The sequence below is a fragment of the Sciurus carolinensis genome, chromosome 11, assembly GCF_902686445.1.
Source record: "Sciurus carolinensis chromosome 11, mSciCar1.2, whole genome shotgun sequence".
NCBI lineage: Eukaryota > Metazoa > Chordata > Mammalia > Rodentia > Sciuridae > Sciurus > Sciurus carolinensis.
The window spans coordinates 107,697,245-107,820,709 of record NC_062223.1 but is presented as its reverse complement, the minus strand read 5'-3'; the positions used below and the strand labels follow the sequence as shown (position 1 = coordinate 107,820,709).

At 37.7% G+C, this 123,465-nt stretch overlaps 1 protein-coding gene and 1 pseudogene across 4 annotated transcripts; one reads left to right on the top strand and one right to left on the bottom strand.

The window, feature by feature from the left end:
- Nucleotides 1-41,404: 41,404 nt before the first annotated feature.
- Nucleotides 41,405-104,244, bottom strand: Elmod1 (ELMO domain containing 1). Of its 4 annotated transcripts, none has more exons than XM_047519068.1 (12): nt 103,948-104,244; nt 84,110-84,211; nt 76,585-76,720; nt 71,067-71,250; nt 70,915-70,943; nt 69,994-70,091; nt 66,029-66,158; nt 59,669-59,802; nt 55,217-55,285; nt 51,411-51,461; nt 50,181-50,314; nt 41,405-42,774 (listed from the first exon to the last, which is right to left on the bottom strand). In XM_047519068.1, exons 4-12 carry the CDS (start codon nt 71,209-71,211, stop codon nt 42,602-42,604), a joined length of 963 nt encoding a protein of 320 aa, XP_047375024.1. In that variant the 5' UTR covers nt 71,212-71,250; nt 76,585-76,720; nt 84,110-84,211; nt 103,948-104,244; the 3' UTR covers nt 41,405-42,601. The 4 variants fall into 4 exon arrangements, with proteins under 4 accessions (XP_047375024.1, XP_047375026.1, XP_047375025.1 ...); XM_047519070.1 differs by having other exon boundaries at nt 71,067-71,212; XM_047519069.1 differs by lacking the exon at nt 76,585-76,720.
- Nucleotides 91,452-95,139, top strand: LOC124959652 (rRNA N6-adenosine-methyltransferase METTL5-like; annotated as a pseudogene).
- Nucleotides 104,245-123,465: the final 19,221 nt, after the last annotated feature.

The window sequence follows — 123,465 nt, the reverse complement described above, 5'->3', positions numbered from 1 at the left end:
CAAAAGCTACTCCTATTATTTGCTGCATCCCTATTGGGCTCTCCATTCATCCAGAATGACAAGGCCTTCATAGTGCTTTACAAACAATTTTGCGATTTCTCTTGAACAGAAGAGTTACACTTGGAATCAGGTGACATTGCAAAATCCTTTTGAAAGTCATTACTCCCATCCCATCCCACCCTGTCAGAATGACAGGAATCACATTCAGAATACAGACCAACAGAGTAAGTGGGAAGTTGAACTTGAATATTTGATTTGGTCACATGATAATTCCAACAAATCTTGACTTTGGGAATGAGAGACAGTCATATGCAATATGATAGACTGCCAATCTCAGATACATTATGTATTATACCATATGTCACTGACTTTAAGGATGATTTTTGAACCAGTTCATTTTGAATGCCTCTTATGAAAGATCACATCTTTGACATTTGATATGACTGATGATTAGTCTCTGAACTATAAAGCATTCTATTCCAGGGAAAGATATGTATAGTGAAGTAAATGTTTCCCCTGAAGACCTCTACTTGGTTATAATTTTCTTTTTCCATCTTTTCATGATATTTTTGGTGTCCCAGATATGCTTATTTTGTCAGTGTCATGATTGACATAGACTTTCACCTGAGGCTCTATCTAATCTGCAAATTCATTCTCCAGAATCAAAGGGCATATTTCTAACTACAGTGAAAATGAAAGCAAACATAATTTTCCAGACCTGTCTGTACAAACCACATAGCCACTCCCTTCTATGAATAAGAATGCAGGGATATCTCTGCTGGGAGAAAATGATGTATTAGTACCTGGCAGCAGGAGATACACATATATATATTTTTTAAAAATATTTTTTAAGTTATAGATGGACACAATACCTTTATTTTATTTTTTTAATTTTTATGTGGTGCTGAGGATCCAACCCAGTGCCTCACACATGCTAGGTGAGCACTCAACCAGTGAGCCACAGTCCCAGCCCAGGACATATATTTTGATGGCCCCATTTTATTTGCAATTCAAAACTGGCAATGTTCTTCTTTTTTAAGTTTTTAAGTGTCTTTTTAAAATTCTATATTTCCAGGGAATTATCTTAGATTGTACACAGAGCATTACCTGAACGATTTGAGAAAGGAAAATATAGAGGAGCTAATAAAGGCATTTCAAAGTAAATAAAATCCTTTCTGGTATAAAATGTTCCATTGACTTTATTACATTTCCTTTGCTTTACAGTTTATATATATATTTATATAGATATAACTGCATTTTGTGACAGACAATTAAGCCCATTTGTGTACAATGAATCAAAATGCAGTCTGTAAAAATAAAAATAATAAAAAAATAAAATAAAATCACACTCAATCCTCAGCAAAGCCAAGAAAAGCAATTAGAGAGTGTTTTATATCTCTGTCTTTTTGTATTAATACATAAACTTCAAGGAGGAAGGGCAATGTTATTTTGAATATTAGTTTTGATGACTTGAAAAAAAGATATCAGAATTTTTAAAAAAGTACCAGAAATTGTTTTCCCCCAGTCTTGGTGCCAATCAGAAAAGAACTTGGTCCTGAAATATAAGTTGTTCTAAGTTACACTGCTGCTTTAAATACAAAAGATTATAAGCCATCATTTTAATAGTTTATATTTTCTGGAAAGAGACCAATTGATTAAATCTTATTTGGCATAGTCATTTCTGTGTGATTAAGCTTCATGAAGAAATAGGAAAAGAGAAGTGTGGTCTGTCATTGCCTATTTTAATGTGGTGGATCCTTGAATTTATGGTAAGTGTAGAATCATTTCAAATGAGTGCTTTACATTGAACAGCACCCAGTGACAGTATACCAGACCACCTGGTGTAGGCATCGATCTCAACAAAGAGGTAGAAGAAATAATGCTGCAATAATTTGGGGTTAATTTCAAACACAGGAAGTAATATTTCCCCATCACAAGAACTCCAGTAAGGTTTCTGGGATATTTTAGTTAGAGGAATTTCAAAGCTACTTAGCTCAACAGTGAAATTTTATTGAGGGGAGACAGGTTAAGAGAAGTTGCACGACTACTTATGATTTATTGATGACAATGCTGAGGCAAGAAGTCAGATTCCTTGGGTTAGGTTAACATTTTCCTAACTGGCATCTTTCAATAATTGAATTCCTCTACTGAAATCTGTCTTCACAGCTCTTAGGTGGGGAGAAAGGGCAAAATCTGGTTCCCTTAGGATGTGGACCAAAGAGTGTATCCCATTTCACACATACAGTCAGAGGCGTGTGATTATGTTGTTACCCAGAACCATGTTTCTCTTGCAGGCTGGGAGATGGGTTGACACTTGACCTGGCTAGATGGATGTCCAGGCACCTCTACTGAAGATTCAACCTTCTAATAGTTTAAAAGGTGTGCTCAGGGTGCTGGAATCAGAAGTCTTCTGAATTTCTCAGAATCCTTTCTTATGACTATTTAATAAGGAACATTTTAGCTGTCATTAGGCTGAAAAGTGGAGAGGTTGTCAAGGTTGAAAATAGCTGTGGGAAGAAATAAACAGCTCTCATGGCCTCTGAGATTCCCTACAACAGAGTTGGATGATTTTCTTGAGAACTTTAGTTACAACTCAGATGTTAAAACCAGCTGCTTACAAATATCTTTTATTTCTTTCTCTACTCTCAAGGAACATGATCTAAATATGAATCATCACAGGCACCGAGATCTTGGCTAGAAAAATCTTCCTAGTGACACAGTATCCTATTCCTTGAGAAGTGCCAGAGGAATTGTTTCCATAGCTTCTTCCTCAGAAGAGAGGCAATAGGGTGTAGTGGAAAAAGCATGGGTTTTGGTGACAATTAGACTTGCATTTTAATTCTGACTCAGCTGCTTAGTGATTGACCTGAGAAGTAAATTAAACTCTCTGAGTCACAGTTTTCTCATCTAAAAATGGAGATAATGTTGCCAACTTCAGAAAGCAGTGGCAAAAATAGAAGCAGTGGTTATAGAAATACATGTGGGGCTGAGGTTGTGGCTCAGTGGTAGAGCACTCACCTAGCATGTGTGAGGCACTGGGTTCAATCCTCAGCACCACGTTAAAAAAATAAATAAAATAAAGCTATTATGTCTATCTACAACTAAAAATATGTAAAAAAAAAAATGTGAGGTAGCCAAACATAGTAGATTTTAGATAAAGTATAAGTGGCAACTATGATTTTTAGGTTAGGTGTGGCTACTAGAACAGAGCACTGACTTCCTGTATCACGTAAGCTTCTGAGAGTTTATTGCCCTATGAATTCCTAACACTTGCCAGTGCTGGTGTGTGTTGGGGGTGAAGGACTGGATGACAGCAGACAAAGCAAGACACTGGTTCTCATCTTTTTACTAAAATTTTAGTGTTCTTTTATTTTCTACCTTTCGCTTTCTCATTCCTTTGTTTCCCATTTGCCTTTTAATAGTATTTACGTTTGAAATAAAAATAAAACATTAATACATTCTTGTTAAAAAATGTTAACAGAAGCATCCCTGTCATTCCTTTTTTCTGACTAGGGGTGAGTCAAAATAGCTGCTGCTATAGAGATGAAATGCCAGCAAGTAAACAGTCAAGGTTGGCTCTTCCTGTGAGAAGTCGAAATTGTCTTAAGTATTCTTGCATGTTCATTTTTCCATATGAAGTTTAGAATCAGTTTTTCAAGTTTTGTCAAAAGTCCTTTGGGATTTTGATTTGAGTTACATCAAATTATAAGTTGATTTTAAGAGAATTAGCATGATTAAAAGGTGAAATATTTTCAATTATAAACATAGAGTTTTTCTCCAAATTTTCTAGTTGGTTTTTATTAAAAAAGCTCTTCAGTAAATTTTTTGATTTAATTTAAATATTAAAATTAAAAAATGTGACTGTACATAATCAAATACATAAGACAATAAGATTGATCCCTATATACTTTTTAGTTTTTTGCTATTAGAAATGAAATCATTATGTCTTAATTTAGGAATAAGATATTTTAAAAATAGTCATATCAGAAAATTTCCTAAACCTGAAGAATGAAATGGAAAATCAAATACAAGAGGTTTACAGGACCCCAAATGTACAAAATTACAGCAGACCCACACCAAGACTCCTAACTAAAATACAGAATAAAGATAAAAATCTTAAAGGCCATGAGAGAAAAAAAACAAATGACTTTTGGGGGAAACCAATTTGAATCTCAACTGATTTCTCAATGCAGACCCTCAAAGCTAGGAGGTCCTGGAATAATATATTTCAAACTCTGAAAGAAAATGGATGCCAACCAAGAATTTTATACCCAGCAAAATTAAGTTTCAGATTTGAAGATGAAATAAAAACCTTCTATGATAAACAAAAGTTAAAAGAATTTGCAACTAGAAAGCCTATGCTACGGAACATTCTCAACAAAATATTCCATGAGGATGAAATGGGTGAAAAAAAAGTGAAAACCAGCAAGGGAGGAATTACAGTAAAGGAATAGTCAATCAAAGATGAAACTAAATCAAATTAAAAACCAGAAATAAGGGCAAACACAAACCACAAGGCCCTGGGTTCAATCCCCAGCACCACAAAAACAAACAAACAAACAAAAAAACCAAAACAGAAATAAACCAAAGTGGGGAATAAAAATCATATCTCAATAATAACCTCAAATGTCAATGGCCTAAACTCATCAATCAAAAGACACAGACTGGCAGATTGGATTAGAAAACAAGACCCAACAATATGCTGCCTGCAAGAGACTCATCTCATAGGCAAAGACACACACAGACCAAAGGAGAAAGGATGGGAAAAAAACATATCACTCATATGGATTGTGTAAACAAGCAGGGGTTTCTGTCCTCATATCAGATAAAGTGGACCTCAAGACAAAGTTAATCAGAAGGGACAAAGAAGGCCATTTAATCCTACTAAAGGGAATCATACATCAGCAAGACATAACAATTGTAAATATTTATGCCCCAAACAATGAAGCATCTATGTACATCAAGCTAACCCTTCTCAATTTCAAGAATCAAATAGACAACAACACAATAATACTGGGTGATTTTAACATACCTCTCTCACTACTGGACAGATCTTCTGAACAAAAACTAAATAAAGAAACTATAAAACTAAATAATACAATCAATAACTTAGACTTAACAGATATATAGAATATAAGATCCATCAATGATCTGGGCAGCACATGAATCCTTCTCTAAAATAGACCATATCTTATGCCACAAAGCAACTCTTAGTAAATACAAAAAAACAGAGATAATACCCTGTATTCTATCAGATCATAATGGAATGAAATTAGAAATCAACAATAGAATAAAAAGTACAATCTAATCTAACACATAGAGACTAAATAATACACTATTGAATGATGAATGGATAGTAGAAGAAATCAAGGATGAAATGAAAAAATACTTAGAGATAAATGAGAATACTGATACAACATATCAAAATCTCTGGAACATTATGAAGGCAGTACTAAGAGGAAAGTTTATTGCATTGAGCTCATTTATTAAAAGAATAAAAAGTCGGATCCAAGATGGCGGCCTAAAGGGAGACTGCACCCCCTGCCGCTCCAGAACCCAGGAGTTAAGAAGGGGAGGCATTGAGAGACTTGGACTGAAATAGAGCCACGGGTGAGTCTGCCCACTGGGTAAAGCTCGGCCCGGGGGGCAGGCCCAGATAGAGGTGGCTTATTGGAGCCGGGCAGGGCAGCTAGAGTCTTCCAAGGTAGCCTTCCACACTCCGGCAGTGGGCTCCTCCCACACGGCCAGCTGCACGGTGCAGGCCCACAGTGAGAGCATTTCAGCACAGAGCCAGTTCCAAATCGTGGAACCAGTAGGGGGCTAGGGGCAGTTTTCTTCGGATACGCTGCTTTATCAGATTCCTCCAAGACATCAGGCTACTGAAGGCTGGGAGGTGATACACTGGATATCTACCGGGACACTATAAGCCAATAGCGGAAAACTGCAATATCTCAGGGTCCCACTGACAACTGACCAATATGAGAAAACAAGGGAAGAAAATGTCCCAAACAAACCTAGATACTACATCAATAAAACCCAATGACAGCACAGCAGAAGAAATGTCAGAAAGGGAGTTCAGAATGTACGTAATTAAAACGATCAGGGAAGCTAATGAGGAGATGAAAGAGCAAATGCAGGCATTGAAGGAGGAGATGAAAGAGCAAATGCAGGCATTAAATGATTGCACCAATCAACAGTTAAAAGACCAAATACGGGAAGCAAGAGATCATTTCAATAAAGAGTTAGAGATACTGAAAAAAAACCAAACTGAAATCCTTGAAATGAAGGAAACAATAAACCAAGTTAAAAACTCCACAGAAAGCATAACCAATAGGATAGAACACCTGGAAGACAGAACCTCAGACATTGAAGACAAATTATTTAATCTTGAAAGCAAAGTTGGCCAAACAGAAAAGATGGTAAGAAATCATGAACAGAATCTACAAGAATTATGGGATATCATGAAAAGGCCAAATTTAAGAATTATTGGGATTGAGGAAGGCTTAGAGAAACAAACCAAAGGAATGAACAATCTATTCAATGAAATAATATCAGAAAATTTCCCAAATCTGAAGAATGAAATGGAAAACCAAATACAAGAGGCTTATAGAACTCCAAACATACAAAATTACAATAGACCCATACCAAGGCACATTATTATGAAAATACCTAACATACAAAATAAAGACAGAATTTTAAAGGCCGCGAGAGAAAAGAATCAAATTACATTCAGAGGGAAACCAATAAGAATATCAGCAGATTTTTCAATCCAGACCCTAAAAGCCAGAAGGGCCTGGAACAACATTAACCAAGCCCTGAAAGAAAACGGATGCCAACCAAGAATCTTATACCCAGCAAAACTTACCTTCAAATTTGACGATGAAATAAGATCCTTCCATGATAAACAAAAGCTAAAGGAATTTACAAAAAGAAAGCCAGCATTACAGAACATTCTCAGCAAAATATTCCATGAGGAAGAGATGAAAAACAACGATGCAAATCAGCAACAGGAGGCGCTAGCCTAAAGGAATAGCCAAATAAAGGAGAAACCAAATCATGTCAAAAACAAATATGAGTCAATTGACTGGGAATACAAATCATATCACAATAATAACCCTGAATGTTAATGGCCTGAATTCATCAATCAAAAGACACAGACTGGCAGATTGGATTAAAAAGAAAAATCCAACAATATGCTGCCTGCAAGAGACTCATCTCATAGAAAGAGACACCCACAGACTAAAGGTGAAAGGATGGGGAAAAACATACCATGCACACGGACACAGCAAAAAAGCTGGAGTATCCATCCTCATCTCAGAGAATGTGGACTTCAAACCAAAACTAGTCAGAAGGGATAAAGAAGGACATTACATGCTGCTTAAGGGAAGCATAAATCAGCAAGACATAACAATCATAAATATCTATGCCCCGAACATTGGCTCATCCACGTACGTCAAACAAATCCTTCTCAATTCCAGAAATCAAATAGACCACAACACAATCATACTAGGCGATTTTAACACACCTCTCTCACCACTGGATAGATCGTCCAAACAAAAATTGAATAAAGAAACTATAGATCTCAACAACACAATCAGCAATTTAGACTTAACGGACATATATAGAATATACCATCCAACAAAGAACGAATACACTTTCTTCTCAGCAGCACATGGATCCTTCTCTAAAATAGACCATATTTTATGCCACAAAGCTACTGTTAGCAAATACAAGAAGATAGAGATACTACCTTGTACTCTATCAGATAATAATGGATTGAAATTAGAAATAAATGACAGAATAAAAAACAGAAACTTCTCCAATACCTGGAGACTAAATAATACACTATTATATGATGAATGGATAACAGAAGACATCAGGAGGGAAATAAAAAAATTCTTAGAAGTAAACGAGAACAAAGACACATCATATCAAAATCTCTGGGACACTATGAAAGCAGTACTTAGAGGAAGATTTATTTCATGGGGTGCATTCAAAAAAAGAAGTAGAAATCAACAAATAAACGACTTAACACTACAGCTCAAAGCACTAGAAAAGAAGAGCAGACCAATACCAAAAGTAGTAGAAGACAGGAAATAGTTAAAATCAGAGCCGAAATCAACGAAATTGAAACAAAAGAAACAATCGGAAAATTAACAAAATAAATAGTTGGTTCTTTGAAAAAATAAATAAAATTGATAAACCCTTAGCTACACTAACAAAGAGAAAGAGGGAGAAAACTCAAATTACTAAAATTCGGAATGAACAAGGAAACATCACAACAGACACGAGTGAAATACAAAACATAATTAGAAGCTATTTTGAAAATCTATACTCCAACAAAACAGAAAACCTCGAAGACATCAACAAATTTCTAGAGACATATGAACTACCTAAACTGAACGAGGGGGACATACACAACTTAAATAAACCAATTTCAAGCAATGAAATAGAAGAGGTCATCAAAAGCCTACCAACAAAGAAAAGTCCAGGACCAGATGGGTTCTCAGCCGAGTTCTACAAAACCTTTAAAGAAGAGCTCATTCCAATACTCCTCAAACTATTCCATGAAATAGAAGAGGAGGGAACCCTACCAAACTCGTTCTATGAAGCCAATATCACCCTGATACCTAAACCAGACAGAGGACACATCTAGGAAAGAAAATTTCAGACCAATATCCTTAATGAACATCGATGCAAAAATTCTCAACAAAATTTTAGCAAATCGCATACAAGTATATATTAAAAAGATAGTGCACCACGATCAAGTGGGTTTTATCCCAGGGATGCAAGGTTGGTTCAACATTCGGAAATCAATAAATGTCATTCACCATATCAACAGACTTAAAGTTAAGAATCACATGATTATATCAATAGATGCAGAAAAAGCATTTGATAAAATACAACATCCCTTCATGCTCAAAACACTAGAAAAAATTGGGGTAGTGGGAACATTCCTAAACATTATAAAGGCAATCTACGCTAAGCCCATGGCTAATATCATTCTAAATGGTGAAAAACTGAAAGCATTCCCCCTAAAAACTGGAACAAGGCAGGGATGCCCTCTTTCACCGCTTCTATTCAACATCGTCCTTGAGACTCTAGCCAGAGCAATCAGACAAACCAAAGAAATTAAAGGGATACGAATAGGAAAAGAAGAACTCAAACTATCCCTGTTCGCTGATGACATGATTATATATTTAGAGGAACCTGGAAATTCCACCAGAAAACTTTTAGAACTCATAAGTGAATTCAGTAAAGTAGCAGGTTACAAGATCAATGCTCATAAATCCAATGCATTTTTATACATAAGTGATGAATCTTCAGAAAGAGAAATTAGGAAAACTACCCCATTCACAATAGCATTGAAAAAAATAAAATACTTGGGAATCAAGCTCACAAAAGAGGTGAAAGACCTCTACAATGAGAACTACAGAACACTAAAGAAAGAAATTCAAGAAAACCTTAGAAGATGGAAAGATCTCCCATGTTCCTGGATAGGCAGAATTAATATCGTCAAAATGGCTATACTACCTAAAGTGCTATACAGATTCAATGCAATTCCAATTAAATCCCAATGATGTACCTTGCAGAAATAGAGCAAGCAATTATGAAATTCATCTGGAAGAATAAAAAACCTAGAATAGCTAAAGCAATCCTCAGTAGCAAGAGTGAAGCAGGGGGTATTGCAATACCAGATCTTCAACTCTACTACAAAGCAATAGTAACAAAACGGCATGGTATTGGTACCAAAATAGACAGGTAGATCAATGGTACAGAATAGAGGACATGGACACAAACCCAAATAAATACAATTTTCTCATACTAGACAAAGGTTCCAACAATATGCAATGGAGAAAAGATAGCCTCTTCAACAAATGGTGCTGGGAAAACTGGAAAACCATATGCAATAGAATGAAATTAAACCCCTATCTCTCACCCTACACAAACTCAACTCAAAATGGATCAAGGACCTTGGAATCAGACCAGAGACCCTGCATCTTATAGAAGAAAAAGTAGGTCCAAATCTTCAACTTGTTGGCTTAGGATCAGACTTCCTTAACAGGACTCCCATAGCACAAGAAATAAAAGCAAGAATCAACAACTGGGATAGATTCAAACTAAACAGCTTTCTCTCAGCAAAGGAAACTATCAGCAATGCGAAGAGAGAGCCTACAGAGTGGGAGAGTATTTTTGCCAATCATACCTCAGATAGAGCGCTAATTTCCAGAATCTATAAAGAACTCAAAAAACTCTACACGAAGAATACAAATAATCCAATCAACAAATGGGCTAAGGAAATGAACAGACACTTCACAGAAGAAGATGTACAAGTAATCAACAGATATATGAAAAAATGTTCAACATCCCTAGTAATAAGGGAAATGCAAATCAAAACTACCCTAAGATTTCATCTCACCCCAATTAGAGTGGCAATTATCAAGAATACAAGCAACAATAGGTGTTGGCGAGGATGTGGTGAAAAAGGAACACTCATACATTGCTGGTGGGGTTGCAAATGAGTGCAGCCACTCTGGAAAGCAGTGTGGAGATTCCTCAGAAAGCTTGGAATGGAACCACCATTTGACCCAGCTATCCCACTCCTTGGTCTATACCCAAAGGACTTAAAATCAGCATACTACAGAGATACAGCCACATCAATGTTCATTGCTGCTCAATTCACCATAGCCAGATTGTGGAACCAACCTAGATGCCCTTCACTTGATGAATGGATAAAGAAACTGTGGTATATTTATACAATGGAATATTACTCCGCAATGAAGAATGATAAAATTATGGCATTTGTAGGCAAATGGTCGAAATTGGAGAATATCATGCTAAGTGAGATAAGCCAATCTCAAAAAACTAAAGGACGAATGATCTCGCTGATAAGCGGATGAGGACATATAATGGGGGTGGGAGGGGTTAGCATTAGGTTTAGGGTTAGGTTTAGAGTTAGGCTAAGGAGAGCGGTAAGAATGAAGGAAAGAAGGACTGTATAAAGGGAAAAGGGTGGGAGGGGTGGGGGGGAAGGGAAAAAAAATAAACATCATTACCCTATGTAAACGTAAAAAAATAAAAAAAATAAAAAAAAAGAATAAAAAGTCAACAAATAAATGACCTAACATTTCATCTCAAAGCCCTAGGAAAAGAACAAATCAACACCAAAAGTAGTAGAAGATAGGAAATAATTAAAATCAGAGCTGAAATCAATGAAATTGAAACAAAAGAAACAATTGAAAAAAATTGACAAAACGAAAAGTTGATTCTTTGAAGAAATAATAAAATTGATAAACCCCTAGCCATGCTAACAAAGAGAAAAAGAGAGAAAACCCAAATTATTAAAATATGTGACAAAAAGGAAATATCACAATGGACTTGACTGAAATACAAAAGATAATTAGAAACTATTTTGAAAATTTATACTCCAATAAAATAGAAAGTCTTAAAGACATCCACAACCTTCTAGAGACATATGACCTACCCAAACTGAATCAGGAGGTCATACATGACTTAAACAGAACAATTTCAAGTAATGGAATAGGAAATGCCATCAAAAGTCTATCAATCAAGAAAAGCCCAGGACCAGATGGATTCTCAGTTGAGTTTTACAGTCCTTTTAACACCTATACTCCTCAAATTACTCCATGAAATAGAAAAGGAGAGAATCCTTCAAAACCCATTCTATGAGCCTAATATCACCCTGATGACAAAACCAGGTAAAGACACATCAAGGAAGGAAAACTTAACACAGATGCCTCAATAAAATTCTGGCAAATTGCATACACAAACATATTTAAAAAGGTAGTGCACCACAATCAAGTGGAGTTCACCCCAGGGATACAGGGTTGGTTCAACATATGGAAATCAATAAACCTAATACATCATATCAACAGACTTAAAAACAAGAAACACATGATCATTTCAATAGATGTAGAAAAAGCATTTGACAAAATACAGCACCCCTTCATGTTCAAAACATAGAAAAACTAGGGATAATAGGAACATACCTCAACATCGCAAAAGCCATATATGCTAAACCCAAGGCAAACATAATTCTAAACCAAGAAAAATTGAAAGCATTCCCTCTAAAAACCAGAACAAGGCAAAGATGCCCTCTTTCACCACTTTTATTTAGTATTATCTTCAAAACTCTAGCCAGAGCAATTAGAAGAAAGAAATTAAAGGAATACAAATAGGTACCACTATTTGCTGATGACATGATTCTTTATTTAGAAGACCCCCCCAAAAAAATCCACCAAAAACTTCTAGAACTAATAAATGAATTGAGCAAAGTAGTAAGATATAAAACCAACACCCATAAGTCAAACGCATTCCTATACATCAATGATGAATCCACTGAAAGAGAAATTAGGAAAACTACCCCATTCACAAGAGCCTCAAAAAAAAAAAAAAAAAAAAAAAAACCCACAAAAACTTGGGAACCAATCTAACAAAAGAGGTGAAAGACCTCTACAATGAAAACTACAGAACACTAAAGAAAGAAATTGAAGAAAACCTTAGAAAATGAAAAGCTCTCCTATACTCCTGGATAGGCAGAATTAATATTGTCAAAATGATCATACCACCAAAAGTGTTATACAGATTCAATGTGATTCCTATTAAATCCCAATAACATTCTTTCTAGAATTAGATGAAGCAATCATGAAATTCATTTGGAAAAATAAGAGACCTAGAATAGCCAAGGCAATCCTTAGCAAGAAGAGTGAAGCAGGAGGTATCACAATACCAGACCTTAAACTATACTTCAGAACAATATTAACAAAAATGGCATGGTTTTGGCACCAAAATAGACATGTAGACCAATGGTACAAAAAGAAGATACAGATACAAGCCCACATAAATACAGTTACCTCATACTAGACCAACCTGCCAAAAACATACATTGGAGAAAAGATAGCTGTGGGCCCTGTTCCCTGGAAGAAGGCCTATATGGCATTCTGTCAAAAGACGGAGGAGACAAACAGGATCCTCAGGATCTAGGGCCCTGTACTCTTTTCCTGTGCTTTGTGAACAGAATGTTCTTCTGTGAACTGTAAGACAACTCTTCTGTGGTCTGAGAAGCTGTCACCTTCTGTGTTCACACAGCTGTTTTTTACTTTCTGTTATCAACCTATACTCTGCCAAATAGACCAGACTGGCTAATAACTGCTTATGCAAATCTTGACCTTTAAGACGTATGACTAGCTCAACTGCAAGCATATAAAAGACAGTGTTATATGCAATAAAGACAGAAGCAGCTTCCTTTGTGACAAGTGCTCCATCTCCCCTGAATAAAACTCTTCTTGGATTTCAGTGTGTGGTCTGAGTTTTACATCCCTGAAAGGTTGCTGTAGGTTAAGGCCTCTGGTGTTGCAGCCCCATTCAACAAATGGTTCTGGGAAAACTGCAAATTCATATGTAACAAAATAAAATTAAACCTCTATCTCTCACCCTGCTCAAAAATCAACTCAAAGTAGATCAGAGACAGGCACTATAACAGAGACCCTGTGTCTAATAGAAAAAAAAGTAGGCCCAAATCTTCATCATGCTAGTTTAGGACCTGACTTCCTTAACAAGGCTCCTAAAGCTCAAGAAATAATCAAGAATCAATAAATGATGGTGCTGGGAGAATTGGAAATCCATATGCAACAGAATGAAACTAAACCCATATCTCTCACCATGCACGAAACTAAACTCAAAATGGATTAAGGATCTCGGAATCAGACCAGAGACCTTGCATCTTATAGAAGAAAGAGTAGGTCCAGAGCTTCAACATGTCGGCTTAGGACCAGACTTCCTCAACAGGACTCCCATAGCACAAGAAATAAAAGCAAGAATTAATAACTGGGATAGATTCAAACTAAAAGGCTTTCTCTCAGCAAAGGAAACTATCAGCAATGCGAAGAAAGAGCCTGCAGAGTGGGAGAAAATCTTTGCCAATCATACTTCAGATAGAGCACTAATCTCCAGAATCTATAAAGAACTCAAAAAACTCTACACCAAGAATGCAAGTAATCCAATCGACAAATGGGCTAAGGAAATGAGTAGACACTTCACAGAAGAAGATCTACAAGCAATCAACAAACATATGGAAAAATGTTCAACATCTCTAGTAATAAGAGAAACGCAAATCAAAACCACCCTAAGATTCCATCTCACCCCAATTAGAATGGCGATTATCAAGAATACAAGTAACAACAGGTGTTGGCGAGGATGTGGGGAGAAAGGTACACTCATACATTGCTGGTGGGGCTGCAAATTAGTGCAGCCACTCTGGAAAGCAGTATGGAGACTCCTTAGAAAACTTGGAATGGAACCACCATTTGACCCAGCTATCCCACTCCTTGGCCTATACCCAAAGGATTTAAAATCAGCATATTACAGAGAAACAGCCACATCAATGTTCATAGCTGCTCAGTTCACAATAGCCAGATTGTGGAACCAACCTATATGTCCTTCAATTGATGAATGGATAAAGAAACTGTGGTATATATATACAATGGAATATTACTCTGCCATAAAGAATGATAAAATTATGGCATTTGCAGGCAAATGGATGAAACTGGAGAATATCATGCTAAGTGAGATAAGCCAAACTCAAAAAACCAAAGGAAGAATGATATCGCTAGTAAGTGGATGATGACACATAATGGGGGGTGGGAAGAGTTAGTGTTAGGGTTAGAGTTAGGTTTAGGGAGGGGGGCAAGAATGGAGGAAGGAAGGACTGTATAGAGGGAAAAGAGGGGTGGGAGGGGTGGGGGAAAGGGAAAAAAATAACAGAATGAATCAAACATTACCCTATGTAAATTTATGATTACACAAATGGTATGCCTTTACGCCATGTACAAATAGAGAAACGACATGTATCCCATTTGTGTATAATAATAAAAAAAAGGAAAAAAAAAGAATCAATAAATGGGGTGGATTCAAACTAAAAAGCTTCTTCTCAGCAAAGGAAACAATCAATACTTTGAAGAGAGAGCCTACAGAATGGGAAAAAGTCTTTACCACATGCACCTCAGATACAGCACTAATCTCCAAGATATATAAAGAACTCAAAAAACTTAACACCAAAAAACCCAAATAACTCAATCAATAAATGGACTAAGGAACTGAACAGACACTTCACAGATGAAGAAATACAATTGATCACAAACATATGAAAAAAATGTTCATCATCTTGTAATTAGAAAAACGCAAATCAAAACTGCTCTAAGATTTCATCTCATTCCAGTCAGAATGGCAATTACAAAAGTACAAGCAATATTAAGTGTTAGCGAGGATGTGGGGAAAAAGGTACACTCATACATTGTTGGTGGGACTGCTGATTGCTGCAACCACTTTGGAAAGCAGTATGGAGATTCCTAAGAAAACTTGGAATGGAACCACCATTTGACCCAGCTATCCCACTTCTGCATATTACAGTGATGTAGACACATCAATATTTATAGCAACTCAACTCACAATAAACTATGGAGCCAATCTAGGTGTTCTTCAACAGAAGAATGGATAAAGAAGATGTCAGCTTACTAAAATTTTTCACTTATAATATCTGGTACTGAATAAAATATAATCAGGCATAGTGCCAGTATGCACAGAGTACTGTCAGTTGTCTGAATTTCATTCTTTGGATTTGGTAGACAAGACTGGACAGGACTTGGCGGGGAGCTGCTGGGGTCTGCTGCAACACTGGAGGGCACAGCCTGCCCTTAAGAGCTGCAACACACCCCTTGATAGTAGTGGAGAAGAATCTGACTTTGCTGGCTGTGATCCTCCAAGCTGATGCTGGCAGGCATCCTCCGCTTGATTAACTGCTAACACTAAAACCAGTTTCCTCAGCTGCAGAGGTCTGAAGCTTACGTAGCCCCCATCTGCCAGCAGAAGTAGAAAAAGTCTGATTTCAGTATCTGCTAACAGAGAAACTACATACCTTTTCAGGCAAATATATTAATTTAAATAATTTGGTAAAAGGTTAATTATAATATTGTCTGTCTGCTGTTTAAGTATTTTCTTTATAGTAATATGATTAATGATGTCATATAATCTGATTTATAAAAAATGTAACTACTGTAATCTGAATTTGCTTAGTCCCTAAATACAGATACATCTATATTCAGATTCCCATAGATAAAACCTCAAGTGATGGACATGTGCCATGTAGTGGCTTCCTCCTCAAAAGGACCTATGATACATCTACCTTACCATCTCTATTTTGTTATTCCTTCATTACTTATTAAGGGCTTATTTATGATCTAAATAAGACAAAAGTCCAAGAAAAAAATATTTTATTCATTCAAAAAACAACACAGGTAGTTGCAGCTATAAAATAAACCTGCTACATTTATAGCACTAGACAAGGATACAGTACACTTCTTTGCCTGGAATGAACCCTTCTGGGAACTTTTATTTTGGCTCCCTCAGGAGTTGCTCTTCATACCCAAATGTGTGATCAGACACACACACAGCAGAGGGCGCCCCAGCATAACACAAGAGCCCCCGGGGCCACCAAACAGCTTTGGGATTATTGGGCCTTTGCTCAATTCTTAAACTCCACCAGCATCTGGAGAATGTTTATTATGTACCAGGCACGCAGACACTTTAGGCACTTGAGATGCAAAGATGACTTTGGCTCAGTTCCTGCTTGGAAGAAGCTTATCTGCAGTCAAATAGAGAAGATGAATGTGTATGTTAACTAAAGTAACAACAGTGTACTTTCCACTTACTGTGTTTCAGGCACGATGCTTAGGGCTTGGCCTTCATTATCTCATCTCTTCAACCTAAGAGTGCTTCTGGTTACCTATGATTAGCATGTCAGGCATTATGTCTAGAAGTGCTATAGTAGAGGAATGAGAGTCCTTGGGAAGAAATAAGAATCTACTTAAGGGACTTAACAGAAAGGAAGAGGTGGCATTAACTATTTACTTGTTTGCCTTTTCCTCATCTGTGAGCTGGTGGAGCTCACAAAGTGTCTTGTTCAGTTTCAAACCTCAGTGCCCAGCCTCAATAAATACCTGATGGGTAGATAAACAATGTTTGAACTGGATCTTCAATGGTGAGTAGATTTTCATAAGATAGAAAACAAAACAAAACAAACAAACACCCCTCCCCAAAAAAACAAAAAACAAAAAACAAAAAACCACCCAGGCCTCCTAAGCAGAGGATGAAGTATAACAAGGCATGGAGATAGGATGTGTCAGAGAATATCAAGTAGTTTGCATTGAATGCACCAGGGGAAGAAGCTAGTTGGTTTCTCGGCAATCATAAAACAAATATTTTAAATGGAGTGGCTTAAACAATAAGCACTTAATACACTTATGAGTATACAGGCTAGCTGAGGGTGGGCATCCTACTGATCTGGGCCAGACATGGATGATTTCAGCTGGACTTGGTCAGAAGTATGCAGTGATCTGGTGGGTAGGCTGGTTTGCCTAGGATGTGTGGTGGTTGACTGGATGTTGGCTGGGTGGATAGAAGCCACTGGGTCGTGTGTCTTTCATCATTGAATAGACAGCACCGGCTTGTTCATGAGGCAGTGCGAGGGTTCCACAGAGGTGGGTAGGTAAGGGCAAAGCCTCTTGAGATCTAGGCTTGGACGTGGTACTCTCTCTTTCTGCCACATTCTACTGGCCAAGGCACAACCGGACCTAAAATCAAGGGGGTGGGGAATAAATTATACCCCTTGATATGAGGAGCTACAAAGTCAAATTGTAAACACGGGGTACTAGGAGGGGAGAAGACTTGGAGACATGTTTGGTTTCAAGCTATTTTTGTTGAGGTTGCTGTTATGGTTTGGATCTGAAATGTCCCCCAAAGTCTCATGTGTTGAAGGCTTGGTCCTCAAAGCAACGATGTTCAGCCGTGGGGCTTTTAGGAAATGATCATATCATGACCTTGATAATGATTAATCAATTCAATGGGTTAATAATTTGAATGGATTGATGGGAGGTAATGTATAGGTCAGAGGGTCGGGAATGTAGATGTAGCTCAGTGGTAGAGTGCTTGCCTAGCATGTTTAAGGTCCTGGGTTCAATCCTTAGTAAAAAAAAAAAAAAAAAAAAAAAAAAAATTGGGAGGGAGCATGCCCTTGGGGACTACATCTTATCCTCGGCCTCTTCCTCTCCTCTCTTTCCTGGCTGCCATGAGTTAAGAAACTTTCCTTCACTAGATCCTTCCTCCATGATGTTTCTGCTTCAGAGCCAGCTGACCATTGACTGACCCTCTGAAGCATAAGCCAAGATAAACCTTTCCTCCTCTAAGTTATTTTTGTCAGTTATTTTGGTCACAGCAACAGAAAGTTGACTAACACGGATACCATAGTGTTATCACCATCTGAATGCCAAGGATGCACTTTATTTTGTAAGAATTGGAAGCTCTTAAAGGCTTGACACAGGTTTGCATTTTCAAAAGATCTCTCTGGCAGTGGCATGATAAAAAGTTCAGAGGGAGAAAGCCTGAAGGCAAAGTTCCTTTGAGGAGCCTAATGCAACTGTACAAGATAATATGGGTTTGAACAGAACTTATGACATTAATTTATTACATCTAGTCTGCTGAGTTAGATCAAGATCATCTCCTCTATTCTCTGTCTCCACTGATTCATTTCACATAGAGATTTAAAGGAGTTTAAACAAGTGGTTCTAGAAAGTAATTTAAATGATCCCTAAATTTCTTCCCTATGTTATGTTTTCATCATTCTGGCAATCAGAGACTTGTCTGTGTTGTTTCAAATGCTTTCAGGATGAAAACTCTCTTAAAGTCATTATTTTTTATAAAATAATAGTTTGTGGAAAATCAAGAAAGGTTCTTGAGCTAGAGAAAAATGTGATCAGAGCTACCTTTGGTAAGTTAAATCTCACATTGGAATAGGATAGATTAATTGGGGAAGTTGTATTGGGGGACCTATTTGGAGTCTGCTCTGGTATGGATCTGGAATGTCTTCCAGGGGTTCATGTATTAAAGGTTTGCCTGATCTGTGGTGGTGTTGGGAGGTGGTAGAGTTTTTGGGGAGGTTGGGCCTAGCAGAAGGAAGTTGGGTCATTGGGGGCATGCCTTTGAAGAAGATTTGGGGACTCTAGTCCCTACCCCTCCAGGCCCTTTGCTCCCTGGCCATCATGAGGCATGAAGTCTTCCCTGCCACATAATCATACCATGACATGTGCTGCTACAGACCCAAAGCAACATGGTCAAGCGACTATGGCCTGAAACATCTGAAAAAAACCCTTCTTCCTTTTAAATTGGTTATCTCAGATATATTATCATAGTGATGGAAAGATGATGAATATAGAGATCAAAAGAATAGTTCATATATGAATTCATAAGAACCTGAATTAGACAGGGAGTGGTCAGTGGAGGATAAGCCATGGGAATGGGAAAGGAGGAATGGTCAGCATAGTGGTTCTTGTAAGACTGGATATTAGGGTAACTGTGGTTGACAACAATTATTTGCATGTTTCAAAACAGCTAGTAAAGATGATTTTCAACATTCACCAAACAAATAATAAATGTTTGAGGTGATGGATATGTCAGATACCCTGATCTGATTATTATACATTGTATCCATGTGTTAAAATATACCACACTCCATAAATATGTACAATTATTACATGTTCTATTCAGATTATATGCCAAGCACTGATTCTCAGAAGGTGAATTACATGGTTAAAAGTTCAAACATTCTTTTGGGCTTAGTGGCCATTCTTGTGTGGCTGCCCACCTAGATTAAGTGACTAATTGTGAATCTCCACTGTGTGATCTGAACCAAGGAGACTCAGGCCGGGCTCTAGGCCCAACTGAGGTGGATAACATTCATCCCTTTCTCTTTTTTCATTTCTTGATTAATCTGCAGAGGACTTGCTGTGTAGCAGGCACTGTGCTGGGTATTGCCGAAGCAAAGAAAGCCCAGTTCCTGGCTTGAAGGAACTTTAAATTTGGGGAACAATTACAATTTGGTGACACCGTTTGGAAAGGACAGGAACTGAGTTGAGCTGAGGGAGTAACAGAGAGCTTCCTCAACCAAGACTTGGGGGTTCAAGGATTTTGGGAGGAGCTAAAATTTGAGTTGAGGACTGCAGAAGAATTAAACACTGACATGAAATTAGCTCCATCATAGCTACTTACTAGCTGTAAGATGTAAAGCAAGTTTTAAATTTCTCTGAACTGCAGTTCCCTCATATATAAAATGGGGATGATTATGCCTACTCCACAAATTATTGTGAAGGGCATAGACTGTTGCTTGTCAAGTACTTGGTACATAGTAATAATAGTAAACAATTACATAGTATTTACCTGTTCCAAGCATTATTCTCATTCAACATGTTATTTGAATTTCTCAGGCCATATACGATGTCAAATCCTCATAACAACCTTATGATGTGGATGCTTTTATTTTTCTCGTTTTACAAATGAAGAAACTGAAGCCACAAGTGTTAAGCAACTAGCTTGTTCATCATTTACCAGTGAATAGACTGGGATTTTTAACCTGTGCTTTTAACTGCTACTCTAGAGAGTCTCCATATAAAGTGCAAAAAAAAAAACAAAACAGTGGGTTATTAGTAAAAGAAGAAAAAACACACAAAGCAGAGGAAATGATATGTTATAGGACAGGAAGTAAAAGATAACATAACACTGTGACTTATGCATATGACTGGTTCTGGTGGGATATTACTATATTCAGTTAGGAGTTTCACTAGCCAGATATGGAAAACAACTCAAAACAGCTGAAGATAAAAGGGAATTTGTTAATAATGTCAGGGGCTCACATGATAGATAAGAGGTTGAAGAACCAGGCTTTAGAAACATGTAGGATCCACAGAAACCTATGGATACCAATGGGCATTGTGGGAAGGGGACAGTTTAATGAACAGCACCTAGAAAGAATGACACCCAACCCTAGTCCAGCTGGTTCAAGTTCAAAGCCCTTGTAAAATGCTCTCGGGGCCAAACTTCATAATGTGTTCTAAGGACAGGGGAAGGAAGAACTGAGCTCTTCGTCTTCAACCAGGGGAAATGGTTTCCAAGAATTATCCTCTTTCCAAAACACACAGTAGAGAGTTACCTCCCACCATAAAACTGGATGTTATTGGTATGAGTTATTAGGTTGGGATGGATGTCGAATGCTCAGTAATGACCTGGAGCAATACGTGTATTCAGAGTAATGACAGTTGATAGAGGTGTCATTCCCGATGTCATTGAATAAGTATTTATTTGAACTCTGAGGCTTTGTGTTCCCAGAAGAGACATTTGATCATTTTTCTCATAGTCAAAAAATAGACATGGCCTCATTACTCTTGGGGGATTTGAAGTGTTTCTGGAAAAAAGATAATACCCAAAAGATTATTCTTTTTCATCATATTTGAAGCCTAATGTGTATAGCTCCTTCATCCTTAGCTTTGAAATGACAGTTTGCTGACTTTTTCTCTCTTCTTACAGTTCCCTGGTGGAGAGCTGATTCTTTAACCAAAATTAAGGCAGATGAAATATCCCAGAAATTGTGTCTTCTGTTTTATAGCTGGGTTTTTCTTTGATACAGAGTGGGAGAATTTTATTTATTTTATTTATTTTTTTCTTTTTTTTTTACGTTTACATAGGGTAATGATGTTTATTTTATTTTTCCCCTCGCCCCCACCCCTCCCACCCCTCTTTTCCCTCTACACAGTCCTTCTTTCCTTCATTCTTACCGCTCTCCTTAGCCTAACTCTAAACCTAACCCTAAACCTAATGCTAGCCCCTCCCACCCCCCATTATATGTCGTCATCCGCTTATCAGCGAGATCATTCGTCCTTTAGTTTTTTGAGATTGGCTTATCTCACTTAGCATGATATTCTCCAATTTCGACGATTTGCCTACAAATGCCATAATTTTATCATTCTTAATTGCGGAGTAATATTCCATTGTATAAATATGCCACAGTTTCTTTATCCATTCATCAACTGAAGGGCATCTAGGTTAGTTCCACAATCTGGCTATGGTGAATTGAGCAGCAATGAACATTGATGTGGCTGTATCTCTGTAGTATGCTGATTTTAAGTCCTTTGGGTATAGGCCAAGGAGTGGGATAGCTGGGTCAAATGGTGGTTCCATTCCAAGCTTTCTGAGGAATCTCCACACTGCTTTCCAGAGTGGCTGCACTAATTTGCAACTCCACCAGCAATGTATGAGTGTTCCTTTTTCACCACATCCTCGCCAACACCTATTGTTGCTTGTATTCTTGATAATCGCCATTCTAATTGGGGTGAGATGAAATCTTAGGGTAGTTTTAATTTGCATTTCCCTTATTACTAGGGATGTTGAACATTTTTTCATATATCTGTTGATTACTTGTACATCTTCTTCTGTGAAGTGTCTGTTCATTTCCTTAGCCCATTTGTTGATTGGATTATTTGTATTCTTCGTGTAGAGTTTTTTGAGTTCTTTATAGATTCTGGAAATTAGCGCTCTATCTGAGATATGGTTGGCAAAGATATTCTCCCACTCTGTAGGCTCTCTCTTCACATTTCTGATAGTTTCCTTTGCTGAGAGAAAGCTTTTTAGTTTGAATCTATCCCAGTTGTTGATTCTTGCTTTTATTTCTTGTGCTATGGGAGTCCTGTTAAGGAAGTCTGATCCTAAGCCAACAAGTTGAAGATTTGGACCTACTTTTTCTTCTATAAGATGCAGGGTCTCTGGTCTGATTCCAAGGTCCTTGATCCATTTTGAGTTGAGTTTTGTGTAGGGTGAGAGATAGGGGTTTAATTTCATTCTATTGCATATGGTTTTCCAGTTTTCCCAGCACCATTTGTTGAAGAGGCTATCTTTTCTCCATTGCATATTGTTGGAACCTTTGTCTAGTATGAGAAAATTGTATTTATTTGGGTTTGTGTCCATGTCCTCTATTCTGTACCATTGATCTACCTGTCTATTTTGCTACCAATACCATGCCGTTTTTGTTACTATTGCTTTGTAGTAGAGTTGAAGATCTGGTATTGCAATACCCCCTGCTTCGCTCTTGCTACTGAGGATTGCTTTAGCTATTCTAGGTTTTTTATTCTTCCAGATGAATTTCATAATTGCTTGCTCTATTTCTGCAAGGTACATCATTGGGATTTTAATTGGAATTGCATTGAATCTGTATAGCACTTTAGGTAGTATAGCCATTTTGACGATATTAATTCTGCCTATCCAGGAACATGGGAGATCTTTCCATCTTCTAAGGTTTTCTTGAATTTCTTTCTTTAGTGTTCTGTAGTTCTCATTGTAGAGGTCTTTCACCTCTTTTGTGAGCTTGATTCCCAAGTATTTTATTTTTTTCAATGCTATTGTGAATGGGGTAGTTTTCCTAATTTCTCTTTCTGAAGATTCATCACTTATGTATAAAAATGCATTGGATTTATGAGCATTGATCTTGTAACCTGCTACTTTACTGAATTCACTTATGAGTTCTAAAAGTTTTCTGGTGGAATTTCCAGGTTCCTCTAAATATATAATCATGTCATCAGCGAACAGGGATAGTTTGAGTTCTTCTTTTCCTATTCGTATCCCTTTAATTTCTTTGGTTTGTCTGATTGCTCTGGCTAGAGTCTCAAGGACGATGTTGAATAGAAGCGGTGAAAGAGGGCATCCCTGCCTTGTTCCAGTTTTTAGGGGGAATGCTTTCAGTTTTTCACCATTTAGAATGATATTAGCCATGGGCTTAGCGTAGATTGCCTTTATAATGTTTAGGAATGTTCCCACTACCCCAATTTTTTCTAGTGTTTTGAGCATGAAGGGATGCTGTATTTTATCGAATGCTTTTTCTGCATCTATTGAAATAATCATGTGATTCTTAACTTTAAGTCTGTTGATATGGTGAATGACATTTATTGATTTCCGAATGCTGAAACAACCTTGCATCCCTGGGATAAAACCCACTTGATCGTGGTGCACTATCTTTTTAATATATATTTGTATGCGATTTGCTAAAATTTTGTTGAGAATTTTTGCATCGATGTTCATTAAGGATATTGGTCTGAAATTTTCTTTCCTAGATGTGTCTCTGTCTGGTTTAGGTATCAGGGTGATATTGGCTTCATAGAACGAGTTTGGTAGGGTTCCCTCCTCTTCTATTTCATGGAATAGTTTGAGGAGTATTGGAATGAGCTCTTCTTTAAAGGTTTTGTAGAACTCGGCTGAGAACCCATCTGGTCCTGGACTTTTCTTTGTTGGTAGGCTTTTGATGACCTCTTCTATTTCATTGCTTGAAATTGGTTTATTTAAGTTGTGTATGTCCCCCTCGTTCAGTTTAGGTAGTTCATATGTCTCTAGAAATTTGTTGATGTCTTCGAGGTTTTCTGTTTTGTTGGAGTATAGATTTTCAAAATAGCTTCTAATTATGTTTTGTATTTCACTCGTGTCTGTTGTGATGTTTCCTTGTTCATTCCGAATTTTAGTAATTTGAGTTTTCTCCCTCTTTCTCTTTGTTAGTGTAGCTAAGGGTTTATCAATTTTATTTATTTTTTCAAAGAACCAACTATTTATTTTGTTAATTTTTCCGATTGTTTCTTTTGTTTCAATTTCGTTGATTTCGGCTCTGATTTTAACTATTTCCTGTCTTCTACTACTTTTGGTATTGGTCTGCTCTTCTTTTTCTAGTGCTTTGAGCTGTAGTGTTAAGTCGTTTATTTGTTGATTTCTACTTCTTTTTTTGAATGCACCCCATGAAATAAATCTTCCTCTAAGTACTGCTTTCATAGTGTCCCAGAGATTTTGATATGATGTGTCTTTGTTCTCGTTTACTTCTAAGAATTTTTTTATTTCCCTCCTGATGTCTTCTGTTATCCATTCATCATATAATAGTGTATTATTTAGTCTCCAGGTATTGGAGAAGTTTCTGTTTTTTATTCTGTCATTTATTTCTAATTTCAATCCATTATTATCTGATAGAGTACAAGGTAGTATCTCTATCTTCTTGTATTTGCTAACAGTAGCTTTGTGGCATAAAATATGGTCTATTTTAGAGAAGGATCCATGTGCTGCTGAGAAGAAAGTGTATTCGTTCTTTGTTGGATGGTATATTCTATATATGTCCGTTAAGTCTAAATTGCTGATTGTGTTGTTGAGATCTATAGTTTCTTTATTCAATTTTTGTTTGGACGATCTATCCAGTGGTGAGAGAGGTGTGTTAAAATCGCCTAGTATGATTGTGTTGTGGTCTATTTGATTTCTGGAATTGAGAAGGATTTGTTTGACGTACGTGGATGAGCCAATGTTCGGGGCATAGATATTTATGATTGTTATGTCTTGCTGATTTATGCTTCCCTTAAGCAGCATGTAATGTCCTTCTTTATCCCTTCTGACTAGTTTTGGTTTGAAGTCCACATTCTCTGAGATGAGGATGGATACTCCAGCTTTTTTGCTGTGTCCGTGTGCATGGTATGTTTTTCCCCATCCTTTCACCTTTAGTCTGTGGGTGTCTCTTTCTATGAGATGAGTCTCTTGCAGGCAGCATATTGTTGGATTTTTCTTTTTAATCCAATCTGCCAGTCTGTGTCTTTTGATTGATGAATTCAGGCCATTAACATTCAGGGTTATTATTGTGATATGATTTGTATTCCCAGTCAATTGACTCATATTTGTTTTTGACATGATTTGGTTTCTCCTTTATTTGGCTATTCCTTTAGGCTAGCGCCTCCTGTTGCTGATTTGCATCGTTGTTTTTCATCTCTTCCTCATGGAATATTTTGCTGAGAATGTTCTGTAATGCTGGCTTTCTTTTTGTAAATTCCTTTAGCTTTTGTTTATCATGGAAGGATCTTATTTCATCGTCAAATTTGAAGGTAAGTTTTGCTGGGTATAAGATTCTTGGTTGGCATCCGTTTTCTTTCAGGGCTTGGTTAATGTTGTTCCAGGCCCTTCTGGCTTTTAGGGTCTGGATTGAAAAATCTGCTGATATTCTTATTGGTTTCCCTCTGAATGTAATTTGATTCTTTTCTCTCGCGGCCTTTAAAATTCTGTCTTTATTTTGTATGTTAGGTATTTTCATAATAATGTGCCTTGGTGTGGGTCTATTGTAATTTTGTATGTTTGGAGTTCTATAAGCCTCTTGTATTTGGTTTTCCATTTCATTCTTCAGATTTGGGAAATTTTCTGATATTATTTCATTGAATAGATTGTTCATTCCTTTGGTTTGTTTCTCTAAGCCTTCCTCAATCCCAATAATTCTTAAATTTGGCCTTTTCATGATATCCCATAATTCTTGTAGATTCTGTTCATGATTTCTTACCATCTTTTCTGTTTGGCCAACTTTGCTTTCAAGATTAAATAATTTGTCTTCAATGTCTGAGGTTCTGTCTTCCAGGTGTTCTATCCTATTGGTTATGCTTTCTATGGAGTTTTTAACTTGGTTTATTGTTTCCTTCATTTCAAGGATTTCAGTTTGGTTTTTTTTCAGTATCTCTAACTCTTTATTGAAATGATCTCTTGCTTCCCGTATTTGGTCTTTTAACTGTTGATTGGTGCAATCATTTAATGCCTGCATTTGCTCTTTCATCTCCTCCTTCAATGCCTGCATTTGCTCTTTCATCTCCTCATTAGCTTCCCTGATCGTTTTAATTACGTACATTCTGAACTCCCTTTCTGACATTTCTTCTGCTGTGCTGTCATTGGGTTTTATTAATGTAGTATCTAGGTTTGTTTGGGACATTTTCTTCCCTTGTTTTCTCATATTGGTCAGTTGTCAGTGGGACCCTGAGATATTGCAGTTTTCCGCTATTGGCTTATAGTGTCCCGGTAGATATCCAGTGTATCACCTCCCAGCCTTCAGTAGCCTGATGTCTTGGAGGAATCTGATAAAGCAGCGCATCCGAAGAAAACTGCCCCTAGCCCCCTACTGGTTCCATGGTTTGGAACTGGCTCTGTGCTGAAATGCTCTCACTGTGGGCCTGCACCGTGCAGCTGGCTGTGTGGGAGGAGCCCACTGCCGGAGTGTGGAAGGCTACCTTGGGAAGACTCTAGCTGCCCTGCCCGGCTCCAATAAGCCACCTCTATCTGGGCCTGCCACCTGGGCTGAGCTTTACCCAGTGGGCAGACTCACCCGTGGCTCTGTTTCAGTCCGAGTCTCTCAATGCCTCCCCTTCTTAACTCCTGGGTTCTGGAGCGACTGGGGGTGCAGTCTCCCTCTAGGCCGCCATCTTGGATCGCCAACTCGAGAATTTTAGAAGTGGAGGAAATGTTAGATATTACCTAATGTCTTCATTTTCCTCTTTTTTCTTTTTTTTTGCGGTGCTGGGGATTGGAACCCAGGGCCTTGTGCTTGCAAGGCAAGCACTCTACCAACTGAGCTATATCCCCAGCCCATGTCTTCCTTTTCTAGATGAGAAAACTAAGCCCCAAAGTCAAGAAGAAACAAAACTCAGGTTATTGATTTCAACTCTCTGCTTTTTCCATTCTATGATTCAGATCCTTTAGGAAACTGAGCTTCCGAATTTCCAGGGATTATATTCTCTCTGGGATTATAAAACTTCTTCTCTCCTTCATTTTTCTTGCATCCCAGTATTGTGTCTTTTTAGTTTCTAACCCATTTAGCTCTTGCATCTGGCCAGTAAGCATTTGATCATATCAGAAGGATGATTATGTTCTCTACATTCTGAGTATTAGTTTCCTCTCCTCTGCTCCTTTACCTTTGCCCAGATACACTGTGCCACCTAACAGTATTTCAATACATGAGTGAATGGAAAATTGTAGGTTGATTGGATTGACTTCTCAACTGCTTCCCCCACCACCCCAGCTTTCTGTACTTCAAGCCTTAGGCTACCTACCAGAATACCCGCTATGGCAACCTACTTAGGCTATAGCCATGTGTTCATCTCTTTCCTACTGTTGCTAACCAACAAAACTAACCCATTACTATCTTAGGCTTAGTTACCTTTGTTAACTTTGATAACCATATTATTAGGCATACATGGAGAATGTCTGTTTCAGATACCTACAGCTGCATTATAAACCTCCATGGAACTTACTTGTTGATAAACCCAACCATTTATTATTTCTCATGAGTCTATGGTTGGATGCTTCTGCTGCTGTAGCAGGGCTTGGTTAACCTTGGCTTGTTCAAGCATCTGCAGTTGACAGACCAAATGGGGACTGGTGGATCTAGGATCACTTTGATAAAACCAGCTTGGCTCTTGCCACCTGGTCTTTGACCTTCTGGAAGTCTAACTTAAACTTGTTTTCATGGTAGTGGCCAAGGTCAAATAGAGAAGCAGTGGAAAATTCAAAGGTTCTTTTTCAAGCCTCTGCCAGTGTCAGGTTGATACTCCTGGTGAAAGAAATGCGCAAGACAAGCCCAGAATCAGTAGGAAAAATAGAGAGTTTAATTCAGGAAGGTGTGAAAATTGGGATGGCTAGTCCCATCAATCTAGTACAACATCCAAATTAACTTAAAAATCAAGTTTGTGGTTTTTTTTAGTGTGTGTGTGATGGTTTAGTGCAAGGTAATAGTAGTAATTAGTAGAGTGTACTTTAGTTGTTGCTTTTGTCCTCTGACCCCATGTTCATTTCTACTACTTGGAAAAGTTTCTTCAGTGGGAAATGATTCCTCCTCTGCTCGTGTTGTATATAGTTTGAGAACGCGGCACATGACCACGTTTAGTCAATCAGAACTCTACCGGGGGCAGAACGCTACCAGGGGCAGCAGCTGGGGAGACTGAGGAAGGAGGACTGTGAATTCAAAGCCAGCCTCAGCAAAAGCAAGGTGCTAAGCAACTCAATGAGATCCTGTCTCTAAATAAAATGCAAACTAGGGCTGGGGATGTGACTCAGTGGTCAAGTGCCCCTGAGTTCAATCCCCAGTACCCACCCCCACCCTCCCCCCAAAAAATCAGAACACCACCTCCCCCTAGTCACATTGTTGTTCAGGGATGGGAGTATTTCTCAAGTTGGGCTTGTAAGGGTCTATATTCAAGGTCTTTATTTGAAGCAACCTTTCCCAACAAAGTCCTTGCCAGGGCACAAATCTAAAAGTAAAAAGCTCAGAAGTTGCTTTGGTTACTAACATTGGTTACTCCACTCCATGAAGCCAAGAGATGGAGACAACCTCAGTCCAGTGATGTTTTTTGAACTGCTAGATATATCTGTATCTGAAGCTGGATGTATGACTTATTTTTCAGTCAAGTGTGTGATTGAAAAACCTCCATCCTAACCCTCATTTTTCAGTCATGTGAGTTGATAAATCTTGCCTTTTTATCTAGATGAGTTCAAAGGTTAACATATAAGTAATTAGATCAATTTGTTGCAATAATAAGTACTCCATCTTTGCTATTACTTGTTTATACCAATTTGAGTTGGGTTTTCTGTCATTTGCAACCCAAAGAATACTAACTGATGCAACTAATGACAAAATAAGATGTCAAAAGAGTCCATTTACAAAAGCAACAGGAAAAAACTTTAAAAAACATATCTACAGGGATTAACCTACTGAAAAATAAGAGAGACCTAGGTGAAGAAAATGACAAAACTTTATTTAGGGACCAGAAAAAGACCTAAATATTTAGGCTGGGAATGTGGTTCAGTGGTAGAGTGCTTGTCTGGTATGTATAAGGCTCTGGATTTGATTCCCAGCACCTAAATAAACAAATAAATAAATAAATCTGAATATTTGAAAAGAATGGGAAATTCCCCATTTTAAATAGATCAAATTTCCATAAAATAATTTACAAAATTTTATTTTTATTGGCCCCTTCTTCTTCCTTTTATATGCTGATCCACCTACCAAAACCCTTTAAACAGTACTCTCCTCCTTCTGTAATCATATACTAATTCCTTCTGATTTACTCTTCCAAACATTTTCGGATCTGTTTCTTCTTCTGCATGCCTGCCCCCAAACTTCCAGTTTGGGCCCCTATAAAAACTGCAATATCAACTTCCCAACAATCTTGCAGACTTATTTTTTTTTTCTAAAAATTTTATTGGTTCTTTTTAGTTGTACATAACATTAGGATTCAGTTTGAGATAATTATAAAAGCATGGAATATAATTTGCTCTAATTCAGTCCCCAGTACTTCCCCTTTTCCTTTCCCTTCCCTTGTCCCTCCCCCATTCCCTTCCCTCTACTCTATTGATCTTTCTTGCAGACTTATTTTTGATGCTTCAAATTCACCCTCTATTTCCAACTCTTTAATAAAGCATTAAAGACCCTCATGATCTTGTCACCATTCTCACTGCATACTCCCTGCTACCTGACAACGCTGAGAGGCTTGCAACCCTCTACCTAGACTCGACTCTTTCTGCCTTCATCCCTCTGTTCGTGTTGTCCCTGAGAGTGGCTTCTCCTACAGCACCCCATGTGAAGCAATAACTGTTCCAGTTGCCTCACTGAAGGGCAATGAACTGTTTATATGTCTAGCTCCTAGCTTTAGCTTGCAAGTAAAGAGTGTCTATCATTCATTTTGGTATCCTGGCACCTAGTGCAGTGCCTGGTGTGCAGCATGCCTTCCATGAAGATTTGCTGATGAGATGAAAGAAAGCAGAACAGGAGAAGTGAATATTTCTTCAAGGGATTTTCCACCTATATAATAGGACCATAAGAAAGTCTGCTTCAGGCTGTGAGTGGGAAGAAACAAAGAATATTCAGGGTTGAGCAGTGCATTGGAAAATGAATGTGGTCACTTGTGCTGAAACTGTCATTCTGTGCAGCAGCAATAATAACAAAACATAAATATTCATGGTCATTATACAGAGAGTTATGAAGTGTTGGCAGAGGATGTGCTGTCTGGATTTTTTTTGTGTGGGTGTGCCTGAAATTATTACTGATGAACAACAACAACAACAACAACAACAACAACAACAACAAAAAACCCAAACCCAAACCCAGTGGTCTCTGAGAGTCAGAGAGGTGATGAGAAACTCTTCCAGTAATGACTGAGCAAAAGGAGGTTCCTGGTGAGCACCAGCCCAGTGGGCTCCTGTCTTCCAAGACTTTCATTAGGAATATCGTTAAGCTTAGCCCCAACTCTTGGTGGCAACGTGAACCTGATTATTTAAGACAGTTACTTCTTGTCTACCAAAAACATGCATATATGTTGGCTCCTGAGGCTATTCTTTCTTTCTCAGAGAGTACTCATGAAAGAAAATGTGGAAAAAATAAGATGTATAAAGCAAAAGTGACCACTAATCCTTCTACTCAAAGATTACCATTTTATTTATTTATTTATTTTTTTTTGTTTACCTCTTTTTTTTATTATTTCAAAGATTACCATTTTAACATGTATTCTTTCAGTTGTTTTTCTAAAAAAAATATAGAATTTAACTGCTGAACAAGTGGGATCTGTTTGTGTAATGAAGACCTAGAGGGAGTCAAAGAAGCTTGGTTTGCAACATATTCTTGCCAGTTTCTAGTTGGAAAACTGTGAGCAAAGCACTTAGTTTTTCTTTGCCCCAGTTTTCCTATATATAAAGTAGGATTAAAAACAATGTGCTCCAGGGTTAGTTTTAAAGTTAAATGAAACAATGCATATAAAGCACTTGACTCAAGGAATAGCATAGAATTGGTGTTCAGTGATTGGTGGCTGTTCTTATTATTGTTATTATTAATAATTTAAGTCATCTAATGCCAGAAGTCATCCCACACTCCTCCCTATATGCACCTCTACAACCAACAGTTAGCAAATTCTATTGTTCTCATATAGTTTGTAGTACTCAAATTTCCTCCTCTCAGGGCACAATCTTATCGCCTCAGCCTCTTTGGTTCAGGCTCCAGAATTTCTTGCTGGACCACTGCAGTTCTATTTGCGTCTGTTGCCTCCCAAACTCTTCTTCAGGTAGGAAGCAGAGGGAATTTCTTAAATGCAAATCTGATATCAGACTCTTCAATGGCCACTGGGTTGCATGTGTATTTGTGCACATGTACATGTGTGAAGTGGGTTATGTGATCTGCTTGTGGAAGTAGAGTGTGGTGTGTGTATCTTGAGTGTGAGAGAAGTAGTTTTGGGTTTTTGTCCCAGGAGAAATGTGGGGAGGGTGTAATGGTGTTTGGAATTCCATCTGGTCTTGAGTTCTCCCTGAGAGAAGATGGGAGTTTGGACCAGTCTCAAGGCACTGACTCCTTTTTTTCTTTCTTTCTTTCTTTTTTGAGAGAAAGAAAAATGTTTTATTGCTTTTCTAGCAAAGGAGAAACACAGGGGACTCCTGTCCCAGAGCCTGTGATTCTTCCCATCATGGGGAACTGGGGGGCGGGGGGGTGGGGGTTTAAAGAGTTGATTCAGAGAAAATGAGATTAGAGAGGAGAGATCAGGAAGGAGAAGATCAGGGAGGAGAAGGTTAGGGAGGAGAAGTTTAGGGAAAAGAAGATTAGGGAGAAGACCAGGGAGGAGAATGTTAGGGAAAAGAAGGATGGGGAAAAAGATTAAAAAAAATTTAAGTTTCAAAGCGACAAGGGATATAGTCCAAGCATCAAGTGAACCCCTGCTACATTTCCCCACTGTCAAGGTACTGACTCCTTAAGCATCTTTAGTGAGGCTATAGCTACCAGCAGTGCTGTTGGAGCTTCCTAGTGACCAAGTGGGTTCTGATGATCTGTCACAACTTCCACATGACCTATGGTCTGATGTCACCTGCTGGAGCAGCAATGATACCGGGAGGGCTGAACTACCCGGCAGAGCTGCAGGAGGTATTCATGTTCCAGCATAGTGCCAAGGCCAAGCTTGCTTTCGAATAGTTTGTCAGAGAATACACCCGGACATGTGGGTATCCTACAACCTTCCTCTGGGGAAGATTTTGAATAAGAGATCTGTGTTCCTGAGCATTAAGAGAACTGTGGTATACCACATCCTCATTGACCCAGCCTCTGCCTCTGCCTTTGTCTCTGACTCCTGCCTCCTTTCTCCAGCAAGCACCTGTGTTCCAGCCATTCTGAGCTAATATGTCCTCTGGATGTGTCATATGTTTCTCCATGTGTCTTCAGAATTAGGCTTAGCTGTAAATGAAAGAGGCCTAAATAAATAATGGGTAGCTTAAATAAGAGAGTTAATTTCACTCTCACATCTAAGTCTAGAAGAAGACAGTCCAGGACTTGGAGATTTGCTGAGGTCCTCAGGGAATTAGGCTATTTCCAGTTCACCACTATCCCTAGCATGGGGCTCTTATATTTGTGATCCAAGACAGCAAATACCACATCAGGCTTATAGCAGCTGGGAGAGTATATCTTTAACGGGATATCCTTAGAAGCATTCAACAACATTCCCACTTACATACTGTTAGCCAAAGTTAGTTAATCGTACCTAGTTGCAAGTCAAGTCAGAAAATATGAGTCTTTATTCTGGCCAGTGATGGGCTTCAGCTCAGAATTAGGGGTTTCTATTACTATGAGAAAAGTTTGGGTTAGATATTAGGGAATGCCTATCAATTTCTGCTGTACCTGGAGTTTTCTGCTGTTCTTTTAAGGCTTGGGTTAAGCTTCCTGGGAAGCTACTTAACTATTTTCTCAGCCACAATTGGTGCTTCAAAGCCCTCTGTGCACAACTATCTCAATTATAATCCTTGTTCCATCATGATGTATTGGTGTAGATTGATAACAAGTGTGAGAAGCCCATAGTCTGCCTGACAGCAGAACATCAGTAATTGTTTTATGAATGAGCTATCATTCTCCAGATAAGAAACTAAAGAATAGAAAGGTAAAGTGATTTTTAAAAATACTCAAAGAACTCACATAAGTACATGCATGTGATTTTTGGTAAAGGTACAAAAGAAATTCAGTGGAGGAAGAAATGGTACAAGAGCAATTCTGCATACATTCATAAAAACCTTGATCTAATACTTAATTGACCTAATACTTGACCTTATACTTAATGCAAAAATTAGCTCAGAATGAATCACAGATTTAGAAGTATAGTATAAAACTATAAAACTTTTAGAAAACAAATAGAAAATCTTCAGGGCTTAAGGCTGAATAAAGAATTAGTTTTAGTCAGGCAGAGAGTGCACATCTATAATCCAGCTACTCAGGAGGCTGAGGCAGGAGGATTGAAATTTTGAGGGTAGGCTAGGAAATTTAGCAAAAAAGCCAGGTATATAGCTCAGTGGCAGGGTTCTTGCCTAAGTAGCTTGTGCTATGGCCCTGTGTTTGATCCTTAACACCACATACTCACAAAATAATCTTACATGTGTCACCAAAAACATGATTCATAAGAGGTACATTTATATGTTGGGCCTCACCAAATTTAAAACCTTTTGTTTTGAGAAAGAGTCCATTAAGAGGATGAAAAGAAACTACAGACTGGGAAAACATATTTGCAAACTGAATACCTGACAAAGGATTAGTATTTCATATATACATAAAGAACTCTTAAAAATCAACCAAACAATTCACCTAGAAAATGGGCAAAATCATGAACAGACATTTCACTAAAGAGAATATAAAATGGCAAATAAACACATGAAAAATGATTTAAAATCCTTTGTCATTGGGTAAGTGCAAATCGAAGCCACAATGGCACATTCCTTGTACCCCTTTCAGGGGATTGGGGATTGAACCCAAGGGTGTTCTACCACTGAACTGCATCCCCATCCTCCCTTAAAAAAATCTTTTTTTTTTTTTTTATAATGATACAGGATCTTTCTAAGTTGTCCAGGTTGTCCTCAAACTTGTGATCCTCTTGTTTCAGCCTCCTGTTTCAATTTTCTGTGTCACTGGGATTACAAGAATGTGCCACCTACCCAACTTCCTTTTTATAACATTCTTGAATTGGTCAAACAATACAATGGAGAACACGTTAGTGGTTGCCAGGGCTTAGAAACAGGGATTGAAAAAGGAAGATAGGGCAGTGCAAAGCATTCAAATGGTACTAGAACCATTCTAAATATTGACTGATGGTGACTGCAGGAATCTACCAACATGACAAACACACAGACACAAACACACACACTTCCAAATAGTACATGTAAAACTGGTGAAATCTGAACAAGACAAATGGATTGTATCAATGTCAGTTTTCTGGTTGTCATATTGTTTTACAACAATGCAAGACATCGTTGGGGCAAACTGAGCAAAGGGTAGGTGGGATCGCTTTGTTATTACTTACAACTACATATTGTAAGAAATAAATTCTTAAGAAGTTTAATAAAACATGCTTTCCAAAGTTGGAAAAACCCCTAATTAATGTAATTAAAAGTGTTAATCCATAAAAACAAATAAACCTACAGAAAATTAGTGGTGTTTTAGATGGATACTGTTTAGATGGTCCATGTATACTTACTTATGTGTAAATGGAGGTAATTTTTACAGAGAGAACCCTTCACATTTGTATAGTTTATTCATTCATGTTAATTCAGTTTATATTTATATAGGGTCAGGATTTAAATGGGTAAGAATGAGCAGGGAGGGGCTGGGGATATAGCTCAGTTGGTAGAGTGCTTATCTCATAAGCACAAGGCCCTGGGTTCAATCCCCAGCACCGAAAAAAAAAAAAAAAAAGAATGAGCAGGGAAAAGACACCAAGCTAAGAATAAGGGTACATATAACCTCAAATCTACAGCTTCATAAAGACGTTCGGTAGCTTTCCTTTAATGATCTAGTGTTTTAGATTGATTTGTTTATCGTCTTTATTCTAGATGATGAAAAAAGTTTCAGATTGTTGCTAGTCTGTGTGAGATTCTTTGGTTTATTTAAGAATGAACTCTGTATCTTATTCTGCAAATGTTTTGTTCCTTTCTTAAAATATGGTCAGAACAGTTGAACCCTCAGAATAGCATTATTTGGGTTGTATCGGTGCCTTTAAATTCCTGGGTTCATTCTAGGAAGCACAAGGCTTTGAAATGACTTCCATGAATAGTCACTTTTATTGACTGAATGATGCCCCAGTATCCAGTAAGATGTATTAGAAATAGGTATTTGGAGGAAATTAAGGTCAAATGAAGTCGTAAAAGTGCGGCCCTAATCCAATAGGATTGTTGGTCTCATAAGAAAAATCTCTTCCTCTCTCCTCCTCTGTCTCCATAGTCATGCAGCAAGGAAAGGCCATGTGAGCACGTGGTAGGAGGTTGGCCATCTGCAAACCAGGAGGAAGGCCTTCACCAGAACCTGACCATGCTGGCACCCTAATCTCAGACTTCCAGCCTCCAGAACTGTAAGAATGTTGTTTAAACCTCCCAGTCTATGGTATTTTGTTATGGTATCCTGAGCAGACTAATACAGTTGTCACGGTAAAACTAGGTGGATCTATTCACTGATAGGAAAACTTGGGCTAACAAGTGAAGAGTTTGTTTGTTTTCTCCAGTATCTAGAAGCTGGCCATCCTGATAGACGCCTTGAGAGAAGGAAACGCTTTAAGAAAGGTTATCAGTGGGAGTCTGTACCTGGGGCAGTCGCAGGTTTGGCTATTACAGGGAGTTTCTTAAGAAACATTCAAGGTGGGGAGGCAACCCATCCCTCAAGGCCGGTGTCCAGGGTGATGGCCATTCTCCTCTATGTTAACCTGTTGGCACCTCCAGCAATGAAAATAGAATACACAATCCTTCTTTGTTAGAGGTAGGCACAGGGTCAAATTACACTAACAGTAAAGTAAGGGAAAACAAAAGGCATGTTTCATTCATTTCTAAATCATTAACAGCTAAGGCCAAACCTTGTCAGGTTTCAGTGGAGAACAACTAGATCAATACCCTCTAAAGAAGTACTTCTCAATTTCATGTGCACATAAATCACCTGATGAGGATGTTAAAATGAAGCTTTTCATTCAGTAGGTTGAGGAGGGGCATGAGGTTATTAATTTCTAACAACGCTCATACTGAGGGTCCAAAGACCTGATTTTGAGAAGACCTTAGACTATGAGGTCCCTGAGAACAAGGCCAATATCTTGTTTCCAATTTGATCCCCAGACTTGGCACGATGCCTGGCACTACAATAAGTTTTTGATAAATATTTGCTGAATTGAATTATTTGGGACACTGGCTATAAGGACAAATTTTATAGATTAATTTTCTGTTAGAATAAACTCCTAGCCAAAAATCAAATGGATAAAAGCCAAACCATAATTACTCATGTGTTTATTACTTTGGAGTTTCTCAAGCACTCTAATTAATAATACCTTATTTTATTTTTACTGTTACCATAATCCTCTGAGGATCAGCTGTCATTATTATTTAGTTATGGATAGTGAAGCAAAGTCAGAGAGTTAAGATATTGACCTAAGGAAGGCCAGCAGCACATACACTGGTACATGGGTCTTCTGACTATTAGTTTTTTGCTGTTTTACTTTGCAGAAAAAAATAAAACTTGATGAATAATGAAAAAAAAAAGATATTCTTGGTATCCTATGGTTTGAGACTGTCGATGTCTGTATTTTTCTATAATTATTATACACTTGGTGCAGAAGAGCTAATATGTAAAAACGGTAAGTATGGTGTGAGAAGATTTGTCAAAAATAACCAATGTGCTCTCTGGGATACTTGGACAAACCAGCTGCCACTGAAGGCTCCTTTCTCCCAGCAGAATTTGCACCCAGGCTTAGCTTCCCCTAGAACCAAAGAATTTCTTTTCAAGGGCAACATCTCACAGACCCTGAGAACTGCAGTCAGCTGGCAGGTAAGTTCAGCCTACCTGGCTCATCACCCCTCTGACACAACTGCTTTCCTGCTTACCCTAAAAGAAAGAAAAACAAGTGTGGTATGTCTCTTTACAACTGAACTCTATCTACTGTTAGAGTTTGGGTATGAGGTGTCCTCAAAAGCTTCTGTGTTAATGCAGGAGGTGAGATGATTAGGTTATGAGAGTTGTAACCTGATCAGCACATCTTGGTTTGAATGAACTAATTGTAAGCAGGTGGGGTGTGTTTGGAGGATTCGATCACTGGAGATGTATCCTGGAAGGATTTATCTTCCCTGTGGCCCCTTCTCCTCTAGCCCTGCTTCCTGGCCACCAAGAGGTGATCAGTCTTCCTCGGTCACCACCCTTCTGCCATGAAGTTCTACCTCATCTTGGGACCAAAGTGATGAAGTCAGTTGACCTTGAACTGAGATCTCTGAAACCACGATCCCCAAATAAACTTTTCCTCCTCTAAATTGGTCTTGTCTTGTATATTGGTCACAGTGACTTAAAGCAAATACGCAGTGTGTCTAGTACAACAGCCAGGCCCTGGCAAGCCTTGGGACAATGGAAATCACTCATCCCTTCCTCTCTTGCTGATTCTGGCTTCATAAATTTCCCTAAAAAAGCCCGTTCCAAACCATGTGCCCCGAGATGCTGCAGAATTCATGTGAACCCAAGTGTGCTAGGTTGCAGCCCTTACCTTGCACTGCACAGGGCTTTTAATTGTGGTTTTACAAATTTAATTTAGTTTTCCTTCTCTTTGCCCCACTTTCCTAATTGCCATAAACCTGTCTTCTATGGTCTGTCCCAAAGCATAGGTACATAATAGATTTAAAAAGTCAACATTTTGATCTTGTAACATTGCCCTGACCCTTACCTTTACCACCTCTGCTGAGTTTCCATGAAATATCCCAGGGAGTTTAGGGCAACACCATTTCTGTTAGTTTCTATGATTAGCAGCACTCTGGAGGTTACCTCAGGTCCATGGGTCACTGGGGAGGTTTTCTTTCTGAGGAGTGCACCTGCCCAAAGCCCCTAGTGTTTCTCTTCCCACAGAAATGCCCTGCAGCATCTGGCCTGAGGATACCACAGGCCAGGCTCCACAAACCCAGCTTGCTGAGGTTTCCCTCCAGGGAGCAGGAATGAGATGTGCAGCACCACAGGCAAGGGTCAGGAGAAAGAGCTTAAAATGCTGTCAGAACTGTTGTGTATCATATGGAGAAAATTCTGATTTAAAAAAAAAATGTGGAAGTCCTGAGGAGCAGCAAGGCAGCATTTGTTTATGCAGGTATGAATTCACCCTGCAGACGTTCAAGCAAGAAATATTTATTAACACACATATTGCTCAGGGGAAGGGTGTAGGGGGGCAGGCATGTGTGTGTGCGTGTGTGTGTGTGTATACATGAAACAGTGCATCTGTGCATCTGTAGGTACTTATAATGCACCAGTTCCCTGGAATAGTAGAGAAGAATTCTAGTTAGATAAATAGCATAATGATTAGACGTGTGGGCATAAGGCCGGTTGTCTTAAGGTCTAGCTTTGCCCTTCACTTTTCTCTCTTGAGATCTTTAAGCCTGTTAATCAAGAAAAGCAATTAAGGGTGCACACCTGTAATCCCAACGACTCAAAAGCTGAGGCAGGAGAATCTCAAGTTTGAGATCAGCCTGGGCAATTTGATCAGTCCCTGGCTCGAAAAAAAAAAAAAAATTGATAAGGTCTAAGGATGTGGCTCAGTAGTAGAGTGAGTGCCAATTCCCAGTAAAAGTAAGGGAGGATGGTGGGGAGGGAAGGAAGGAAGGAAAATGGAAAAGAAAAGAAAAAAGCCGATGAGCTATGTTTGATTTCACAGGTTGTCAGGCGATGACACTGTGCTGGGACATGGCATAAGAGCTCATTAAATGTTAGCTCTTGAAATGGAGTCGGAGCCAGTGTCTTTTCCTTCTTCTAGGACTTAATGTTATCTCTGTTTTGCTTTTGTCTCTAGATTAGGGCAGTTACTTCTATTACTCCCTGGAGAGTTAGAGGCTTGACTTTGAGAGAGTGCTTGTCACTGAGGATCAGTTTCTAACATGTAGATATGGGTTCACTGTGCTGAGAATTTCAACTTTCCTATTTGTTTTCCCTTTCTCTTCTCTCCATTGTCTCCCATCCCCTGTCCTCACACCGTACCAACTCTGGTTCCTCACTCCCAATTTGAGTCTGGTCCCATATGTTTATGGGTCAATCTAATTTGTAGCCTTGAAGTTGAAGTGCCAGGTTTTATTTTCCCATCACTAATTTAGGCACAGTTTTTGAAATTGAAATTCCCAGCACAGTCCAAGTCCATACCTTTGAAAGGTCTCTATGATTTGGGGTAGAACCCTAGGATATACTTCTCTTGCTAGAGATGAGAGAGTGAAAAAAAATGGATTGTATTTGCTTAATTGTGTTGTGAGTAAATAATTCTTACTTACATTCCCCTCTTGGACTACTGTAGTCACCTAATATCACAGTTTCTTAGACTATCCCACTTACCTTGATGTTCTAAAGAAATTAGGAACATCCTCTTTATCTCCCAAAAGTGCCCTGGCTTGGAAGATATACCATAATGTTCACTGTATCTTTTGGTGTTGGTGTATATTTAAGCTTCTTTTCAAATATAGAAGAGCTGAAGATTTTTTTCCCCCACTACATTAAAATAACAAGAATTGTGAGAAGGAAGGTCAGATTAAAGTCTCAAGTTCCAGAAATGGTGCTTCAAAAAAAAAAAATTGTTTTTCTTTTCCTGTAGTCCAAGCTGGAATATATTTTTATCATAGCAAGTGGTGTTTTGAAAAAACGTGAAAGAGGCTTGCTACATAATTTACATTTTATATGGTCAATCCTTGTTCAATGGAATAAATATAAGCAAGCTAAAAATACTTTGGGGAAACACATGCACACACACACACACACACACATTTCTGGAGCTTTTGGACACTTCTTTTTCTCACCTTACCTTGTATTACTGGGTAGCATGCATCTTCCAGAAAGAGGTGTGAATGAGAAATCTAATAATACTCAGAACTAGAAAGGAGCTGGCAGAGCCTGTTCAAAATTGTGCAGCCATGTTAAGATATGACAGAGAGAAAGTATTAAAGGAGCTGAGAGGGGAAACGCTTAGCTTTGTTAATGTCATCTATCTCTACCTGAACAGAGGAGACGTGAGCTGGTGTAAGTGCCACACACTATCAAGCCGTGGCAGTGACACAGGACCACAGCGAATAGAAAGAGACAGAGCCCACATGTGGCTGACAGAGGCTGAGCTGTATATGCAACAGCGCCTTCACCTTCAGCAGCTGCAGCTGCACTGGCAGTTGAGCATTCTCGAGACAGACCGCTTATGAGGCTTGCCTTTTCTCATTTCCCTGGACAGAAATGCACATTCTTGTCATTATTCATGATACGCATCACATGTTAACCAACTCTTTCCCCTCTGCATTCTAAGAAAGGACATAGGATTGTAACAGAGGCAATGGAAGATGCCGCCACCAGGTACAGGATGGAAAGGGACAGGATGACACAATCCTGGAGGAGCTAGATTAGGCGAGGAAACAATGGCAGTATGTGTCTTCCTCAGCTGTCTAGCAGTGGCCAAGCCAGATATTGTAGGAAATAAGGAAGAAAAAGTTGGAACTCATTCTTTCATTAAAGTACCATCAGGCTTTGAGAGAAAAGAAGTCTTTCAGACATAAGTCTTTCGGACATGCTAACTCACACCCAGTTAATCTGAACGATGGCATGATTTACAATCAGCTCCAGGTCATCTGTCTTTGACATTCTACCCAATCACATATTTGCATATTCAGAAGCTGTATGAGCACAAAAATTATTAAAACGAAATCCACTCTGTTACAGTAGAATGACATGTAATTTATTCATATATCTGACAGTTAGGCAGTACTCAAAATTCATTTAAATAAGCAAGTGATTACACAAACATCTAATAATACTAAAATTGATAGTCCGAAAGTATAAAATACCATGGGTATGAAATGCCATGGTAAATACTATTCAACAGACTACAATCATAATTCCAAACTAAATCACATTTTTTGAAATGATTTTTAGCAGTTTTGGAATGATTTCACTTTTCTTTTTTCCAAGCTATTTACTTCCACTGATAAGGTCATTATTTTCAAGAAATATTACAGAACGACATAGCTTGGGTTTCTCTCTTGCAACACATTTTCTTGCAAATTGTTTTTTAATATTGCCCACTGACATAGAAAACAAACCAGTCAGCACTCAGTTCCCCAAGCAAAGAGGTTTGGATCAGAACAGTGCTGGGACAAGTGAAAAATCTTTTGCAGCTTTCGAAATAAGCTTACTTCTCTTCTGAGGCTCCAAGCATCATAAACATATTTAGACATCCAAGCCAGTGAAATTATGAGAATAAAAAATCATTTTATAGCCAGATGACCATGACACAATTGCAACTGGGGTTAAGTTACAGAATAATTCTGCAGTACTTCACACAAAAACAGCTCCTACCTAATGTTACTTCTTGTAAGCCTCATTACATTTTTGTGAAGCGCAGCTATGTTTGCAGGAAGAGTTTGGCTTATCATGTGTCTGTCTGTGTTATGTTAAAATCTTATATTTTATCAGAATGAGGTCCAAGCATGAACCTGGCTTGAAAAGCTAGCAGCAGTAATCCTGAAACATATCAATAAATTAAAAGTCTTTCACAGAACAAGATTCAGTTAAACCTCTTACATACAAAATACAGCTAATGAAATACAAGTCTTCAATGTTGAGTTATGAGGGGGAAGAAAAAATTTAAAAAAATAGAAAACTCTTTCCATACCTGGGTGTCAAGGCAAGATGTAACACTGCATAATGCCATAATATGAGCAGTCACTGGAGGACAGATAGTCCAGAAATAGTGATATTTGGGGATCTTGGAATTATGACCAAGAGATGAAAATACTGTACCAAAAGGCATGCATATAATCACTGTGTGCATTCAGTGTGTGAGCTGCGACCTAAGCAGAGACCTAACACGACAATGAGGCAGTGTTCCAGGGTATCCATTAAAACCAGCGCGGGTGACTACATGTTGATTAAACCTTCAGAGGCAGCAAAATGTGGGCACAGCGCCATGTCTGGATTTTGCAGCTGTTTTATGATCCTCTTGCGGAATTTCTCCCTCACACGATTAAATTCCATTATGTCCATGGGATCCTCTTCAATCCAAAACTTGTGAAATTCATGCATCAAATAGCCTGTTAGAGATAAAACAGTGATAAGAACACAGGAGATAAAGTTCTTAATCATATTAAAAAATCATCCTGAATGAGTTAGACCAAAATCACAGTACCATGGAGCTCAAAGAAACCCAAAATTTGGCAAATAAGACTGTTTAAGATTATTTGGGGGCTAGTGGTATAGTTCGATGTTAGAGCACTTGCTTAGTATGTTTGAGGCCCAGAACATCAAAAAGAAAAAAAATATTATTCTATATTCTTTAAGACCAGTGAAGCAGAAGCTACCAATCGATAAGATTTTTACAGCTGATCTTAGAATCTTCTCAGTTTCAGGACGCAGGAAGACAAACCAGTTCTGCCATCTCTTGAATATGGATCACCAGGGGAACATATTCTGAAAGGCCAACAATGACTACTTCATCCTTCCCCTCCTAATTAAATTAATATAACTGTTCAATTTTTCAAAATTACTCTGCTCCCCCTTTTTGGTCTTGACTTTTGATTTAACTGCATTTTAAATTACCCTGACAAATCAAACAAATGCATTTTGACAATCTATTATGAGACAATAAGAATTGTAAATCAACTCTGAACAACACAGACTGGTCATTAAACTACATGAAACTGATAATAAGACTTCCTTGCTCTGAAGCATAATTTCATATTCAAATGCTTTTGTTTCTCAAAAATGTTATCTATGAATGATCTGGAGTGGGAAAATTTTTGAAAAAAATGTGAAGTCCTTGATACAAGAATCTATTTATTGTGTCTGTTTCCCATAGTGCCCCCTCCCTCTACCACATTTAAAATTGGAGTGTGAGTTGTTTTTTAAAAGATTTGTATGTAGTAAACCCACTGTAAACTCAGTTATCTCTCTATCTTAGAAAAGAGTATTTAAGGAAATAATTCTATCAAAGCAAACATGATACAAACTTATTTGTTTGTTAACTTTAGAAGGTAGTCAAAAATAGGAGCCAAGAAACCAAGAGTAAGAAACCTGGCTTAAATCTCAGCTCTTCTACCTCTTTCTGTGAACAGAAATGGAGAAGAGTGAGTCATAGAAATGATGAGGCATGGGAACAGAATTTAGAAAGAATATACTCAGTTTGAATATTAAAAAATTAATAACTTTTGTTTTTCTGGTAACTAGCATTGTATGGGAATCCTTTTGACATAGATCCATAAGCAGATTTAAAAAAAATCTTATTCATATATATAATACAAATCAGAAAAGCCTTCCCCTAACACATATGGCCAGGTGTTGATCCACCTGTACACTTGTACCCCCCTCTATTACTCTTCTTATTATTTTGTTAAGTATGCTCATAGATCTATAAGTACATGATTTATTCACTAATATAGGACAGGGAGGGGGCTATTTATTTTATGCGTCTTTTGGGTTCACTGTTCCATTTCTTTTAGGACTAGTCTGTCTTTGGGCTCTTCACATGCAGTAACTGACAGGCCTGCTTTTAACATTTCCGCTGGGGGCACACCCCACCCTCAACCAGCTGGCCTCTGGCTACACACACTGGGGCTGACGATCAGAAAATACTTGGATCAGCAGAATCAGTCTCCCAGGAGCCATCTTCTCAGTCTGCTCATCTGATGCTTGGACTCCCCAAGGCAGTCCAAGGCCGCATCTAGGCTTGATGTTTCCATGGATGAGAAGCTTGTCTCTTAAAAAGTTTCTCACATGGAGCCTAAAGCTGTTGCTCTGTATTTCATGGAGCACATTCAACCCTCCAATCCAAGTATCTGAAGTATGCTTTATGTCCAGTGCTTATCTTGTCTCCAGGTCAGGCATACCTGTTTCTCCTCGACATTTCTCACATGCCCTGTTGGAGTCTGTTTATCAATCCTGATTGTTTTAGTGCACACCAAACAGAAACTTGTTTCCTCCAACCTCAGTCTTATTCAGCTAAAAGAATTCAATCATCTGCCCATTTCAGTGACTGAACAAATTGTTAAAATATCCCAGGAATGATTTGGAGCATCTGTTAAAACATGTAGGTTCTCCCAGATTCGAACTTGCAATTCAGTAAGAAGAATCTGTGTCACTAAAGTTTGAAACCCACAGTCTAGAAGATGCCATCTTTTTAAGTTCCCTTGGCTTCCTTCTGAATATTATGATTTATATGGTTCTAAAAGAAATATATGATAATTTATAATTTCTTTTTTTTTTAGTATATAAAACAAGCATAATTTTCCTGACTGGTCTTTGAGCTCAAATAAATATACCTGAGCTATTTTGTATGGAAAGTCAAGTTTCTAATACAATGAACTAAAAATGTCCTTGATGGGATTTGGGATTGTGGTTCAGTGGAAGAGCACTTGCCTGGCATGTGTGAAGCACTGGGTTTGATTCTCAGCACCACATATAAATAATAAAGTAAAGGTTCATCAACATTAAAAAAAAAGTCCCTGAGTATCTCATTAGTATCTCATGAGTAACAGCAGCAATATTTCTATTGACAATGAGAAATAGGTACTGTGAAAAATCATCTTTTAAAAAAATTTATTTTTAATTACACATATTTATAGGGTATAATAATTTGATATATGTATACAATGTAGAATGAATCAGTTAGTGTGTAGCATTTTCATCTTCTTAAATATTTATCATCATCTTTTAATAATTCATTTTTCTGGAACATACAAAATATGTTCATTTTCCTATAATGTGTAGCTATATTGGCAACTCACTCTAAAGACAATGTAGTATGGCATAGAGTTCTAAAGTAATGCATCTCCATTTAGTTTTTTAAATAATGTTTTCATTTGTAGTATCATATAAATATGTGTGTGTATATATATATATATATATATATATATATATTAGTTGTTAATGGACCATTTATTTTATTTATATGTGGTGCTGAGAAATGAACCAAGTACCTCACACATGCTAGGCAAGCACTCTACTACTGAGCTACAATCCCGAACCAGTCCCATTTAATTTCCCCAGTTTTTTACCTTACACACAATTACAGACCAACATCTTGGAAGTTTTAAAAAAATTGGCTAGGTGACAGTGGTTCATATCTGATACCATTCTCATGATACCTTCTCTTTTATTGGGGGGGCGGGTCCTGGGGATTGAACTCAGGGGCATTCGACCACTGAGCCACATCCTCAGCCTATTTTGTATTTTATTTAGAGACAGGGTCTTGCTGAGTTGTTTAGTGCCTCACTTCTGCTGAGGCTGGCTTTGAACTCTCTATCCTCAGGCCTCAGCCTTCCCGCTAAGATTATAGGCCCGCACTACTTTGCCCAGTGTCTATGATACCACCTCTTAAGGCTACAAATTCAAAATGTAGAGCTTGTAGACAGTTTCCCTAGGATTCTCTCTATCCCATCAGAAAAGCAATTAGAGATCTTATAATATGATTGTAATAAAAATACAGAAATGGTGGACCAGCTTCCCAGATACATATTACAGCCATAAAATTCTACTCATTTATATAACATGTAAAGAATAAAATAAAGGTTCATCAACATTAAAAAAAAGTCCCTGGTGTATCTCATTAGTACCTCATGAGTAACAGCAGCAATATTTCTATTGACAATGAGAAATAGGCACCGTGAAAAATCATCTTTTAAAAAAATTATTTTTAATTACACATATTTATAGTGTGTAATAATTTGATATATGTATACAATGTAGAAATTCATTTGGCCAATTCATTTGTTCAAAAATTCATTTGGCCAGTTGGTCAGTTAACCCATCCTGCAATTAATAAACATGTTAACAGATATAGCCTCAGGTACCAAGGATGAAGAGAAAGGTAGAGTTTTGTGTTACCTAATTTCTCAGTATCCTGGAGAGAGGGAGATAGGTACACAATTTCAGCCGATGATCTGTTAGTTAAGGAAGCTAACAAAGCGGTGTGGAAAGTTAGAGAAAACAGGGGCTGAGCTATGGCTTACAGTCTCTCGATTCTTACAACAGCTTCGTGGGGTAGGCAATGGAGATTTTATCTCTATTTTACTGGGCTTAGATAAGATTCTTGAATGGTGTATAGTTACACAATTACAGTAGGAAATCAGGACTTGAAACCAGCTGATTTTCCACAGCTGCAACAGCCTGCCTTTCCTGTGCACTCTGTTCCTCTGGTTCTTACTCTTACTGAATAGTTCTTCTTTTGAAGTTCAAAGAAAAGACAATTCTGTTTCCTCTTCCGGCCATTGTGTGTTCCTCCGCTCACTAGCCTAACCTCACTCTGTTTTAGTGGGGCTGTGTGTTCAGTACAGCTTCAGATGGAATGCAGTTTTTGTAACATACTCCCTTGACAGTGTAGTGTTCACTGAATAATGCTGTGCAGTCATAATGATAGAACCATTATGTTCTTATATTCTTCCACCTAGATGAAATACTTATTTTGAATACTAATTTGGCTTTCCATCTCAAGACTGCAGCAAATTTATTGCTGCTTGAAAGTGTCTTGGTTTTGCTTCACTGCATCTAGTTAGTAGAGAGCAGAGACATGTGCACGGACACAGGTAATTGCAAAAATATTACAGAGGAGACGTGCAGAACTGATCATGGCTGGTGGAGGAATAATGAAACTAGGGCACAGTTTGCTTCCTCTAAAGACTCCTGAGTCCCTCTGCCTATAAGCCAATTCTCAGGGAACTACTGCTGTTTCCAAAACCTGAAGAGTGCCTTGGGAAATAAGTAATCAATCCTATTGCATGCTTACTCATCTGGGCTGGGACTCTCAGAAACATTTCAATCCAGGACAAGGCTAAAATTTTCCAGATCATTTAGTGTCTCCTTCCCCCTGTAAAGAACACCAGCCAATATTGTAGCTTCCTTTCTATTCACCCATCCATTCATCCATGCATCCAATAAATAGTTACCCAGTGCTTCCTCTGTACTAAGTTCTGTGCTTGAGGGTATGGCAGTGGACAAAACAGAAATGCCACTTCCCTATACTTTTAACTTTGATTATTTCCTGGGAGTTGCCCTTCACTGTGTGGCACTGATTTTCTCCTTAATACTGATGAATTTCAAATCTATAGCTTGTGCCACTCAAGTTCTTCAGAGCTCCAGAACCTTATATTAGAATGTCCATTCTGTGGCTCTACATGGATTTCACTCAGTTTGCCTAAAATTAAACTCATTCTATTTTTCCTCAACAATGCTTCCCTTATTCCTTAAAGAGTATGGAAAACACAGAAGAGGCTAAGTGCAAGGGACTAAGGAAAATGTAGCACAAGGTTTAATTTAGCTACATGTTCAAGCTTTTATTTTTGGCGGGGAAGGGGGGTGGTACCAGGGATTGAACTCAGAGGTACTGAACCACTGAGTCACACCCCAGTACGATTTTGTATTTTATTTAGAGACAGAGTCTCACTGAGTTGTTAGCTCCTCACTAAATTGCTGAGGCTGGCTTTGAACTCAAGATCCTCTTTCCTTAGCCTCCTGGGCCACTGGGATTATAGGCGTGGGCCACGGCGCCCAGCTTTCATTGCTTGATTTTTTAAACATCCTTTTACAGGAGATGAAGACTTAGCTCCCTTTCACTCACCCAGGCATATTTTCTCATCTCTTCTTTAGATTTTTTTAAATTGCCTTCTTTGTTATTTGCTTAGTTTTCCACTTTGACCTTAAGCCATCCCTGAAGTGTGACAATGTCCTCTTAATGTGCTTCAACATGATAGATATTATATTTTTTATGGTACCGGGAATGGAATCCAGTGGTGCTTTACCACTAAGCCTCATCCCCAGTCCTTTTTTTATTTTTTATTTTGAGATGGAGTCTCACTAAATTGCTGAGGCTGGCCTCAAACTTGAGATCCTCCTTCCTCAGCCTGCCAAATTCCTGGGATTACAGGTGTAGGTCACCATGGCCAGTCAAACATGGTAGATATTTTATCCGTTTCATATTCTTCAAAGAGTCTACCAGAGCCTTTTGTACCTGCTAAAATGCATATTTCTACTTTAAGCTAATTGCATAGACTATATCTTGGGCTTTCAGTTTACCCTTACCCTAAGAATCCCCTTCACTTCTCTCTTGGGATAGATCCTGTCTTCAGGATCCATTTATTCCTTTTAAGATTATGCACTTATTGTGTGGAAACACATCTATTAGGAACTTCCTGATAAAGATACCAGGAAGTAATCTGTTCAAGATCTTGCATTTAAAAAATGCTTATTCTATTTTAGTACTTAACTGGTAAGTTAGACTGAATTATAAACTGGAAATAACATTCCTTTTATATTTTCTGAAATATCTGCAGATATTATTCCATTGTCTTCTAGAATACAAGATTGCTATTGAGAAGTCCAATGTTATTTTGAGTCCAAATTCTTCATATGACAACTCTGGATTTCAAGATCCTATCTTTCCTGTGTCAGGACATTTCACAGTGGTATCTTGGTATGGGTCTATTTTCATCTATTATGTTGGTGCTTACTAGTTAAAATATGAAAGCCCATTCTTCAGTTAAGAAAAAAATTTTTGATGTATTTCTATGATTCCCTTTCCTTAGTTTTCACTTTTCCTACCACTCCTGTTCTTCAGATATAGAACTTCCTGGAATGGTCTTTCCTTTTTCCATCTTTATTTTTCTATTTTTCATCAAAATGCCTGTTTTTTTTTTTCCTTTCTGGGCAAGATTTTCAACCTTATATTGTAATCTTGGAGATTTCATTTCTGCTAAAACACAGATCTGGCAGTCAACTCAGGCTGTGTCCAGAGCTCTCCTCTTGAGTGCTACGCCATGTGATATCAGAGGGAGAGAGGCACCCACAACATATTTAAGTTCAACTAGAAGCGACACACTGCATATCATGCAAGAACTGGGAAAGAGTAAGATTCATGATGCCTGAAAACATGAGTGTAGTTCTTACTTTTGAGTGAGAAAACAATCTGTTTGAGTCAGTTTTTTTGTCACTGTGATCAAAAGACCTGACAAGAACAACATAGAGGAGGAAAAGTTTATTTTGGCTCAGTCCATGTTTGGCCTACTTCATAGCTCATCATAGCAGGAGGTTGTGGCAGAGGAAAGTAGCTCAGGATATGCAACCAGGGAGCACAAAGAGACAACTCTGTTCATGAGGGACAAAATAAACCCTAAGGTCATGCCTCAAATGACCTACATCTTCCAGTCACAACCTATCTGCAGACAGTTATCACACAGTTAATCCACATACATCAGAGGATTAATCCACTTGATGAGGTTACAGCTCTCATGATGTAATCATTCATCTATGAATATTTCTGCCTTGTCCCACACATGAGCTTTTGGGGATACCCCCTATCTAAACCATGACACAACCAAACAAAAAATTTAAAACTAAAGGAAGAAGTTCAGTGGCCCGGAAGCAGCCAAGTCGCAAAGATTTCTCAACTTTGATTCTTTTCTGGAGTGCTCCACAGACACTTGTATTGATAATTAAATGACAGAACACTTACAGAATGTTTGCTGGAAGTGAGACAGTGTTGGAGCTTCTGGAGCGATGTTGTAGAAATGGGTTTTTAGAGCTCCACTGACCAGTAGATTATATGCCAGATCAGTTATATTGATGCCCACAATTGCAAATGAGTACCTGTGAGGTGAAAACCACAAAACCAATAGTGTTGCACATATGGGAAATAAGAACTTCAAAAAGTGATAACCTGGTTTTTCAATTCCTATTACATTATCAGAGTGACAAACTGCTCTTTCTTCTTCACCCTAACAAAACCTTGACTTTTAAAATTGACCATAAAGTTTCAATAAGGTATATCAAAAGAGTTGAGAGTTCATATGGTTTGACTTGGTAATTTCACTTCCAAAATATCCAAAGTAGGCAAATCTTTATACACAAAGATATTTGTTACACAATTAATTATAAGAGCAAGACATGGAAACTACTCAAATATCCTAAAAAAGATGACTAGAGAAATAGATTATGGTAATCTCATGTACCATATTCCAGTTGACTAAAACTATATTTTTAAAGACTATTTAAGCAGGATATAAAACTTTATGGATTTAACAAGCCAAGATTATATATATATATTTTTTTTTAAACTCACATATATATATATGTGCATGGAAAAAAGGCTAGAATGAAATACCACAAAATATTAATATGCGCCCACAAGAATAATATTAGGTTGATATTTAGTTTACATTCTATATTTTCAGAATAAAAATCATGTATCGTTTTTAAGTGAGAAAAGTTTAAATAAGTATATTAGCACAAAATGTATTTTCTAGTCCCTTTTCTACATTAAAAATGAAAGGGGAAATAAGTTTTAAATACTCTGTTATTATAAACCTGGCACAGAAGTTTTTTGGACGAAATGGGCATTTTAAAAATGCTTCTAAAATAAAATTTTATCTAACAGCCCAATACCTGGTAAAAATCTTTAAAAGAAAGCTACCAAATCAAATTCTAAGAGGTGATTTCTGGAAATCACTTTCATACAGTTATAACTTTCTAAACCTCATCAGTTGGTTCCAAAATGGTATAATGCAATCATACAAATAAATCCAAGAACATATAAATGGGTCCTTTTTAAAATTCAACTGGCTTACATATTTCCATCAGGACAAGTGGAATTTCATCCTTGTCATCTTTCACAGCACTCTTAGGGCACTTTTGCTCTGTTTCTGGTTCAGTCTGATATTCTTTGTGTATGAAATTCCACACTCACCCAATTGCTTTATCCATCCTTTTCTTCTCCCATTCTGTTTTGCTGAATTTGCTGAATGAATGAATGAAAAAATAACATTTAGTCTTTTATTGGTACTTACTCTCTTTTACTGCTTATGTTAAAATTGTTAACTGTATGCAGAGAAGTCTGTAACTTGAATCAGTTTGAGTATTATCAACTTCTAAAGCAACAGTGAAAGACAGCCCTAAAGGCCAAACATTAAGTCCTCCTTTACGCTGTCATTACTTATCAAGTACTACCTCCTCTGAAAGCTTGTCTGGCATCTCTTCTTTCCGCTAACCAGAGGTTGCCTCACGCATTCATGGTTCTTCACTGGATATTGTTGGGTTTTAATCTCATGGTGTTCATCCTACCCAGACCTATATGTGATGCCTGGTCCATAGTTGGTGCCAAATAAATATTTATTAATAAGAAAGTAGATGTTTGAGTTAGTAAAAGAAAGGAAGGAAGGAAAGAAGGAAGGAGGGAGAAAGGGAGGAAGGAAAGTAAAGAAGGGAAAGAGGGAGGAAAGAAAAGCAGATAGGTTTTAAAAAATCTGTTCTAACAAGTGCTATGGTTGTTCTAACAAGTTCTTCTGGTTGAGCTACAACAGCTAGGCCATAACAGCTCCATTTAAATCTATTTTATAATTTGAGGTCCTGAATATGACTGAAGAACCTTCTGAAAATCCTGCCTTACATTCTATTACTTGCATACTGTGTATCTGCCCCTTCCCAACAATATCTTGCAAGCAGAACAATGTTCCACTGTTCTTCATGAGTGATGTAACCTTCATTCAGTGTTGTATGCTAAAAACTGTCCTTAGCACTGAAAGAAAATAAAGTGTAAAAACTAAAGACATGAATATTCAGCTTCTGTCTAAGCAGAAGAAAGGAGAGTTCTCTTGAATACGTGGCAAGCTACACGTTACAAAACATGCACATAATACACACAGCACACAACCACAAAAATATTAGGCAAAACAGATATTTTAACTCTGTGTGCTTTCTGACTCTATAAATGACTGGCTATAATTAAAAGTGACTGCTTTTAATTCATTTAAATATGCCATCTGTTTTTTAAGTATAACTTCTAACCAATAAACCCGTCAGCTAGAGAGGCATCAGAAGATTTTTGCTTATGATACACATATTCAGTTGGGCAAGGTGGCACACGTCTGTAATCCCAATGACTTGGAAGGTTGAGGTAGGAGGATTGTTAAGTTTGAGGCCAGTCTCAGCAACTTAACAAGATCCTGTCTCAAAATAAAATAAATAAGGGCTGGGGATGTAGCTGCATGGTAAAAACACCCCTGCATTCAATACCCAGTACCAAAACAAACAAACAGAAAAAACCTCATTCAAATTAAAATGAATTTTGTGTAAAATTTTAAAAAAGGTATGAGTATTTATAAGCATTCATTTTCTCTTTAACAAAGTCTTTTAAGCACATAGTATTTCTGTTTGTTAAATCAAACTCGTTATTTGCATTGGAAATTATGAAAAGGCCAATGTTTTCCAATTATTTGATTATAGAATACAATCCTATAACCTAAACATATGAGATCCTTTTCTTTGGAAAAAATAGACAAACATAAAAGCTCACAGTTGGGCTGGGGAGATAGCTCAGCTGGTAGAGTGCTTGCCTTGCAAGCACAAAGCCCTGAGTTTGATTCCCAGTACCGCAAAAAAAAAAAAAGCTCACAGTCAAAATTCTCCTCTTAAAACTGATCTACTTTTATCCCTCAAGTTCTTTCTAGACTGTACAGGTAGATATTTATGACAGTAGAAATGCATCATTCTTGCTGAAGGACAAGGAAAGAACTTTCCCTAGTGTACATGTTGACTTCTTGCTGTTGAACACCTGAAATATTCAGGGTCTGACAGAACCTACGTTGATACCATAATTGGTTAATATAGACTTCTTTCAGATATTAGTGAAGAAGGAGTATTTCCACACATTTTGATTTGTATCCAATGACATTTACCATCAATTTGAAACAATACATAAGCTTCATCTATTCAACTGTATTGTAACTTGAGGGATAAAACATGGTAATTTTACAAATAAAAAAATTTTTAAAATAATGGTAATTTTATCTACATGCTTAGCAAGCACACTGACACACACACACTAGTCTCTTCTTAAGGGAGAGTAGTCACATAAACTTCAAATAACTCCTCTCTGATAGAGGATACAGGAGTTACAACTATAAAGTGTTTTTTTTGTTTTTTGAGAATGGTTCACAGACAAAATCTCCTTCCAATGGTTAATCAAAAAATATTTTAAGTTTATGGTTACTTTCCAAGGACCATGGAGGATTCATGTCTTCTGGCTCATGTTTCTCTGGCACCAGTGAGCACACACAGACTCTCAGCCAATTTCAGTTACAGAAATATCAATTCAGATGAAGTTAAAATGTTACAACAGCTTTATTTTAACCAGGTAACAAATCAAGATAGAACTAAGCAATATTAGTGTTTTCTTAAAATAAATAAAAGTAGGTCTCTCGTTCTTGAGCTAACCCACATTCCACCTGGAGTGTGCACACCTTCGCCTTTCACTTTCTAATAAAGCTCTTCCTTTTTTTGTTAAATAAATAAAGCAAATAAAGGTTCAGTCTTATAAAAGGTTATAAATGTAAATCTAGGAAAGTGTAATGTAACTTAATGAACCTCAGTCAAATGGAGTTAGAATGAAGGTATAATTGTAAGGGCGGAGGGAGTCTAAGTCAACCTATCCTGAATTTTGAGGGAGTTCTGATAAAATTTTAGATTGGTTTAGCCAACATGCACACTAATGACTAACCTGCCATCATGCTGAGGGGGAAAAAATAATACAAAAACTTGATTGCAAAATAATGTAACTCCTTATAAGAAGAGCAACTAATAGCACACACAGACACACACATTATCTGCTATTTATGATAATCAAATCAGATTAAGTATTAACAGAAGGGTAAATTTGCTCTATGCAACAAAATTCCCAAATGAAATCTCCTTCTTGGGGTCATGTGCAGTGAGGGACTTGCCCTGGAGGTGACGGGTTCAAAACTTCCTCCAATTGGGTACAGTCGTCGCTATCAAAAGGCACCTCGTCATTTTCTATCATATTTGTCTAATCTGATTTTCAGCTCATTAAAACACAGCCCCCCCCAAATTAATTATGTCAGATAAAAAGCTGAAAAATGTTTGCTTTTTGAACATTTTTCATAAATTTATATTTTCTTTAAAGAGTCTTACCCTACTCATTCTAAAATAAAATAAAAGCAATAAAACACAAAGCAAAGGGAAAAATACCTTATTTCCTCCTTAGTGATATCCCTTCATGTAATGAGTTAAAGAAAAACATTTAAAAAGGTAAATGAAAAAGCAAATAATTTAGAACCCTAAAATTTACAAAAAAAAAAAAAAAAGCCTCAGTAATTCCAGACTTCCTCAGTTGGTCCCTTCCTTCATGATTTCCATTCCCTCTTTCCCCACCACACTCGCTCGTCTCTCTGAAGTCTTTCTGCCAGACCCTGACTTTCTTCCATGTCTACCTCTCAATTTGCCTGGACCCAGTGATCTTATTAGTCTCTTTAACAACATATCTTACTTGAATGGTGCCACTTTCCATCCTAAATCCTGGAACAAGTATCTGAAGTTTTGCCCTTCCTAATCAGCATTTGTCAAAAGAGATTGAGACAAATTTAAGTCTCACTCCTGGTGGGCTGACTCTCCTGATAATCTTATCTATAGATCCATGTAGGAGGTCATCTTTACCTAATCCATAAAGCCTAACCCATTTTCATTTTCCAGAGTTACCTGCATTTTGGATGAAGAGAGTCAGAGAGGACCTGCTGAGCTGCTGTGGCGTCCCTTTCTGCAAAATACCTGCAGTTGAAGGAAAAAAAAGCCATAATTCTGTACCTGCAGAATAAATTCACTTCTATCCAGTTTGAGGCTATTTTGGATTCAGAGATAGGTATGGGCATAAAATTATTGCTAGTTTCAGCTCCTTTGGAGAACAATTTTTTTGTAATAAATTTTCTTTATTTTCCCAAATCTGACTTGGCAGGGTGGTTGTGAAAGCCACATAGATTTAGGAATGCATCTAGTAGATTTGAAAATTTAATTGTGAATATAGCTATTCCCAGAAAACTAAATATATTTTTACTGAGAGTTATAGATCAGGAGGTCAGATAGCTCAGCTTGAAGACCCTCTCTTGGGCTTCTTCTGGGAGAAATAACATAGTGAGAGGCTGTGACCACTAAAGGGGAGAGAGAGAGAAGAAATGAATAGAAATTTTTTTTTTTTTTTTTTTTTTTTTTTTTTTTTTTTGTGGTGCTGGGGATTGAACTCAGGGCCTTGTGCTTGCAAGGCAAGCACTCTGCCATCTGAGCTATATTCCCAGCCTATAAATAGAAAATATTTTATGGAGCTTGGAGATGTTAAAAAAACAAAATACTCTTCTGGGGGAAAAGGCACAATGAAATTTCCTAATAAATATTAAAGCTCATATACCCTCAAAAGTAAAAATTACTTTTTTTTTTTTTTTTGCAACTGAAGCCATGTTTATTAACAGTGTAGTTTAATGTGAAAAATGGCATTCATCTGCTGCATGTGGTGGCTCAGGAGACTGAGGAAGGAGGATTGTGAGTTCAAAGCCAGCCTCGGCAAAAGCAAGGCACTAAACAATTCAGTGAGACTCTGTCTCTAAATAAAACTTGTAAAAAGTACTTTTTAAAATTATTTTTAAAAAATTTGTCCTAATTAGTTTTACATGATAGTGGAATGCATTTATACATTTTGGTAGATCTTAAAGACAATAAAACTATACCATACGTTATTTAACTTAATGTGGATATAATTTCCTGTGTAAATCTAAAGAACAAAATTTCCTTCAGAAAATTTCAAACCAATCAGCAATTTTAATACACACATCCATGATTACTAATGCAATCGAGTTTCATTTCATACTTTTGCCGATCATTTAGGTTTCTTCTTTTTGTCTTACTGTGTTATTAACAGAGTCACTACTTCAGAATTGTCCTTGGTAGGTACTATTCCCTTGGCCCTTCTGCAAGGTTGTTAACCCCCCTTTTTACTCCCCTTCCTTTTGTCTGACATTCTAAATTCTAAAGAGAAGTTAACATCTAAACTGCTAAATCTTCCAATTTACAGAACCAGGAACAACTGCTGACCTTTGCAATGCCCTCTTAGTCTTTATTTTCTATGTGTCACCTAATGCAATATATATTGCTGTGGGATTTAGCTTGCAGAAAACATGTCTCTCTAAAAAGCACATGAGGTTGAGTTCCCATTGGGATATTCTGGAGAAGAAGAAAAAAAAGGAGAAGAGATACATGTCCTGATGATTAAGACCCCACTCAGCACATACTTTTCTGCTTTGCTCCTCCTTCTCCTCCCTATAAAAGATCATTGTGTTCCTGAGTCCCCCAACATGAAGCTGTGAGGATACAGTTCCTCCATTTTCTTCAGAGCTGGTCCTTGAATGAACCTGATTTCTTCCTGCCAACTCTGGTCTCCTGAGTATTGGCCTTTGAGCAGCAGTGCACAGACCTTGTCCTGTTGATATTTCTTTTTCCAGTGTATCAAAACAATCCTCAAACAAGTAAGGCAAACAACCTTACAGAGAATAATGGGCAGAAATGGACCCTTTATCATTTATGCAAGTGCTAGTCTTGCCTCATTTCACTTAAAAAATTTTTTTTTATTAGTTCTTTCAGTTATACACGACAGTAGAATGTTCAGTTCATTTTCTTTATGGTGTAAGCTTAGCTCACAAAAATGATCAGTTTTAATGTGTGAGATTTTTTAATCTTTCTTTTTCAGTCAATACTTTGTAAGAGATCCCACCTTACTCATATATCTTAAAGATTTCCTCTTAAAGGTTAAAAAGCTGGGTTTTTATTTTCAATTTGTGAATTGAGGTGAGGGTGAGATTTAACTTTTATTTTTTTCTAAATGGAAGGCAAATTGTCCATTTCAGCTGTTCCAATGCTCAGCCTTTATCTATGATTTGTGACACCACCTTTGTATTAAGATCTACTTTCTGTTCAGTCATTGTACATGGTAATGTAGCATTTCAAACATTTTATAAAAGAATAGGTGATGATTAAACTTCCTAAATTTAAAACAAAGGGAAGGATCTAGGGAGAAAAATGGGATGTCACAAAAAGTGACTAAGGTTTAATGTCTTTTAAAAGTATATTACTCCCTCCCCTCACTAATAAGGTTGTGTCAAAAGACCAAAGAACCTATTGGAAAGGGCTCTCTTTGGCTTTAAAAATAATTACTAATGATAGCTGAATTTAATCATAAAAATAATAAGTGCAATTAGCCAGATCACAGTAAACATATAAAAGCGCAGAGTTAACAAGCAATATTCTAAAAATAGAGAAAGAAAAAAAAATGTCGACCTCTAACAAGGGAATGAGGGCACCAACTTCCTACTTGAGAACTGGCAACTAAATAGAAAAATCAACCATCTCTCTGCCTGTATTTTAGAGAAACCAAATAGCCATAGTTAATAAGAAACCTACTCCTTCAGAATTCCAGTCAACAATTGTGGGAAGAATAGCAGTAGAAAAGCATTTTTTTTTTTATACAATTAATTAACTGGCTCAGTGAAAACCAAGGAAAGAGGAAAGGCTGAGGAGGGACAGACAATGGAGCCATCAGGCCAGGACCCATCTCAGCACAAGGGATGAGAGTGGAGGGATGACTCAGGCCGCCCACTGTGATGTCAACCTAAATCTCTTCAAGCCTCTCTGAATACTTCCAATTTTCAGGAAATTCAGGCATGGGTGGGTATAAATGCAAACAGACAAATCTGGACCATGGGACATTTTACAGGACAACTGACCTGGAATCTTCTCCAAGTTAATGACAGAGGAGAAGGGGTAAAGAAAGGGACAGAAGAGAAGAAACTATTAATTTGTAAAGACCCAAGGGACATACTCACTAAGTGCACAGGTCTTATGTGGGACTCCATTTGAACAAAAACAACTGTGAAAAGACATTTTTTGAGAGAACTGGGCTATTTGAATATGGACTAGTTATAGATTGTTAGCAGTAATAATGGTATTGTTGTTAATGTAAGGTAATGCTGACATATTTTAGAGCTACCTATGGAAATATTGAATAAGATAGGATATAGGTAATTGGCCCCAATTAGGGAATTTTTCAAATGTAAAGACGTTTCCATGAAAATGATCAGAAACATTCCAAATATTCCAACCGAGCCTTTGTCCTGGGGTGGGAAGGGTGCATGGAAAGAAGAGGGGACCTGAATGGAGATTACAGGAAAGTTAAAATTCAAGGGCTATAGATGCACTGCCAATTAGAAGGTCATGGGCAGAACCAATAGTATTGGTACTTTTCCAATATCTGTTCAGCAAAGATTTTTGACTATTAGCCTTTGTAGTTTTCGAAGACCTGATTAGCATAGATATAGACCAATGCCCTTACCCAGTAGCCATATCAGTCCTAGACTAGTGTGCCTAAATGGCAACACCTACTGGGTACCCTCTCGCCCTGCAGGAGCACTGTGTCTTTCCTTCTTACTTATAAATCTTATCCTTCCTAGTCTGTGGATTTCATTCTTTGAATTCAAGATACTAGAATCCAGAAAGAAGGCACTAGCGGGTGGTTGGAATCTGCTGCAACACTAAAGCAGCAGAGTTTGAAAATCCAGTTTCAATATGAAATGACATATATGAAATGACAAACAGTAGAGGATTTTCATTAACATGCTTCTGTCAAAAAGTAGAGTTGCTGGACTGGGGATATAGCTCAGTTGATAGAGTGCTTGCCTTGCACACCGCCCTGGGTTCAATCCCCAACACTTGGGGAAAAAAGAAAAATAGAGTTAATCTCCAGCACTGGAAAAAGTAAAAAATAGAGTTGCAAGTATTTCAAAGCTTGACAATTAATGAATCTGGGTCATTGATATATGATGTCATAATATCTTTCTTATTTTTTGCATATGCTTGGAGCTTTTCATAATAAAAAAAATTTAAAAATATATTTGACATTATTTTTTTAAAAATCTAAGATGTCTGCTGAGGTGGAAGGAAGAGGCTGGTAACTTTTTAAACTTTATGAATCTGAGTTACCTCTGGGAGAACTTGAATGTTTTCTTGGAGTCCTTTGGGAAGTGCCTTTTGTTAAGTAGTAACTCCACTTTGCCATTCCAATATGAGAAGACCAAAACATCACTCTAACATTCAACTATTCTTTATTTTACTTACTGCAAATTATACAGTCCCAGAAGTCCCATTCCTCGAAAATCTGTCTTAGGATCGTCACCTTGGAAACCTATTTCACACCACTGCTTAGAAATCCGAGATTCCAGGGGAGTATTCGGCTTTAAGAATTTCCATAACTGAAGACAAAAGAAAAGAGAATAGCCCTGTTCATATGCATATGTAAATATCCTTCTCTATTGGTTTAGGTTGTGTAAACTACATTATGAGAAGGGAATTTGCAAAGCTGAATATGTGCAAATATATTATAATTAAAGATTGATCATCTTTCAGTTATCTGTGATAGCAGTACTCAAAGTATGGTCTAAGGACTCCTTGGAGGTACTAAAGACCTTTTCAGCATGAGTAGTAAAAAACCAAAACCCAAACCACTATTCCCTAATAAAAGTAAGAAATTAGTTACCTTTTCACCCTCATCTCAGGAGTGCTCTAAGGCAATGGAATGTGTACTAGTCTATTTTAGTGTTTCAAACTTTCCTGTTCTGATTTCTTAATGGAAATTAGGTAGGTGGACAGATAGACAATCTCCCACAAAAAAGCTTTTTGGCATTCTCTAAAATATTGAAGAGTATAAATGGAAAGGGAGAACAGGGAAAATTTTGTAGCCATTTATTATTCAAACCTTCAGAAAAAGCTTTTCTAACATTAAGACGTTTAGTTACATTGTTAACACAAAGAAAAGTGAAATGACTTGAGTTTCATTTCTCAGGTTTCACCTATAACAGGAGTAAGTGCATATATTATCACTTAGCTGGACAAAGGAATATCAGCAAAGTTCATGATTAATATCTCAAAAGATATTGTCATCTTTAAGAGTTGCCTAAAAGAGTATAAATTAAAATCAATTACATTCAAATGGAAAAACATGAATTATAAACATTATTATACTCTTCACTGCTTAATAAACTAGTTTTATTTTTGAGTTTTTGTAGAAAGCTAGATTTAGCACATATCATTATGGGGGGCGGAGAGAGAGAGAGAGAGAGATTGAGATCCACAGTTATATAAATATATAATATTTAAAAGTTGCTTTTTCTTTTTTTACTACTGGGGATTGAACTCAGGGGCACTTGACCACTGAGCTACATCCTCAGCCTATTTTGTATTTTATTTAGAGACAGGGTCTCACTGAGTTGCTTAGCACCTTGTTTTTGCTGAGGCTGGTTTTGAACTCAAGATCCTCCTGCCTCAGCCTCCCAAGCCACTGGGATTATAGGTGTGTGCCACCGTACCCCACCTTATTCTTAATACTAGAGATGGGCATATAAGCAAATTTACTTCTTAGACTATTAATAGTTGATATCACATTTTCATTATAGATAGGATATAAGCACAAATGTTATATTTACTTATTACTATTTCACAAATAAACTTCGAAATTTCTTATTCTATATTATATGGATTTTAAAGTTTCAATAGTACCGTAATACAAAATTACTTTGCTTTACAGTGAATTGTCACATATCTGACATAGTATCAAACATAATATTCAATGACAGAAAATACTAACAAATAAAAATTTACAGTTCATTTTCTTTTATTGTGGTTATTTTAGACATTAAACTAAAATTACTATTCACATTATTAAATATTTTATGTTAGTGCCACAATAAGTAAATTTATCTAAAGGGTGAAAGAAAAACCTTAAAGAGAAGAACTTAAAGAGATTTATCATGCCTGAAAACAAAATATCAAACATGGGTGTTCAAAATATCTGTTTATATAATCTACATAAGAATTTTCCAGTGCTCTGCATTTATCAATTCTAATCATTTTATTAGAAGATACCAAGTAATGAAAGACCAGGTAATGATCCCAAGAAAAGGATCTCTTTTAAAAAATTCTTTAGAAATTGATTTGGTTACTATCACAACGGGCGGGGGAGGGAGGGGGCGCAAATGTATAGCTAATAACATTTATTTGAATAATAATTTGAATCTATCTCAGGGTTCTTACCCAGTTAAAAAAAATATGTGGTTTCATCCAGCGAGTGGAGTAAAATGGCAAAAGGAAGCATTTCATTTTGTAAGTAGGTTATAAACCTCATTCAACAGGTGAATGCTTAGTTTGGGAGAGTAAAACTTTAAATAATAAAATGCTTTAAAAATTAATTCCATTTTCACAGTTTGTGTTATGTTACTGAAAGCTCGGTCCTCAAATCCAATAATGAAGACAAGGTTTTGAGAAAAAGGAAAAAGAAGGTTTATTGTTTTGCTAACAAAGGCGAAACACAGGGGACTTCCGTCCCAGAGGCTGAGATTTTCCCCATCAGAGGGAAGAGGTGTTTTTTAAGAGCTGATCCAGAGGAATCCTGTTTCCAGACATTAAGGGAGGACAGCCTTAGGGAGGAGAGGATCAGGGAGACATCAGTGAGGAGAAGGCTGGGAGGAAGAAACAAGGGATACAGTCAAAGCATAAAGCGAACCACTGTTATAATGGCAGAGTAGACTAGTGATTAAAATGTCCTCTTGAATAAGTTGTTAATCCTATTTGCTTTCATAAGGGTCACTCTCTTGGAAAATGAAAGCCAGTTATGTTGAAATACTTAGATGAGGTATATCTACGTATATTTGTATATTTCCTGTAAGAAACCTTGAACTAATTCTCTTCTAATAGGCTCTTCCCTGAAAAAGTAAGGGTAGGAGGCAGAGCAACCCTGCAGGGTGAGCTCATTTCTTGCATTAGGAAGCCAACTTTACACCTGAACTCTGGTCATGGGCCTCTTCTTGGGGGGCCCTGAGGAGTATAGTCATCTAAGACTATACTAGTGGGAGCTGAGTTATTATGAAGCCACCTGCCAAGTGCAGTAGACCAGGGGCTAGAAAGAGTGATGCCTGTGGCAGATGACAAGCTACAGATGTGGAGGCTGCACTCTGAGTCAGACTGTCAGGCAGCATGGACTGTTCTCTCTGTTGATCCCTCTTCTCTTTGAACTGAACCTTTAAACAGGCTTATTTGGACACTTCAATTTTGTCTCATTCTGTCTGCAGCAGAGCAGAAAGGATGAGGCTGTTCGTTCACCCTGGAGCCAGAGCATTTAAGAGAAGCAGCTTTTCATGGAGGCCACCATGGGACTGTCTCTTCCCATCAGTAAAGGGCCTTTTAATTCTGGCTTGTATTTTTTTAGTAAGTGCAGGAATCCGCCTAAGTTTTTGCCTTCATTCTTAACTTGATTGGAAAACTTTTAATAGAAATATCTGTTTGAATAAGTCATAAGGGCAGTGGAATGTGAATATAACAATATTATTCAATTTAATTCCAAATGATCATAAAATTTAGAATTTTTGTACTTTAGGACTCTAAGCAGCTACATTGATAATTCTTTCCTGTGCTTATAAAGCAAAGCACTTGAACAATGTGGCAATATATTCCCTGAGCTTATAAATGAAGGGGTCACCAAACTTTAAAAAGAATCAGCTGGTAGAGATTTAGGGCCTTGTGATTCTAAAGTGGTCTTTGTTGTAACTACTTCACTTTGCCTTTGTAGTAGGATAGCAGTCAGATAAGGATACAAAAATGAACAAGTGTGGCTTTGCTCCAATAAAACATTACTTACAAGCATGGATGGAAAACCAAACTCAGTCACGGGCCTTGGTTTGGTGACTTCCGCTCTCAATAATTTTGTGAGGTAGGTAGCAAGGGTATTCTTATTCATCTTGAAGATAAAGAAGCCTAACCTTGGGCCATTAAACACAAGCCATGCAGTCCCCGGGGAATAAAAGTGGATAAAACATGGTTTCTCTCCCAAGGGCTAGTGTAGTACCATAGTTAATAACCCTTCCTAACCATGTCAGTTTGCATACTTAGCACTCAGCCTCAGTTTCCTCATCTGAAAAATGGGAACAGTACCTGTATATCACCACAAGGTTGCTGTGACACCTAAGTGAAAATGCTATAAAACACTTACTGTAATATTTGGTACACACCAAACATTCAATGAATGTTTTATTATCACTGCATAAAGATCCTACTCCTGTGTTTGCTTGGGGAGCTAGAGAAGATTTCCAAATTCAGGGAATGAGGACTTTAAAAAACAAGGTGGTTTCTGCTGTGAGAATAATGGGAAGCAGAGGGAACAGCATGAGCAAGTTCCTGGGCATATGGGACGGCAAGGCCTATTTTAGGTCATAGTGCCTGACAAAGCAAGGCAGTGTGCGTAATGGAGTTGCACAAGATGTAGCTAAGAGAATATAGTGGAAAGGGGCAAGATGCATGGACTTTCTACTATAAGACAAGGGAAACCTGAAGTGTTCAATCTAGATAATCACATGACTAGATCTGTGTTTTAGAAAAATTCTTCCAGCAGTATTTTAGAAGATGGAAGGGAAGAATATAATGATTAGTGACACAGTTAAAAGGCTGTAACACTCCAAGCTGGAGATGATGGCTAGAATAAGACAGTAGGAATAGAAAACATTTGAGAGAGATTTGAAGGTGTGCTATGGGGGAAAAAAAGGATATTTTTGTAGATGCAGAATATGTCTCAATTAGCCTGCAAGTCACTGAAAGGCAGAAAAGAAGTCTTTCCTCAAACTGCCTAACTCAGTGGGGGACATCATTGTTTTATCATGTACTAAAATGTGAATCAGAACCTGAACTAAAACGCTTGTAGTTTTCCAAAATAAAGATAACAACCATTCTCCTGCCTATCTAGCTGTAACAATCAAAATAACACATACATAATAAAATTATAATTATTGATAACAGTCATATCATAAAAATTCTTGACATGAACTAGAATACCTCACGCATTCACCCATATTTGTTAAAAACCTACTAGGTGTGAGCCCACATGCAACAGATGAGCTAAAGATGCTGCACAGGAGGCACCCACACCACATTAATTAATTCTGAGGATGTCTTAGCCTTTTTAATGTGTTGTTCAGGTGCTTGTGACCAGTCTGCTAATTATACCACCTCTTCTTTTTCACTTTTATTCTCCTCTTAATTCCCACTGTTAGGTCCTTTCTTTTAACTTGACTATCTCCATCAGAAAAGGGAAAGTCAGGGAAAAGAAGGCAATGAAAGAAGATGGAACTCAGTCAGTGGGTTAGCTAAAATTAAGCAGGAGAAAAAGGGAAGAAGAAAAACCATTGCCGATTATGAGACTTCTTTAATTTTTAATGATTCACATCAGATACTGCACTAATTAGTAGAGACAAATGACTCATCTACTTAAGTACTTATGTACACGAAAACATACACTCCTTCACACAAAACCACAACAGAATACATTTTTAAAATTCCATCTTCTATTGACATTTTTCAGCAAAACAAAATTAAGGCAGCTAAACAAACGCTTTCTTCCAAATTTGTTACTATCTTTTATAATTCTAGGAAGAGGCAAAGAAGTAGCATAATTTTAAAAATCATCTATTTTCAGAAGTGAATTTACAAAACATTTCAGATAAGTAGTTCTAAAGGTTGGTCTGAAATTTTTCCTCTGGTCTTAATTTCTTGAACTAAAATTCATTTTTCTTAATGGTTCTGGGGATTTAACCCAAAGGCATTTTAACACTGAGTTACACCACCAGCTCTTGCCAAGTTGCCCAGGATGGCCTCAAACCTGCGAACCTCCTGCCTCATCCTCCCAAGTTTCTGTTATTATAGGCATACATCACCAATGCCCAGCAAAAATTCAGTGTGTTGAATCCCCCCTGAATACATCAGGGGGATGTAGCTCAGTGGTACAGTGCTTGTCTTGCATGTGTGAGGCCCTGGGTTCAATCCCTAGTACCAAAACAAAACATAATACATTATCAGATCCTGTGAGATTTTCCAGGGTTTCTTTGACATCCAGGAATATTTATTACTCCACATTATTTTCCAACAGTTTTAATATGCCAAATATAAACCTTCACCTCCTCTTTGAATACTCTCCAAGTTACATGAATAAATAATCAGCATTAAGATCTAGGGCAATTTCCCCAGAGAGCTCTTGCTGAAGCAGAAATCAACTTCATCTTGTTTGATGTGTGTTAAAAGTCATAAGTGAAAATCCCAGGACACTCTTTGATAAATGTTATTTCTTCTATTGACTTTCCACACACGTGAAATAATCTAAACTTGAGCCAAATATGAGAGACACAGAAATCACCTCTGATGCTTTCTCAGATTACAAAGTAAACTTACTTTAAAGTCAAATTCTCATATGACTTTTATGATGGGAAATTTACCTCCAACCTCTGAACCAGCAAGAGAACTCAGCCTTACCAGTCAGTCACATTGATCACATCTTACTCATCCCCATATCCCCAAAGCCTGGAGTACTGCATAGCACACAACAGGTGCTTGGCCAGCGTTAGCTGGCTTAAGTTACAGGCTGAAGTGTGTTCAAAGACTAACCTTCAAAAGCATTTCTTCATGTTGGGGATTTTCAGAATCATAGGGTTCCCTTCGCAATTTTTCCACATCTGCGATAAGGTTTCTGTAACCCACGATTTGCAGAAGGCAAGCCTGAAGAGAGATTCCCAACCTAAGGTGTGCAAAAAGAGAGAAAACACCCATGAGGAAAAACCATCCTTGTACCTTTGGCATTTGCTCACTTGACATATACATAATAGAACTTTCACATGAATAGAATATTCAGGAAATTGCCCAAATATAATCTATTTAACAGAAGCACAATATTTACTGAAACTTCACATGGGTAACTTAGAATATGGCTAAAGTTTGTCTCCCATTCTGACTTTTTCTTAAGCTATATGGTAACAGTTAGGCTTAAAAATAAGGGCACTCTTGATGAGGAATTTCATATTACTCAGAGGGAAAAGAGGGAGGGAATGAAAAATGGTGGAATGAGACAGACATCACTACCCTATATACATGTATGATTACTCGAATGGTATGAATCTACATCATGCCCAACCATAGAAATGAAATGATGTACCCCATTTGTGTACAATGAATCAAAATGCAGTCTGTAAAAATAAAAAATAAAAAAAAAACTTAAAAAAAAACTTAAAAAAAAGAAAGTAAGATGTAGAAAATATAGGTAATAATAATGTAGGTAATAACAGTTCTTAGGGATCATGGACCCCCTAAGTGAAACTTTCAGAATCAGAAAGTATGTGTATGAAAGTGTGAGGGAAAAGCCAAGGGGGAGAGAAAGCAAGAGAGTGCGAGAGCGCCCCCCACAGGGCTTTGGAGCAAGAAAATTTCAAAAGGAAACAGTAAGACCAATACTACCATCTGTGGGGAGTATACCTGACAGATGAGCCAGTGACAAAAGAAGTCACAGCTTTACAAGATTTCCCAGCACACTCCAACCACTCTTCTTGTCTGAGCACACAATCTGCTTTGCTTATTATCAAGTAGTTCAAATTCTATCCTCTGAGCAGGTTCATTTCTACCATCACCCTGCTATACCTTCTTATTTTAAAATAGTTTGTTCTAATCTCATTTCCAGGGTTCAAAAAAAAAAAATTCCTATTACTTCAATTTTCTCTCACAGGACATGGTTTTTAGATGCCCTGTCATCTTGCTTGGAATATACACTGCTTGATTAACAGCTCCCAAAGCCATATCACTGAAACAGGAAGCCATCTGGCAACACACAGAGGACCATCACTTCCAGTGATCAGAGAGCACTGTTTCCCTCTCCTACAATATATGAGGAAACACAGGATCTTTCTAAGCAGTCATATAATATCACAAGTTCATTAAGTAGGTGACTAATCACCAAGATCTACTTTACATAAAACTACCGTCAGATAAATGATTCTTCTATGCTGCCTGTACTTGTTTGTTGACATTTTAAAATCTGAGGGTAATACTTCATGTTTATTTCTTCTTTCCTCTTTCTTCCTTCCTTCTCTCCTTCTCCTTCTTCTTCTTTTTTGGTACTGGGGATTGAACCCAGGGGTGCTTAACCACTGAGCCACATCCCTAGTCTTTTTTTTTTTTTTGTATTTTATTTAGAGACAGGATCTCACTGAGTTACTTAGGGCCTTGCTAAGTTGCTGAGGCTCTTTTTGAACTCATAATCCTCCTGCCTCAGCCTCCTGAGCCACTAAAATTACAGGGGTGCACCACTGCACCTGGCTTCTTTCTTTATTCTTGCTAAATTCTTTAGTCATGTATTTTTCATGGTTTAAAAATGACTGAATGTTGGTAATTTCATATGATGCTGTCCAGTATATTTTTGCTTCTACTTTACTCACTCTGAACATTTTTGTCTTAATGGAGGTGGTCATTTTAATCAATGACAGTGACATCACCATCATTTTTGGGTGGTAAATGAAATGCACATAAGTTAAATATAAAATTGGGGGCAAAAGGTCTTAGGATGATATAACTACTTCAAATGTAGAGGGTAATGTCAGAAAATCCAGGAACACTAAGATTAAAATTGTGTGTTCAATTAAATGGCCTTCATCATGGCACTTGTATATCACAGAACTGAAAACTAAAAAAATAAAATAAAATAAAATATTTTATTTTATTTTACTTTTGCAGTTCTGGGGATCAAATCCTGGGGCACTTTAACACTGAGTTCTATCTCAAGCCTTTTTTATTTTTTATCTTGAGATGGTCTCACTAAATTGCTGAGACTGGCCTTGAACTTGAAATCCTCCTGCCTCAACCTCCAAAGTCCCTGGGACTTCAGGCCTATGACACCTTACCTGTCAAGATATTTAAATTTAGGAAATGGCACAGTAACTTTGGTCATTTAGAAAATCAGTACAGCACTGAGAAGAGAGTTACTTTTGAGGGAAAGAATAGAATGAAAGAAATAAAAGAGGTGGGAACAAGGTTAGTTAAATTTTTTGTAGTACTGTGAGCAGCACTTAAAAATATAATTAAAGTAAGATTAACAGTAGTGAAAGATTTGTGATTTAAAAATGTTTTCCCCATCTCTAACCATCGATTTCTTTGTTTTCTTGGAAAATATTTAATTTTTTTATATCAGATTTTGTCAATAATAATCCAGCATAAAAGAAAAGGTTCTGGAAACCACACTGAGATATAAAAACAAACAAGCTAATAAATAAACCATAACAAAAAGCACCTAAGGCCTATTCCTTTTACAGAAGGACATGAAAAGAATAGATGAAAAGAAATGCTTTTGAATGTAACATATAACTTTCATAGGACAGATAAAGAAGAGACTTGCTATTTAATCTAATCCAATCTCTAAATATGATTAGAGGACTAATACATCCCTTATGCCCAGTTGTAGTCTTAAACTTTTGGTTCAATCTAATTTAGAATGAACTGCCTTCTTATCACCTTCCCAAAAGAATAAAATATATCTCAGGAATAAAATAAAATATATGTCATTTATAATAAATAAAATATATACATTTATAATGTATTAAAAACACATTAATTGCCCAAGTAAATCAACCTTAATGGCTGAAAAAGGGAATGGCAGTAATAAGTTGAAGTGGCTGCAGAAGAATGCTACGGAGAACAGGTAGAAATGGCATTTTTGTGATGAGCCCCTGGACAGCGGGTATCTCGAATCCTTACAAGATGTGGACCTGTGCCAAGCATGCTCTGACATCCCCTTCAACTCCAGCTTCCTCCTGTCTTTGGTAATTAAAAGGCTTTCTCCAAGGTAACATCTAAAGTTCTCATGTTCATAGATCTAAAAGACAGTTTGATTGTTACCCACCTAAAACTGTCTCTAAATATATCTGAATTTCAAATTTATTCTAACCAATGTCCTAAGCCCCAAATTTTACTGAAAAATTGCTGTTCCCAGTGGAAAATCTAAAACTAATTTTAAATGTCACGAACACTGCCAAATGCATTTTAATACTTCCAAGATGAGAGGAATAAATTATAAAGTTCTGAAGTCTTCATACAAAAACCATCTCTTCCTCCCACACATGCCTGTCTTCTTGATGAGCAGGTAGGAACTGTCTCCAAGATTATCAGCCTGTTGTGAAGGAATATTCATGAGGAAACTGAAGGAATATTCTGGCAGAATCAGCTTAGGTATAGTTATGATTTGAACATTTACTGTTAATGTAAAACAGGCATTGAATAGAATGGTTGTGGATGAATGGGCTTCCTCTATCTCATAGTCCCATATCAGGCGCATCCCTCCCATTTCTTAACATTCATTGCATCTCAGAAGCATAAGCATACACCATAACAGAAGTGTCAAGTTCCTGCCATTTACAAACATGAAAAGGCACCTTTTTTTCTTTATTTTCACCTAAAAGTTGACACACTGCAGATGACTGAGGAAGAGAGGAAAGGAGAGGGGAGTGGGAGAGAGGGAAGGAGAGAGACAAACACTAAACAGGTGGCCACGTGATTTGTGTTCCAATTTTCTAACATAGGAAGCATATTCTTACTGTGGATTTATGTCGGGGTTAATTTTTTTCAGTTCCATGATGTCGTCTATAGTTTTTTCAATGGCATCAGGGTGAACACTCACTGAAGTCTGCAGCAGCTGGAAAATATACTTTGATCAGTTCCCTTTCATTAATGCCAATGACTTTAAACAGTGTCTACTGGGATAGAGGCTTCAAGTGCTATTTCAAGCTTCTGTATGAAAGTGTAAGCTAAAAGCAAACACTGATTTAGCCTGCTTGAATTCTAGCAAATTTGAACTTTTCATGATCAGGTTAGTGCCATTTTCCTGATAAAGGTAATTAATGTAAAGCAGAAATACATACGGTTTTTGTTTTGTTTTGTTTTTATTATTGTTATCTGTTTCAAGTTACTTATATTGCAATGTTGTATTTTCTTTTCCTCATTCAATAAAGTTCCTACTGTTAATGGGCATTCTGTCTAACATGGGAACAAGGTCTGAGGGATGCCAAAATTAAATAATAAGATAAAATAACCAAGAAACTTCAAAAATGGTTTTTTTTTTTTTCTGTTATGTGCATGCTCAGCTATGTGTTATAAAGGCTAACATAGTGACTTCTTTGATTTTACTGGGAGATCTTAAAGTTAGTATAAAGTTAATTCATTTGGATGGTGAGGAAATACTAGAGAGTTAATACTGTACCAATATTCAAGAAAATTTTATTTTTATGATGTGAGAAGTATAAAAAAGGGTTTATTCAATAATGAAATTATAAATGCCTCACAAATCTGTCTAGAAATTCAAATGTAAAGAGTACAGTGCTTTGTGATGGACAAATGATTCTTTCTTAATTTGCATTAGTTTTCAAACAACAATATAGTTTTGTTTCTTAAAATTTTTACTTTTTATGATAAGCCTCCTATGCAAAGTTGCTGAAAAATAAGGGAACAATTTTACTTACCTTACTTTTCGAATCCCTCAGTGATGTTTCTGTTAAAACAATAACAAAAAGTCATTCAAAAACGATGCTTTACAAATGGCTTAAAATTACTATAACGAAATTAAAATTGTGTCAGCTCTGCATTTTGCTTTTTTTCTTTGTTTCAGGCTTACCGATCTTCATGGTTCTAGAAGCTCCAGGCTTGGTATTGTAACAGATTCGTTGCAGTTCACATCTTCCAGTTAGCTTCCTCATTACAAATTTCAGGCAGCGCCACAAAAATTTACAGTAAAAATACAGGCACACCTGGATCAACATTCTGTGAAAAAGAAAAGACAGCACCCTTCCAATAGAACTCTGGAAGAGAACAGAAAGCAGCCACCACCAGCGAGAAAAGCAGCCCAGAAGAAAATCAGCAATTAGAATTAGGAGTTTGCAAGTATATGCATGTGACTTTATTTGCAGGAACTACATTTACTCATGCTACTCCAGAATCCCCCTTTCTAGAAAGTTTGATATTCCAACAAACCAAGGATGAAGCACTGGAATATGTTGTCCCTCCCTCTGCCAAAAATGTTTTAGAAATAAGTAAGTACCTTGCAAACAGAATTCTTCAATATTGCTTGTGCTAATGTTATGTCTAATGTTAGACCCGGGGAAGAAAGTCTTTGCCTTTTGCCTGGGCGAATGGCTTCTCAACTCACCCTTGTTCTTTTCTAGCCCTTCCTAATGGCATTTATTTATTTAGCCACTACCTGTACTTTTTTCTTCCCTCACTTTCACTCTTTCTTCCTTCCCCTGCTCTCCGTTAGGCACTGCTGTCCTCCTGGAGGATGTGGTTGCGTGGCCACCTTTTCTGCTGACCAGTCCCAATGTTCCTTGCCCTTGCCGGAAGGTCTCCTTATCAAGTCACTAAATAAACACTGCTGTCTTTCAATTCTCTTCAGCAGTGAGAGCATTCCCTGATTAAACTTTTCAGAAATTATAAAGAAGCTGTTCTTGGCTCTTATTAAGGAACGTCTTCTTTCCTGAACAACCTACCTCACCCCAACAATCCTCACCAAACTAGGAACTATGTTGCTAGTCATGCACTTATTCACATGTCTGGCACATGTGAATTTGTCTCTTATGCTGACTTTTCATTTTAAAAATGTAAGTACCTACTACTTTGTGGAGACTACTGGTCAGAGTCTCAAAGTGACTTGTTTTAGGGATAAAGAGGGCTTGTCACTCAAGAACTGACATTCAATCATCTTCTCTTTATACTGTGCATTCCTGGGAGGAAGAATTATTTCTATTACTTCCTATCAGTGTCATTTCTTTCATTCTTTCTTTTTTCAGCACTGGGGATTGAACTCATGGGCACTTGACCACTAAGCCACATCTCCAGCACTGTTTTGTATTTTATTTAGAGACAGGGTCTCACTGAGTTGCTTAAGGGCTTCGCTTTTGCTGAGGCTGTCTTTGAACTAGCAATCCTCCTGCTTTAGCCTCCTGAGCCTCTGGGAGGCTCGCCACCATGCCTGGCCCTATCAATGTTATTTAAAAAAATTTTTTTTTTTCCTCAAATGCTCACTGATTTCTACCCACAAGCCTCGCCCTGCCTGGGTTCTGAAATAATGTGATCCAGGACCATTTAGATCAGTTAGTTAGTTAATAGCCTCAACAATGTGATCCATTCCCCCAAATGAACCAATGCCTTGGTTGTTCAAATTGTTCTGGTTCCAATAATTTTAATAGCCTGTGTTAAAAATAAAAATTTCAACAGTCTTATTTGTATAAAAGCACAGGGTCAATATTTTAAAATGAATGCAAAGAAATATACAACCAAGCTGCTACATTAAGATAACAATGCAGGCAATAACACTGTCCTAGAATATCTAATAATATGAAAATGTCCATGATATGTTTCCCAAGTAGAAAAATGTTACAAAGGGATATGTATAGAATGATCTTCTTTTTCTTTAAAACATGAAACAAAAAAGTTTTAGTAGTGATACATAAATGGGATGGGAGAGAGAAGAGCAAAAATGTACATAAAAAATGTAAACAGTGGTGTCACTGGGTAGTGGAGTTATCAGTAATTTTCATTTTCTTTTTTTAATCAAGTCAATTTTCTTTTTGTGTAGCATATATGTATTATTTTATTGAAGAAAAAAATGAAAGTTATAACAAAATTTAGAATGCATAAAATGATCACCAAATACAGTTACAATAGTGCATATGAAATTTCTATGTGTAGTTAGTTACTATAAAATCAGTTGGATTCTGCTCAAAAACAGAAAATGAATTTACTATGTTAAAAAGCCTAACATTCAACTGCTCAAGTCAAATATGTTTTAAGATCTGTTAAGATTTAGGTTAACAGCTTAAAAAAAAAAAAAAGAACCCTAAAAATAAATTTCATAGAACATTTTAATTAGACAAGTGAGAAGATTTATAAAATCTCAACTTGTTCTCTTGGAAACTGTTCTTCATTTTTCAACTATTGAATAGCTATGCCAGAAAAAAAAGATTGAGCAATGTCTTTGTCAACTGGTCCCCTGCCAAATGGTAATGATATTAATTACTAGGAGACATTACTCCTATTAAGTCAAGGATAAAACTTTCCATGATTATCTGCTTCATGTGCAATTTTCAGTAAAGTCAGCCTCACATGTGGGTCAGAAACCAAATGAAGCCACCTTTCAAGTCTGTGTATTAGAACTTTACCACAGGTGGGATCACATGATCATCAGGTTCTTGTAGTACCAATTCTTCCTAGAGGAAAGGGTCCTGATAATTGTTTATGGAGCCTTATATGGATCCTAAATATCCCTCAAAGGCCTGTATGTTAAAGGCTTGGTTCTTAGGATGTCACTATTGGGAGGTGGTGGAACCTTTAAAATGTGGGGCATACACTTGAAGGGGCTGTGGGACTCTGGCTCTCTCTTCATTCTTTTTTGCTTCCTGACCAGTAAGACGAATGGTTTTCTCTGTCATGTTCTTCCACCATGATATGCTGCCTTGCTACAGACCAAAAACCATAAGGCCAACCAATCAAAAACTAGAACCTCCAAAACTATCTCAGGTATTTGCTATAGTAAGGGAAAGTTGACCAACACACAGAGCATTTGCATATTCACCCTACTTAGGGTACAAGGCACAAACAATTTTATAGGTTAAATTAAGCTATGAAAAGTTTTCCCCATAATCATTATATCAGATCTATACAAAGATGTGGTTTGAGACTTAGACATGTTATTCATGGTGGCAGGAAGTGCCTATATATAGAATGACCTCTAATTTCTCTCACCGACCTCCTTCTACGTGGGAAGAAAATGCCTGTATTGCTGTTTTGCATCAAGACAGTTTAACATAAAGAAGATAACATATTCTGTTTGATTTTATCTTTTTCTTTTTTAACTCCTCTGAGGATGTTCACGCCATGAGATATGAAAGATGGTGTAACCTAATAGAAATCCAGTTGGGGTTAAGAATCAAGTATCATTTCTGAGGGTTCAAGCACTCTGTGAAAAGTATGACATTCTTCTCCCATAACCATATAAACAACATTACAAATCATGGAAGAAAATGCCCATTTTAGTGATGAAATGACATTTATTGAAATGACATGCACTGTTTACCCTTTTGTTACTTCTAGGTCAGCAGTCCTGATAATGAATGCTATTTATTATCCAAGATATAATTAAAATGCCCCCCTTATTTTTCTAATGGACCAGCAGGCCTACAAATATTACATTAAAAGAAATAATGCCTTGCTGGGCACTGTACTTTTTTGCTTGCTAAGTACTATATTTTTTCAATTCAGATAATCAGATCAATTAATGTTTTGACAGTTAAAATTTATTTTGCATATAGATCATAAGCTTGGTGCAGGCAAGACATGGTCAGAGATGGAAACACCAGAGTTATCTCTTTCTTATTTTAATGACAGAAACAATATCCAATTGGCTTCCTCACGAAAAGACCAGATCAGCAAATCCCCCACATGCACAACTCAGGATGGGCATTGCTATGGTTTTGATGTGAGGGGTTCCCCAAGCTCACATGTGAGACAATGCAAGAAGGTTCAGTGGAGAAATGATTGGGTTGAGAGTCTTAACCCAATCTGTGAATTAATCCCCTGGTAGGCGTTAACTGAGTGGTAAATGAAGTGGTAGGGTGTGGCTGGAGGAGGTGGGATTTGGGGCATGGCTTGGGTATGTGTTTGGGTATCTGAGGAGTGGAGTGTCTTTCTCTCTCTCTCTGCTTCCTGATCTCATATGAGTTGCTTCTCTCTGCCAAACACTGCCATGATGTCCTGCCTCACATCGAGCCCCCCGCCCCCCAGGAATGGACTATGGACTATGGCCTCTGAAACCTGAGCCCTCAAACTTTTCCTCCTCTACAATTGTGCTGGTCAGATCCTTTAGTCACAGCAGCAAAGAGAGTTGACTAAAACAGGCATACACTCACACTGCCAGGAGTTCACTTCTGAAATTATTTGGACCTATTTGGCTCCCTAAATCATAAAGTTCACAGAAAAATTGCTGCCTGTTGAAAGCAGAACCATAAAAACAATTATTTTCAAAGATCGATAAATTGGTTTGGTAAGTTTACCCTGCAAAGGAAGAAACTAAGAAACAGACTCACAAATGCTCTTGACTGGTTGGTGTTGGAAGGAAACAAGGAGGGAAGGGAAGAAGAAAGGAAGGGAAGGAGGGAGGGACGAAAGAAGAAAGGAGAAGAGGAAGAGAGGAAGAAAAGACACATCTCTTTCTTATGGGAGTTTAAGGACTTTTGGATTCATTGTACCCTTCCTTCCTCCTAATTTACTTTGTTTTACATCCTCATGTTTCTGACTGCATTCCTCCAGAGGAGGCATTTCAAATAGACCTTCGAGACAGATCTCCTTTGCTTTCTCTCGCACAGACTCTCATCCTGTCCTGTTCCACACCCTCTCTGCCACCTGACTCTGTGCTCAGGGGGTTACAGCTCTGCTCCTTTCTCCTCCCAGTCTGAATCAGCAAATTAACAAAGCTGAGTTTTAACTAGGGCAACTTTTGCTTTTTTTTTCTTTTTCTTCACAATAGTAGACTAAGCGTTCTCAGTTCTGTTGGGAAGTTCTCCACTCACTACTGACAAGGTTAATTGTTAAGTTAATGTCACATGAACAACAATTAAATCCTCAAGAGTAGAAGGAAAAAAATACGGACCAGTACCCCATATTTCTAATTACTCCTTGCATAGGCAGTGTCATTTTTGCATCCGTTTCTGTTTTTTAATCATAGTCTGTTGGTAGAGTTCCAAAAACGAGTTGTTGTGGCTTCCTGAGATGAATGCCATACTTAAGCACTGGGAGAATCTGATTCAATAATAAGAGTAACTACATGTCCCATTTCTAGTATTTTCATTTACTGTTTTTTAATATGCTACAGAGTGAAGTTTATGGCTGAGTTCACACCAGTCTTTTTCCATAAAGCAATTATTATCACCTTTATTATTTAACACCCATTCTCTAGCTTGAAGCAGAATAGCCACCCAAAGTAAATTATTCAAAATGGATCATATCTCTGCCACCAAATAAAAGTGAGCTCCTGTCTTGTGCTGCTTTGTTAGAGGAATCCATTAATCAGGGATAGGTCTGGAAAACAGAAGATTCACCTAGAACCAAGTGGTCCCTTGCCTGAGGGTGAGGGCTGTGGGTACCTGTAGTGCAAACTACTCCATCATCTTAAATTTGTGACTCTGATGTCTTCTTTGGAAAAAATAAGAGAAAAAATGGCTTATTTTGAACAATCTCAATGAATGTGCTAATGAAAGTCAATTCTTGCTTGAAGAAATCCTGTAATAAATAAGAAGTATACTATTGGTGAGAAAAGAGACATACAAAAAGAGAAAAAAAGATCACAATTCTTAGCTCAAATCATAGTTTCCCAAATGAAACATTTTTCATCTAAATGGTCAAAAAGAAGAGCAAACTTCTCAATGTTTCCAGAATTATATACACTTTCAAACATGACTTTTTAAAAAAATTTAGTTACTTCATTGAAATTCCCTATTAGGGACACTGGCAATTGATGGGGAATTAATGTATCAAAAGGTGTTTGCCTAATAAAAGGAGCCATCTCTAGAAAGAGTTTTCTACTGGGAAGAGAGGCTGCAGAGAACTTAACATATTAACTGGAAATGTGAAATTACATAAAGAAAGCATGCATGGGCCTCTAGGACAACGTGCATTTCCCACCTATAGAGCAGAGCAGAGGCACCAAGACCCTGTACCCAGGTAGAGTGGGGTCCCCGAGGTCTTTCCCACCATTCTTTATTTAAAGAGATCACACTGTCTTCTGAAAAGCAAAAATTTAAGGAAGTTGTGGGGTAAATATCTATCTATCATAGTCCAATATTATTCAAATTCTATTGCTGTAGCAAAGGGCACTATCTTTACATTCCCGGGAAATTTTTATCTGTGAGTATAGAGAACAACAGTTGATTGTGGGATAATTAAAATAATAAATTAATGATTTATCTTTTTCCCTTCAAGGAAAAGGAGACACAGAATAATACATTTAATTTATTAATTACATTATTATTCAAATTAAAAAACTGATGCTTGGATGCATGTATTTACAAGATTTATTTTAAAAAGTTGGATTAAAAATATATATAAGGGAAAGCAGCAAACACATTATACTTTGACATTTAAAAAGTATTTAAATGTAATCTCAAATGTAAACTTTTATTGGTAAATAAAAATATTTTTAAAACAACCAAAATTAAATAAATATGTAAATAAAGGGTTGTCACAAATAGGTAACATTATAGGCCTCAAAATAAGGGGATAGGGGACTGGACCTGTTATTGTTATAGATTTGCTACTTAACTAATAAAAATTTAAACTACCAGGTGAGAGGAAATTATCAATATTACAAATAAGTTAATCTCTATCTTAAAGATTAAGCTGAAAGAAAATGATTATGAATGAATTGAGGGGAAACTGAATAAAAAGGTAACTGGAAGGCAGTTTGCTTATTTCTTCAACTGACAAATACAAAAGGAAACTGGCAATGCCATACAGAAGGAAAAAGAGCTGGGGCTGTGGCAGTGGAAACAGGGAACAAGAGCCAAGGACTTAATTTCACTTCAAGTCATGTGATCCTGCAGTAAAGGAAAATGACAAGAAAAACTGATGATTCGAGAGAGAGGAGGTGAAGTACCCTCCTCTGAGATTGGACAGGAAGGTCATTTCTGTTTTTTTTTTTTTAACAGGCAGGGGTTGGGGAGATGGTGGGGTGCTAGGGATTGAACTCAGGGGCACTCGATCACTAAGGCACATCCCCAGTCCTATTTTGTATTTTATTTAGAGACAAGGTCTCACTGAGTTGCTCAGTGCTTCACTCATTATCCTCCTGTCTCAGCCTTCTGAGCTGCTGGGATTTACAGGTGTGGCCACTACGCCCGGAAAGGTCAACTCTTGATTGTCCTACAAGGAGCACAAGAACCTCCTGGAAAATCAGCATGCCTTCTCAATTCAGAACAAAAGTGAAAACTGCAGTAGAAACATAAATGAAATTCAAAGCAACATTTATTGAATGCTATGGCTTTCACTGATCTTGTTAATGCTCTGCAGAAGGGGCTTAATAAACAGTGACATGTCCAAAGAGTTGCCCCTGAAAAGCTGAGGGAAAGCAAAAGGCAGGAGAACTGGGATGTGGACAACGGAGCTGTAGAAGCAGCCCAGGCAACAGCTCGATGGCATGAGCAGGCTCTGGGGAGGCCAACTGCAGGAAATTGCCTAGAAAAAGATTTAAGCGAATGGATTTTAATGAGTGTGAAAGCAGTTTTTGTTTTGCTGCAGGGAAAATAAAGTATACATGTGTATATGTATGTGCATATTTGTGTGCATATATATATATAAATGTATACACACATTGTGTGTATAAATGTATGTTTTATATACACACACATACAAATATATGTACATGCATGTATATGTGTCCTAAAAGAGAAAACTATGGATAACTGGTAGAAGAAGCACAGTCTACAGTGATAGACAAATTTGAGTGCACAGGCCAAAAACTTTGCCCTTTTCATAAACTCAGCTAATGTCTCAAGCAATGCTAATCAAATTCTGGGGCAGCTGCACATGCATATGCCTTTTGTACTTCAAAAGCAGTGGAAATTGGTTGGTGCTGAACAGAAAGTCTGACTAGACAGTCCAGAAATCAGACCTCAAATCTAGTCCCCATTTGCCATTCCTGAGCTGTGTGACTTTGGACAAAGTACTTTGTTTCTCTGGGTCTCTACTTTCACATTTGTGAGTTGCAGGGATTATAGTAGATTTCTGGCTCTAAGAGAAGGTTAGATGTGTTGAAACAGGAAAAGATTTTTTGTCTGATTCTCCCTTCTCTTTGTGGTCCACTTTGAAGTCAGGGTAAAAATGCTACCATACTTCTGAGCTGCTTTATTCTGTGCTTGCAAAGGTACCAAGAACTTAAACTCTGCAATTTATCTTCTACTCAAGTCTAAACAGAGTCTACATGTAGCAAACTTGAACCACTTCCGCTGGCACTCAGCCATACTTTCTTTGCTTTGTTCACAATATCTTCGCCTTCCACGCCCTCTATCCTTATTTTAAAATATAAAAGTTCTAAGGGGCAGTGCACATAGTTCTCTGGTGGTCCTAGATTTGATCCTCAGCACCAAACAAAACAACAAAAGTCTTAATCTTCTTTATCCCTCAATGAAGCCTCACATGGACATTCCTTCACAAAATGCCTGTAACCTGCCATGAATCACATTCTGTTTTGTGTCTTATTTTTGAATGTGTACTCCTCATCTCCTTACCAGATGGTGTGTTACTTTGGGACACAGACCATTTCATATTCATTTTTGTATCAGCCACAAAGACTTCCAGTGGGCACACAGCAAGAGGGTAACATGAAACACAAAGAGAAATAGGTCTGTGTTCAAATATCTTGTGCCTTTGAGCAAGTTACTTAATTTGCTATGCTTCCTTGACTTGCTCTGTAAAATGGGCAATTAAGTCCTATTTCATTATGATTGCTATGAAGAGAAGATAAAAGTGGCATAATACTGGCATTATCAGCAGCAAATGCTTACTGAGTGAATCAGAAGACCAAGATAGTCAAGTGTGAATGACTTATAAAATCCAATTTACCGTTATTTTTGCTAATGATATGCCTTTATTTACCTAATCATAATAGTGAAATACTTTCCTTCCTCAATTGCCAGGATGAAGGGACAAGTCTGCTGTATTGCTCAAACATTTTCTCCCACAGAGGTTTGAGCTTGGCAGATGTTTTCCTTACCTTGCATCTGCCTGAAGAAGGAAAATAGACAAAGAGATTCACAGTCAAGAAGTTGAGATTATGAGGCTGGAATGGTTGGTAGCAATTATTTATATGGCATTACTTTCATATTCCATTTATTAAAATTTTCCAAAATTAATAATGTTCTGATTATTTTAAAATATTTTTTGTTGGTCTGAGGATATAGCTCAATGGTAAATTGAACGTAGATATGGGATAATGGATAAGTACCTCACAGTCAACCATCTGACTTTAGCCATGATCTGCATGAAAGGAAAAAAAATGGATAAAATGGATAAGAAAATGTGCTTGCGGATGGGAATGGTGGCACATGCCTGTAATTTCAGCAACTCAGGAGGCTGAGGCAGGAGGATTGCAAGTTGCTTAGACAACTCAGAAAGACCCTGTCTCAAAACAAAAATAAAAAGAGCTAGAGATGTAATTCAGTGGTAGAGAGCCCCTGGGTTCAATCCCCAGTACTAGAGCGGAAAAGAAAAGAAACAAAGAAGATCTTTAGTACCAATCTTGGGTCCTCTCTATAATATGTATCAATTGAATTAAAATTGATAAAATATACTATAAAAATTAAACCCTACCCTTGGTTCTATTTGGGGCTTCAAAATGGCCTCTCTCTTCTCTTTTTCTGATCACATGTAGGCTCTCCTCCTCCTCTCTTGCTCTTCCTCCTCCTCCTTTACTTCTTTTTCTTCCCCCTCCTCTTCCCCTCCCTCTCTCCTCCCCCTCCCCCTCTTGTTCTTCCTCTTCTTTCTTCTTTTTCCTTTCTTCTTTCTTCTTTTCCCCCAGTACTGGTGACCTATATCCCCAATCTTTTTTATTTTTCAGGGACTCACCGTGTTGTCCAGGCTGGCCTTAAGTTTATGATCCTCCTGCCTCAACCTCCTGAAGTGCTGGGATTTCAGGCATGTGTCACTGTGCCCAGCCACAGGAACATTTTCTTATGTATTTTATCTTTTGTTTTCTTTTCATGCAGATCATGGCAAAAGTCAGATTGGGTGACTAGGAGGTACTTATTTAATATCCCATATCTACATTCCATTTAAAACACACCCGTTAAGCCAGGTGTGTTGGTGCATGCCTGTCATCCCAGCTACTAAGGAGGTGGAAGCAGGAGTATCACAAGTTGGAGGACAACCTGAGCAACATAATGTACTCCATCTCAAAACTCAAAAAACAAAAGCCATGCACTTTAGTTGGGTGTACTAAGACTGTAGCATTTATTTCTTTTATCTCAGGTAACTCTTTTCAACACACCTTAAATATTTTCTCCATTACCTCTTGCTCACTAATGTATCTAATGGTTGCAGTGAGCTGCTATGGCTTGAATGTCCCACCAAAACTAATGTTGAAATTTCATCCCCAATGTAAGGTATTTAGAGATGGGACCAGGTGGGACCTTTAAGAGACAATTAAGTCCTAAGGGTTTTGCCCTCATGAATGGATTAATTCACTTATAGATTAATGGATTAATGGGTTATCTTGAGAGTGGGTCATCTCTTTGTGCCCCTGTTACCACATGATGCGCTGCACATTCTTGGGACTGCAGAGTTCTCACCAGGAAGCAGGCCTTCACCAGATGCAGTCCTCTAATTTTGGACCTACCAGCCTCTAGAGATGCGAGCCAAACAAACCTTTATTTATTAATTACTTGATCTGAGATATTTAGTTATAGCAACTGTAAACAGACTAAGGCAGGTACCACACATTTTAAAGTGGATTAAATCTCATTCTTTCCTGCAACCTGGTTTCTTTAAGATTAGTCTAATTTCTTCTGAGGCTGGGCATAGAGCATTTCATTCTAGAACGTCTCAGAAGTTGACAGATTAATTTCTCTGTGGGTTTTTAAATAATGCTGAAGTCTCAGTAAAAGTCAGCTTCTCATTTTTCATAATATATTTGCTGACTTCAGGAATTATCACCTGATTTATTCAGGCCATGTTTACATAACCTTCTCTTTGGTTCAAATGAAAAGATTGGCAAGATTGTCCAACATCTGTGGGAATGGACTATAGAGAATAAATGCCAATCTAAATCTGATGGAGTCCATGAAACAGGATTATTACTTCTTGCCCTCCTATTCTTCCAAATTTCATAAACATTATAACATATAGTGAAATCACATATTATAACTTAATAAAAATACTAGAAACGAAAGCTAAAGGATGGGTAATGGCTGAATTTCCTTTTATTATTTCAAAAGTCAATGGTTAATTAAAACCTACCAATTTTTTTTCTTGATGTAATGTTTCTCCTAGCTTTTGTTTTATATAGTCAATGCCAAATAATATTTAGAAAATGTATGTGCCAAGTTAAAAGAGAAAAAATTGTATCAGAATACATAACTGATAGGGATGTGCTGGTTCTATTATCTTTAGTACTGGTCTGTGCAAAATTATAGTGGTGGATTTTCACTGTATCATCTTATACAAGTTGGTTCTAAAATATAATCTCTACTAAACATACTATTGCCACGATTCAACAAGGAAAGTAACAGAAGCAAAAGCTACAATCTCTTCTAAAATGGCTGGTTTTTAGTCCACTTGAGTTTTTCTAAAACAAATGAGACACTGAAGAAGAAATTCAAGTGTGCAGCTTGGCACAGACCTTACCACCTCCATTAACTCTTACGCAGGGCACTCCTGACTTCTAAGCTTCAACTAACACTAAAGTTTTCTGTTAACATGCTTCTACAGTGAAAAGACCCACGTTTACATTGGGGAGGCGTTCATAAATACAAATTTTCCACAAACATGTAAACAGATGGGTTAATTACCATGGCAACCAAAAACATAACAGGTCAAATACTTGGCTGGCAAATGTCTCAGTGATATTTCAAATACTATCCTTTGAACATAGCTGAGATAAACAGGCTGGGGAATATTCTCTGCAAGAAAACAAACTGATGTCTGGAAGTGGTTTCACAGTGACCTGCTGATGTGTTTTCACGATTCTAAGATCCGGTAAACACCAGCAACCATACCAAAGCACAGTGACTACACAACCTGTCTGTGCCTCCAGAGACTAAGGAAAACAAGACTAGTGGGGAAAATAAAATCTTAGATTGCAGCCATGGAAAGAATCCATTTCCTAAAAGAAACAAGCTTCCTAAAGATTTGCTTAAAGGAAAATCAGAGCAAAATAAGAAAGGGCATTAGAGGTAGATCACTATCTTAAGGCTGAGAATGGCAGATTTCTGGAAACTGTGTTGAATTTTCTAACATACAGGATATGAGTAACTTTATTTTGTTTATTTTAATACAATATAAAATTTCACGGGGAATTTCATTAGTCCTCTTGAAAAATAGTCCTAAATGTAGGTCTTAAAACAAAAACACCCCAAATACACCATCATACATATTCAAGCTATTCGGTCTGCAGAGAACCAATCATAAATACAGATTGCAGAAATATCATTGAGGTAGCGAGAGTAGAAGCTTACAACAAATATCTTAATCCACAGAGCACATTTTAAAATGCTTGTACAGGTTGGTTAGCCATCCAAAATATAAATTAAGGGGTATTTAAAATTGCTTATTTCAGAGAAATAATTTTATACAAATGTATCAATTAATTCCTTGACTGCTAGATCCTTAAACCTCCGAGTTCAGCTTAGCAGCATGCCATTCTTTAGAGACACAGGTAATCAAAGTTGTCCAAAGTACTTATGCTTTTGTGTCCATGTTCTTATGTCTTCTACGAGTGCTCTGTCACAGCATCAATGTGCATTGACAATTAGCAGAGGAACTTTATGACCAAATTATTCTTGACTAAAATGCAAAACAGCAGACCTGATCATGGGATCATAAATGGAGAACAGAAATACTACCCTAATAGGCAAGAAAGTTTCTCAGCTTTAGCAGGTTCATCCAGGAAGCCACACTTACCTCAAGAAGTGCTTCATTGTGCCTCTGTTGACTATCCAGATGCTAGGCAAACTGTCCTCAAGTAAGTGCTCCAAAATCTGCCTTTATCAAAGTAAGTGTAAACTGTGGGAAGAAATTAGATATAGTTACTAATAAGGGTACTAAAGACACCAAACCCCAAATTTCTGCTACTGAGGTAAGTGGGCCAGAACACCATCAACGCAGCCCACAGAGCAGACAGTTCAGTGGATGGAGATTATAGTATAGTCTCTCACTTTATAATTATACAATCAGTCTTTCATTTTAAGTTCACTTGCTGGAGAAATTATTAGTTTCATGACCATCAATACTAAGGTTTTTTTTTCCCTCTATTTTGGGTATTCTTCCTCTTGAGGAAGAGTATTTATAAGGAAAATAAAAATAAAGAACAATAGACATAACCATACTGATTTCCAGATACCCATCCTGGCTGCCTCAACCTTTCAGAAGTACAATTGAAGAAGAACTAGAAGTAACTGATAATGTTATTAAGTTCACACTATGTGCATGTATGGAGCTATCACACTGAACCCCACTAAAAAGTATAATTAATACAATATTAATAAAAAATTTTTAAAATGGCTGTTAAATTCAGGTATTCCAAACAAATAAATGATGCTCCACGGCCCATTTTCTGAAGGGGCAGAGCTATAAGATTTTATATTAGCACAGTGCTTTTCAGTTAACAGTTTGCTTTCACAAAGCTTACAACATCAGTCTTCTTCATTCTGAGAAGGGATAAGACAGACTGGAGAAGAGAGAGTTTGGGAAGCAACAGCAGAGAGAAGTCACCTCTGGAGAGAAGAAACAAGTGGAAAATCAGCTCTAAGAGCTTTGTGAGGAACCGAATGTATGAACAAATGGCAGAAGACAGAGACAACTACCAACTAGATCAGCCCAGAAATGGGGGAACTCAGCCCCAATCAAAGCCAGTTTTTCATTAATACATTTTTTTCCTGCAAATATTCCATGCGTAGTTGAAAGAAATGTCTACACACTAGCTTAAGATTTGTGGTTAGTTCATTACCTTTGGGAAAAGACTAAGGGCTTAGGCATAGGGAGAAGGAAAATTACCTTCGATTTTATAAGTTTTTTTTCTTAAAATAAAAATGTAGGAAAATAAAGAAAGAATGTTGATTCATTTTTGGTGGTGGGGATATATATTATTCTTTGCAATTTTGTGGCTTTTAAAAGAGAATTTGAATTTTAATTTAACTTGGTTAGTGCCCACCCAGCACTCTGATCATGGTTTATAATACATTCAAAAATAAAGGGAAACAGGGATCCTTGGAGAAATAACTGATCTAGGGTTGGAGGAGAGCAAGAAGAACCTGAGGTACTCCAGATAGACAACATAGGGTATGCTAATTAAACACAGCTGCACACTGAAAGAGCTCTCAATGGCCGAAGCTGGAACAATCCAAGCAATGAAAATAAAGTCGTATTGGATTATGGGCCTAGCATAACATAAAGATTCATGGCTCTATACTGATGTAGATAAATGATCAAATAAATAAATAAATGGAGGAGAATATAAATCTCTTATAAAAATAATTTCAAATAGTTTACTCTCCTTACCCTTTAAACATAGGCTGGATTTACAGATTTCCCAAGTACAGTATGGAAAGGGCCAAAAAAAAAAAAAAAAAAAAAGAGTAGAGAAACCTGACAAGTACTGCCTTGGCCAAGTGTTGAAGGCTAATATCACCAGTGAGCTATCATGTTGAGAGAGAGCAGGTAATCTTGACATGGTATGATGAAAAGGGTACTTTATCCTTGTGATCTCCCTCCACCAAGCAAAAGCCCTGTCTAATCATGACAAAAACTTCAGATGAATTCTAATTGGAGAACATTTTACAAAGTAACCAATTTACTACTTCTCAAAACTCTCATGATCATAAAAATCAAGGAAAATCTGAGAAACAATCAAAACCAGGAGATGTGTGCCTAAGAAGGTGTAACTTTAAGTGGTATGTATCCTGGATCATATCTTTGAACAGAAAAAGGAAACAAGGTAAAAACCAAGGAAATCTGAATAATGTATGGACTTCGGTTAATAATACGGTATCGCTATTGGTCTACTAGCTGCGGCAAATGTTTTAAAGTAAGATGTTAACAATATGGTAAGCTGGGTGACAATATAAGGGAACTCTCTAATTTCTCGGTAAATCTAAAGTTACTCTAAGATAAAAAGTTAATTAAAACGTGTTAATAGCTACTATACTCTAGACACAAAGTTAGGCACCAGGGGTCAGGGTGAACTAAAAGGGCATGACTCCATGCTTCAGATTCAACTGTCTTGAGGGAGGACAGTAGAGACAATGACACAGAAATTGTACGTAAACATAGCATTCCACCTGGAAATGGGAGACAGTGTGTAGGAGAGATGTCAATTTTAGATAGAGGGCAGGGGGTTCCCCAGACAGTATATGGAATTCCCTAGAAGCAAAAGAAAGCACAATGTGTTCAGGGAGAAATGTTCAATATGACTTAGCTCATTGAGAGAGACGGGTAAAAATAGGGATGGCAAAATACAGAAAGCGTAAGGTCACTCACTTCTTTCACAATGTCAAAAAGTTTGAAACTTATCCCATGAGCAATGAGGAACTACTGAAAGCTTTCAAGTTGAGATGTGAAATGATCAAATTTCTACTTTAAAAAATATATTCCAATTGTAATATGAATAAATTGTGCTAAAATTATTGGTAGGGACACCTTTAAGAAGCTTGCTACAATACTACAGGCAAAGATAATGGCAGGATAAAGCAATGGGCAAAGATAGTGTGAAGGATTTGGCAAATATTTAGAAGGTAGGATCAATGGAACTTTTAATTGACTGATTAATTGGTGGGTGGTGAAGGAAAAAGAAGAATCAAACATTATCCCCATGTTAATGGATGGTAACTGGATAGATAGTACAATGATTCACTAAGGTATGTAACTTTGAAGAAATATAAGGGTGTCTGGGTATATTTGAGATCACCTAAACACTCTCATTTCATAATGATATGGATAGGGGAAATAATATAATATTGAAGTTTAAAAAAGCACAAAGCTTCCTGTTTTCTGTATAATGGCTTCTGAATTTATCCATTGGAAAAAACCCTTCTTGAATGCTTATGTGTCAGGCACTGTGCTAGTAACGCAACATGGTTTAAATACTGCAAGGAAGTTGTGCCATTTAAGGGGAAAATTGGCAAATGCAGTAGGGAGTGTGCACGGTGGTTAAGAGCACTAGTTTGGGAGACAGAGTTTATATGTTGGATCTACCACTAGCTAACCAGTAGCCAGAGACAAGTTGCCTGACCTCATTAAGACTAATTGGGGAGAGTGATTATAACTACTTTGCAGGGTTTTTCTAAGGGTTAAAGCATGTAGCATGCTTAGCACAGGCATGTAATAGGCACTCAGTGAATGGGTACTCTTTGGTACTATTATTTGGTACTACTATTCTTATTATATCCTCATCTAAACTAAAAGATGATTTGGTCAAAAATCACTTAGGAAACTGTCAAAATAAATTCTGACAAGTTGATGTGAACTGAACTGACAACGACAGAAGCAAGGGATACAAGTGAACAGAGGTGAAGAACATTTAGAAGGTAGAATCAATTGAACCTACTGACTGGAGAGAAAAGTGAAGGAAAGGAAAATAACCATTAACTTCAATTATCTGTCGTCCAAACAGGAAACAAAGATAATGATTAGATGTAATTTATCTGTCCCCCAAATGGCTTTGGAAGATTGAAGAAAGTCTGTGCAAATGCTATTTAATTCATTTCTTACTGGGAACCCACTACACAACTTTGCTACATGTTTTATGTAGAAAAATTAAAAAGAACTTATTTTAAATTATTGTTTATTTCTTTGTTTTAAAGGAAGTTCATTTGTTAATGCCCTATTTACTGTTAACTGGATAATCTGTATCTGTGTGCAACGTATGGTACTCTGAGTCATTATTGTTAAGACACAGCCTCTGAGTTTTTTTTCCAAGAGTTTATTTACTTGCTTGTGGTCAAATCAGCATTTTCCAAGTGGTTGTGCAGGGCCTATGGTTGGAGAGAATTTAAGTTTGCTCTTCATTTGAACTGTACTCTAATAAAAAAGTGGCCTATAAACTTCTCAAGTATTTTACACACCAGCCTGTTAACTCTAACTTGGTAAAAATGTAAGTTAGTTACTTGGTTTATATCTGTTTCACTAATTGAGAGATATTAACTTTTTTGCTTGTTTCATTTTTAAAAAGTTCACTATTTTCTTAACTTTTATGCTACCTGCTTCTTAGTAATCAAGGAACACATGAAAATTGCTGTGTGCTGTCCCTTTGGCATGACATCTCTCCAAAGGGATTTTATCCTGGGATGGACATCAGAATTATGAGCTATATTTTAAATCTCTAATAGTGTTCCAAAATGATCTGTTTTGCTTCTTTCTCCTCTGGACTCCTGAAATGGTGTAACACCTGGCACAATAAGCACTCAATATATATTTGTCAAAATGAATGTTGTATCTTTGTAGAAACATGTACTTCTTTAACAACATCAACAATAACAACACTAAAACAAACAAACAAACAAACAAACAGCAAGTCTCCTAAATGGGAAAAAAAAAAAAATCTGTGTCTCTTATTTTAACCAAAAATAAAGAATAGGATCACAAGCCTGGGTTTCTAAACCCATCAGTGTACCATAGTAATTTCTCTCCATGTGTGCAAAGACACTGCCCTGAACTCATCCAAAGGGAAGGATCAAATGATCGTGCTTGCCAGATCAAACACCCCTAGAGATCAGTTGACACTGCAGTGCTGGGCTAAGGTGTTACCTGCCTTTTCATTATTTTTTTTTTTTCCAGCTGAGAGGAAAGAGACAGCAATGAGTGGTCTGCTACTTCTGAAAACTCATCCTCCCACCTGACATCAGGGGACTTGCCCTGTCTCCTTTGAGCAAGAAGCCCCCTGAAGTTCTTTGCAAAGTACCACATACCTCGGGGTAACCCTACCTCTTAGAAATCCACCTATCCATTGAAAATTCTAGGGAATGAATTAGAGACTCAACTAGAGGGGGCAGAACTTCTTTCTTTAAAAATATTAATTCCTACATGAGAGAAAAACCTACTTTCTATGGAGCCCTTTCAAATTCCATATTGCCTGTAAAAACCAAAATACTTGTGGACTCATTATTTTTATATGTACAAAAAAGACAACCCACAAAGTAAATACTGTTTCATTCTATAATCTGACTGATTTGGGATTATCCCAGAGTTTAGAAAATGTTGTATAAAGAACATTTAAAAAAAAATAAAATTTAGGGATGAGAAGATCAGCAAATCTGGAGAGGTGGTTTGTTGAGCTTAGGCAGAGTCTGTCTCCACTGACATGGTTTGTTTGTTTTCCCAGAGCTAAACAACAAACAACTCTATCCTGAAAAGAACTGAATGCAACACAGAAATGCAACTGTTACCCTGGAGTTTGTTTCTTAGAGAGGGAAAATACTCCCATTTTCAGGCAGGTGGTGATCCTTGGGCAATGGACAGGTCCATGGGGGAGAGAGTGTCATAGTGGGTCCCTTCCATCCAGCCTACTCAGCAGTCCAGACCCTCCTGATCCATCTCTACCTCCAGGATCTGTAAACTGGAGGTAGGGGAGCCAGCCATCTGGTGTGGAGCTGCAAGGAACTTTGGGGAAAATTTGTTGACTAGTGTCTTAACTCCTTCTTAAAAGTAACTTGTCTATTTTACGAATTCCTTCCTACAATCAGATCCTATCCCTTGACTTTACAATCAGCAGAAAGTTCTTACTATTACTCTGAGTAAGGCCAACAGATGTCAATCATCTTCTGTGACCTTGTAATACCTTCAGAGTACAATGGATCTTGCTGTTTCCTTTTAGTTGCAGCTACTGTGACGTCATTGTAACAAGGACCTTCCCTCCTCTCCAAAACTATTCAAAACAAGTGAACTAGAGCCACTCATATAGGAGTTTCACAAACCAAGAACCTTCACTCAACTTTTACTCTCAAATGTGGTATATGTACTTTTTTTTCTGCATTTTTTACTGGTGCATTATAGTTTACATATTGATAGGATTTGTTGTTACACATTCACACAAGCACACAATATAACAATAGGATATCTGTACTTTTGAAGGGAAATTGATGGAAAGAAACCACAAAGAAAGAGAAAATAGCTCCTCCTTTTTCTTTCTTCAATTTAGTTATAACTTCTCTACATCCCTCCTCTCCCTGGGGATGATGATATTTCAGTTTAACTTTTTGGTTCATCTTTTTTGTGCTCTTAGAGAAAATGTGGGGCAGCTAACCCCAGAGTATGATGCAAAATAATATTAGCCTGTTGTTTGAATTAAAAAAAAAAAAAAAAAACTGGTTTCCAAACCTTTAAAGTTTTACACATTCATTTATATATTTTTTTCTGAGCAAAGGGCTCTTTCTGCCTCTTACTTTCATTTCTTGAGGTTTGAAGTCAAATATCCAAGCAAAAGGAAAATAAAAAGGCCTGAACTATTATTTCCAAAAATTAAAAAAAAAATCTAATTTAAAAAATTCTTAGCTTAAGGTTTTGTGAAATTAATAATAACAGCTAATATTTACACAGTACTTGCCAATGTTCAAGGCACTATTTTATGGGCTTTACTTATATTAGCTCACTTAATCTTAACATTACATTTTATGAAGTGGATAGTGATCATTATTTTCATTATTTGGCTGAGGAAATTAAGACACAGAGAGGTTAAGGAATGTTCCAAGGTCACATGGCATAGCTAGTATGTGGCAGAGCTGAGATCAAACCCATGCCACCTGGTTCCAGAGGCAGTGCTACTCATAACTGTCCTGTGCTGCCTCTGGAGACCACTGAGGCACAATTCTGGGTTGATATCAGAGAGCAGAGAATGCATAACTTATTCACTTGAGACTAAACGGCAGAGCTAGGGATAATCAAGGTCTAGGTAGACACATGCACTTCAAAACCTAGTGTCAGGGAGCGACCTTGGGGAACTCCTATAGGAACTTATGACTTGGTCTAACAATATGTATTTGTGGTACTCTAGAATGCAATAAGATCGTAATGGTGAAACCCCTTAATCAGGCCATCAGGCAGAGGTTTGGGAATTGAACAGAAACAGATTTAACCTTCTATTCTGTTCTCTACTTCTTCAGCAAGAACTGTAACTGGGTGGAGAAGGTAAGAGGAAATGAAAGGCAAGTATTCTGGGCCAAAGCTAACAGATACCTGAAGCCAGTGTAGTTTAAATATGTGTTTAAATCAGCTTCCAGCTCCCATTAGCTCTTTATCATGCCTGAAAGTATGCATGCCTGTGATGATTTTCAATAAATTTGAAAAAGTTCTTCCAAACAAGCCTGCCAGCAGGAAACACGTCTGTGTGGGCACACCAGGCGAGGGCACAGATGGTTTGAGGATAAGCAGTACTTGGGAAGAGCCACCTGCCTGAGGGACTGGGTGTTGGCTCAGGCAAACCAGAAACAACACAAAAGGGTCAGTCTTAAATCAACTGGGCCTAGCATCAGATTCAGGTTGGATGAATAGGTGGGTCTGAATTAACAAATTCAGATAGCGAATGTTTTCATCTTGCTTCATATTTCATAAGGTCCTAAGGAGCATTCTGTCAATGCCAGGGAAACCCAGAAAGCTGGGGGACCTGTGGTCTTCAAGGTCATAATGTAATAAAAATTTACCATATGGAATAAAAAGACAAAGAAGGGAGGGAAAGGGAATGGAAAATAAAGGAAGAAAAACATTTTCTAAGGCTCTGAGTATCTGAAGCATGTATGAAAGAAACATAATTTCTGACTTTATACAGATATGCAGATGAGGAAAGAAAGTAAGCATTATGAAAAATTACCACCCCAGAGTAATGAAAAATCTTTCAAATTGTGCATTTACAATTCATACACGCTACCCGGCACATCACATTAGAGGTATAATGCTCCTACATAATGATCTCCCTGAGGTCACATTCCAGAATCTTCCCTTCCTCCTTCCCTGACAATTAGCTTGAAAAACTCTCTGCTGATATTCACTAAAATGTCATCTAACAGGGTTTTTTTTTTTTCTCTCCCTTTTTTGGGAATAAAACACTCATCCAGAGTTTATTTTTGTGATTTATAGCAATGGAGGTCCATGCCAATCCCAGAAATCAGGGTTGCCTGTAAATTTACTTATGATCTGTTTCAAAAGTACAGTGGTTTTCTGACTTTCATCGTGGTCACCCACGTCCAGAAACTGGTTCACGGAGGCAGCAGAGTGTGGGGTGGTAGAGGGAGTAGAGTTGATGAAATCTGTTGGATCTACGAAAGAATAGGAAATTTCAAAATATAATGATCATCAATCCATTTGGCACAAAAAATTCTAGATTTTATATGTTCTCAATTATGTATTCCAGTTTTAAAAATAAAATTTCTAAATAAAGTCACAATAAAAAAATGATAAACTTAACATCTGCATAAAAAATTAAGTGGATACAGTTATATCACTACAGAACGATGCTTTCGGCAAAATGTTTGCTTTCATGTCATCAGAACACAGTGAAGGCATTTATCTAGAAACATTGACAGGAATGTCTGAGTATATTGGAACATCTTCAGGAACTTGGAGGCAAGTGGGGTACCTTGCTCTTAAGGCAACTCCTAACACTGACCACATGGAGGAGCTAATAGAATTCATTTATGAAGCAGACTATTAGATGGGGCTTTGAAATGACTCCTACTGTGAAACCAATAAAAAAATAGTTTTTAACTCACTTTAGAGCTATGATGATACAAGACTTCACAGATGTTTGCTGAGTGATTTACAGTGTCAACAAACATTGAATATTTATTTAGTACAATAGTGATATTGAGAGAATTGAGGAAGGAAAAGTGGATGAATATAAGGTGTGAAAGGTAAATCTTTGTGTCTGTAGTAGAAGGTCAGTAGACCTGATACCTTTAAAATATTAAGAAGTAGCAGTCAGAACTCAGGAGTCAGATAGGATCACATGTCCAAGGCTAACCTTAGCAACTTAGTGAGACACTGTCTCAAGGTAAAAAAATAAAAAAGGATTGGGGACAAAGCTCAGAGGTAAATCATCCTTGGGTTAAATTCCTAGTACCAACCAACAAACAAACAAAAAAAAAACCCAAACCAAATCAAACCAAAGCAACAACAAAAAACCTGTCAATATAAATGGTAGAATACTGCAGAAGAAACAGTTAAAATATTAAAGTGGGTTCTCTTGAGAAACAGAAATCTGGAGTAGAGATGGATGAGGGCATGAAGATTGCTGTCTTTCTATTGTAAGACCTGCAATACTATGATTTTTTTTTTTTTACTGGGTATTGAACCCAGGGGCACTTTTACCATTGAGTTACATTCCAAGTTTCCTCCACCCTTTTTTTTTAAAAAATTGGAGACAAGGTCTCAACTAAGTTATTGAGGCTGGACTCAAATGCATGATCCTCTGGCCTCAGCCTCCCAAGTCACTGAGATTGTAAGTGTGTGCCACCAGACCCATGTTTTAAATGTTTTAAATGGTGTGAAAGTGTGAATTTAATATAAATAAAAATTAAACTTAAAAAAATGCTGCTGGGTGCCCAGGCACACACCTATAATCCTAACTACTTAGGAGAATGAGGCAGGAGGATCACAAGTCCAAGGCAAGCCTGGGCAACTTAGTGAGACCCTGACTCAAAATTTTAAAAAGGGGTGCAAATGTAGCTCAGTGATAGAGTACTTGCCTAGCATGTGTGAGGGTCTGTGTTCAATCCCCAGTAACACAGACACACACACACACACACACACACACACACACTGTCCACCCAAGCAGAGGCACTAGTCGCTCTTGAGAGCCAATACCAATAAACCCTTACCCACTCTTTTATGTTTTTAATATTAATTTTTAAAATTTGTTCCAATCAGTTGTACATGACAGTAGAATGCTTTTATACATTTTGATGGATCATACATAAATGGAGTGTAATTTCTCATTTTTCTGATTGTACATATTGTAGGATCACATCAGTCATGCAGTCGTATATGTACATGAGGTAATAATGTCTGTTTCACTCTTCTATCCTTCCTATCTTCATGCCCCTTTTCTTCCCTTCACTCCCCTCTACCTAATATAAAGTTACTCTATTCTTTCCTTGTACCCACCCCCTTATTGTGAATTAGCATCTGCATATCAGAGAGAACATTCAGTCTTTGGTTTTTTGGGTTTGACTTATTTCGCTTAGTATGATGTTCTCCAACTCCATTCACTTACTAGCAAATGTCATAATTTCATTCTTCTTTAAAGCTGAGTAATATTCCATTATAAATAAATATATATATATATATATATATATATATACACACACACACACACCACATTTTCTTTATCCATTATTACCCATTCTTTTGAAAAGCAAAAAAACTAAGCCTCAAGGAACCAGAGTGTTGTGTGCAATAAATGTACACATTTAACAAATGCAAGCTACTTCTAGAACAGTATCCAACCAGGCCACACATTGCAGGATTGTGTTGGATTTGACATAGAAGAAGATGCATGGGAAGTATTTAATAGGAATGTGGAAATTTGAGTTAAGAAATGTTGACATAGTTCAATGTGATAAATGCTCATTAGCTACCAGAATGACCATGTAATCAGATACAGTAATTATGAATACTCCTTTGGGGACCAAAAATCATAAAGGGAAAGATGACTTTTCTGGAGACTGCATTGGAAATAACAAGAGTATTCTTTGTATAAATCCTCAATGAGAGAATATAGTCAAAATAAAGTAACAGAATGAAAATATGAAGATAAGGCTGGGGATATAGCTCAGTTGGTAGAGTGCTTGCCTTGCATGCACGAGGCCCTGGGTTCAATTCCCAGCACAACAAAAAAAAATATGAAGATGAATATTGCAGACCTATAATGTAACTTTTCAGCATCATACAAACTTCATAAATAGAAATCAGCAGACATTGAAGTACACCTAATTCAGTTTTCCTTTTAAAAACTTCCAAAGACAAAAATAAAGGTTAATACAGAGTTAAAATGAATAAAAATTTTGTTTACTAAAAAAGTACCACTAATTATTTTTCCAGAAGTTTAAAAAAGATATTGTGATTATGCATTTTTTATCTTTTGCAGTGCTGGATATTGAATGCAGGACCTTATGTACACTAGGCAAATGCTCTACCACTGACCTACATCCCAGCCCCATGACTGACTATGTATTTTTTAAAATTCCTTATCTTTTAGAGATACACACTGAAATGTATACAAATGAAAAGATGGTACCTGGAATTTGCTTCAAAACAAAATGGTGCAAAGAGGCTAGGTTTGGTTAGACATCAAACAGCATTGGTTATGGGCTAATGATTTTTGGATATTAGGATCCATCACACTAGTCTGCCTACTCGTGCATATATACAAAATTTTCCAAATAAAAAGTAATCAAAACAGGTGTTATCCACAAAATTGAGAATCATTGCAAGTATGCTAACAATTTCTACAGCCAAGAAAGATTATGATGATTAGCACCTGAATTTGTTCATAACAGAAGTTAAAGGTAAATTGATTACTCTTTAATGACTTTGTGAGACTACGAAACACAATAAAAATAAATAATTTGGTGTTTAACTCACATCATTTCCATGATTGACTTAGTTCTCTTTAGGTCTCTTTGAATCCTCTTGTCTATAGCTCTCAATATGCTGTTAGGCACAGTCATTATTTACACAATGAGTTTTTACTTAGTGGTTCAAAATAGTGTATATCAATGGCATCTTAGGTTCGGCGAAATATAGATGAGTTGAGCAGATGAAAGAGGCAATTAAGATGTGACACATTACAATACTTCCTAATTTACATTAACAATACTCCCTAATTTTATGATGTTAAAATGAAAGGAAAAATTTGCCTCTTGAAATTGATGAAGCATAATATTTATTTTCCTGAAAAGTATCCTTTCTTATTCCAACTCTTCCCTCCATACTAAATCAATCTTTAAAATCAACTGAACTATAAATTAATATTTATCTTCACCTTAAGTTTGCCAGTGGTATCCCTACCTCCTCCTACTAACCCCATATCACTAGCTTGAAGATACCAGCTTTGTATATCTCTCTTTTTGTCCAATACCAAGCAAGGTGCCTTAGCTCATAAATACTTAAGAGAAACAATAAACACAGAGTGCCTTTCAGAGTGCTGTGTGACTGACAAATACACCTCTGTAAACATGGGCTTAAACCTTGTACCACTCATGGTGTATTATTCAAAAACAGAAACTAACTCTGCCTATTCAAGCAGAAAAGGAATTTCATCTGGTGATAGGTAACCCACAGAATTTCAAGGTGGGCTAGGGAACTAGGTTTGCAGGTTATATAGCCAAAAATAATGCTTGAAATGATGACTCAGAAACAGTCCAGTAAAGACACCTCTACTGCCACCACCAGGCACAGACTGGTACTGTCCCCACTGATCCTCCAGCATTGAGTAAGGGGCATTACTAACTTGAACATCAGCCACCAGGGCAGAGTATAGACTGTAGACCCAGGTCTTTGGTGCAAGGATGTCTGGGAAAGGTTCTGCCTCATAATGCAGGAGAATCCCTGTAATGGCTGGTTTTATGTGTCAGGTTGATTGGCCATGGAGTACCCAGATTAAACATTATTTCTGGGAAGTCCGTAAGGGAATTTCTGGATGAGATTAGCATTTGAATTGGTGGACTTGGTAAAATAGATTGTGCTCTCCAATGTAGATGGGCATCATCCCATCTGTTGAGGGCCCCGAAGAGAACTAAAAACTGAAAGAGAGCAAAAGAAGGAGAAATGAGCTCTTTGCCTGCTGACCAGAGACATTGGTCTTTTCTTGCCCTTGGACTAGAATTACTCTACAGCTTCTCTGGATCTCCATCTTGCACACAGTGTATGATGGGATTTCTCAGCTGATAATTCTTCACAGTACAGCTCTTTTATATGTATCTCCTATTGGTTCCATTTCTCTGAGAACCTTGACTAATACAGTCCCCAACATGGGACAGGGCAGAGTTTGAAAGGAGTAACAAGTGTCCATTCTACATTATAAACAAACTCTTTTGAAGCTAAAACATAATCCAGGACAATGACAGAGTACACATAGAGTACACTCAGAGCATACACATATTCATTCACCTGTCATTTTCGATTAGGTGCACTGTGCAATTTATTGGACACTTAGCTGTTTTATAGCTACTCAAAATAAATATCATCATTTGGAACTAAGAATTTCAAATACCTTATATAATTTAAAAATGTCTGGAAATTGACACTTTAACCTAATAGTAGTTACAGAGTAGACACATTTATTTTGTTATAATCAGTCAATTGCCGAGGAAATAATGTTATATATTCATTATAAATCAAGGAAATGAAGTGCAATAGTTACATATATGTCAGTAAGGCTGAATTAGACATTGGTGGGTTTGTTTATAAGTACCTGGAAACTCAATGTAAACTGTATAACCAGATTTAGGAGATGCTTTTGAAGTCTTCTGAGGTTTTATTCATCTATGAGTCCAACCAAAGTATAGCCATACTTTCTTTCGTACTGTTAGCTAATACTCAAGTGAACTGAAAGGAGTTTTTACTATCCAATTGTTGGTAAACTAGGACTTCCAAACTCAGTTCTTGGTGACTGATTTTAGAACCTAAACGAACCTTACAATACTCCTTTTGAAAATATAATCTTAGCTTCAGTTCTTGCTCTAAGCTAAGAGACATCAAGTTGGAATCTGTTATCCAAATTCACTGCTTTTTGAGCTTTTTGAGATGATCTCTGCATATTTGAATCATTTATAAAATTGTAGAAATGTTATGGTCAAGAAAAGAAGTCTAAAGCAGGCCAACAGAAATCTTCTATGTTGGCTTCCACCTCTATGAACACTCTGGATATAGATGATTAGCCCGGCTATAAGATCACATCCCAGACCTCATTTCTGCATTTCACTCACAAAGATTATTTAAGAGCCTAGTTGATAACTATGTTCCAGATGGATTGTGTATATGTAAAAATTGTATGAGTCTGACTCTATTTTAAATATTTCAGGTTATCTGCAATTTACAGGAATAGTGGGGGGATATATTTGGTACTTTACAGACCTCTTCAGTGAAGCAAAGACTATAACCTAATTCATCTGTTTTATAAATCTTGATTTTCATTTATTGGGTTCACACATTGGGTTATTTACATACACATCATACATGAGACAGAATATGAAGTCAAATTCCATGTTAGGTATTGAAAGAAGGCTTTTAAAATTATGATCAAATATATATATTTGATCATATATATATATATATATATATATATATATATATATTCCAATTGAAACAGTTTTTTTTTAGGCAGGTGCTGGGGATTGAACCCAGGGCCTTGTGCTTGCAAGGCAAGCACTCTACCAACTGAGCTATATCCCCAGCCCCAATTGAAACAATTTTGATAAATGTTCAGCATTTTAAGAGAATGTATAATTAAACCTCTCAACTGAAAGCATTCGTTTATATTTTTGCTAATTTAATGGATTCTAAGGCCAAAGACAATCTGAAATTAAAATGTAAGTGTTCTACTGAAATATAGAATCTTTAGAAAAGCTGACTTTCAAATGCTGGAGGGGTAAAATATTTCTCTGCTCCTTTCAAAGGAAAAAAGAAGAAATGTATAGTAAATTAACTCTAGAGATTGATTTACTTTTTAAATGTTTATAAGGCCAACTGGTGAAGTGAAAAAGATTTAGGGAACAGAGTTTATGTCGATGTTGATATCTGTTAAACCAAAAAAACAGCTGTGGAATAAATAAATTATTAGCTTCATCATGAATGAAACCTTCAGAACATATGGCAGCTTTTCACCAACTACTTGCACAAGGGAAAGTAGGAAGGAGAATTACAGTAATTGAAATAAACTATTTTACCAAGCATTTTAATTAGCCAACTCCTAATCCCAAAATTAAAATGGAAGCTACATTTAAAAGCTATGTAAAGAACTTTGAATCTGTAGTCATAAGCCTGTTTGAGACTGATTTTTAAAAAGGGAATTTAATGAGCTTTCCTTAGGGATTTATCACAATCATCTCACTTTGTACCAAAAGAAGGGAAAACTTAATTTGTAAATTATTTCAATGACATCTGAAACATCACTGAGTACACAGACATATAAATTGTCTAATTTCATTAAGAGTAAAGCTATCCATCCTTAAAGCTCTAGCACATTTAAAGTTCATTTTATAGATAGATTGGAGTTGACACAATATTATTATTTTTAATGTTCATATATTCCAATTTGTAACACAAAAACTGACGTAAAATATGGTTTGATTTGCTCATGGTCAGCATAAGTGAGCTGAGATGTTAAAAACTCCCAGAATTCAAAAACATTCTGTCTTCAGGATCTTTAAATTCAGAATGTTTACTAAGGATTTGGAATGTGAACTGAGCACACAATTTCAGTTGAGGTTCTCCCTGGGTGATGGTTCACATAAATTGTTATCAGAGATCAATAAAGTAAGTCTTTCTTTAATAAGCTGAAACCTTGCTGAAAATAAAACCTATAGTCTTAGTGCCTCGAATTTTTAGCAACTTAAATATGTCCTGATCACCACTTTTTACATATACTCTCAAAATAATTAGGTAGAGCATGTTTGGCTGATACTGCAAAGTCCCTGCTGGGTGCAGTGGTGTATACCTGTAACCCCAGTGGTTTGAAGGGTTGAGGCAGGAGGATTGCAAGTTCCAAGCCAGCCTCAGCAACTTAGTGAGGTCCTAAGCAACTTAGTGAGACCATCTTTAAGTAAAATATTAAAAAAGGGCTAGGATGTGGCTCAGTGATTAAGTGCCCCTGAGTTCACTGGAACAAAAACAAAAACAAAACAAAAAACCTTATGACAGCTTACATGGACTATCCACAGGGAGAGCCTCAACTGAAATTGTGTGCTCAATTCACATTCTAAGTCTTTAGTAAATACTCTGAAAATTTTAAAAAACACTCTGAATTTAAATGAACTACTCATTAGGTTTTTTTGCTTAGAGTACTTTTTATGGTTTCAAGAATTTATTATAAAATATGAATAGAAAATTTAACCATACACATGGATACTCAAGTATATGATGAGGGTCTTCTGAAGGATGGTCCCTATTCTAAATTTGTTGACAGCAGTACAATCTAGAATGGTACTATATTATCAGTTGTTGTAGTTTTTCCATTTGGAATATTCAAGAAATGAGTTACTGTTCTCTGCCTAGACTGTGTTGGTTTGATCTTAGACTTCCCTGGAATCTTCTCATCCTGAGTAATTGTGAAAGTACTTCTGAGTCCTCAAAGACACAAATGTATGCCGGTGTGCTTCTGCTTAATTGCATTTGGAAAACGCTAAGTAGGTACTCTTGGATACTACAAGCATATGGTCATTTTCACATAGTGCTATTTCTGTAAAATATACATTCTTCTCATCATCAAAATCTGCTTCCTTAAAGATGGATCAACCAAATCAGAAAATGATAGCAATTTAATTTTTTTTTCCTACTTGAAGCAACAGATTTTCTAACACCAAAACATCTGCTTATCTTATTTCAGGAATTTGTGCCAAAAGCAAACTGAATATTGATCAGCATCTCAAACATTACATGTAAATATCCGCTTTTATAAAAAAGTAATAAAACTTTCAAATAATGCATTCCTATATTGTGTCATCATATCGTGACTTTTTACCTGAGGAGACCAGGATAGTAGTGGAATACTGAAAGAGCACTCCGAGTATTAGTTAAAATGCAATAAGATGCATTCACCTAAGCTCCATGTACCAGTCCCTGCACTTTTTCTTTTCAACTTTCTCCCATCAGCAACGACTTACACTCTTTCTTTTAGATTCTCCTTCTCCCTTCCCTCATTCTCAGCAGGCCACTGTGTCTTTGAGACCATCAGGTAAAATTCTTCAACTTCCAGCTCTATTCCACTATCCACAAACCCATGACTTTCTTTTCTTCCAGGACAAGATCTCACACTCATATTCAAAGCCAGCCCAGTCAAAATTCCTGGGCATCTCACTCCCTGATTGGAGCTGTCCAGCAGAATTCAATATCTCTCTCAGGCTCCTACAGCAGACTCACTTCCTCTCACCTCCTGCTTCTGGCATGGCAAATTCTACATCTTATGTTGTAAATCCCTGCCCTACCCCACTTCTTTTCAACTTTGGATCCTTGGAACCTCCCACAAAACCTAGCAAACAGAGGTATTCAGCAAATACATATGGAATTGAAACTACTCATTTTAAAGCAAGGGTTATTTTCAATAGCTTTAAACCAGCACTAAGCTTGTCCCAGATTGTCTACAGAATAGCATATGATTTCTGCTCTACTTTATTTTTTTTCAACCAATAGGTGACCCAAAAAGGAGGAAGAAAATGTTTCCATTAACTAGAGTTGCTGGGGAAAAAAACAGGCTGTCCTATCTAAACTGAATTTCACATAAACAACTAATTTTTTCACATAAATAAATCTCAAATATTGTATGGAATATATTTAAATTAAAACAGTATTCACTGATTTGGAGTTCAAATTTAACTGGGAAGGGTGGATTTTTTATTTGCTAAATCTGGCACCCCTACTAGTGACTGTTTAAAATTCTCAAAGGACTCAGGGAATGCTTCCTTAAGACACCTGAGGTTCATATGTGAGCTCTGCAAACTTCTCAGTTAGTTAGATTTTATTTATGTTAATGTAGCTGGGTTTACTTCTGAATAGCTCAGAAACACACTTTAGGAAATGTTGGTTATTATATAACATTTGCACTTACTGTGTTAATGTCATAAAATTCCTTTTTAATACCATCTATCAATTTTATACAAAGAATTCTGTGATGTTGGCTCAAAATCTCTTGAAAAGCTAATGTTCATAGAGTTATTACTATGCCTGAGTTAAGTCCTGGCTGTATGTATTAATAACAATTTTTGAAAATGTCCTATTTTCAAGTAAATCAGGTATATACAATAAGAAACATTAGAAAGCTCTCATTTTGGGATTTCTTTTCTTTATTAATCAAGCACAGCAATGCATACTGTCCTCACTAACAGACTGGGAAAAACAGCCTGGCAGGCAGAGGTGGAGCCAGTGAGGTAACTGCAGTAGGTCTTTGTGGGGAGAGCCCTCCCTAAATGTGAAACATCTGTAAATGGGAGAGATTCAGCCTCCCGGTGTTTGGGCTGGCAAGAGAAAAGAGTTCTTCTTTTATCATCCTGTACTGGGTGGCTTCATATTTTGGTCAACTGAGAAATTCCTTATGGATCTTTTAGAATATTAAGTGGAGAGGGGGAGAAAGGAGTACCATCTTGGAGTACTAACTGTGTGTGCTTGTGCCTGTTTTCTGATTAAGGGTGATGGTGCAATGGAAGCTATAGTCCAAAGTGTAGGGAAAGATGCCCTAACCTGTTCCAATTCTGAAAGTTCCCTACAGTAATGGGTCCTTCTCTCAGTGTTCTTAACAGTGATATCGCAAAGAGAAGGCATCTGTTTCTTATTCCCATGAAAGAGATTAAGGAGAGAGATCTCCCAATGTAGAGGGATGTACAAAAGTGTGCCTTTGCCAAAATTTCAACTAGACTGTCCTCAGAGAAAACTTCTAGAGAGGGAATGACTAAGTCTGCTGTAACTACGTGTTGTCGTAGGAAGATAATGAATTAAGATGTTTATCCCAATACTAGCACACTACCTTCTTTCCACCATATTGGCAGCACCAGTTAAAGGGCGGTTGTCAAGCGCCCGACACAATACTGCACACACTGCAGAGATGCAGAACAATGCCTGGATGCCTGCCCAAATTTGGTCTTTCCAAATGACAGGTTCAATTTATGGGACCAATCTAAAGCTCACTGGGTGTTAGCGACATCTTTTTCCTCCTTGGTAAGGGAAAGGGATAAAATTTGGAAGGTTCACGGCACTGGTTTGGGGCTTCCACCTGCCTGTGCAGAGAAAAAAGGCTGACAAACATATTCATTAAACTTGATCTGAAGCAAGCGAGACTGTAAGGTCGTTTCTGAAATATTCATAAGGCGTGTTACCGGACTCGCCGCTTAAGAGGTTGAGCCGAAACACCGTGAGCCCGAGCAGCCAGTGCCCACACTTGGAAAATGCACTTAGAAACACAGCAAGACCCACCGCCACACTCCGCTGTTCTGTTTTTAAGAGCTGTTTTTGCCTGTTTAATTCTACCTGCTCTGGAAAGAGAGCTGTTCTAAGTGCGGAGTTTCCCAGCAGTTGGAGGAGGCGCCAGCCCCTCAGACAGTTCCTCTAGGTGGAAGCGCCGACGACCCTATTGCTAGCCCCGCGACTCCACCACTCAGCTGCCTTGCCCGGTCTTAGTGACCAAGCCACAGGGGCAGATGGTTCCTCGAGATACGGACCTCATCCCACCCAGGCAGCCCTTTGTCCCAGCTTCCCATTTTGGCCTCCGCTTTGGATCCCTCCCACCCGATTCCCGCGGCGTTCAGTCGCTAGGCGACCCGCGCCCAGGCCGAGATGCAAACAGCCTTCATGCACTGACCTGCGGCACCACTGGGGTAAATCTCAGGGGGCAGGATGGGTAGGAGGATTATGATCCCGGGTGACCCCAGAGCTCCTGCACCGAGGTAGTGTGCACTTTCATTCAGGTCCCCTCTCTGCCTCCAACCCTTAGTATTTTGGCTGCGCCCCAGATAGCGCAGCTCGCACTGTGCCTGACGTCCTCACCGCCACCTCTCTCCTCTTCAAGGGCATTAACCTTGCCCCTTGGCTCTTCTGGGGTCACTACTCACCTGGGCTTTTGACAGCGACAGGCTCAGCACTTCCCAGCGCTCAGTAGTGCGGTCTCCATCTCTGCCTTTCCCCAGCGCTCTAGCTGCGCGTTGCGCGGCCCTAATCGACGCGGTTGGTCCCCAGCGCCGAAGCTGGACAGAGGCGGCCTCGGCTGCCGCACTCGGCTGCGGGCGCGGGAGGCGCGGGGGCGGGGCAGGAATCTGGGTCGCGTGGAGCTGAGCAAGTCGGGATGCACCCTGGGCGGCCGACTGCGGGGAGGCGACCAAGAGCAGATAGGGAGGGCGTGCAGAGGTTTCCCTAGGAGCACCACGCGGGCGGCGACTGAGCATGCTCAGTCCGGGAGCCCGGGGCGCGGGCGCCGGCGCGGTGCGGGGGAAATAAGCTGGATCCCCAGAAAAAAGAGTCTTGAGGGGAAGGGTTAAATCTGCGGACCTGACTTCTGTGGACCGATGGAAGGGTGTTGGTTGCAGTGGCACAGTTTAATTGCGCTGGGGTAGATGCCTGCAGTTGTCCACGACTGGAATATAGTGAACCCAGGAAGACCTGTCAATGGGAATTGCGAACAGTCCCGCGCAAGGTGTTTTCGCCACCCGTTTTCTAGAGAATTGTCCAGAAGTCAAAGTTTGTTTTTAGTTTAGCTTCCACCTCCGACAGCCCACCGAGCGCGATTGACTACCCCAATTCAGATACCCGGTCCTCATCTGCTTTCCTGTGCGCGAAGACCTCAGGCAGACCTCCCCCGTCCTTTCCCAACTCCTGGACCAGTCAGGTCAAGTTGTCAAAGAGCCAGCTCTTTAATTAGGTGTAATTGAGATCGTGTCAACCTTCCCAGGACTATATCTGCGTTTCCAACCAGGGCTTATGAAACAATACCTTAACCCCGGGGTTAATTATAATGGAATGAATTCTAGGCACCGTGGTCTGGAGCTATTTGGGGAACATTGCTTCGCACGACAATAGGTTGGCCCTAGAACCCACTTCACGCGCGCGCATACCCCCCCCACACACACACAATACACACACACACACTAGGAGATCTGACCTACCTCTCTTGGGGATTGTATTTCGTGTTCGATGAAGAGCATCTTCACCATGGCTTAATGTGGGGGGGAAGCAACTTATTAGAGACAGCATTGGGTTGGGCAAAGAGGATGAACTTTGAAGTTAAAGTTGATTTCAGTCTTAGTTTTCATCCCAAGCAGGTTATTTGGTTATTTAGCCGTTCTGCACCTCTGTCCCCTCATCTATGAAATGGAGGTTGGTAATAGCTACCTCTCTGGGCTGTTTGCAGAATTACCCCAGGCAGCAGGCTGCCAGAAAGCCACAGGAATCAGCTCTGGTAGACAAAGCACGTTACACAGTAGGTGTTCACTGAATAAAAGTATGTGGGTTCTACCTCCACTATTCTGCTTTTATGAGTTTGGTTTAACGAATCCTTAAAAGGTGAACACTTGTGGTGTTTCCTCTTCATTTAAATTACCCTAAAGTCCTAATCTTTCAGATTTTTAAAAATCATTGTTTAAAAGCATAAACTACTATATAATTTCTTTCAACTCTTTCTTTATGCTTCCATGAATAAAACTCTTGGAAAAAACTAATCCAAGACTTTTAAATGGGTCCTGTTGGGAAAGAAAAGCATTTTCACTAGAGATTCATGAGGGACAGATTTTTCTATGTGACTGAAAAATTTCACTTCACAATCTTTAAAAAAAGTAATTTAATTTACTTGCATACCCCTGTGGTCCTTTTACGATTGTTGCATGAAGTAATAATATATCCCTGTATGGAAGGAAATTTTACTTCTCATACTGTTCTCTGCTTAAGGCATCAACTTTCAAAAAACAAACTTTTCAAGTATAGTATTTTCTTCATAACACTTTGCCTTTATTCAGGCTGTTCCACTTTTTCTACAAAACCCTTCTCTTTCCATTCTACTTCTAGAAGAAGTTGTGCTCACTCTTCAAGCTCAAATGCTACTTTCTCTGAATCTTTGCCCCAAACACCAAGATGGAAGTAATACTCTACTGTCATAGAACCAGTGCGTACTACGATCTTACTATGGTCTATTGCTATTGTTTAAGCAACATAAAACTATTTACTGAGCAACTATTATGTGCAAGCACTATACTATATGCTGGGAAAGCAACCAATAAGAGACAAGGTTCCTATCCTCATGAAACTTACTATCTAGTTGGAAAAGACAGGCAGTAAAGACCTAAACCAGAAATAATTACCAGGGAAAGATGTCAAGTACATTTTGCCTTCAAATTATCTATCAACTTACTCCATATGTTCTTGACTTAACTTCCAAAAATTGGTCTTTACGTTAACCCTAGAATCAATCCCCAGGGTGACCAAACTGTATGGACATGAATCCCTGCCACTTTTTGGCTAAATCAATCAATGTCTTTACTCCTTTTACTTGATTCCTTCAACTAAAACTGGTCCTAATCCAAAATCACTCTAAATACATACCTGTTACACATAGTGAATGGAAAGTGATGGGGAAGGGAGAGAGAGTTTAATCACACTGAAGTACTTCCTTTCTCTAACCTCAAGGACAGCATTTCTCTAATTGCCAGAGTCAACCTGGATTCCCAGACCCCCTGTGTCCCATACATCCCTTCCAGGATCTTGTACCATTTGTGATCCCTTACCTTTAGTCACCTTTGGCCTCTATTTTTGTCAGTAGTTATTTTCTGTCATATATCATCTGACTTTGTATCTACCTACTGTTTGAACAACTTGCGATTCTCTCTGATTCTCTTATTGTCAGAGAGTGAGGCAGACTTGGCACCACTTAGAACGAACTCATCCAAAGCATATCTGTCCACATGTACTCCGTAGCAACTAGTGATGACCTTGCCATTGTTCAAAGTGAGCAACTCCAGGCCGAGGTCTCATTCATCCTTGTATTACAGAATTTAGCAGATGATTAACATGTGTGCATGTTCTCAACTCTATTTGCTTTCTCAGACCATAGTTCATTTCTAATTGGTTTTTATCTTAATCCTAGAATCAATCCCCCAGGATTGTGCTCTATTTTTCCTTTTCCTGATCTGTTAATTTCCCTCCACTCACAAATCCATTTGTTTCTCTACTTATGGGTCCTGAATTATTTTTGTATAAAAAAATCTTATTCAGCATATTAACTTACAACAACAGAGATGGTAACTGAAGAAACTTGAGATTATGTGATCTAGGATTTGCAAGTAACAAGTAAAGAATCCATAGAGGAAGATGTTGTGCCCAAAGTTACAGCAGGAAAGCGGAAGAGGAAGTGGAAGACCTAGGAGCTGCTAGACTACGTTGTGCACTTTGACTACGCTGGCTCATTATAAGTGACACAGCTTAGGTCTTTTCCAGGCAGGTGGCTACAATGCTTTGTTTAGGAGATCTCTTATTGAACATCATCCTTAGGAATTTATTTGAATAAAAATTTCTCCACCCAGAGATTTCTTTAGCAAGTTAGATTGAGCAATGGGCAAGTAGGAATTTCCTGTTTGAATCATTTTGTGGGTGGGGTGGAGTCATGGCCCATTTTTATTCTTAGTCTAGCTCTGATCCTAAGCATTGTGACTTGGGGGAATTTGTAGTAGGAGAGTATTCTTTGATGCATTTGTTTGATAATAAAACTAGAAAGGAAGCCTCTGGATTTAAAATGTATTGGACCTTGTCTAATTTTATTTAATTGTGCAAAGTTTAGAAATTTATATAAACTACTCTGTCTTCCAGTAGAATGGATTTTTAAAGGCCAATGAAGTTCTGGGTACAAAACTGAAGTGGCAGTTGGACTCAACATGTCTATTAATTAAGCTATAGTGATAAAATTGTGACTGGGTTTACATGTGAGTTAATCATCATCTTAGAGAACAATTTAAACCAAATAAACTATGACTCTTAGACTGCTGCTGTGGCAGTAGTTCTCAAAAGGTGATCTAGAGATAGGACTTTCCAGTGGCCCAAGCACTGTTCCAAAATGCAAATTCATTCAATCATATATACCCTATTATATATGCCATGCTAGATATTGGGGATATAAAGATGAGTAAGACACTATCTGTGACCTTGAGGAATTCATATTTGGAAAGTTACAACACACACGCACACACACACACAATCAAAAAATGTGGATTTTTCTCAAGATTTGTTTCTTGTGTAGAATTAAATCCATATTAAACTCCCTTCTCCTCTCATCTCAATTATCCAGACTCCTCTGTGTGTGACTTTTGTTTAAGATATCATTCCTCCATAATAAAGACCTTAGTTTATAAACTCTATTGAATGCTGGTGTACAGGTCCTACTCTTGCCAGGTAAGGTTAAAGGAGTGTAATTCACCTTTAAGAGATGACTGATCCTAAGGAATGTAAAAGAAAGGAACTGATGTCAGACAAGGGGATAAAATTTTAAATACTTTGTGACTGACACTGCATGTGATGTTCCTGCTTAGAAATCACAATGGACCAGTTCTTCATTGACCTTTACTAATGGGCAGCCCCTAGGAGAGGCATTGACATTAATAGGTGGTGGCTCCTATATCAGAATTTATTTTTAAGGAGTAAATTTACATTTTTAAGGCATAAAGTTCAGTTCAGTTTAGCATATGGGAAAAAATTTAGGCTTCTGTAAATCTATGAAAATCAGGCTACAGGTTAAATTAAGAAGCTGTATTATAATGCTATCTGTCTTGAAGTGAAATCCTTTGGTGAAACTCTGGAATGTCAATCTCTGGAATGTTTTGATACCAAGATAAACCTTGGGACAATGCAAAATTCCCACAAAAAATATTTGGTATGGACCACAAATAAAAAATATGTCTATTGAAAATAAAGAAACCAGATGTGGTTGAAAATATACAAAACTAGCTAAGACTATCATTTACTTGTAAATGGTGCTGGGCTAGACTGGCTGTCTGTGATATCATTTCCCTTAATGGTCCAAAACCCAGTCAGTTTCTTTGATCTCGACAGTGGTGTAAAGGAAGCTCAGGTACTAACATTTAAATTGCTCACTGCTGATCCTAAGTCTGAAATTATCCCCAGCATTGTTTTAGGTGGAGAAGTGAAATTTGCTATCATCATCAATACCATCATCATTGACTGCCGAGGGCTAACACCTGTGGCCCCTCGGTGGTCAGTTTTGAAGGAATCAGTGTCTCAAAGTCTCAGAATGAACTAAACAACATCCAACTTCCCCTTCCTTCTGTGGTTGACCAGAAGGATAGAGTTGAAAAGGTTATGGCCAACATGGAAAAGAAGTGGCCCCTTCCTTCTAATCCACTGGGGAAGGAAATCTTCATCCTACAGAAAGGGACAGAACTTATCACTGGGGAGACAATAGTTATCCCCTAGGTAAAAGAAAAAAAGAAGGGAAGGGTAGAGGAGAGTTGGTAATGAGTAGTGAAGAATCTCATATCTGTTTTTTTTCTCAGGAATAGATACCTAGATAACCTAAAAATTCTGATTTCACATATAGTCTTCATGACCATAACAGCCTTTTTTTTTTTTTTTTTCATGTTATGGTCTCTATTGCAATAAACCTGTCAGTAGATCATACTTTGCTGACTTTTGGCACAATCTATATAGCCAGGGGTGCTTTACACCGACTGCTGAGTTACATTCCTAGCTCTTTTTTAATTTTCATTTTGAGACAAGCTCTCTCTAAGTTGCCCAGGCTGGCTTCAGAACTTGATCTATTTTCTTTTGGTATGTCCAGGACTTTTCTACACATAATAAGAATATTCCTTCAAAGGTCCTGTCTATTCTTGGCTCATTGGGAGGTCTTGACAGTGCTCATTCCTCATACAGGGCAGTTATGTATGTCATGTAAAAGTCTGTGACTTTACATTTCATCGCATCATGTATTGAAGTGTACTAATCATAACATTGAGTCACCTGGAGTGAAGTGCCTTTGAAAGTCTGACTTTTCAGCTTTTGAAATTCCATATAATAGACATGTTTAGAGTATCTGTTCTTTTCTTTTGTTGTTGTAGAAAGGGTATTTCTTCTATGTGAAGCATCTCTGAATGCACAAGCATTAGATTTCTTCATTTCAACAAGCATTTCTTGAGTGCCTGCTACAAATAAGACACATTTCAAGGGAAGATTCCACATATTTAGTTTCTAAAAATTAGTCGTAGTCCAAGGACTGAAGATAATTAAGAAATGATAAATAACTAGCACTTACACATGCTTTTACTATATGCCAGGCACTATCTGAAAGATTTTACATATTAACTCAACTAAAATAACATGAGGAGTTCCACAAGTCTCTGACTTAATTGTTTTTTGTAAACTCAGGAATAAAGGAGATCAGAAATTATGTCATTGTGCTGAGAAAAAATTCCCTTTTAAAGTCTCTCTCTTTTTTTTTTTTTTTGCCAAATCACTACAACCAGGGTTTTCTTACTGTCATTAAAGAAGGGACTACTATAGATAGCAGGGTTATTAACATGTTTTTTTCTGTAATTTTTAAATTTGTTCTTTTTAGTTATACATGACAGTAGAATGTATTTTGACATATCATAACATACATGGAATATAACTTCCCATTCTTGTGTTTGTACATGATGTGGAGTTAAGTTCGTCATCGTGATGGGCTGACAAATCTGGTTCCATGAGAATGTTATAGGTCAGACTCTAAGGGAAATGACTAAACAGACTCCATTTTGCTCTGAGACTCCATGTTATGTAGGAAATAAGCTTCTCCCATGGAAACACTGCACCTCTGTTCCCATCATCAGTTACTTAGTGCGACATGTTTAACAATACAGAATGATAATTCCTATGTAAAGAAAAATTGCTCTCTTTTGATTCCTATTGCTACTAAACAATGTACCATGTGAACAGTGATTGTGTGGATGTTAGTAACCATTCTTCAGTTTGTACCTAGGTAAGGGTCATTTTGACCCACTTCCCCCTCTGTCAATGATCTCATGATGTTAATGTGTAATTTTGAATCATAGCAACAGACACTTATGATTAATGTGATTTTTGGTGTAAGAACCCCTACAACCCTGTGGTCTGGGCTGTTCTCCCAATAGCCATTTTTTTGGGGCACTGTGTGAGATAGTCAGCTGGCCAGCTTAATAAAGACTCTCAAATTTGGACTTCTCAGTGGTGATTGCTCTGTACTTAAGTTGCACCCCATAACAGTCATGTATTCATATATAAACATAGGAAAGTTACGTCCGATTCATTCTACTGTCTTTCCCATTCCATCCTCCTTCCTATCCCCCCATTCCCCCATCCAATCTATGTTAACAGTTTAAAAATTTTTTTATTGTTCTAATTTGTTTTACATGACAGTAGAATGCACTTACACATTTTGATAGATCATATAGTTTTTAAAGCAGAGAAGCAGCCAATGAAAACAGGGAGAACTTTGGAGGCTCTGGAGTCACCCATGGGTGAACTAATGTGTTCTTATTTATAACAACCTTGATTTTTTTGAAACTAAAAAACACATGCTTTAGTTAAATAGAACAGAATCCAATTATATTTTTTTCTGGTTTCTCTTCTGTTCTTACCTCTTGATTGAAGTTCTCCGTGACCTGGGTTGCTCACATATGAAGGTAGACAAGTATCCTAAAATAAAAACATGCTGGATAAGCATCCAAGAGAAAAACAGAAACTGTAACAGTGATGCCATCATCCTTTCAGCATCCCAGTTTTCAGGAGAAAGAAGTGAGTTGCAGTATCCATGAAGGCGTTTGTTGTTTTGCAGTTCTCAATAAAAGAGCAGAAAATCCCACTAGAAGAGTGACTAGAAGCTCAATCTTAATGAAATGTAATTCATAATTTCATGGTATTTCATAGGAACATGAATTAAAGACATTTTCTTTTGTGAATGGAGAACTTGATAAGAAATTTCTAGTACACTTGTTATTTGGGCAGTGCTATCAAAATTGTGGATAGTCTATATTCTAGTGTAAGCTGGTTTTTGTTAAAGAGGGGGAAAGGGTCCAAGAATGCTTGGAACAGTATCTCTGCTTCAGAATCACTTGGGTAAATGTTTTCTAAATAAACATGCCAGAACATCACCTAAGCCTCATGAATCAGAATCCTTCAGGGATGGGGCCCAGGCCTGAATATTAAAAAAAAAAAAAAAAAAACTCCCTCAGGTGATTCTAATGCACAAAGCTGATTAAGAACCACACATGAGATGAGCCAAGTTTTCTAAAAGCAGCCACTGAAGCTCATTTGTTTTATATTTTATTATATTCTTATAATTAAATAATAAAACTTACATGTTGCCCCAGGCTGAACCTTCTAAACAGGCCTATTGTGGATAGACTACATTGTGGTTATTTCCTTTCTTTGCCTAAGTGAAGTGTGCATTACTAGCATAGCACGGGGAACATTTAATAGGCACTCCACAGAGAGAAGCTAGAATGCCAGTTTCCCCCAAACACTTGCCATCCTTTACCATTAGCATTTATTAGACTGTTGTCGGCATGGTACGGCCACAAGGGACTGGGCCAATTTATTTACAAGGGAACATGATGTAGCAGACAGAGATGGGGAAGAGTTTTATAGCAGAACACTTTTGTTTGTTTGTTTAGAATAACAGCCAGCAGTAGTAAAGCCTTACTTTCTGCCAAACCTTATTCAGAACACTTCACCCAAATTATACATTTCGTACTCAAAGCAGTCTTCAAGGTGGGTTCTATTATTATACAGGACCTACCCAAGCCCATGAGGGACATAAAACAGAGGTCAGGGTTGCAAATCTAGTGCTAAGGAAGGGAGCTAGGTTTCAGGCAGTCTAACTGGGGAGCCCACGTTTTAACTACCTGTGATCTTGTCGCTTAAGTCTACATTAATTGACTGCTATTTGATGAGAGGGAATGGAGGGTAAAGTTTTATGCTGGCTTTGTCTTTTCCCAGATTGTTAGTCAAAATCAATCTCATATATAGTGGAAATTAGGGTGTGTTTTGAGACTGGCAAGAAAGAGTAGATCTCACTTATTCCAAGAGACCACACACAACTCCTCCTTCAATCCTTTCGCCCTGTGTGTGTGTGTGTGTGTGTGTGTGTGTGTGTGTCCACGTGCTGGTAGGGAAGGGCTGCTGGGGATTCAACCCAGAGCCTCATTCACTACCACTGAGCTACGTCCCCAGCCCTCCTTTTATCTTTTCTCTTCCCCCATTCTTTTTCCTTCCTATTGGTTAGACCATTAGATCATAAATGCCACTTAAGAAACTTCTTAGTGTTACTGATGATCCTCAGGTATAAATAGCCAGGGGCAGTAGGTGAGAAGACAAACACTACTCCAGGCAAAGAAGAATAGTAAAAAGCACAAGGTAAGAATGCTCTGGAGGGGAAAAATAGAAAGAACCAGGAAGGTATGTAAGCTGAATGAAGGGAGGGAGGTGTCCCATGTGGCCCTCCCAACTATTAGGACACCAATTAGGTTTATAGGAAATTTGGAGGGAAGGGAGGAGGTTACATGTTTGAGATGACTGAGCCTAGGCTTGCAAAAGAGGTATGTAGTCACATGCAAACAACATCCATGCAAAAGTTAGAGATGTCCCTAGAGGCCAGTGAAGGTAAAAGGATGCACAGGTCTTAGACTGGGATGGGTCACTAGACACTTGTCCTACTTCAACATCAATGGAATTACAGAATCATATAATGTCAGAGTGAAAGGGATCTTTGAAATAATTGAGTCATGAGATTTAAAATTTAAGACACAGAACCTTTATAAATGTCCTACTGTGAACCCCAAAACTCAAAAGCAGGTCTGCTCTCAATAAAATTAGGGGAGGTCAGTGTGTTTCTTCTCTCTCCTCTCCACTGTGCATGGTAACTACTTCTTGGGAAACCCATAAGGCTCACCATTTGAAAAAAGTGGTTTGGTCCAACTTCACTATTTTACAGAGAAGCAACTAAAGTGCAGAAAAGGGACAGGACTTATCAGAATAAAAATTTCCTCCCTCATACCCCCATGCAGTGTGTTCTCTCCTATGTCATTCTGCCTTTAAGTTGGCAAGCAGAAGGCTGGGTGCAGGGGTGCACATATGCAATCCTAGCGACTCGGGAGGCTGAGGCAGAAGGATCCCAAGTTTGAGGCCAGCCTCAGCAACTAGTGAGAATCTGTCTCAAAATTAAAAAATAAAGGGACTGGGGATGCATCTCAGTGGTAAAGCACCTCTGGGTTCAATCCCCAATACCAAAACAAAACAAAACAAACAAAAAACCTCAAAGCAAACAGAATAAATCAATACATATATACTGAGCTCTATCGTTGTTCAGGACTTGATTCTGGGTGCTATAGGGTACAATACAAAAGTATAAACTGACCTAGCTTAATTAGGGAAAACTTTAGAACAATATGAAAGTGAAACAGCAGAAAGAGCCTGGGAGGTGGTGGTTTGTCTTCTTTGAGGCTTGGTTTGCTTACTTTATTTCCTGGATGGGAGCCTCTTGCGCACACCTGGAGTTGCTTGACCTCTCACCTGTATGTGCAAACCTGCCCCAATTGCTACTCCCAGATCTGACCCAAGCAGTAGGATTTAAAGTCCTCACAGGAAACCTCCCTATGCCAGGTCTCAGGCTGTTTGGCAAAGTTTTCCGAAGGACTTCCTGCTTCATATGCTTATTCTTTTGGAGCCTACACTGTGCGGACTTCCTTTCCCTGAGAAGTGAGATTCTGCCTTGCTTTTGGAATTCTCCTAAGGAGTGGACTTTAATATTAGCCATAAGTCATGAGGCATTTTAGCTGAAGATGCTTGCTGGGAATTCCAAGAATTACCTGCTGTTTGTTTGGTCACTGTGTTTTGTGATGACTCTGCTACCCTGTGCTGCTTGCATGCCACAAGTCTGTTCAGCCCTTTGGACATATTGTTTCCTGGCAATATGCCCACCCCTGTGGATGATGTTTAGTTCTTCGAGTAGTTTAGAATCTTCCCTTTGGGTTTCAGTGGACCATGGGGACAGTGACTGAAGAGCTTGGCTGTTCTTGCTGGTGGCCTCCCCTGTTCTTAGCAGCTATTGAACTACTGATGATGCTCTGTCTCTACTTGGGTGCATATATACCTTTCAGGCTTTATTTCTAGTAAGGAATCCAAGATTTGGTTTTGACAACTGTTTTAGTCAGTTATTTTGCTGCTGTGACTAAAAGGATCTGACCAGCACAATTATAGAGGAAGAAAAGTTTATTTGAGGGCTCGCGGTTTCAGAGGTCCTAGTCCACAGAAGGCCAGCTCCACACCCCAGGGCTTGAGGTAAGGCAGAACATATGGCGGAAGAGTGAGGAAGCAGAGAGAGAGTGTCCACTCTTGAGAAAAAGACACTATACCCCAGAGCCATGCCCCAATTTCCACCTCCTTCAGCCTTCAGCCACTTCTGTTACCGCTCAGTTAATCCCTATCAGGGAATTAAACTGCTGATTGGGTTAAGACTCTTACAACCCAATCATTTCTCCTCTGGACCTTCTTGCAGTGTCTCACACGTGAGCTTTTGGGGGACGCCTAACAACAAAATATAACAACAACCTAACTTTCAATGAAAGAAAGCTGTGGTTCTGGTGTCTAGAGAAGCTGCCAGAGGAGAACACTGTTCAAAGGCTTTATACCTCCCTCCTCACCAAGGAGGATTGACTCCTGAAGACCCAGCATTTGGGACATGTCATCGCAGTGTGACCTGACTATAGGAAAGTCAGGTTCAAAGTCTTTTCCCTGGGGGTTGGGGAGTTAAGCAACTTGCTGTAAAACAACCTCCATTCAGTGCCCCTGTGATAGCATTTATGGACAAATGCTGACAAAGTTTGGGGGAGGGCCAGGGATGGTATGAGATCTTTCTCCAGTGGAAACTGTATTATGGCAGAAAGAAGCTCAACTCACAAATGTTTGCAGCAGACCTCTGTACGTGTCAGGCTGAGACTCTTCTAGCTACGTCCCCAGTGTATCAAGGGTGAAGATGGCTCTGCTACATAGTAAAGGTCTGCTATCTGGGTTTCTCTGTGACATCTGCTTCCAGCTCTTAAACATGACTTGGAACCCTGACTTCTGGTCAATGAGAGGTATGGAAAGTACCTTGTTTGGAGGGATAGGAATTAAAGTATTCTTTTTTTCCTTTTTCCATGTTTTTCATTGGTACATTATAGTGGTACACAATGATGAAATTTTTCACGGCCTCTTCCAATAGGACTGGGTCTTTGTCAGCCTTGGCTATGTCTTTAGTGCTAGACTATTGGTTGGAGACTGTGTCTCCAGGTCCATTGGCACTTGCTTCTCAGATGTGTCCTATTCTTAGTATTACTTACTTGGCTTGGAATAGCCCAACTCTAATTTGTACACCTGACAGCTGGGTCTTTGCAGATTGTTACTCCACAGTCTCTGGTCTTTAAGTATGAAAACCTGTGATCCTTCATTAATGAGCAACACTCTCAGCCTCCCCTTGATGTTTTGGGAGCAAGTGGTATTCTGTCAAAATGTTTCATGGCCACAGTGATGAAAGTCTGAAGTCCAAGTCCTTCAGATTTCCTTGAGGGCTCTCTTGTCCTATTTGCACTGTGGCTACAGAATACTCCAATATGACCTGTCATCACCTACCTTGGGACAATCTCTACTAAGTACTTGTTCCAAGCCTGATTCATAAGGAGAATACTGTCTTGGAACCTGGCATTAAAGAGGACTATTTGGGTCTAGCAGGGCTACCCTATGACTCTTCTGTGTATCTCATGCTGATCACTATCCCCTGTAATTTAAAAGAGAGACAGATGACTGGTTCTTATTTAATCCTGGGCTCTGGACCAGATGAACAACCCAATAAATACCTGTTAGTCTCAACTCTGTTCATAACACCTGAAGAACATGACCAACAGAAGTAATATTCCTGAAGTATGTTTGCCCTCAGGAAATGTAGACGGATCTCTCAGATCTCAGTGTTTTTGTTTGGAACACCAAAGGTACTTAGTTCTACCTTCATCAGTACAGTTTGACCCCATTTCTCTAGTTTCAAAGTCCCTAGGTATTTAAGCCTCCAAACACCATGCCTGTTGTAGATTTTTCCAGAAGAAATAAGGGCAGTTGTAGACAGTCTGGAGACTGAGCCACTCTACAAAGCAGCACAACCAGGAAAGTAAGGCATTGTACTAGAAGCAAAATTCTTGCTGTAAGATTTCTCCTTCTTGTGGTATTAGGTCTGATTTCCCCCCATTCCCAATCACCTCTTCAAGATGTTGGGAAAAATCTTCTTGACCTTTTTTTTCATTGTTGGTATTAGCACAAAAAGACCAGGCAGTATGCAAACCTTATGCATCATCTCAGCTCTTTATTCAGGGGAGTGAAATGGTGCCCATGAACCCACTCTCCTGGTGGAAACTGAGCCACTGAACAAAGAAATGGACCGGGTTTACGCAGGTTATTTTGAGGGGCATTCTAGTGCACATATGTCAGTTTTACTTAGACAGTCAGGAATGTGGTCCCTTTCAGTCAAGGTCTGTGGACAGTGCTTAAAAAGGATTTTGCTTTGGAGGAGATAACACCTCCTAGAGACTGTTCTCTTTTGAGGATGATAAAGCATCCTCTTTGCCTGCAACCAGCATCTGGAAAACATTTGACTTGGGAGATGAAAGCTGTGAATGCATGGCCTTCGTTTTTACTCCCTTTTCGTGTCCCCAGGTTTCATTATTTTGGGAATTTCTTATTCTCCACATCCATTAGTTGGTGAATTGTAATTATAGATGATAGTGGGCTTCATTGTGATGTACTTTTACCTGTCCACATAATTTGGTCATTGACCTTCTTGAATCTGATTGGTTAACCCCCCTTCATTCCTCATTACTACTTACTTTAACAGTTATTAGGCAAGGAAGGAGGCAAGATCTATACCATCAGATTTTTATCTTCTCTCAGCAATACCTAATATGGGCCAAGAAACTGAATTCCCCCCAAATACGCCATCATTATTTGGGATTATCAAAACAGCTCCTAGTTGGGACTTCTGTCCTCCAGAGGCCTGCTCTGTGCTCCTACCATTATTGTAATCATGGGCATGAAGCAGAGGCCCAGCCTAGATCGTTGGCTCTCGCAACACTTTTGGTTCCCAGTCAGATTTACATCTTGCTTTGTTTGGGGACTTAGGGCTTAAATTCTAGTCCATCTTTCTGCTTTTTGTTTCAATGGTTTCCTGTCTCTTCTACTTCTAGTTGACTTCTCTTGTTATAAACTGGGATAAAACTGGAGAGATCCTTTATTACTGTGGCTTAGTAACATCAGCTAAAACGCTTAACTCTTGATTGTGGGTTAAGGGGACTCCCCTTCTGCACTCTGAACAGAAGCCTGGGATCACTTCAGGGAAGTGGCACCTTCTAAAGACCTCCTACCAGCCAGAAGCCCTTGTTGATTCCAGAGCTTTTGAGAAAGGATCCTTATTTCCCAGGATTGATATTTGCCTCAGGATTCCATTTCCCTTACTAGAGGTTTCTGCTTCCACTGCTGCCACCTCCTGGTTGAAGGTGATGGTTACATTGGAAAAAAAAACAAAAACAAAAAAACATGGCTAGCAACTTCCTGTTTTCTTTAGGTTTTAGATCCTCATGTCTTTAACAATTTGCCCCTAGGACATTAAGAATTCTCAACCTAGTCTTGTCTAATTACTTCATCTCATTCCAATCTTCTTGGGTTTAGAATAGAGTCAATTAATGTGAAGTTACTGCTGCGATACATTTATGGTCATTTTAGTGAAAGAACATTAAGAACTGGAGGAATTTGTAACATGGGGAACGGCATAAGGAATAAATAAGATAGCTGGGTTTGGTGACACAGGCCTGTAATCCCAGCTCGGGACAGGGGTGGGGGTTCTGAGGTAGGAGGATTGAAAGTTCAAAACCAGCCTCAGCAACTTAGTAAGACCCTAAGCAACTTTGTGAGACCCTATCTCAAAATAAAAAATAAAAAAGGGCTGGGGATGTGGCTCAGTGTCACTGGGTTCAATCCCTGTTATCAAAAAAAAAAAAAAAAAAAAAAAAGAAAGAAAGAAAGAAGAAAGAAATCAGATACTCAGAAATCCCCCCAAATGATGATATACATTAAAAACATTGTTAACATAAGATCATAGTCTACTGATACTACCAGGTCCATAATTCAACTTTCCAAAACTTCATTTCAAATAATTTTTGAAAGTTATCTGTTTTTAATTTGGTACACGTCTTAGTCAATTTTTGTTACTATAACAAAACACCTTATACACTACCTAGTCTAAGCAATTGAAATTTATTTTGTACATTCCTAGAAGCTGGCAATTCCAAGATCAAGGAACCAGCAGATTCAGTGTCCATCAAGGCCCTGTCCTTCATGAATGGCACCTCCTTTGTGTGTCCTCATGTGGTGAAAGGGCAGAAGAGGCAAACACAACCCACCTTCTTCCACCTGCTTTTATTAAGAGCACTAATCCCTTTTAACCTATTCCTACATGTCACCATCTCTTAATAATATTAGGGATTAAATTTCAACATGAATATATGAGGGATGGGGGAGGGACACCACCATTTAGGTTATCGCCCTCTGTTAAATTTCATGAAGAGTGCCATATTCAATGCTAATTAATTATTTCTCATTTTGAGAATGTCAACAGACTTCCTGGAGATATTGAAAAGTGAATTCCAGATCTGGAAAACTTACTTGACCATATGATTCCTTAAGACTTATTTTAAATAGGTGACAAAATGGGGCTATCTAATCTCATGTCTGACTTTGCAATCTGGGACAAGAGAATAAAACAATACTCTGTTTTTTTTTTTTTTTTAACAATATAGCATGTAACTTTCAATTAAGATTCTGTATGCACTATCTTCATTGAAAATTTTAGAAGTCACACTGTGTAAATTTTTCTTGTATGTGCTTGCATAACAGATGCACCCACTTCAGCAAGACATTTATCATACTTGCCATGTCTATATTTGTCTTATTATACTTGTATAAACTTCAAAACATAAAAAAGAGTATATCTTCTCTGTAATGATGTCCCTCAGCAATAATGCACATGGTCAGTCAAGAGAAGGGACTTCAGATTGGATTCCTGACTTCATCACTATCTGATCTTAGAAAAGTTGCTTAACCTCTCTGAATCTCAGATTTCTCTTATAAAACTGGGAGAATTAAACTTTTGAGTTTTTTTTTTAAAGAATTCAGTAATAGTGCATATTCAGTACTTCATACTACTTTGATAAAAACTGTCGAAAAAGAGGTATGTGCTCTATAAAACTGCACCCTTTTATTCATAAACAGACATAAATGTAAGACACTCTTAAAACTATCTCCTAAATAGCTTATATCCTTTGTCTTAGTTGGTACATTTGCAAACTGGGATATGGTGATGCCAATAATTAGAATTATTTTGAGACATAATTTTATGGATTCTTGAACAATTTTCTCAGTTTTGGATTATCAAAAATCTTTGTCCTTTGTACCTTAAGGAATTAAAATATTCCACCTAACATGAAACCTCCAAATATAATAGAAATCTTGCAGCTGGTCATTCTAGGGAAGGTTGTTAAGGTATGTGTATTAATGAATAATGCACAGTGTTTTTCTTTCTATGGTTGAACATTTAAAATAGAAGCAGACCTTTTTGATAAAAATACAAATTACTGGACTTCAGTCCCAGAGATTTTAGAGTGCATAATATAACCCATTGGTGTTCAAAGGAAACTATTAGCATGTATATTTCCTCATCTGGTCATAAATTACATTTCCAGGGACCAGAGATATAGCTCAGTGTAGAGCACTTGTCTAGCAAGCACTAGGCCCTGGATTTGATCCCCAGCACCATGAAAACAAACAAAATTTTATTTTCAACAAGTACTCCAGTGATTCAGTGAGGCAGATTGTCTAACAACCAATGTCTCAGAAACATGCCCCAGTGCAGTGGCCTCTAAGGGCAATAGTGTATAACTTAGAGACTCCAGAAGAATATATTGGAAATTTTATATTTTTATCTAAACCAAATTTCCATTCACACTTTATAGACTGGAGCCTTCATTAGGTCTGCAAGTCTAATTGCCATGGACACTGAGAGGGTGCTCAAAGATAGGGGAACTGCCTTTGACACCTCCCTCTTTTGCTTTAAGCAAGACATAATTTTTTTTGGGGGGGGTCTGGTAAATGGATTATATAATGCAATGCAAAACTAGTTTTGCGAAATGGACAAGTTGGTTAGAAAGCTCCAAACTTCTTACAGTGAAGATGAATAAATATAACAATTCAAGCCCAAGTAACCAATAGAAAGTGGCAACTCTAATATGAGGGCTTAATTAGTCATAATGCAAGTAAAAGCCAAGACCATCTAATCAGATCTCACAAGTTGACACCCCAAATTAGAAATGATTGGGAAAGCTATGTGAAATATGAATTTATATCCAGTGTAGTTAATGATACAGCTTGCACCCTTTGGGCAAGTATCTTTGGGTCTTAGAGATTAAGCATAGTATGAAGTTGTCAAAGTAGTAACACATTTTAAGAGGAAGTATTTATAAATTTTTCAGAGATTTTTTTTCTTGTAGAGTGAAGGGAAAAAATCTTATATTTTATTGGAACCTTTAAAAATACACAAATTCTATTCCTCTTGCCACCCAAAGATTTTCCCATACTTCAAATTGCCTACTATTTCCCTAATCTCTTCTACTTGAAAAATGTGTTGCAGAAAAGAAAAAAAAATCTGCAGAGTAACTAGGTCTTCAGCCTCAAGAATAAACAAACCATCTCTGAGAGGTTAATGCTTCACAGATTAAATTTTATGTTTTGCAAACGACCAAGAAACAATCCTCCAAGCTGAATTTTATATTTTATACTACAGATTAAAGTTTGGTTCATTTCTTTTTCTTCCTTTTTTTGATGGGGGAGGGAAAGCTGGGGAGGTTACTTTTTGCTTCTAATTACTGTACCAGGAATACTTTCACCATCTGACTTATAAAACTGCTAACTTTCATTGAATTTTTATTACCATAGCATGAATAATGCATTCAGTTCTGAAATGTCACAGTGAACATCAAATGGTTTTACATAATGCATTCTTGCATGAGTTTCAAGAAGCTAGCAATCCTGGGAAAGAGTAGAGAAGACACATTTTGGAAAGGAAACTTGATACAAATTTGTCATTTACCCAGGAGGGATAAAATAAGTAGCAAAAGAGTAAGTGGAGAGGAAAGACTGGGGAATACAAGTTTTTTTTTTTTTTTTTTTTTTTTAAACCATAAATAAGGGGATAAAAGCAAAGCCTGAACATTTGCTTCTGGGGACAAATGGAAGAAAACTCACAAGGGAGCCAGAAGCAAATATGGGGGGTGGGCAGGGAGAGGAAGGGGAAGGGTGGTTAGAAACCTCATAAATACAGGAATTAGGTCAACATTTAATACCTTGAAAAATACAGAAATTGAATTTGAAACTGTAGAAAAACAGAATCATAGTTTGGAATCACAGTTAAAATGTAAGTTTTCAAAGACTATAGGAGCCATTTTCATTTTTTTTTTTTTTCAGATTGAAGGATCTAGAAGGAGAATGCATTGAGATGCTGTATTAATTGATGAAAATGCTCATGCATCTCTTAGGTTTTGAGACAGACCTTATTATGATTAGTTGGCCAGAAATAAGTGGTCAACCCTCTTAAGAAGCACACTGTTAATTGTCTACCCAGTACATGTCTCCCTAATAGGATTCTAATAGAATTCTCTCTATATATTTTTTTAAAGATTTTTTGTTGTAGATGGACACAATGCCTTTATTTTATGTATGTATTTACTTATTTTTGTGCTGCTGAGGATCAAACCTAGTGTCTCATAGCAAGTGTTGTACCACTGTACCACCTCAGCCCAGAACTCTATTTCTTTTAAAGCAGGGCCCCAATGGATCGTCACAGTGCCATACTTGCGGTAGAGCCTCCATCCTGTGGTGGAAAGTAGGCTGAAGAGACACCCCCTAACCCCCGCCAAAACACACACACCTCACTGCAGCTACCAGAACTTAGCTTCAACAGAGAGCTAGAGCAGGATGAGAAATGCTAATGTTGGACTCACTTTTTGATTCCTCTTTCTCATTGGTTTTTATGTATTCTTCCCTCAAAACATCTGAAAACCACTATCTACTTTTTCCTCCACAAAGCATAGTGGATCGATGTCTTTTGATCTCAGAGAGCACAGGCTTCATCATAGCCCCATAGAGGAACTCATGATCAGCCTTAAAGCAATCATGGTAACTCTACTCCGTTTACCTAGGGATGGTCTGGGGTAAGCATGTGTATTAATTTTCTATTGCTGCTATAACAAATTGCCACAAATTTAACAGTTCAACACAAATTTATTATTTCACATTTCTGTAGGTCAAATGTTAGGTGTGGTTTAGTTGGTTTCTCTGTTCTGAGTTTCGTGAAGATAAAATGAAGATGATAAGTTGGCTAGGCTCTTATCAAGATACTGCAGGAGGGATCTGTTTCAAAACTTATTCAGGTTGTTGACACAACCCAGTTCCTTGTAGTTATATGATGAGATCATCTTTCATTTTTTTGGCTATCAGTT

Excerpts from the sequence above, each read along its gene's own strand:
- Elmod1 (XM_047519067.1), bottom strand. Across the intron at positions 59,803-66,028 it reads ATGAAGAAATGCTTTTGAAG|TTATGGAAATTCTTAAAGCC; the intron begins GTTAGTCTTTGA and ends TTTTGTCTTCAG. Across the intron at positions 50,315-51,410 it reads AGGATGGATAAAGCAATTGG|GTACTCATTTGCAATTGTGG; the intron begins GTGAGTGTGGAA and ends TTCACCTCACAG.